The sequence below is a fragment of the Bubalus bubalis genome, chromosome 3 (genome assembly GCF_019923935.1).
Source record: "Bubalus bubalis isolate 160015118507 breed Murrah chromosome 3, NDDB_SH_1, whole genome shotgun sequence".
Classification (NCBI taxonomy): domain Eukaryota; kingdom Metazoa; phylum Chordata; class Mammalia; order Artiodactyla; family Bovidae; genus Bubalus; species Bubalus bubalis.
In genome coordinates this window covers 44,963,845-45,073,489 of record NC_059159.1, presented here as the reverse complement: position 1 = coordinate 45,073,489, position 109,645 = coordinate 44,963,845, and the positions used below count along the sequence as shown (strand labels likewise).

Sequence of the window (109,645 nt, the reverse complement as noted above, 5' to 3'; positions counted from 1 at the left end):
ATTTAGGGGCTGCTGCTGCTGCTAAGTCGCTTCAGTCGTGTCCGACTCTGTGTGACCCCATAGACGGCAGCCCACCAGGCTCCCCCGTCCCTGGGATTCTCCAGGCAAGAACACTGGAGTGGGTTGCCATTTCCTTCTCCAATGCATGCAGGGGTGTTTATATCTCATGTAGTTTCATGGAAGCAGTAGGGAGGAATCACCTAAATGCATGGACTAGGGCAATGGACCTAAAATATCTAACTCTAATATTAACAGATATCCCCCAAGCTAATCCCATAACTCCTTGTAATGTGCTGTGCTATTCATCCTTCCATCAATCCTATAAATATTGAGTGTCTGATACATGCCAGCTGTGAACAAAGCAGCTGTAACAAAACAGACAAAAATTTCTCTCCTTTTAGGATTTATATTCTAGTTGGTAGACATATATAATACAAATATATGGCAGTGAGTGAGTGAAAGTCACTCAGTTGTGTCCAACTCTTTGCGACCCCATGGGCTATACAGGTAAGATAGAGCTAAATGCTAAGCAGAAAATAATGCAGGAAATAGGATAAGAAAAGGAATGTCAGAATATAGGTTGTGAGTTTTTTAAAGTGACTAAGTATTTTTAAAGGATATATGGCCTGAATTTCCTTGGAGTCTTCAGGGAGAGTTAGCCCATTTCTGAGTGGTTCCTCTTCTGCAGTTTCAGATATAAATTCCTGCAGTAGTCTTGGGCAATCACTACTTCTCCACTTCCTATCTTCCAAAATTTGTGGAACTCGCTAGTGCTTTTTGTGTTCTCTACTGTTCCACTCTCCTTCATGGATCACTGCCTTGTCGCGGCGAAGAGGCTTGTATAACTCAATGAAGCTATGAGGCATGTCATGCAGGACCACCCAGATGGATCGGTCATAGTGAAGAGTTCTGACAAAAAGTGGTCCACTGAAGGAGAGAATGGCAAACTAGTTCAATATGCTTGCTGCAAGAACCCCATGAACATATGAAAAGCCAAAAGGATGTGACATCAGAAGCCAAGACCCCCAGGTTGGAAGGTGTCTAATATGCTATTGAGGAAGAGCAGAGGGCAATTATGAATAGCTCCAGAAAGAATGGACCAGCAGGGCCAAAGCAGAAACGACGCTCAGCTGTGGATGTGTCTGGTGGTGAAAGTAAAGTCCTATGCTATAAAGAACAATATGGCATGGGAACCTGGAATGTTAGGCTCACAAATCAAGGTAAGTTGTACATGATCAAGTGGGATGGCAAGAATGAACATCGACATCTTAAAAATCAGTGAACTAAAATGGACAAGAATGGGAGAATTTAATCCTGATGACCATTATATCTACTATTGTGGGCAAGAATCCCATAGTAGCCCTCGTAGTCAACAAAAGAGTCGAAATGTGTTACCTGCAGGCAATCTCAAAAACGACAGAATGATTTCAGTTTGTTTCTAGGGCAAACCATTCAACATTGCAGTAATCCAAGTCTATGTATGCCCCAACCACTGATACTGAAGAAGCTGAAGTTGACCAGTTCTATGATGACCTATAAGACCTTATAGAACTAACACCAAAGAAAGACATCCTTTTCCTCATGCGGGATTGGAATGGAAAAGTAGGAAGTCAAGAGATAACCTGGTGTAACAGGCAAGTTTGGCCTTGGAGTACAAAATGAAGGAAGGCAAAGCTAACAGAGTTTTGTCAAGAGAACCCACTAGTCATAGCAAACACTCTCTTCCATCAACACAAGAGACGACTCTACACGTGGGCATCATCAGACAGTCAATACCAAAATCAGATTGATTATATTCTTTGCAGCCAAAGATGGAGAAGCTCTATACAGGTCAGCGAAAAACAAGACCTGGAGGTGACTGTGGCTCAGATCATGAACTCCTTATTGCTAAATTCAGGCTTCAACTGAAGAAAGTAGGGAAAACCACCAGGCCATTCAGGTATGACCTGAATTAAATCCCTTATGATCATACAATGGAGGTGACAAATAGATTCAAGGGATTAGATCTGATAGAGTGCCTGAAGAATTATGGACAGAGGTTGGTAACATTGTATAGGAGACAGTGATCAAAACCATCCCAAAGAAACACAAATGCAAGAAGGTAAAGCAGTTGTCTGAGGAAGTTTTACAAATAGCTGAGGAAAGAAGAGAAATGAAAGGGAAAGATACACCCAACTGAATGCAGAGTTCCAGAGAATAGCAAAGAGAGATAAGAAGCCCTTCTTCAATGAACAGTGCAAAGAAATAGAGGAAAACAATAGTATAGGAAAGACTAGAGATCTCTTCAAGAAAATTGGAGATATCAAGGGAATATCTCACGCAAGGATGGTCATGATGAAGGATAGAGACAGTAAAGACCTAAAAGAAGCAGAAGAGACTAATAGGTAGCAAGAATACACAGAAGAACTGTACAAAAAAGATCTCAATGATCCAGATAATCATGAGGGTATGGTCATTCACCTAGACCTAGACATCCTGGAGAGTGAAGTCAACTGGGCCTTAGGAAGCATTTCTAAGAACAAAGCTAGTGGAGGTAATGCAATTCCAGCTGGGCTATTTCAAATCCTAAAAGATGATGCTGTTAAAAGACTGCACCCAATATGTCAGCAAATTTGGAAAACTCAGCAGTGGCCACAGGACTGGAAAAGGTCAGTTTTCATTCCAATCCCAAAGAAAGGCAATGCCAAAGAATCTTTAAACTACCATATAGTTGTACTCATTTCACATACTAGCAAGGTTATACTCAAAATCTTTCAAGCTAGGCTTCAGTAATACATAAACTGAGAACTTTGAGATGTACAAGCTGGGTTTAGAAAAGGCAGAGGAACCATAGATCAAATTACCAACATTCACTGGATCATAGAGAAAGCAAAGGAATTCCAGAAAAACATCTACTTCTGCTTCATTGACTATGGTAAACCTTTGACTATGTGGCTCACAACAAACTGTGGAAAATTCTTACAGAGATAGGAATACCAGACCACCTTACCTGTCTCCTGAGAAACCTGTATGCAGATCAGGAAGCAACAGTTAGAATCAAACATGGAACAACTGACTGGTTCAAAATTGGGAAAGGAGTACAATAAGGCTGTATATCATCGCTCTTTTTAACTTCTATGCAGAGTACATCATGCGAAATGCCAGACTGGATGACTCACAAGCTGGAACCAAGATTGCTGGGAGAAATATCAACAACCTCAGATATGCAGATGATACCACTCTAATAGCAGAAAGTGAAGAGGAACTAAAGAGCCTTTTGATGAGGGTAAAAGAGGAGAGTGAAAACACTGGCTTGATCATGGCAACCAGTCCCTTCATTTCATGGCAAATTGAAGGGGGAAAAGCGGAAGCAGTGACAGATTTTATTTTCTTGGGCTCCAAAATCACTGCAGACAGTGACTGCCACCATGAAATTAAAAGACGCTTGCTCCTTGGAAGAAAATCTATGAAAAACCTAGACAGCATATTAAAAAGCAGAGACACCACTTGGCCAACAAAGATCCGTATAGTCAAAGATACAGTTTTTTCAGTAGTCATGTATGGATATGAGAGTTGGACCATAATGAAGCCTGAGTGCTGTAGAACTGATGCTTTCGAATTGTGGTGCTGGTTAAGACTCTTGAGAGTTCCTTGGACTGCAAGGAGATCAAACCAGTCAATCTTTAAAGAAATCAACCTTGAACATTCATAGGAAGGACTGATGCTGAAGCTGAAGCTCCAATACTTTGGCCATCTGGTGTGAAGAGCTGACTCATTGGAAAATTCTCTAATGTTGGGGGAGATTGAAGGAAAAAAGGAGAGCAGGGTGACAGAGGATGAGATGGTTAGATAGCATCACTGACTCAATGGACAAGAATTTGAACAAACTCTGGGAGATGGTGAAGGACAGGGGAGCCTGGCATGCTACAGTCTATGGGGTTACAAAAAGTTGGTCACAACTTAGTGACTGAACAACAACAAAAACATGTGAAATCTTCTCAGACCAGAGGTTGAACCCATGTCCCCTGCATTGCCCGGTGTATTCTTAACCATTGGACCTCCAAGGAAGTCCCCTAAGCCAGTTTTAAACTCCTTAAGTTGTTATTTTGGAAGGGAAAAGAGAGACCCATGTGGGGCCATGCCAAGAAAAACCTTAAGACTGACCTCAGAAGCTACTTTTTCCAAGAAACTTTCCCTGATACCTTCTTCCTTCCACTTTACCTTTGGCTGGGTTAGGCAGCAGGTTTCTGTGCTTCTACTTATTGCATTCAATATATTAGAATACAAATTCCTGCTTATCTTTGTACGATTCCCCCCAGTGGACTATGAGGGCAAGTCCTAGGTCTCATTCCTGTTATGATTCCCAACACTTGGCACAGAGCCAGACACATACCTTACACTCTTTAAACATTTTGTACATAAATATGTGCTTTTACTTGGCCATATTAACCAGAATTTGCACACTCCCTGTAAGGAAGACGTTTCAATTATTGTCAATTTTTAGAACTGTAGCTCACACATGTTTCCAAAATTGCTAGTCTCCTAAATCAAATTTTAGTGCTTTTTGGCAATGACATGTACTCAGTACATGGAGAAAAATGGAAGATGTCATTTTCTCCCCAATATTATACCATTTTCTCTTGATAACCATCACTGTTGTTATTCTGGAATACACACTTCTCCCACTTGACTGATGTACTTGGCGGTGGTTGTTTAGTCGCTAAGTCATATCTGACTCTCGTGACCCCACGGACTGTAGCCCGCCAGGCTCCTCTGTCCATGGGATTTCCCAGGCAAGAATACTGGAGTGGGTTGCCATTTCCTCCTCCAGGGGATCTTCCTGATCCAGGGATTGAACCCAGTTGAGATCTTCTGGAGGTTTTCTGAGTACCTGTAAAACTTCTTAACCTGAACTCCACGGCCCTTACTTTGCTCGACTTCATCTCCCAATATATTTCAGTCTTTTCTGTCCAGTCACAGTGCTCTGCCCCTCCTTCCTTACAGAATCCACTTAGATTCCTGCCTGCCTTATATGCTTCCCCACTTAGTTTTGTCCTACCTGGGGTGCCTCTTCTTACTCCTTTTTGTTTAGTTAATGCCTTGATTCGTTCCACAGGTACTTGTTGAGCATCTATGGAGTGGCTGGCTAGTTTAGGATAATTTCCCACTTTCTCCAGAAGGGCTTTCCTTTTCTAAACTTCTCTAATCTCAAGTGTCATTTTAAAGAGTATGGTAGCAAGAACATGAGAGTCTGGCCCAGGAAAACTGAAATCTAGCCTCTAGTACAGATTCACTGTGTAACCTTGAGGCAGTCTGTTTCTGAGGGAAAGCAAGTCTACCACACTCAGCCAGGGGTCAGGAAACTATGTGTGGTGTGTGCTAAGTCACTTCAGTAGTGTCTGATTCGGCAGGCCTATGGCCTGTAGCCCTCCAGTTTCCTCTGACCACGGTCTAAATCTGACTTACCACCTGTTTTTATTGGGCTCCTGAATGAAGAATGTTTTTTACCTTTTAAAGTAGTTGAAAAAAGATGCAAAGTATATTTTGTGACACATGACAATTAGGTGAAATTCAAATTTGTGTCCATAAGTATTATTTGTACATGGTCACGCCCACTTACTACATTGCAACAGAGGCCTTGCTATGCTATGCTAAGTCACTTCAGTCGTGTCTGACTCTGTGTGACCCCATAGACGGCAGCCACCAGGCTACCCCGTCCCTGGGATTCTCCAGGCAAGAATACTGGAGTGGGCTGCCACTTCCTTCTCCAATGCATGAAAGTGAAAAGTGAAAGCGAAATCGCTCAGTTGTGTCCGACTCCCAGCGACCCCATGAACTGCAGCCTACCAGGCTCCTCCATCCATGGGATTTTCCAGGCAAAAGTACTGGAGTGGGGTACCATTGCCTTCTCCAACAGAGGCCTTATGGCCAGCCAAACTCCACATTTTCACTACCTGGCTGGTACAGAAAAAGCTTGTCTTGGAGTTCTGGCAGGATTGAGGTACCTACGGGGGAGCCCACGCTTAGGCCTCTGTCTTGCCTCCTTTATTAGACTATGAGCTTCTGGGTGGCGGGGGTGATCCCTCTGAGCCTGGTGACTGGCTCAGGGTAACCTCCCAAACCACTGGCCGCTGCAGGAATGCTCGTTCACTGACTCAACGGACATGAGTTTGAGTAAACTCCGGGAGTTGGTGATGGACAGGGAGGCCTGGCATGCTGCAGTCCATGGGGTCGCAAAGAGTCGGACACGACTGAGCGACTGAACTGAAGACAAGGATTTAAGAGCCATTGGGGTTAAAATCCCGACGGCTTGAGAAAATTGATTCCTCTCTCTGTCCCTCTTTTTCCTCCGCTGTGGAATAGGGGTGCAAGGAGGCCTGGTAGTGAAAAGCCAGAAGGAGATAAGTTGTGCGAAGCACTTCGCTAGGTTCAGTCATTAATCTTTCGTTGGCTCCACGCGGACTGGGAAGAACCCCCGCGGGCCAGGTGCGGCGCATGAGCGCCCCCGGGCGGTTGGCGCAGGCGGCGCTGGGACCCTGACGCGGGTCTCGCCCCGCCGTCAATCAAGGCCTCCGCGGGGCGGGGCGGGGCGGGGCTTCCGCCTGCGGTCGGCCGTACCGGGCCGCTCGGCGGCGCCTGGGACAGTAGGGAACCGCGCCCGCCGCCGCCGGCCGCGCGGCCGGACGAGGGGACGATGGAGCTGGAGCCCGAGCTGATGCTGCAGGAGGCCCGCGAGAGCGTGGAGGCAGCGCAGAGCTACCGCCGGGAGCTGAGCCAGAGGCTGCAGGGGCTGCGGGAGGCGCGGAGGCAGGTCGGAGGGCCGCGCCCGCTGGGGCGCTGTGGGCCCCGGGGAGGGCGCGGGGTGCCCGGCGGTGGGAGAGTGCAGGGAAGGCTGCGAGGGGCGGGAGTGTCCGGACACTCTGAAGGGAGGAGGGAAGCGGCTCTGAAGGCGCAGGAGACTTGGCTGGGTGTGAGGAAGAGGGAGGTGGGCTCTGAGGGGTGTGGGGGGAGGGGGTCTTGAGAGGAAGAGGCGCGTTTGGGGAATGGAGGGAGGGTGTGAGAGGTATTTCCTAAGCTGTGTGGGGGCGATGCTGGGGATGCGAAGGGCTGCGAGGTTGGGGGGAGTCTGGGGTCGCAGCAGAAACCGAGGGCGTCGCAGAGAGTGGTCAAGATTGCGAGAGTTGGGGGCGGTGGAGGTTCATTGGAAAACCTGCCTTGTGGATGGAGATTGAGTTTAGAGAGCTCGAGGAAAATGTAGGGCAGTGAGTTGGGAGAGCGCAAATTGGAGGCAAAATGCACCGTGGAAGGGGAAGGACTAAAGAGAGGGACAGAGACAGGAGGAGAAGCAGCAGAGTTAACACTAAATGAATGGAATTACTGTCTGAAAGTAGTCTTTAATATCACCTGTGATCTTGAATGCATTAAAAAAAATCATTTAGCGGGTTCCCATTCTAGCGAGTTTGGATTTTAAAGTGAAGCTGTGTGGAAAGGGCAAAGGAAAGAAAATGAAACCCTTGAGGGATGGGATACAAAAGCGTAGGGAAATGGAAAAACAGATTTAAAGAGAGACGTGTTGAGAGGAGAAGCTAAATATACTTTCAAGTGACAGCAGTTATCTGCCCCATGGGGACCTGGTCCTCAAAGATATAGAAGAGTCACATGGTTTCTCCACACCCTGGAACATACACGGAAAAAGATACAACCCGCGGCCAGTATGTAGTTGGACAGATAATCTAAGAGCAACTTTTAATTCAGGTGTTTAATAAGTGCTTTTTGAATCAGTGGGATTCCAGCTGAGTGGAATCATATGAGTGAGTGGCATTTTTCTTCATCACACTTGTCACTAATCTATTTGGTCATCCGAGTAGTTCTCATGCTGCAGAGAATCTGAAAATTACAACTAGTTGAATAGTGCTGTGCTAAGAGTGCCTTTGGGTATTCTCATCATTAAGGTTACTCAACCTGCTTGAGGTTTTATACATTTTAAAATTCTTGTAGGTTTTTTTTTTTTTTTAATTTTCACTTTTGACTCTGCTAGGTCTTCATTGCTTTTGTGCTGGGTCTTCGTTGCCTTTGCGTGGGCTTTCCGTAGTTGCGGCAAGTGGGGGCTGCTCTCTAGTTGCAGCAGGCGGACTTCTCAGTTGCAGTGGCTTCTCATGTTGCACAGCCCTCTAGGGCCAGAGGGCTTCGGTAGTTGCAGCGTGGAGACTCAGTAGTTGTGGCTTAGTTGCTCTGCAGCATGTGGGATCTTCCTGAAGCAGGAATCGACCCAGTGTCCTCTGCTTTGGCTGGCAGATTCTAATCCACTGTGCCACTAGGGAGGTCCTAAAATTCTTGTAGATTTTTAAATGAAGGTCAGGCATCATTTGTAGTTTAGTAGCAAATCTGAGAGGGAAATCTAGATATGGTGATCCTCACTTGATGAATACTTTTTAAGGCCTTCCAATACATTCATCTTGATTTCCACTTGACAACATCTGTATTATTCCTTCTGCTATTGTGAAACAGAGGTTCTAAATCTAGGGTATGTTTAAAAAAAGATTTAAGTATCTCTTATTATATGATTATTTCAGCCAGTTAAGATATCTTATATATGAATGAGACTGTTGTTTAACTGTATCAACAATTAAGAAACAGAAGAGTTGATATTATCTTCCTTGATGGCTCAGTGGGTAAAGAATCTACCTGCAGTGCAAGAGACACAGAAGACACCGGTTCGATCCCTGGGTCGGGAATATCCCCTGGAGAAGGAAATGGTAACCCACTCCAGTATTCTTGCCTAGAGAATCCTATTGACAGAGGAGCCTGGTGTACTACAGTCCATGGGGTCGCAAAGAGTCGGACACGACTAAGCAACTAAACACACACAGAGTTGATATTAAATGAATGAATGAGCTTAGCACCTGGGAATAGTACTTATTAATTTCTCATGTGTAGTTGAACACATTAAAACAATTCAGTATGATCTCAATCTGAGTTTCCAAACCTACATTCTTTAAATTTCCATGTCCAATAATTTAAATACGGGACACACTTCCTTATAATTTAGTGGAGTTTAGTATGGGGTTTCCCACTCCAGTACTTTTGCCTAGAAAATCCCATGGACGGAGGAGCCTGGTAGGCTGCAGTCCATGGGGTCGCTAGAGTCGGACACGACTGAGCAACTTCACTTTCACTTTTCACTTTCATGCATTGGAGAAGGAAATGGCAACCCACTCCAGTGATCTTGCCTGGAGAATCCCAGGGATGGGGGAGCCTAGTGGGCTGCCATCTATAGGGTTGCACAGAGTCGGACATGACTGAAGCGACTTAGCAGCAGCAGCAGCAGTATGGGGTTTTGTTTTGTTTTTGAGTTTCCTTGTCTCAGGCTTGAAACAGAAAACACTAGGAGAACATCGATTATGCTTAGGTTCTCAATAACATTGCCTTCCAAGTAGACGGAGTAATGTGGTAGTTCTCCCGTGTGGCCTGGAATGTGTTTTGTGCCAGTGGCAGTTAGAGTGGCTTCTGGTTCTATTGGGCTGGCCAAAAAGTTTGCAGGATCGTATGGAGAAACCTGAACAAACTTGATCATCAACCCAATAAAAGCTTTAATTCTTTCTCAGAGTTCATTCTAGTGGGTTGTACACGTTTGGATTTGGAGAATATGTCCTCTATCAACTTGCAGTCTAAGGAGGATCTGTGTTACAAAAATGTTATCGAAATAAGCAGCTGCTTTTGTTTAGTGGTTGGGATATTTTTAGGGTTCCAGTCATTTTCAGAATAACTACATAAAATATACGACTTTTCAGTCAAAGGTTTTGTGTGGGGGATGAATGAGAGAGCAGAGAAAAAGGATGGTCCCTTCGTATATATATTTTTACTTGCTGATTTTACTTCCTTATAGAATTTTTTAAATTGATGTATAATTTACAGACCGTACAATCTGTACCTTAAAATGTACAATTCAGCAGTTTTTAGTGTATTTGCAAAGTTGTGCAACCATCACCACTGTCTGTTTCCAGAACCTTTCATCACCCCAAAAAAGAAATGCTTTCTGTCTCTATTTGGACTGGCCTATTTAGCACATGTCATAAAAATGAAACCATACTGAATGTGATCCCTTGCGACTGGCTTCTTTGACTTAGGCATAATGTTTTCAAGTTCATTCATGTGGTAGCATGTATCGACACTTTAGTTCTTTTTGTGGCTGAGTAATATTTTGTGGATAAAGCACGTTTTATGTTTCCAACCATCAGCTGATAGACATTTGTGTTGATTTCACTTTTTGGCTATTATGAATAATGTTGCTGTGAACATTCACGGATGAGTTTCCATGTAGATATTTGTATATTTGAGAATATACTTAGGAATTGCTGGGTCATGTGGTAACTCTTTAACGTTCTCAAGAACTCTTGGCATACTTTTTATCTTTGTTTTTGTTTCTTACCCTTGAAAAATCTCTCATGAAATTTGCCTCCTATTAGGAAATCATGTCTGTGAAAGTTTAGAAGGAACAAGAGTAAGGTCTTTTACTGTCAGTCCTTTAGAGTCAAAAACAACTGCCAGCATGCAGCAGTTTCTCCTCTTGTGGTTAAGTTGAAGCCTTAGCCTCTGTTCAGAGAAAAGGAAGTTCTGTGTAGGAATGAAGTGTAGTCTGTAACTCTTACTGTTTGAATGTGTTAAACGCTCGAGAGGGGTCTTCAGGAAATCAGGTGATATTTACAGTCAACTTGGCCTCACTGATGTCGAAATCATTAAGAATAGTTCTGTATAGCTCCCTGGAATCCTTGGTATTAAGATGTAAATGCCAAGGAAATCAACTTCCACCGTCTTTAAATACTTATCTGTTCATTCATTCAGTGACTATGTATTGGGTGCCTCTTGTGGGTCAGAGATACTTCTAGGTCCTAGAAATACTGTGATCAGGGAAACAGACCACTGCCCTCACAGATGTAATCTTTTCCTTCTGTGGCTAATCATTAGACTTCCGCCTCAAAACAAAACAAATAGGAGAAATTTAAATTCTTGTGTATTCGTTTTCAGATTTCACTTCCATCATGTTCTTCATCCCTTGTTTATTTCCACAGGGTTGACTTTCCTGCTTGTTGTGAGTAGAGATAGCTGATTAGGATGTCACGTAGTATTGTCAGCTGGCCAGTCAGAGATGCCTCACGGAGTGACACCAGCGTGATGACATTGCCACGGTCCAGAGCCTCATCTTTAAGTGTTACAGGTCCAGAAACTCCATCTTTGTACATTATCAAAGGGGGGTTAGTTTGAGGTACTGGAGATGGTAGAAATACTGATATTCCAGTCTGTGTACAGTTAATAGTTCACTCCATAAAATAAATGTGTTGGCCATCATGTGCCTCTAATTAGTGTGATTCAGTGTCTCAGGGGGCGCTAACAAGAGCAAATCCCTGCTCTTTCAGAATAATGGTCCAGATCCTGGTGTCTAATTAAGATACTGTTTGGTGAGGACCCTGCCCAGCTCTGGCCAGTGGGTGTCCCTTTGATCATTACTGCTACAAGCGTGGTCTATGTCTGCAGTAGGGGCATCCTGACCTGAGAGCTGATGAAGAATGCAGGAATCAGGCCCCACCCAGACCTCTGTACTTTAACAATATTGCTGGGTGTGATGTGTTTGCACATTAAATATTGCGGCCCAGGGCCTTGGAGTGTACCATTAACACTTCATCAGCTCTCTGCCGATTTAACCCTTAGATGTGTTGTAAAATGTTGTGGTTTATCATCAAGATTTTTTTTATAACTTTATTTTTATTTATTTTTGGCTGTGATGGGTCTTTATTGCTGGGAGGGCTCTTTAGTTCTGGGGAGTGGGAGCGACTCTTTGGTTGTGGTGCGCAGGCTTCTCACTGGTGGCTTCTCTTGTCTTGGAGTGTGGGCTCCAGTAACTCCAGCACGTGGGCTCGGTAGTTGCAGCTCCTGGGCGCCAGGGCACAGGCTCAATAGTTGTGGTTCCCAGGCTTTGTTGCACCGTGGCATGTGGGGTCTTCCCAGGTCAGGGATGGAACCCGTGTCTCCTGCATTGGCAGGTGGATTCTTTACCACTGACCCACCAGGGAAGCCCTAGCCTCAAGAATAAAATGCTGTTTGAAATTGCATGGGTTTGTTAGACAATTATACAATGTCAGACAAGTGATTAGTTGAGAATCTCAAGCCAGCACTTGTTTCAGCATGTCTTAAACATCTGTAATGCAACCATTTGTCTCTCATGGTATTTTGTTTTCAGATTTTTTTTCTTTAAAAAATAATCTATTAGTTCTGGATCACTAAATATAGGAAAGACACAAAGGTGATGCCTGTGACCACTTGGCTGCACTTCCTTTCCATTAACTCTTTTTTAAAATCCCAGACCTGTGCTGCCCAAGCATTCTGGCACATCCTAACAGATGCAGAGTATAGTATCCGACCACGTGGAAACCTTAAACACACACCCTGCAGCATCGTGGGATCCCTTCCAACTAAGTCTTCCAGCTCACTTTTGCCAGTATTGCAACTGCACTGGTCATTCCAACTGTGTCCTAAAGCTCATGAGCGAGTAGGTCCCAGATGATGCCTGCCCAGCCCTCCACTTTTTTAGAGTCCTTTCTTAAACAGCTGGGCTTCCCAGGTGACACAGTGGTAAAAAATACACCTGCCACAGGAGACGCAAGAGACGTGGGTTCGATCCCTGGGTTGGGAAGATACCCTAGAGTAGGAAGTGGCAGCGCACTCCAGTACGCTGGCCTGGAAATTCATGGACACGAGAAGCCTGGCAGGCTACAGTCCATGGGTTGCAAAGAGTCGGACAGGACTGAGCATGCATGCTTCTTAAACAGCAGTGACTAAGGCCCCTTTGCTATACCCAGTCTTCTAAGGCCCAGGCTGCCTGTGGCACCTGGATGGCAGCCCCTAGGGGTTCCCCCACATCCTAGGGTGGCGATGGAGGAAGGGCAGCCAGGCCAAGCTGAAGAATAAATAGTCAATTTTATTGGGCTCAGACTAGAAATCCATGAGTCTTGAGGACCTCTGTGAATTTGTCGGTTTTCTTCCTCTGTGTTCTTTTCAGCCTGCTCCATAGCGTCGTGGCTGCTGCTTTTTCCGACAGTGGATCTTGGCTGTCTCCTTTCTCTTCTCCTCCAGGGTGGTTGTTACCACCTGGTGGTACTTGCAGCCAACCTCACGAGCCAGACACCCTAGGTGTAGGCGAACTTCGGAATAGGCTTCAGACGTACAGCCTTGAGGGCAGTGGGAACCACCATCGGCTTTTTCTTTTCGTAGGGTGGCGGGATCCCGTCAAACACTTTGAGGTGGCCAAGCGGCTGGGCCACGCTTAGTCTTGTGGGCCGCCTGCCTTGCACTGTCTGCCAGAGATGTGTCTGGGGGCTCGGAAGTGGTCGGGGCCCCCAGAGGGGTTGGTGTTCATCTGCTTGCAGAGAAAGGCCAGGTACTTCCGTGTCCTTCTGTAGAAGCTGTCAGCACTGTTGATGCCCTCACAGTGCAGGACCACAGCCTTCCGGTCCAGAAGCACCCGGTTGGCCATGACGGCTGCCCGGCGGCCCAGGAGATGGCCTCGGCCGTCGAGCCCCAGGACCTGCCTCTCCATCATCTTCAGCAGCCGCCTGGGAAAGCTGTTTTCAAACTTTTAAATAGTTGATTTCAGCTAATTTTTTGAGGATCTTACTAGAAACCTTGATATTCCTAATGTACCACACCAGGTTCTCCATAGATCATTATTCCCACAGGATTTGAAAACATGTAGCATACTTAACACTCAGTGTGGGGAACTCAGTGCGGGGAAAAATAAGTTATTTCAGAAAACCAGGGCAGGAAGTCTTAGTAGCTCAGCAAAGAAAAGAAAGCTATTAACTGCTTCTTTTATCTCCCACTTCCCCTTCTGTTACCCATTTTCAAAACAGTCCAAAAATCTGTTTGAAAATAATTTGTTACTGCAGTGTCACTTAAAATGTTCCTTTTGTGTCCTGTGTGTGTGTGCACTCAGTTGGGTCAGACTCTTTGTGACTGCCCCCCACCCCCCTCCCCAGACTGTAGCCCACCAGGCTCCTCTGTCCTTGGAATTTTCCAGGCAAGAATGCTGGAGAGGGTTGCCATTTCCTTCTCCAAGGAATCTTCCTGACCCTGGAATTGAACCCATGTCTCCTGCTTTGGCAGGCGGTTTCTTTACCACTGAGCCACCTGGGAAATCCATTATAGTGTCCTAAGAAAAGGTTAAATCCCAAGCTGGAGAAACCTAAGAAGAAATGAAATAATTTGAAAATAACTCATAATTCTATTTACAACAACCACTGTTAACATTTTGGTGTATCCTTCTAGACATATTATTTTGTCAGATTGAAAAACTACTGTATAGTAGTTTTGCAACTTTATATCTGCTTTTTTCTTTTGGCTCGTGTTATATCATAAGCATATATTATGACAGATTTCCCACGTACAGTCTAATTTTTAATCCAGAGGTGAATTAAAATTACCTAGGTACTTACAGAGCATTTGTTGGTAGCAGGCTGAAAAGTATTGACTCAGATATGTCAAAATACAAAACAGAAGCAAAGCTCTAGAAGCAAAACTAAATAATCAACCACCAAGGGGGAAAAAGCTGCACATATATTTGTGTGCAAAAGACCACATATTTACATTGGCTTTTTAGTCATCTTTTCTCAAACAAGTCTTCACAAATTGTCTTTAAGCACAGCACTCTGAGAGCTGCTTGTTGAGTCCAAACTCACTTGAAATAGAGTAGGAAATGAGAATTCATAAAAGCATTTGGAATTAATGTTAAACTCAGGGAGCTTAATTAAAACATGTGTGAGTGTCACAGAAGGGCCCAGTTTATTTCTGTCTGGGATTTCTTCTTTTTTTTTTTTCCAAGATAGAGTGTGATGTAAATTTTACTTTGATAGAGAAGAACTGTTCTTATTACTAGAAACCTGGTAAATTATATGACTAATTTGTGATCTCAAAAGCCAAACAAATGTAGGACAGGCTTTGGGTTTGTTTTTTGGGTGGGGGGAGTCCACTGGGATCTTAGTTCACTGACCCGAGATCAAACCTCGGCCCTGGCAGTGAAAGCACCAAGTCCAAACTACTGGACTCTCAGGGAATTCCCAGGACAGGCTTTTATTATTCTTTTAAGAATATTTATTAATATTTATCTATTCATTTGTCTGCACCGGGTCTTCATTGTGCCATGTGGGATCTTTGATCTTTTCATTGCATCCTATGGGATGTAGTTTCCTGACCAGGGATCAAACCCTGGGCCCCTGCATTGAGAGCATGCAGTCTTAGCCACTGGACTACCTGCGAAGTCCCATGCTTTTCTTGTTGAGGGATATCCATGAATCATTTATATTTGCAGTTGTTTTACTTTGTTTGCATTTGCCCCCGTTAGTCATAAGACCTTGAGACACTTAACTTTCCCAGTGCCTCACTTTCCTTCCTATCTGTACAATGAGGATAGGGATAGGACCTACTTTATTTGGCCACTGTGGGAATTAAAGGGAGAAATGTATTTAAAATGTTTAACACAATGCCTGGGACTTATGAACTGCTTAATAAACGTTAGCTGTAGAACTAATACCACTCTATTATCATTCAGGGTGACCTCCCCTGCTTTCCCACTGGCATCTAATTCTTGAAACGTCTCCTCTCTCTCCCAGCAGAAAGGGCTTTTTGAGCTCTGATGGCAGTTTGTGGCTGTCCCACTTACATAAGAACTTAATACTTTTTCCTATAGTTATGTGGGCATGCAACTCTCTCCTTTACTAGAATGACACAGTTTTCTGAGGTCAGGATCATGCTTTATTCATCTTTATAACCCTAGTTCCTGGCACATACTAAAGCTCAATATTGAATGAGTGCTTTTATGAATGTTGTGGGTGTACTTTTGCAGACATTCATTTAGATCATTCGTGGCCTTGATTATATTCACCCTATTCACTAATGCAGATAATCACGAATTAAACATTTGTTTTGTCATGATTTGGTTATTTGTTGCTACATAATAAACTATGTCAGAGCATAATGGCTTAAAAGGCAGTCACTTGCTTAGTGTTCTGGGGACTGACTGGGGCTCAGCTGGGCAGTTCTCCTGATTTTGCTGGCAGCTTTTCTGTAATTGCAGTCAGATGGCAGCTGAGGCCAGAATGTTCAAGATGGAATATTTACTTACCTGTTTGGAGCCTAAAGTGGTAGCAGGGCTCAGCTGGAATGCTGGCGTGGCTGGGCCTGGCTGCCAGGCCCTCTTTCTTCCTCCCACCCCTCACACTTTCCTCCCTCCTCAACTTGGTCTCTCAAGAAGGATAGCCATGCTTCATAAATGGCAGGACCCCTGAAAGTGCAAAAGCAGAAGTTGCAGGTCGTCTTAAGGCTGCGGCCTGGAGCCAGCACAGTTCAGCTCCAGCCTGTAACGATGCACGGAGGAGCGCATTGCTAGTCACCGCCCAGCCTGTGTTCTCACGGAGAGGTCTCTACGAGGATCTGAGTGCCACAAGGCATACTTGATGGTTCCCTGGGGCCATTAATGTAACAGACTGCCAAATCATATAGTAAAGTTTTCCTTTTGAAAGTTTAGTAAGCGTTTTTTAAGAAAGCCTAACTGTAAGAGAGACAAGAAGGAAATGTAGCAGCGCTTATGAGTCCATACATGAAGCAGACAGTTCAGATTTTCTGCCACTTGACTGGCTTTGTGATGTGGGCAAGTTCATCTCTCTGATTCCTATAGGTCACTCACCTACAGATGATTTCTTCATAGGGTTGTGGTACAATTTAAGTGAGAACACGGCTATAAGTACCTGGTACACAGGTGTTCGGTAAGTGGGGACGGCTGCTATATTGTTATTATTGCCATTATTATTATTAATGACTTATGTCTTGGTGTCTTGGTGTCAGTGTGAAGACAAATAGCTAATCCTGAACATTTTGGTTAGCTTCTTCAATTTCAGTTGATTACTTTGTATCTTTGTCTTTTATTTTTGATTCCTATGTTCTTGTTAGCTAATCCTATTTAAAGCCAGCCTCTAATAATTTTAGTTTCCTATAAGCAAAACAATTGGGAGTATAAATTCTTAGATTAAAGTTGGAGGATAAAAATTCTTTTCTTCTGTAGTCATGAAAATCCATGGTTTATAGGAGATTCGAGTTACTTCATTTCCTGAAACACAGGCATGTTATGTTATAGACAGAGCTGCTATATATTGCCACTTAAGACCAGAGATGTCTTAAATCAGATTCTACACAGGCTTTTTGATATTTTAGTAGCTAAACTCTAGAGCAAAATCAGTATCAGTCACTATTGTCTTGAAGGGCTGTGAAGTATCTTTTACTAGGGTTTTGTATGGCTTTGTACTGTTACATAAGCTTATTCACTTTTTGAGAACTTCTGTAAAACTTTAAAACTTGCTTTGGAATTAAAATCAACCGCAGTGGAAAGTTTGTAAGTTTTAATGGTCTGTTATACTAGAAGTTTTGGTAGAAAATTGGTTCTGAATATTGTTAATCAATATAAATAATGTATATTATATTTCCTTTCTGAGACCTTGAGTTATATAGCATTTGTATCCTTCTTAAGTTTACTTTGTTACAAATTGTAACAGTTGTTTTGCCCTGAGTGGTTGTCTACCACACCTTTCCTTATGCAAGGACAAGAAATACACATTGTGGCAGGAAAATGTCTTCAACCAATCACTTAACTTTACAGGTTTACCAGAATGCCTTAAAAGGGTTCTGGGGGACTTCCCTGGCAGTCCAGTGGTTGGAACCGTGTGGTTCGAATGCGTAGTGTGTGTGTTTGTTCCCTGGTTGGGGAAGTAAGGTCCCTCATGCCACATGGCCAAAAATGAAAAAATAATTTAAAAACAAACAAAATGGGGTCTGTACGCACTAAGCAGCTTGGTGCCTGGACAGACCGTGAACCTTTGAGTCATGCTGTTTCTGGCACCGGGAGGCTGTGGGGAAGTTTTTTGGTTTCTTTGAGCTTTTTCTTCAATGTTAGACAGTACAGACCCACCTCTCACAGTTGTTGGGATGAGTGAACAAGCTAACAGTGAGCCCACTGGACCATGGTGCCACATCAAGTACCAAGAAATTCACTCAGCAGTGAAGTCCACATTTTAAAATTAGTTGTATAAAAGCCCAAGGAATGACCTTGATTGGTTACGTGATTCGATTAAAGGTGACTGTAGTTTTGAATTAAGAGCTATTTCTGGGAGAAGAAACTGGTGCCAAAAAAGTGTCAAGTTTGAAATAGTGGTGGTCCAGGATTTATGAGCAAAAAGGAGTCACATTTACAATGAAATGAGAGGAGGTGAGTTTGGAAATGGATTCTCCCTTCTCGGGCCCTCTCACTGCTTTGTGTTCACACACTTCCTTTTTTTCTGAGGTTCTGAAACAAAGCAAAACTTAGTGGGGCTCTGCAGCAGCAGCAGGAGCTTTTGAATTCTTTCTAAAGAGGAAATTGACTTTACCTAACCAGTGCACTTCCTGTGTATGTGGCATCCGTTAGGGAGAGATACAGGACCTCCTTGGTACAGCGCTCGACTGCAGAATTTCCTCTTGCTGGTGGGGGGTGTCGAACTGTGTTTCAGAGCTCCAGTTTGTTGTCTTCTTTTATCCTGGTATCTGTGAGGTCTGTGTGAATCACCTTGTTACCATTGCAGGTTCTGATCCAATAATTCGGGGTAGGACCTGAGATTTTCCATTTCTAACCATATTCCGGGTGAGATGTATCAAAATCCTAAGGCATTCTTTCCCTGGTTCTTTTTGAAAGGTTTTAAACACATATATGGGGTGGGGGGGCTTCTCTGGTGACTCAGATGGTAAAGAATCTGCCTGCAGTGCAGGAGACCTGGGTTTAATCCCTGGGGTCAGGAAGATCCCCTGGAGAAGGTAATGGCTACCCACTGCAGCATTCTTGCCTGGGAAATCCCATGGGCAGAGGAGCCTGGCAGGCTACAGTCCATGGGGTCACAAAGAGTCGGACACTGCTGAGTGACTAACACACACACACAAACACATACACGATTAACGTAATTGTAATGAACAACACTTAGTTGCTCGTTTTTACGTATGTTAGGGCCTGATTCTCAGGTACCTGATCCCACGGTTGGGTGATGTGCTAAAGCAAGGACATTTTTAATATAACCCTCTTATTTTTTTTAAACTTCAACTTGGATTTAGAAGTTCTCTAGTAACTTTACAGAGATTAATAGCAATTAAACTTAAGTTAGAATTTCTTTGTTCTTTATGATTTAAGAAATTACTTCACTTACTGCACAAGCACCATTGTAAGTTACATTAATGTTGAAAGGAGAAGAAATTGTTTCTACCATCTCCCCAGCCAATCAAACCATTTTTTCGCCCGTATTTCTTTGTAGCCCTTAGATGTGGGCATTTTTTGTTTTCACATGCTCGTGAACATTTCTGGGTAACTTTTTTGTTGTTAATGGTTTTATTTTTTGGCTGTGCTGGGTCTTCATCGCTATGGGGGCTTTTCTCTAGTTTTGGGGAGTGGGGGCTACTCTGTAGTTGCAGTGGGTGGGCGTCTCAGTGCCGTAGTTTCTCTTGTTGCTGAGCACAGGTTCCAGGGCCCACGGGCTTCAGTGGTTGTGGCTCCCAGGCTCTAGAGCACAGCCTCAGTAGTTGTGTTGAACAGGCTTAGTTGCTGTGCAGCATGTGGGATCTCCCCTAATCAGGGATTGAACCTGTGTCTCCTGCATTGGTAGGCGGATTCTTTACCCCTGAGCCACCAGGGAAACCCCTGGGCAACAATTTTGTATTCTGGTTTTCAATTTTAGTGTTAGAGAATAAATAGAAAGTTTTCAAAATTTCTCTGTTACCTTGGGCTTTATCCACATTTTGATACATTCTTTTCTTGGTGGATTTCTCTTAGCCTTCAAATGCTCTTTCTAAGATCAAGTTAGCAAAGGGTTAGGGTAATAAACATAATATGTCTTAGGAAATTAATATAATATTTGCAAAGTACAGTATGAACTTGGTTATGAAGATGGTTAGATAGCATCACCAACTTAAAGGACAGGAATTTGAGTAAACGCTAGGAGATAGTGAGGACAGGAAAGCCAGCGTGCTGCAGATCATGGGGTTGCAAAGAGTTGGACACGACTTAGTGACTTAACAACAACAAAGTGTGAGCTTGCTTAAATTCAGCTGACTAGTGTATAGTTAGAATTTTCCTGTTAAGTGAGAAAAGGTGAATTGTGTGTTATCTGTATGCTTAAAAAGACAATCTGGTGTCTGTACAGACAGCTGACTTGTTTTCAGATTATCTGTGAGATGGAAGGATTTTTCTGTCATATCTCCTAGAACAACCATTCTTAATCTGGGCTCTGAGGACCAAGGGTAGTGTGTCTCAAAGCATGGGCTGCAGAGTCACAGGTGTGCTTCTGAAAAAGGAGGACTCTGCCCGTACGTACGTTCCCCTGACCCCTTCTCCAAGCTAGTTCTGGGGTGGAGCCTTGCCATCTAAGCTATAACAGGTTGTCTGATACGTGATTCTTCTGCAAACCAAGTTTCAGAATTACTGCTCTGGGCAAGCCGTGGTTGGGATCTGAGGGACTTTGTAATCTCTGATATTGAATCAGTTTCTTTTTGGTAGGGATTATTCATTTTTTCTGGGAAGGTCTATAAACCTCTCATTGAAATTCACAGAGGACCATGACTCAAAGAGGATAATGTCATTGTCCCAGAGGTGTGCTTTGAACATCTTCTGCTTCCTGTGAACCTTTTGGATTGTAAATAAATTCTTAGTTTTTTTTTTTTTTAACCATAATGAGGGCATTTTGTCCACAGTGTTGTTGTTGGGTTGTTTTTTTTTTTCTTTCCTTTTTTTTTGTGCTTTTTAAAGCTATCATTTCTTTTCTACTTTTCAGTGAAATGAATTTTTTTTTTTTGGCAGGGGGAGGGTGGGCCTCATGGCATGTGGGATCTTTGTTCCCTGACCAGGGATCAAACCTATGCCCCCCTGCAGTGGAAGCATGGAGTCTTAACCACTGGACCGTCTGGGAAGTTCCAGTAAAATAAATTTTAATCTCTTCCTAATCTGATTTTTTCTTTGGCACTGAAACATTACTATTTCCAAAAACTGCTTTGTGGAGATAATATTATTGCTAATGTTTATTTATTGAAAGCAACAATGTGCCGATTATTTTACCAAGTGCAGGACATAGACTATTTAATCCACAAGCAGCTCCATCAGGCGAGCATAATTATCCTCATTTGAAGAACAAGGGCATTGAAGCATGGTGTGTTTAATTATTAATAACTTAATCCGATTGACCTCGTCTGTGAGTGATGGGCCCAGGGTTTGAGGCTGTTCTGTCTCACCTGAAGGCAAACACTAAGCAAGTCTGCACAGATGAATCACATCTGGTTTACCAGTGACTGGAAGGTGATGTTGGGGTAGTGCCTTGAGATTATTATGGGTGATGCCTGTGGATCAGCCTTTCCTAGAGATTCTGAGTTTTTACATTATTTTGTTTCAGATCAAGGAGAGTGCATCCCAGACAAGAGATGTCCTCAAACAGCATTTTAATGATTTAAAGGGAACACTTGCAAAGCTCCTGGATGAGCGATTGGTGACCCTCTTGCAAGAGGTGGACACCATTGAGCAGGAGACCATCAAACCACTAGATGACTGCCAGAAGCTGATAGAACACGGAGTTAACACCGCAGAGGACTTAGTCCAAGAAGGTGGGAGTCCAGGGAGCCTGTTAAATGCGGCCCATTCAGGTCGACGTTGTGCCAGTTTCCCAGGGCACCAGCAGGCTTCCTGCCATCTCTGGGTGCTTAGGCTGTTCGTACCTTGGGAAAGTTTGTGATAATAGGATAACAGGGGTACAATGAGGTATGCTAGGGTAAGTTGCAATTCATGTACTAATTATAGTAATTTACAGAACACAGTAAATGATCTTTCTTATGGTTCTATGATAACAGTCTCTCATTCTTGGTTAACACAGCAATTTTGCGATCATTTTGAATCTGTTCACATAGTTTTCAGGGTGTTGATGATTTAATTCCATTGTTATTTTTAGAAGGTTAAGGAGTAGGATTGGTGTTTACTCCTGAGACTGTAGTGGTTATATTCCTGAATGTAGTCAGTTACTTTGGTTAAAGCGTGCCCGGTTCTTCCCTTGCTAACTTCCTGCCTCCATGTCTGTCTACCTTCCTTACTTCCCTTCTGTAGGTCTTTGTCAGGTACATTAAATAAAAAGCTACTAGTTCTGCCCTTTGGGGTTCACAGGCCGGTGAGAGAGTCACATATGGTGAGAGAGATCTAAGACCTCATGGGAGCACAAAAAGAAAATTGCTTAGCTCTGAAAGAGGGTGGGGTGGCTTCCAACAGGAGAACTTCCACAAAGGCTGAAGAAATTCATCAAGCAGGCAAAAGAGGAAAAGGAGTTCACAGCAAGACTGGAAACAGAAGTCATGCCAAGAATAAAGTGAATGGCATATCTGGGAGGTCTTGAATGAAGTCTTTTAGGCCACAGAGTTACACAGTCAGATTTACATTAAAAAAAAAAAAAAGACGCTGCCAACAGTTCGGAAACTGTATTAGGAGTTTTAAAGAACTAAAAAGTGCCTAATGAGAACGCCATGGCAGCAGTCCAGATAGGAAATGACAGAGGCAGTGACAGATGAAGGTGAAGCAGAGCAGGTTTTAAGATTTTTTGGAGGTAGAATGATTGGTAATTTTACTGAGCTCTTCCTGTTGGTGTTGGTGATTGCCCAGTTATAGGATGGAGGAGGAAGAGAAGAGTTTGGGATGACCCAGGCCAGTGTGGTTTTAGATGACTGGTGAACTGTACCATTGACTGACTCAGGACATGAAGGGGGAGAGTGAGTGGTTAGACGGTTGGTTCCGGGTATGTTGAGCTTGAGGTGCTGAAGATGTCAGGAGCTGGAAATGTGGGTGTGATGCTAAGGAGAGAGATCCTACCTGGAGATGTGACTATGGCAGGGAGTGGTGTGTACAATACATCCGAATCCATGGGAATAAGTAAAGTCATCAGGAGATAGCACAATATGATTAAAATGACTCCTTGAGATGTTCATATTTCCACTCTTTCTCTGTACTTTCTTTTTTTAAAATTATTATTAGAGGATAATTGCTTTACAATATTGAGTTAGTTTCTGCCACACCTCAGCATGACTCAACCATTGGTATGTATATATATGTCTCCTCCCTCTTGAACCTCCCTCCCACCTTCCACCCCACCTCTGTACTTTTAAATGGTTCAGGGTCACTCTTACTATTCTTAGAATTTAGGTTTACCTGAACTATGACATTTTCAAAGACCCGTCTTTCTTTCTCCACTAAAAACATTAAAGTAAAAGTTATATTTCAGTTAAAAAAAAGGGTGGGGGGAGGGTGCAATATGAGATGGGAAGGCTGCAGAAGGTGGGACTCTGAGACATGCCAACATTTAGAGGTCAGTTAAGGACAGAGGACTCAGGGAAGGAGCCTGAATGCCGTCCATTCTTCATTGAGTGCTGTGCGTGGCACAGAATAAAAAGTGTGTATGGTCCCAAGTTTGTCACTTCAGCTGGAAGTCAGTCCCCTTTCTGGTCTCACTTAGAATATAGTACTAGTGTTACATTTACATGCTGATTCCATTTCCATCTTCTCTTCAAGGACAAGTGTTTATTTGCCACTGACCATAACAGTGCGTTTGAGAAAATTCTTTTTAGCAGGACTGCAGAATGTCTTTCCCTGGGGGCTCAGCATTTGGAAACAGACTCAGCAGCAGTTCAGCACAGGGCAAGAGTGTGTACCCATCAGCATGAGGCCTAACCAGTGATTTTATTTTAGAAAATAAAATCCTTTGAGGCACATACATGTTTGTTAGAGCATCTGCTGCTAAATTTTTTTTTTTTACTTCAGAAATATTTTTAAATTTCAAACTTTTTCCTCCTTTCCCTTCCCAAGGGATAAAAACTTATTTATGGAATTGTGAGGATTCTGAAGAAGTGTTAGTATGCCTCTGTTTTCCTTTTGGTGAGGGGTGGGGTCATTGTTATGTGGTCTCAAAACACTTGAGTGACTCCAGGGCACAGTGAGACAGAAAACCGTTCTGGTAGAGTTCTTTAGGGCTGCGGAAGGACAGGGTCCCTGGGGACCTGGCCATACAATTGGTTGGTAAACCAGGTTTCCACTTGCAGAGCAGAATCTTTCATCTCTGGCAGAATGCAGCCACCGTGTACCCCGTTCCTCTGTGTTTCACTTTAAAGTCACTGCTGAAATAGTTCCTGCACTTGCTTTTGGGGAATTTGTGACATCATATAAGAATCGTTTTCGAGAGACGTGGAGACCCACCTAACACAGGTGACTGTTTTTCCTGTACTGGTTCTCTTATCCCTGATTGTAGGTGAGCTCGCCATTCGGGGAGGTGTAGGAGAGCAGAATGAAAAGCTCTGGAGCTTTACCAAGAAAGCCTCGCACATCCAGCTGGACAGGTGAGAGCGCGTGTCTCTTGGGCTTAAACTGCTTTTCTTTCTTTTTTTTTTTCCTCTCTCTCCCTCTCTCCTTCTCTTTTTCCTTGTTAAAAATTATGATTCAAGAAGATAGTATAGTTTTCAAAGTTTCACTACCCACTACCAGTATTACTAGGGTGGAATAGTTGAGATTGTAATCTGTGAAATAGAACAGATTTTCTTCAATCCTAACGTGTAAGAGAATCATTAAATTTTAAAAATTCTGGACATATCATTAAAACTGAGTCATAGCTCAGACCACAAGATCCTACTGTACAGCACAGGAGATTGTATTCAGTAACCAATGATGGACCATAATGGAAAAGAATTTAAAAAAGAATGCATGTAATATGTGTAAATGAATCACTTTGCCATGCAGCAGAAATTAATGCAATACTGTAAAGCAACTGTACTTCAGTTAAAACAAAGAAATTTGAGGCACAACTCAGTAAACCAAATCTTTTGACATAAACTTGACAGTTGTGACCCTATCCCTTTTCATCCCCCACTGCCATTAGCATTATTTACCAGCGGCTCCTGCGTCCTTACAGCATGTGACTGATTGAAAATGTTGCTTGTTGGGACGCCCCTGGCTGTGCAGTGGTTAGGATTTCACTCTGTCATTGCTGAGGGCCTGGATTCAACCCCTGGTCAGGAAACTAAAATCCCACAAGCCACACGTTTGAGCCAAAAAATAAATAAGTGAAATGAAAAATAAAATATTCTTTGTTAATTTTTAAAAAATTGATGTATAGTTGATTTACAGTGTTGTATGCATTTGGGGTATACAACATGTGCTGTGCTTAGTTGCTCAGTCATGTCTGACTCTTTGCAACCCTGTGGGCTGTAGCCCACCAGGCTCGCTCCTCTGTCCATGGGGATTCTTCAAGCAAGGATACTGGAGTGGGTTGCCATGCCCTCCTCCACGGGATCTTCCCAACCCAGGGATTGAACCCAGGTCTCCCACATTGCACACAGAGTCTTTACCGATTGAGCTTCCAGGGAAGCCCAATACAACATAGTGATATGCAATTTTAAAAGCTATACTCCCTTGTATTTTTAACTCGTGGTTAAAAGTCTCATAAACGTGAGCTTTCTTTCCTCAGCCTACCAGAAGTGCCTTTACTAGTCGACGTGCCTTGCTTATCTGCTCAATTGGATGACTCAATTCTTAACATAGTGAAAGACCACATTTTTAAACATGGAACGGTAGCATCTCGCCCACCGGTACAGATAGAAGAATTGATAGAGAAACCTGGAGGCATCATCGTACGGTGGTGTAAGGTATGTAATTCAGAACTGTAAAAGTGGCTTCAGCATTATGAATTGGAGTTTTAGGGGCCTTTACAATTTTTTTTATTAGTTACTATTTTCTTCTCTGCATGAACAAAAGTGCCTTTTGCTTTACAATTAAGGTCATAGGGAACTTGAACTAGCTGTTGCTTTGAGATGGACAGTTTTGAAGGTACTTTTTAAAATCTCTGTATCAAAAAATAAATAAATAAATAAAGTAAAATCTCTGTATCAAAACGTTTGCCATCACACATTTCCCAAACGTAACTTGGTGAGTTGAGAATTGCTCCCATTTCTGTTTATTAGAAAAGTTCAGAAGGTGTTAGTGAATGTTGGGTGTTGGATATTTTTCTGTTCAACATTGAACTAGTACCTCTGAAATAAAAGTTCAAAAGTATGTTCTTTTCCCCCACACTCTCAGCATTACCAAGAATTTTGTGTATTGGTCATATTAAGCATGTGATAAGTCATATTATGCATGTGAATTACCATATTTTAGATAAAAACCATGTCCAAGTGAGTCATAATATCTTGGCTGTTGACAAATACATCCTTCAGAGGTGGGTGGTCAGCTTCTGGAAACTTTTCTTAAATGGGATTTTTACTTTCGTTATAAAATTCTTTTTCTTGTTTTTGATTAATTTTTTATTTTCATTGTTTTTAATGAAATTTAAAAAATGAAGCCTTTGTACAGAAGAAAGCAGTAGAGATACTTTTGTTGGTTCAAAACAAAGACTCTTATTCTATTTCTATTTTTTTTTGCCTGTCAGTTCTTTTGCTATAAGTATTATTATTCATGCTTTCTTGCATACACTTTTGAGATTTTCTAAAGTATATACCTAGCTGTAAAACTATGAGGTAGCATATTGGATGTATACTCTACCAGGAGATAACCAAACTCTTCCCAAAGTGATTGTCCCCGAGTGTCCTTCTCCCAGTGGTGTATGCATGCCTCTTACTCTGCATCTTCACCAGTACTTGGCATTGTCAGACTTTATATCTTTGCCAGTGTAGTACCTCATTGTGGGTTTTGACTGCATTTTCCGTACTACAAGTTAGGCTGCATATCTTTATATATTTTCAGCTGCTTATATTTCTTATTCTGTAAAACACTTACTCGTGTCTTCTATGCATTTCCCTTGCTGGCTGCTTTGTCTTCTATTAATTTTACGAAGTCCTTTATATATTTCAGATATTACCTCTCTCTTAGTTATATGAATAATGTAGTTGTGGGATGCTTGTCTTTGAATTTTGACTGTCTTATCTTGGGCTTTATTATGTAGGAAACACGTCATTACTTCAAAGAAAGCAGATCTGTTCATATCACACCGGGCTTATAAAGCACGTGGTTCAGGGACTTGTGGCAGTCCAGTGGTTAAGAATCTGCCTGCCAGTGTAGGGGATGCAGATTCAATCCCTGGTCAGGGAACTAAGATCCCACATGTCTAGGGGCAACTAAATCCAAGTGCTGCAATGAAGACTCAGTGCACCAAAAAAAAAAAAACAAACAAAATAAAAACACATGGTTCAGTAAGGAAAAGAAGGGAAATAATGATGTCATATTTTCTCTGAGCTTCCTGAGACCAGCTCATATTCAGCATATGGGCCTGTTTGCTCAGTCCCAAAGGCCCCCATTCAGAGTTAGGTTGTAATGCTGAGAGAAGTTGTTCTCTGACTTCTACCTAACATAAAGCCTTTCTCCCCAGGTGGATGACGACTTTACTGCCCAAGATTACAGGCTCCAGTTCCGTAAATGTACTTCCAATCATTTTGAGGATGTATATGTAGGCTCTGAAACGGAATTCATTGTGTTGCACATAGACCCCAATGTTGATTATCAGTTCAGAGTCTGCGCCCGAGGAGACGGCCGACAGGAGTGGAGTCCGTGGAGCGTCCCCCAGATCGGTCATTCCACACTGGTGCCGCATGGTATGCCATTGCCCTCTTACTCCTGAAACTTTCCTATGTATGAAGACTTGTATTCTTTGCTAAAAAGCAGCCCACTGACAACCCTTTTTCCTAAGGATAGACCCTGAATTGATGAAGAATGACATGAGACACGTCTTTTACTTCCTGCTCAAATTATTTCATGTTAATTTTGATAAATTTTCATTCATTCTTCTCTCAAACATCCCCAGATGGGCTAACCAGGTGGTTCAAGTGGTAAAGAACCCACTTGCCGATGCAGGAGATGTGGGTTCAATCCCTGAATTGGGAAGATCCCCTATAGTAGGAAATGGCAACCCACTCCAGTATTCTTGCCTGGAGAATCCCATGGACAGAGAGGAGCCTGGTGGGCTACAGTCGATGGGGTTGCAAAGAGTCAGACACGACTGAGCATGCATGAATGCAAGGTTCCCCAAGTAGTGCCAGATAGGAGTATAAACGTCCCTAAAACCAAAGATTTGTAAATATTGTCTTAGAAGTCTGCAATATTTAAGCCAAACCTTCAATATATATCTTGGTAGGGGCTTTAAAAAAAAAAAAAAAAAGTCTTATGATTTGAAATTGATCTCTCTTGTATTACTTTTTAAAAATATTTAGACTCATTTGTTAATTACCTCTTAGGTTGGAATAAGCTCAAACATGATTTTATTGAGTAGTAAGGGATAATGCTTGTTTGATCTTCCTTGCCACAAATGTGCAAGAAGAGACTAAAATCTTTGTGGTATGTAGGATTAACCATGACACCGTATCACTGAAAATTTCCCCTTTATTGAACTTGCCCATGACTCCTAAGAGTGGCATCTTCCACTTCCAAGTTTTATTTAATATATCCGTGTTGAAGATTTTCCCCAAATGATTCTAACAGTTTTCAATATCTTTTGCTTTTTAAAAAGAGTGGACGGCTGGCTTTGAGGGGTACAGCCTGAGCAGTCGGAGAAACATAGCTCTTCGTAACGATGCCGAGTCGTCAGGTGTTCTCTACTCCAGCGCGCCCACTTACTTCTGTGGGCAGACGTTAACATTCAGGCAAGTGGATATTAAAAGATCTGACTCTCAGGCCTTGGGCAGTAGCGGGAAGTACTCAGAACATCCAGGAGCTTCTGATCTATAGAGTCCTGAGTTTATTCTGTCATTTCTAGGCAGTTATTACCTTGGAGCTGTTTCCTTATTTCTCTTTGCTTCGCTTTTCTCATATGTAGTCATAGGGTTATTACGAGCATGAAGTGAGATAGTGTTTAAAATGCCTTCCTTTGTGTGATAACATAGTGCGTATTCACTGTGTTTAGGTCTTCTTTCTTCCTGGTAAGTAGAGATAAACAGAATATCTCTCAAAAGTCCATCTTAAAAATTCAGAGGTCCCCAATTTTTTTTTTCCTTTGTGAATTCAAAAGAGCAGGTGTCAGTGAAAGACAGCCTAAGGAAACATGCTGTGTATATAGATACATATGGTATATATGTTTAGTCTTTGTAAAATAAAATGGAAAACAAGCCTCTCCTGCCGCCAGTTAATTTTCTATTTCTTCACCCATTGCTCCCTGTCTTAGAAAAATTGCCTTTTCCTTGTTTTCATGTTTGCTGAGATACATTCTCTGTAGTCCTGTTTCTAAAGAACTTTTCCTGAGAACCAAAGCCCAGTTTTGATTGAGGAAAGTAAAGCGCGCTTGATGTTCACCATACACCTCTCAGTGTAGCAAGCTCTCCTCTAGGTTTTAAGTCGTGAGAATCGTGGGATTTTATTGTGAATGCTTGTTCCGGGTTACTCTTGTTCTCAGTCTCTTGTTGTATAAGGCATGGAGAGTATCTGAAAGTTTTCTCTAAGCTAATGTTGCCATGTTCTCCACCAGCCAAGTCATTTGAACCATCAGCATGATCAGAATGCACTAGTTTATGCTTTGTCTCATTTCTGACACCTCCCCTTGCCCCTTACGTTACAATGAAAGAATGACTTAATAACCAGAAAAATACTGACAGAGAAGTAAGGAGTCTAGTACCTAACATCGACTTAGTTATTCCCCGGGTAATCAGTTTTCCGAACTAACAAATCTCTTCTCTGCTATGTCCCTTGTTGATAGAAATACACCCATTAGTGAGTCTTCTGAGCACAAGGGACTTCTGTATAATGGCAGGGCTTCCTGAGTTAATAGGTTCAGGCCAGATATCTCAGTTCATAATAAGAATAATAATCAGTGTAATATTGCAGTTTTAAGTTGCATTTACAATGTGCCAGGTGCTATTCTAAGCACTTCACTTACTGATTCTCATAACCCAATGAAATAGGTTTAGTTACCCATTTTATGGATGAAGATACTGAGGCACAGGGAAGCCCAGTCACTTACCCAGGGTCACACAACTAGGAAATGGCAAAGCTAGGATTTGAACCCAGTCAGTCTGGGTCCCATGATTTTAACACTGGTCTTTATTACTTCTTGGGCTTCCCTGTGGCAGGAAAATAATTCTCCTGCCAATGTAGGAGACTCGAATTTGATCCCTGGGTTGTGAAGATCCCCTGGAGAAGGAAATGGCTACCCACTCCAGTGTTCTTGCCTGGGAAATCCCATGGATAGAGGAGCCTGGCAGGCTACAGTCCATGGGGTTGCAGAGTTGGACACAACTTAGCGACTAAACAACAAACAGCGGTATTACTTCTTGTTAGTCTTTTTCATGCCAGAGTGCGGAAATGTACAGTTTCTCCATATCCTTAGCTCTCTTCCTTTCCCCTCTTCCTTGACTTTTCTCCCTTGGTGATGGTGATTGGATGCTCTTCTACCGATAACTTCTTCCTCTGTGAACCCAGGGGAACCCGGCCAATAGATGACCTACTTAGGTTTATTTCTTAAGTCATTCAGTAAATGTTTTTAGGTTACGACATTAGAAATTACACATTGATTTACATCCACCTACTTTCTGCAACCTGTGGCCTGACACTTAGTTGGCCTATCCCATTAGCTCCTCCCTCCTTCTCCAAAGGTGCTTGACTGGGCCCCTCTTGGCAGGTGATTAACTGACAGTTAAGCTCAGTATTACCTTAGTCAGACCTTTGCATTTTTGTCCTTTTTCCTTTGAATGTGGATTGAAAATGTTTTCTTTCGTTGTTTAAAGTAATGCCGGTCATTGGCCATGAAGGCAGAAGATGTGAATGGTATGTTTGTGTGGGGGGCACCGTCTTGTGTTTGGGGGGAGGGCGCAGGCAGATAGGCCTACTTGAATAAAGGTAAACTTTATCTAGTTTTTTAAGGACTTCATAGTCAGAGGGGTGATTATACTCCTGCAGGCCCTGTCCTGTGGCTCAACTCAATCTATGCTGAAGTTTCTGAAATGCTTAGAGCTGCTGATGTCAAAGACACCTGTTACTGGCCAGCTCTTAACAGTCTCTCCAGCCTAGTCTCAGGTGATGCCCAGGTCCCCTCCTTCCCAGCCACTCCCTGACTTCCTGTCTTGAATATTCCTGCCTTCCCTTGCTTCTAAAATTTCCTGATTATACTATTTTTTAAACCATATTTTTACTGTCTCTTCTCTACCACCTCCTTTCTTTAGCTTCCCTTAGTCTGATAAAATATTTGCTGATCTGTAATGTGTGTAGAAATATCTCAGAATATCACTGTTACTCAGACTTGAGCCCTGAGAATGTATTCTATGCATTGGTAGTTTAATATTAAGTAAAGAATCTGGGATATTGAGAAATCTCTTTTTTTTTTTTTTTGAAGTCTCATTTTTATAAGAGCATATCTGGGAAGAAGAAAATTTTCTTTGATGGTGAGACTTTTGTCTTAGTTCAGAAAATTATTTAATAATTCTTGGGTACCTGTGAATAAAGGAACTTTGTAATCCTCATTTCTCCTGTGAGCATTGTCGTAGTCAGCTTATGCACTATTGTTGCAAATAGCCTTGCTTTGCCCAATGCCAAGGAAGCCCAGAGGGAGAGTAGTCTTCCGCTGTTGCTGTAAATGTTTGGCGAAGCGCTTAATTTTTTAAATTTTATTTCTTGCCATTGTTACCTATAATGAGGGCATCCCAGGTGACTCAGTGGTAAAAGAATCCACCTGCCCATTTAGGAGATGGGAATTTGATCCCTGGGTCGGGAAGGTTCCCTGAAGGAGGAAACAGCAACAAATATTCTTGCCTGGAAAATTCCATGGACAGAAGAGCCTGGCAGGGTACAGCCCATGGAGTGACAAAGAGTTGGATACTACTGAGTCCATCTATAATGAGCTTTCTGAGCCTGGATAGTGTTTGGAGAGGAGGTGGTGGTGTAAGCTTGTATGTTCTCCTCCATACCGGGCTTTTTCAGTTTGGGGGCAAGTGTGGCTAAAGTTGACCTTGGAGTGTGGGTATTGTTGCAGCACTTGACGATGTTGCCATGTGAGTAATAGAAACTGATTTTGGTCCTCTCATACATATATATTTATTAAAAAATAAATAAAAACAGGGACTTCCCTGGCAGTCCAGTAGTTAAGACTCTATGCTTCCACTGCAGGGGGCTCCAGTACGTCCCTGATTGGGGAACTAAGATCCTGCATGCTGTGCTGTCAAAAAAAAAAAAAAAAAAATATATATATATATATATATGGAATTTAGAAAGATGGTCATGACGATCCTACGTGCAAGGCAGCAAAAGAGACACAGATGTAAAGAACAGACTTTTGGACTATGTGGGAGAAGGTGAGGGTGGGATAATTTAAGAGAATAGCATTGAAACATGTATATTACCATATGTAAAATAGGTGACCAGTGCAAGTTCTATGCATGAAGCAGGGCACTCAAAGCTGGTGCTCTGGGACAACCCAGAGGGATGGGGTGGGGAGGGAGTGGGGTTCAGGATGGGGGGACATATTGTACACGTGGCTGATTCATGTTGATGTATGGCTGAAACCACCACAATATTGTGAAGAAATGATCCTCCAATTAAATAAATTAATTAAAAAAAAATCTTCCTTTTAATAGCCTTCCTTATCCTGGTAGCCTCGGAGGTTACTGTCTTCTTCTTTCCCCATGAGGAAATGAGAGCAGAGAGAGACTGACTCATCAATATTTAAATCCTGAGCGTCTCACCCCAGTCTGTGCTCTTAACCACTGTGCTACCCTGCCTTTCACAAGTAACATGACGTGGTAAATCGAGTGGTAAATCAGCTGGCTAACTTTTTTCTTCCAAGAACATCAAAAAGTCAAGTTCCACTAGCAGTTTCACAGGTCCTCCCCTAGGCAGTGTGGCCAGGTTTTGGTAGCTGGTGCCGAAATTGACAACCCTTGATTATATCCTTGCCCTGGGACTGTGTCAGTGGTGACTGTCAGTTAATGGGATGGGACGGCTCAGTGGCGACTGTCAATCAATGGGACGGGACTGCGGGGGGAGGTCATGTTCCAGTTACTCATTGTTGTGTAACAAGCCACCCCAAACTTAAACAACTCTAGTCACTTATTTAGCTCAGGAAACTTCAGTTCTCAGAGTATGGCAAGGACAACTCATCTCTGCTTATGTGGAGTCAGCTGGGGTGGTCTGACCAAGGATGGTGGATCAACTTCCAAGATGACCTGTTGACATGGCTGGCAGGTTGATTCTGGTTCCTGGGGTCTCTCTGTGGACTGCCTGTGCCTGCTCATAGCCTGCTGGCTGGGCTCCAAGAATAAGCATCCCAAGAGGTAGGAAATAGAAACTGAGAGCTTCTTAAGATCGAGCCTGGACACTAACCTAGTGTCACTTCTGCCACGCTTTGTTGCTCAGCTGCTCACAGAGTCCAGATCCCAGTGAGGAGACGTAGACCCTGCTTTATTTATTGATATTTTTTGCCGTGCCTTGAAACATGTGGGATCTTAGTTCCCCAACCAGGGATCAAACCTGTGCCCACTGCCCAGTCTTAACTACTGGACTGCCAGGGAGATCCTTAGATCCTGCTTTTTTGTTGTTGTTTTGGTTGCACCTTCCTTGACCAGCACTCAGACTCACCCCCTGCAGTGGAAGTGCAGAGTCTTAACTGCTGGACCACTAGGGGAAGTCCCTAGACTCTGCTTCTTGATGGAGGAAATATCAATGAATTTGGGGGCTTTCTGTTAGAAATGCCATGGTTGGAAGCTGTTAGAAAGGGGTTTCTTGGAATATGTGCATTTGGTTTAATGCTTGCCTTGTTTGAACATTAGCATTACCTTTGCTGAATGCATTTAAGCTGGAGGAGATCTTTATTTTTCTGTACAAGCTTGGTCTCTGTCATTACCAAGTGTATCTTTAATACTAATTACTACCTCTTCATATCGTAAAATAACAAAAATCTCAGTCTAATATAATTTTATCTGGTAAAATCCCATCTGGGCATAATCTCTACTAGGATTAGGAAGTTAATTTAACTATAGGGTCTTTGAAATCTTGTCAGTTTCTTTTTTTATTGAGACAGTGCCCTGTCCCAGGTGAATACAGCTTTGCTGGTGTTTTCTGTTTTGTTAAAGTGATCCCCTCTGGAGGCTTGATGTATAGTTCTTTCCAGGTGAAGTTTGTCTCTTATTACAGGTGTGGGGTATGTTGTCAGACAGAAGTTTTCCCCACAGACCTTTTATTATAGACTTGGATGAGATAAGACAGGTGGTTCCTAAGTAGACTAAGGATTCTGTAGTTTTTAGTTTGTAGAGAGAGGATGACATGAAATCATAGAATCATATCTGCTTTGGGATGTTCACAAGGAGTTATAACTATTCCTTACAGATAATCTGAGGAATATTTCTTATACTTTTTTCCTATCCATATCTCTCTGTCTGAAACTGCTTTTCTAAAATGTAAGGACAGTTCTCTTGCTCACCTGAGGTCTTTCTGAATGATGCTGACCATTTCATTCAACGCTTATTCTACTCTGATGGTATTTACACTATTTGGTATGGTTGGGAATGCAAAGTTTTAAAAAAAAGGAAAAACAAGAATCTTTGGCTAATAGTTTATAAGTTAGGATAAGAGAGATTCTGAGGAACTTCCCTGGTGGTCCCGTGGCTAACACTTCCAGTGCTTCCGTTGCAGAGGGTATGGGTTCGATCCCTGGTCAGGGAACTAAGATCCCACATGCCGTTCAGCGTGGCTAAAAATAAAGAAACTGGTAGCACCCTAGCACCATTAAAAAAAATATGATTAGACAGTCAAACCTTAAAAAAAAAAATCCTGAATGCTGTGAGATATAGGGGAAGGGAAATTTACTTCTAGATGAGGGGATGATGAAGGCTTTATCTCAGAGTTAGAAAGGACAGTTCAGGTAGGGAAATAAAGCAAGAACCAAAGATATGGAGGAGGGAAAATATGGAGAACAGGAAGTAATTAGTATAAATGGGGTTAATAGAGACAGGCACATAGAGAGAGCCCCAGAAAAGTAGGATATTCTTAGTTCTGAAGAATTTAATGAGTTAATGTCTATAAATCCTCATTACATGCTCAGGAGGTAGAAATGTTATATAGATGAGGAAACTGAGGTGTAAAAAGATTAAACCACCTGCCTGAGGTTGTACAGATTCTTTTGGGGGGGATTCGTACCGTGAGGCATGTGGGATCTTAACCAGAGATGGAACCTGTGCCTCTTGCAGTGGAAGTGTGGAGTGCTAACCACTGGACCACCAGGGAGTTCCGTGTACAGATTCTTATAGTTATCCTGAGATTCAGATCCTGGCAGTCCAGCCCTGTAGGTCTCTCTCCGCTTGGACCTAGAATGTGACAGGAAGCCATTGGAGGACATTGAGCAGATGAGTGAGGTGATCTGATGTGCGTTTTACAGGTGGTTTTGGCTGCTGGGTGGAAAGAAGTCTGGAAAGTGGTGAAGGCCTGGAGACCGGTTAGGAGGCTGGAGAGGAGGGGCAAAAACGTTACCAGAAATGAGGGAAAAGCTGCGCTCAGCATTCCAGGGTTAATCTTGGTGACAGCTCATGGCATCACCATGAGCTGTAATGTGGACCAGAAGTTAGTGATAAGTGGTCAGAATCTGGGTTTATTTTGAAGGAAGCACTGACAGGATTTATTGACAAGTGGTTGTGGGGTATGAGAAAAGTGTAACCTCGGGGTTTTTGGAGTAAGTAACTTAGGGTAGAATTGTCATTTACTGAAGTAGGTGAGGCCTTTTGAGGAGCCTGTTTCTGGGTGAATATCAGTTTGTTCTTTCACAAATTAATTTCCTTATAAGACATTTAAGTGAAGATGTGGAGTGGACAGTGGATATACAAGTGTGGAGTTAAGTGGAGAAGACCAGGCTGAAGATACTAGTGAGGTTTTTTTTTTTTTAGTTTTTTTTTTGTCTGCACTGTGCAGCATGTGGGATCTTTGTTCTCTGACCAAGGATCGAACCTGTACTCCCTGCATTGGAGGTGTGGATCTTAACCACTGGACGGCCAGGGAAGTCCAACTTCAGAGGTTTTAACATGGTGGTTTAGTCGCTAAGTCATGTCTTTCTCTTGGCAACCCCATGGACTGTAGCCTGCCAGGCTCCTCTGTCCATGGGATTTTCCAAGCAAGAGTACTGGAGTGGGTTGCCATTTCCTTCTTCAGGGGATCTTCCTGACAGGAATCGAACCCAGGTCTCCTGCATTGCAGGGGGATTCTTTACCAACTGAGCTACGAGGGAAGCACAGTTTTACCATATAGATGAGTATTTAGAGCCATGAGACTTGATAAGATCAACAAGGGAGTGAGTGTAGAAAGAGGACACTGGAGAATCGACCATTTAACTTTTGGGGAGAAAGAACAAGCTATGAAAGGATTCTGAGGAAGAGCAGCAAGTGAGATAGATGGAAAAAGTGAGAGCATATGGTGTCCTTGAAGCCAAGCAAAGAAAGAGTTTCCAAGAAGGGCTAGTGATCAAATGCTGCCAACCCAACAGAAAAGGGCTGAGAATTGACCTTTGGGTTTGCAGCGTGGACGTTGCTTGGTGACCCTGACATGAATAGTTTCAGGGGAATCGTTGAGGAGGAAGTTTGGTCAGAGTGGGTTTAAAAGAGAGATGAGATCTTTTGGGACCAGTAGATGCATAGCAGTACCTTAGTTCTGAATTTTTTCCACTTCTGGAAACTTTTTGGAGGAATGAAAGAGGTGGGAGAACCCAGAAGTGCTTTTTCAACAGAACTAAGTAATACAGAAAACTCAAATTCCAAATTAGCTGTAAAGGCTTCATAAAGACACAACTAGGCAGGAAGTCATGATAATTTGCTGGCCAACTTCAGAATCTCCAGATATTCAGTCCCCAAAGAAGACCCCACAAGACTATGAACAAGGCCAGGACAGAACAGTGCTTGAGTATTCCTGAGGAAGCAGAGAGGAAAGGTGTAACAAATCTCCAGGGGAGTCAGAGTGCATCACTTGACGAAGCAGGGGCTGTGTCTTTTGGTGACAGTGGACAGTGGTCTGTAAGCAGCCTTTGACGAGAGCTCCTCTGTCCATGGAATTCTCCAGTCAAGAATACTGGAGTGGGTTGCCATTTCCTCCTCCAGAGGATCTCCCCGACCTAGGGATCGAACCCAGGTCTTCTCCTGCATTGCAGGCAGATTTTTTTTTTTTTTTTAACCATCTCAGACACCAGTGAAGAGAACTCCGGTATATAAATCTGAAAGTCACCATTTTTAGGGTTTTTTTTCCCCTCCGACAGTACTGCTTGGCCTGTGGGATCTTGGTTCCTCGAACAGGGATCAAAGTCCCGCAGCTGTGAAAGGGCAGAGTCCTAACCACTGGACCACCAGGGAATTCCCATCTTCATTTAATTTTTTAAAAAATGCCTTCCATCAGTGTTTTGTCATTTTTTTTCTTGTCTTACTACACAGGCTAGGAAGTGTAGTTCTGAGTAGCAGCGTTGAAAGCAGACATCCTTGTCTCATTCCAGATCTAGGAATAAGGTGCTAGTATGATGTCAGCTGTAGGAGTTTTGTGGATACCCTCTATCAGGTTAAGGAAGTTTCCTTCTATTCTTACTTTGCTGAGAGCTTTATCTATAAATGGATGTTTAATTTTGTCATATTTTTATATAACTACTAAGATAATCATATGGTTTGTCTTCTGTTGATATAATGACAGCGATAGATTTTTAAATACTGGATCAGCTTTGCATTCCCATGAGAAGCCCTACTTGACTGTGTGTTCTTCTTTTGTATATATTGGTGTAAACGTAGCTTTTATTTATTTTTTGAGCATTTTTATGTCTCTTCACAAGAGAGGTATCTGTCTCTCTTTTGTTACGATGTGTTTGGTATCAGGGTAATTCCCAGCCTCATAGAGTGAGATGGAAAATAATTCTTCCTCTTTTATTTCTCAGAACTGTCTGTGAGAATTGGCATTGTTCCTTAAATGTTCAATAGAATTCACCAGTGAATTCGCCATCCTAGGAGTTTCTTTGTTGGAAGATTTTCAATTTTTACAATAATAATAAGATAATCAGTTTTATGTTAAGAGAGGATAAAAGCTATTTTAGGATTTGTATAGTAAGGAATATATTTCTATATAAAAAAATCCTTGTCTTCCATGACTTGATAAGACATCCCTTTTCTCTTTTTTTTCCCTTACAAGTCAAGCTGTGCCATGACCCTCTTTGTTAACATATGGCTTATTTGTGCCTTGGGCTGGGTTCCCGTTGGTCACACACAGGCCAGCTGGCAGCGTTCCTGGAAGTCCTCGCAGTCTTCCCAGCAGCGTGCAAGGGTCCTGACTGCTGTTGCCACGTCCTTGTCAGTCTTCAATGTTACTGTTTTAACCTGTAGCTGTAGGCCATGATAGTATTCTTCTTTTCTTTCTTATATTTATCATAAAGTTGGATACTTTTCGTAATATATTTGGATATATTATCCAAACAACTGAATTTTTGGACCTTTGCTCCAGGTGTCCACTGTGGGAAGAAGGAAGTGTGAGGTTCGCTTTACCAGTTATGTCCCAGTTAGCCAAAGTGCAGAGTAACAGGTTTAGTGTTCTTTTTGCTGTCAACCTTGCTTCTTTTTGTTCTGAACCATGTTCTTTCTCAGAATACTTTATCTTTGAGAACAATTATCCCTGCAACTTTCTCCATGATTCTATGCAATGGATGCCTTCCTGCTAATTTGTACATAAGTTGATTTTTTAAGTTAATTGTATCTCTGAGGTCACTGTACCCTGCCATCAATTATTTTATATGCCATTTTTCTTTTTTATGTACTTTTTATATTTGGATGATTTATAGGAGAGTTTTGTGTTTTTTTTATAGGACTTGTTTATGTGAGAGAACCACTCAAATAGTTTTTTAGGATATAATGTCCTGATTACTTGTCTTGCAACTTAAAAATTAAAAAATGTTAGGAATCCCTGAAAGTCCGGTGGTTAGAACGCAGTGCTTTCAGTTCTGGGGATCCGGATTCATTCCCTGGCTGGGGAACTAAGATCCTGCAAGCTGTGTGGTATGCCCCCCCCACCGAAAAAATATTCAAAGATGTTAAATTTACATTGTTTCTTAGTGAGCTATGAAAATAATTCTGGGTTTCAGGAAAATTAGCTCTTTATTTTCATGGTTCATTTTATATTCAAAGAAATTTTTGTAAGCTTTTAATGGCAGCCTTGTGTTGTTTATCGAATGCTGTTTTCATGCAGAATGTTTCTAGGAACAGTTTTGTGATTTATTCAAATTAAGAGTTTTTTTTTCCTTTCTTCCCAAGATGTTTTTTTCTTATTGCTTTGAGTTTCTGTTTTTTAAATTGGAAGATAATTGGTTTACAGTGTTGTGTTGGTTTCTGTCATACGTCATCATGAGTCAGCCATAAGTATACCTCTGTCCCCTCCCACCCACCTCCCTCCACATCCCACCCCTCTAGGCTGTCACAGAGCACTGGGTTGAGCTTCCTGTGCTATGCAGCAACTTCCTGCTTTTTGAGTTTTAACTCATACTTTATTTCAAGAAAATTTGAGTTAATTATTCATTTAAGAAGTTTAATCACAGGAAAAAATGTACATTTGAAATGAGCTGGCCAAACTCAAGTGAGAGCACAGTGCACCAAAAGATACCAGTTGCAAGCTCAGGGGTCCCCAGGGCCCATCATCACTTCTAACTACATAGGTGGCTACAAATTCCAAGGTTTCCATGACCACGCTCAGGTTTTATAATTTGCTGGCGTGATTCACAGAACTTAGGAAAGCACTTCACTTATGATAACAGTGTTAATATAGCAGGAGGATACACATCAGAACCTGCCAGAGAGGGACTCACAGGGCGAGATGTGAGGGGTTCCAGACCAAAGCATACATTTCAGGGATGCAAGACTTTGCAATAACAATACTCAGAGTATTACAAAGCAGGAATGCTCACTCAGCCTTTAGTGTCCAGAGTTTTTATTGGGATTTTATTCATTGCAGGAGACCCAGGTTCAGTCCCTGACTTGGGAAGATCCCCCAGAAAAGGAAATGGTAACCAACACAATGTTCTTGCCTGGAAAATCCCATGGACAGCAGAACCTGACAGGCTGTAGTCCACAGGTTTGCAAGGAGTCAGACACAATTGAGCATACACACACACACACACACACATATCTGGGAGATTGGACTGACATGCCTTTGCTCAGAGCCTCCACCCTGTGATCATGTGTTTGATCTTCCTGGGGTGGCTTGCTCCGTCCTGAGTCGTCATGTTAGCACAGACCATCTAGGGACCCAGCTGGAGCACCTCCTTAGCACGGTGGGTCTGAGACGCCCACCACGAGTGATAAAGACACACTGCTGTCGCTTGGAACATTCCAGTGGTTTCGAGATTATTTCCGGGCATTAAGGCAAGCCAAATTCTTCATTAGGCAATACTAAAATGAATAATTACTATCCTCCATCTATTAGTGATAATATTAGCATGTTTTTATTTTTTAGAGAAATAATATTAGAGATGTTAGGGATAAAATTGAAGTATCTTGTGTTCCTCACATTCATCTCTCTCTATATATATATGTAGGTATATAATATATATATTTATCCATATAGTGTTCTGTGTGTTTTTGTTTTTTTGTTTTGATTTTAAAAAATACTTATTTTTATTTATTCAGTTGGCTGTGTCAGGTCTTAGTTGCAGCATGCAAAGTCTTAGCTGTGGCATGTGGGATCTAGTTTCCTGACCAGGGACTGAACCTGGGCCCCCTGCATTGGGAGCAGGAGTCCTAGTCACTGGACCACCAAGGAAGTCCCTGATTTGTGTGTTTTTAAAATCTTTATAAACATGATTTTTCAGATTCACAGAAGAATTGCAAGAATAGTACAAAGAATCCCCGAATAGCCTTCACCCAGATTCCCCAATACTACATTTGCTTTATCATTTTCTTTTTTCTCCCAAATCATTTTCAGTGAGTATTTCATAAAAAGAGATCATAAAAATCATAAAGTTAACATTGATACACTATTATCTAATCTATAGAGCTTACTAGATTTAGTTGTCCCAATTAACGTTCTTTGCGGAAAAGAAAAAGATCTTGGATCCTGTGTGATATTCATTTGTTATGTCCCTTTAGCCTCATTTATTTATTTACTCTTGGTTGTGCTGGGTCTTTGTCGCTTCGAGCAGCCTTTCTCATTGCAGAGAGCAGGGGCTCCCCTTGGTTTCGGTTCCCGGGCTTCTCGTTGCGATGGCTTCTCTCGTTGCTGAGCACAGGCTCTGGGTGCTCTCAGTTGCTCTGCAGCACGTGAGATCTTCCTGGACCAGGGATCGAACCCATGTCCCCTGCACTGGCAGGCAGATTCTTTCTTTCCTTTTTTGAGTTATTTATTCATTCTTGGCTGTGCTTGTTCTTCGTTGCTGTGGCACGCTTTCTCTGGTTGCAGGGTGCGGGGGCTGCTCTTCCCTGAGGTGCCTGCGCCTCTCATTGCAGTAGCTTGTCGAGCGGAGCACAGGCTCTAGGCTCACGGGCTTCGACAGTTGCGGCGCTTGGGCTCAGTAGTCGTGGTGCAGGGGCTTAGCTGCTCAGAGGCATGTAGAGTCTTCCCATACCGGGGACTGAACCCATGTCACCTGTGTTGGCATGCAGATTCTTATGCACTGGGCCACCAGGGAAGTCTCTCTTTAGTGTCTATTAATCTGGAACAGTTTCTCTGTCTCTTTTCAATTGTATGATATTGGCATTTTTTAAGAGCACAGGTCAGTTATTTTATAGACAATCCCTCATTTTGGGTTTTTCTGGTATTTCCTAAATGTTAAGATTCAGGTTGTGTATCTTTAGCGGGAACATTATAGAAGTAATGTTGTGTTCCTCTCAGTGCCTTGAGTTCTTTTGGATATATGCCCAGGAGTAGGGTTGCTGGATCATGTGCTGGCTCTATTTTTAGATTTGTGAGGAACCTCCATTCTGTTTTACAGAGTAGCTGGACCAATTGACATTCTCACCAACAGTGCTAGTCCTTTATTTAGGATTTTTACATCTGTAGTCAGTCATCAGAGTTGTTGGCCTGAAGTTTTCTTTTCTTGCAGTGTTTTTCTCTGACTTTGGTTTCAGGATAATTTTAACCTTGTAAGTTTGGAAATGTCGACCAAAAAAAAACAAAATTGCACAACATGAGAATTGCAAAATAAGTTTTATTTGAGGCAAAATGAGGACTATAGCCTGGGAAATAGCATTTCAGGTAGCTCCGAGAAACTGCTCGAAAGAGGCAGCGGGGAAAGGTCAGTGTGTATGATTTTGGTGAAAGGGGAATACATGCAATCAAGCGCTTTTTTTTTTTTTTTTTTTTTTTGGCAGAAGGTTTCTGCTAGTCAGGAAGAACAGTCATCATTGTAAAGGATTTTAGTGCTTTTCTAGATACGAGGAGATACAAGAATTGGGCTCATAAAATCTGCTTCTGAAAGTATCTAATTGCCTGAAGACCTGTCCTGCCAGTTTTCCCCAGCACAGCGTGCCTCGTTCCTGCTCTCCTCCCTGAACCCCTTTCACGGGTGTTGAAAATCAGCAGCTGCAGCAGCACATGATTTAACTCCTTGTAGAGGTAGATGGCAACTGCCCTTGACAAGTGCCAGTTTGTAGTTGACTATTCCTTCCTCTTTAGTGTTTTTGAAGACTTTAAGAAGGATTGTATTTACTGTTTAATCATTTGGTAGAATTCACCAGTGAGGCTCTTTGGTCCAGGGCTGTGGTTTACTGATAGTCTTGGTACATTTTTGATTACTGATCCAGTCTCCTTTCTAGTTATAAGTCTGTTCAGATTTGCTGTGTGTTTATGATTCATTCTTGGTAGGTTGTATATTTGTAGAAATTTACCCATTTCTTCTAAATTATCCAATTTCTTGGTATATTTTGTTCATGAGTTTCTTATAATCTGTTCAGTTTCTATGGTATCAGTTGTAATGTCTCCTCTTTCATTTCTGAAATGAAATGTATCTTATCTTTCTTTATCTTAGTTAATCTAGCTGAATCTGTCAACTTTGTCAATCATTTCAGAAAAACAACTCTTAAGTTTTGTTGATGTTTTTCTGTTGTTTTTCTAGTCTCTATATTGTTTGTTCCTGCTCTAATATGTTATTATTTCCTTTCTTCTCCTAACTTAAGTCTTAGTTCTTTTTTGTTCTTTGAGGTATAAGTTGTTTTCTGATATTTTAAAAAATTTTTATTTAAATTTTTTGGAAATTGGATTTTGAAAAAAAAAACACAAACTCTTTTTTGGTTGCCCCACATGGTATGTGGGGTGTTCATACCCTGACCAGGGATCGAGCCCATGTCCCCTGCTTTGGAAATGAGAGGCTTTAACCACTGAACCAGCAGGGAAGTCCCTGGTATCTTTTTAGATGTATGTGTCTGTCAACTTTGCTCTTCAGTGCTTTTGCTGCATCCTATATGTTTTGGTTTTGTTTTCATTTGTATCAGGACATTTTCTAATTTTCGTTTTGACTTTGTCTTTGATCCGTTTGCTGTTCAAAAGTTGGTTAATTTCCACATATTCGTGAGCTTTCTAGTTTCCCTTCTGCCATTAATTTATAGTTTCATTCCGTTGTGGTCAGAAAATAAACACAGTGTAATTTCAGTCTTCCTGAATTTGGTGTGACTTATTTTGTGACCTACCGTGTGCTGTATCCTGGAGAACGTTCCTTGTACGCTTGAGAAGAATGTATATTCTGCTTCTTTTGGGAGGAGTGTCCGTATCATTTATGGTGTTACTCAGATCCCCTACTCCTTACTGATCTTCTGTCTGGATGCTCTATCCACTATTGAAGTAGAGTATTGAAATCTCCTTCTATTATTGTGTAACTGTTTTCCCCTTCAGTTCTGTCCTTTTTTGCAGCTTATATTTAAGTGCTCTGATGTTGGGTGCATATATATTTATAATTGTTCTATCTTCCTGATAAGTGGACTTCCCTTGAGTTTGTGTGTGCAGTTTCTCAATTAGAGCCGTGCTGGCTTTTCAGGCGCTCGTAATCTCTTGCTCCCTCTGGTGCCAGTTTGTGGTACTGCACGTCCTGCAGCCACAGAGTGCCTTCACTCCCTTGGACCCAGTGGCCCCCAGACATCCAGAGTATGCTGGCTCCCGACAAGGGAATGAGACAGATACCATTCCCTTGAGCTGTCCTGTGGAAAGATAGCACACCAGAAGGATGTCTTCGTCTTCTCCCTCCCTGCAGCACTGGCTGCAGGCTGCCACCCCTCACTTTTCTTGGCAGCATTCAGGCATCCATGCTATGCCAGTTCCTTCAGTGCACCAAATGAGACATGACAGAAACCAGTCCTCTGGGAAACCCTCCAAGGAGCTGGAATGTTGGATGTACACTCCACTCCTGTGTGTCTTTTCTGAAGGAAAAGTCAGGAGCTGGGCTGTTCTTGCCTGGTTCCGAGCTGTGGTAGCTTGGAAGAGGGGTTGACATGAGGCAAGTGAAATTACTCTTCTTACCCAGTTCAGTGCAGCTGTTCTCAGCTGTGTGCTCCTTTGGGACTTTTTAACTGAATTCTGGAACTCTCCTAAAGGTATTTTGGTCTGTATATCATTTAGAAAGTGTGTTTCCCTGTGGTAGAATGAGTCCTAGGGCTTAACTATGCTGTCGTATGGCTGGCGTCATTGTCCTCCTTCTTTATACTGCTGGTTTAGAACTGAAATGACTTCAGAAACCCACCCACGTGTTTATTATGGACTCCATGTTTGCCACCTTACAAGGAAAGACATCTTGAGGCCACTCTGGGTATCAGTAACCACGTCTTCCCTCAAAAGCTACGTGCTGCCCCTCGCTCATTTTTCTTTTTCTGTCCTTGCAAAGTCTAGCTTTCTGGAATGGAGAGAAAGATGACCCCGGTCATAGGGATGTGGGTTGATCTTTATATCTAAGTACATGATGACATGTTGTTTGAGACTTAGACGCAAAAGGAAATGCTTCAACTTACTATGTATGAAGTTCTCCAGCCAGAATATGTCCATAAACCATATTATCCTCTGTTTTAAAAGAGGGATAATGTCTATTTTTAAATGCTTGGTAAACAGTAGTCATTGCATAGACTCTCCTAATAAAAGTTTACGTGATGATCACATTCGTTATAATAGCAAATATGACACATTTTCTGTATGTCTAGAACCAGAACATAGAGCTGAAATATGCTGTCATAGCCTTAAACAGGTAACATGGACTCTGAAGTCAGAATGCCTGAGTTCGTGTCCTAGCTCCACCACTCAGCTCAGTGATCAGATCAGTTTAATTTCCCTTTTTTTAAACCTTATTTTTTCTTTTGTGTCTGAGTTTACTCATGTATAAACTGGGTATGATAATAACAGCGCCTACATCATGGATTGTTAAAAACGAACTGAATGAGAAGATTTATAGGTAAGATATACAGACACAACGTTTTCAGAACAGGACCTGGAATTTAAGAAGTGCTAAATTATTGTTAGCTATTCTTAAGAGTAATCGTGATGAGATTGCTCTTGTTATGCTTAGCAACTAGTAGAGATCACATTAAAAAAATATTTAAAAGATTTTTCTGCCCCGTTGACAGAGTTGAAACTGTGGGACAACCAGACAGAAGAGACAGTATAGGAGTGTGTGCAGAAAAACAGAATGGATATGACTCCCTGCAGCGGGATCAAGCAGTATGCATTAGTACAAATGGTAAGTAAGGAGGAAATAACTGCCATTCTCTTTGAAATGTATAATTTACTATAGTAAGATTTGAATCAGTCTCAGTATCACACGTTTATACCAGAAGATGAAAAAATTTAGGTCTTAATGACGTATCTATGTGACTGCTTCATACCAGGCATTATTCTATACCCTTTAAAAATAATACCTTATTTAATCTTTAACACCTTTTTGAAGTGAGGAGTAGCATTATATCCATTTTGCAGTTGATGAAAAGGGCTTCCTAGGTGGCTCAGTGGTAAAGAATCTGCCTGACAATGCTGGAGATGCAGGTTCGATCCCTGGGTTGGGAAGATTCCCTGGAGGCGGAAATGGCAACCCACTCCAAGTATTCTTGCCTGGGAAGTTCCATGGACAGAGGAGCCTGGTGGGCTACAGTCCATGGTGTCGCAGAGAGCTGGCAAGGAGCACGCATAGCACTGAGTGGGCACACAGCACACGTAGATAAGAAAAGCCACAGAGAAGCCGTGGCTGAAGTGGCTGGCCCAAAATCACTTGGTTTGGAGGTGACTGAGCTGAGATTTTTTGCCAGGCAGTTTACTCCTGGATTCCGTGTGCCTAAGTCATCTGAATTCAACATAGAGGAGATAAATTCAGCATAGGTTAGGGAAATGAGGATAGTTTACATCTATAGTGTTTTTTGGTCCCTTATTTCACAGTGATCACACTTAAAAATCACTACCAAGATGTGTTAATATTTTATGGTGTGGGTCAAACAGTCGGTAGACAGGATCCTTGTATATTCCATGTGAAACAGTCCTGCTGTTCCACAGAAAGTAATTTTATAATGGAGATGCCATCCATGTAGGAAACTCATGGTCTCTTTTAAAAGAGTGGAACCCTGGACCAGAAGCCTAAAACATTATTAAAGCTTTAACTTTTCCTTCTGCCTTGGGAATGTGGGGTTAATGAACATATTTAACTGCATTATCTTTGACCAGTTGGCATTCCAAAATGTTTTCTTTAATTAGGGAATTAGCTGCATTACCAATAATCTAGCATCTTGTTTCCATTTTTAGTTGTTGCTCACATGTGAATGACTCTTTACCTTAACATTTTAGGTGCAGTTTTTGTAAATGGAAAAGAAATGACTAATCAGTTGCCCGCAGTTACTTCTGGGTCCACTGTCACATTTGACATTGAAGCTGTGACTCTAGGATCCACCAATAATAACGAAGGCGGAAACTTCAAGCTTCGAGTGACTATTAGCTCAAATAACAGAGAAGTGGTGTTTGATTGGTTACTCGATCAGTCTTGTGGTTCTCTTTACTTTGGATGCTCATTTTTCTATCCTGGGTGGAAAGTGCTGGTGTTCTAGGTTTGCCGATGATTGGCTTTGGGTGTGCAGGGGTTTCACATAGCTTTCCTCTCAGCCCAGTTGTCATTGGTTTAAAAAATGGTTAGATTCATCTCTCAGTTAAGCCATTAGAAACAGAAATTATTTACGGGATATCTTTTGGACTATCTCAGCAATAAGAGGCGTGAATATGGTGGACAAAACCGTCGCAATGCAGTCCATTTTATTTTTTAGCATAGTGTTAATTGGAATATGACATCACAGTAAAAATCAAACTGGCTTTTAAAGTATGAGGAGATACAGAAAGCCCTATGAACCCTTCCACTGTACTTCTAAAGTTGGTTGTAAGAACAGAAAAATGCAACATAACATCATTTTTTATTAAGTCTCCGTCTTTTAAAGATCCAAGGCCATTTAAGACTTTAGAATGAAAAGCCAGGACTAGACCAGGCAGAATATGCCATAATGTATGCTGTGATGGACACTCCCTTGTGTGTTCTCCACAGGAGTGTTGCATATGCTCTTCATCTTCAGGGATTTGTAAGCAGTATTGAATTTTATCTCATGTTCAGTAATCTTTAAGTCCCAAAAGTGTGATAAGTTTTAAAAATTACTGAGCAAATGTCTACAATAGGCAAAGTGTTTTCTTTTGTTCTTTCCTTGCAGTTTCATTCCCAGTTAGGTTTGAGGGGTTTTACAGGGTAAAACTACTTACGGAAGTAGTATGCACAGCAGTGTTATTAATAGCTATGTCCCATGTATGAAATAGGCACCAGTGCATATCCAGCCTCAGTGACTTGCATGTTGCTCTTGGTAGGGTCTGAGTTGCAGTCCAGTTCATGAGTGGTCTTTTAGTGGACCAAACAAGTGTAGGCTAAATACTTGACCTATTTTTTGGGAAACAAATTTGTTTAAAATATTTATTTGAAGGACTTGGATGTAAACATGATTATCTTAACTTGCTATTTACCAGCCTAAGATCTTTTCTCTTTAATGTGAATTTTTTTTTTCCATTTTTAAGAGTTGAAAAGTGGAAAAGCAAGTTTGATATTTTTGTAAGGTAATTTATTGGGGGATTCCAGTTCCCTATTAGACAATCATGACCTTTTCCCGTTGCCTTTTTATATATAAGTAAGCTGTTTTTCACTTGTTTAGTGATTAGGAAGATGTGCTAGAATGTAGATGCCTCGTCCAACTATCTGAAACAAAAATAAAAAAGTAAAAGGTATGTGTGTGTATTTTTTTTTTCTTTCATGAGATTTAATTAATTCAGATTTAATCTTTTAAGTAGAGGGAGAAAAGTCATCTTCACTTTTAACTGTGTATGTGTGTGTGTGTGTGTATATATATATATAAAATAGTAATAAATAAGTTATGTACACATAAAAGAGGTATATTGGCAAGACTGTACTCCTTCCAGAGGGTCTAGGGGAGAAGCCTTGGAGCTACTGGTGGCCACAGGCATTGTAACGACAGTCTGTGTCTCTGTCTTCCCATGGCCTTCTCCCTCGGGCTTTTTTTTTTTACCCCCAACTGCCCTGTGAGGCTTGCAGGATCTTAGTTCCCCAACCAGGGATTGAACCCAGGCCCATGGCAGTGAAAACACCAAGTCCTAACCACTGGACCTCGAGGGAGTTCCCTCCTTTTGTCTCTTATAAGGACATTTGTCTTAGATTTAGTACCCACTCAAATAATCCAGGATGATCTCATCTCCAAGTCTTGAATTTACTTATAGCTGCAAAGACCCTTTTTCCAAATAAAATTGCTGTCATAGGTTCTGATGTGGACAAGTCTTTTTGTGGGCCCCCACCATTCAACATGGATGATGGTGTTTGGCTGGAGTGGTTGTTGGCCATCAGTTTGTCTTGCTAGGCTGCCCCTTTCCTGGTCCCTTGGCTGCAGAGAGCAGGTTTTTGTTGGGGCTTTTTTGCCTGTCAACATTTCCATGTTGCTGGCATCTTTTGCCCCCAGGTCTGGGATACACAACAAAAACCTTAAGAAGGCACGGTATGGAGTTCCTTGAGTTTTGAGGTGCTTGGTCGTCTGTCAGTCTTCTTGTGTTTGTTTTATTATATTTTTCCCCATAGTTTTTAGTTTTCCTCAGCAGGAGGAGTGGGAAAATTATGCTACTCCCATCTTCTCAGAAGCATAAATTCTGAAGCTATATAATAGATTTTAATATCAAAACAAAAATAAAAGAGTAAGTAGGGATGAAGGATAAATACATCTCTTCGGAGGGCTTTCCCTGTAGAGGGGAGCAGAGTAAGCATCTAGCTCCTTGATTAAATATGGAAGATTTAGTTCAAGGAGTGAAATTTATTCCGTTATTGACAACAAACTATTGTGACAACTGCTGACAGTAACGCACTCACTGAGGCATCTCCTAAACAGGTTCAGACCTTCCCACACGTGCATGAAGCAACCAGTGTCGGCTCCACTCAGTGTCCTGTCTTTCTCTCTCTCAGATTATTCCTTAACCTTAGTGGAGCACTTCCTCCATTTGCTGAGAAAGAGTGCCCAAGAGGTAAATTTTTTGAGATAGCTGAAAATCTCTTTATTCAATCCTACCTTTGACTGTGACTCATAAAGAATTCTAGGTTGGCGATCATTCCCTCTCAGAATTTGAATGCACTGCTCTGTGGTCTCCCAGGAAAACTAATGCCCTTCTGGTGCCTGTTCATTTGTATGTTGTATGTTTTTCCTCTTTGGAAAACTGTAGTATCTTCTCTTTATTCCAGCGGTCCCCTTCCTTTTTGGCATCAGGGACTGGTTTCACGGAAGACAATTTTTCACGGACTGTTGCGGGCAGTGGTTTTGAGATGATTCAAGCACGTTGTATTTTCTGTGCACTTTATTTCTACTATTCCACAAGCTGCACCTCAGATCATCATGTATTAGATCCCAGAGGTTGGGGACCCCTGCTTTGTTCTGTCTTCCTAGTTTGGTTTTGGTATAACACTCAGCTACGTAGCTCATTTGACAGCTGACCCTGTAGGTATATGAGTTTCTAATACCTGCTATAAACCCACTAGATTATAAGTTCCTTGAGTTTTTGTATCTTCTATAGCAAGTTATTCTCAACCCTGGCCTCACATTAGAATTTCCTGGAGAGCTTTTAAAAAAAGCAGAAATTCTGATTCAATTGGTATTAGTGGAGCTCACATTTTTTAAGAAATGAAATTATTATTATGAAGGCAGATTTTGGAGTAACCACTCCAAAGTAAAAGTCCAGTCTCCATGGTGATTTTTTTTTTGGTAAATCTAAATTTGTTCTCTTTGGAAGAATAAAGGATTTATTCTGAAATTTAAGTTTCTTGCTCTTTTTATACTGTGTCCGTCTGTAAAATTAAAGTGACAGTAGATGTCAGGTTTGCTGGGTTTGTTTGTAAATCCTGACAAAATGCCAAAAATTTTTTGAATATATATTACAGGTCTATGAAATCCAAAAGTCTGGGATGTACTTCCTACCCAACATTTCCTGATATGTGGGTATCTGATAAGTACTTCTGAACTAAGAACAGTACTTTTCTTCTTAAAAGACAAAAACCATATTCGGCAAAATTAATCTCTCACAAAAGACTTTCTTTCATGGAATTTAATGTTGATCAAATGAAGTGACCTTTCTGTCACTTCTATTTATTAGTCTTACCTAAGGCAGTGTTAGAAAGCTTGCAGTTCTGTAGAAAATTAAGACTTTGTTAATGTAATCTCAGAAGACTTCTCCAGGGTCTTAAAATATATAGCTTGTGGAAGGAGCAAGCGTGTGATTTTTCCTCAGCTGTGGGAGCTGAGGATTGAAGTTGACAAAACTGTAAGGTTGTAGGGAAGGAAATAGTGATGTTAACCAAGAGCAGGTTACTGTCTAGATCCCTTGTTGAAGGAGGCACTTTTTTTTGTGAGGCCGGGGGCGGGGGGCGGGGGGGAGGGTCTATTGCTATAGTTGTGACTTTTTAAATGTATTTTTAATTGGAGGATAATTGCTTTCCAAGTTTGTGTTGGTTTCTGCCATATATTAACGTGAATCAGCCGTGGGTATACATATGTCCCCTCCCTCTTGAATCCCTCCCTCCCACCTCCCAGCCTATTGAAGGAGGGATTTTGATCCCATTTTACAGTTGAAGAAACAAACTCAGTGTTGTCAAGTAACTGAGTTTTGGAGCTGCAAAGTTGCAGCTCCAAAATGCCCTGGAGTTGGCATTCAAATCTAGGCCTGTGTACTCTCAGTTCTTCTGCCACGCTCCTCTGTGTCCACACTGCCCTATGTCCCTGGGGCACCAATTTGAGATGAGACGTTTAGCTTACTAACCTGGCTTACTAAAACATGAACGAATGTCACCCTCTCTGGAATTCAAGATTCACGAGGACAGAACAATGTCTGGCTTCTTCATCTTTGTATCCTCACACTTAACTAAGGCAAAGGCCATTATAGGTGTCCAGGAAGTATCTAAGGAATAAATAAGGCTCCATGAGCCTAATTAATGGCATGGCAACCGTGGTCCTTTCCCTTCAGGGCCTCACAGAAGAGCCAGTTCCCCGCTTTCCCCAAATAAGAGAAATAGGATCATTTGGACAGAATCCACTCAGAAGAAAATCTTAGTTGAATTAGTGAATAAGGGAGTTAAGATTTGTTGGACCCCCGTTACATTCTAGGTCCTTGTTCTAGGTGATTCATAGGTTTGTCTCAAAATAGAAAAAGCTTTCATTCTGTGACCTGTGTAGCTTCACCGCTTCTCTGGAGTAATGAGCAGTAAGTCTAGCAAAGAGGTGCATGGTTGTTAGGAGAAAGAAGTGACCTTAGTTTTGATCCATGAGAACTGGGAGAATCCTTGAAACATGAGTCTTACTCAGCTCATTCCCAGTACTTGGGATAAGCCCCGGCACATGTCTACAGATGAATGACTGAACGGCTGGAGTGGGAGTGTGCTACCAAAGAGGTAGAAGCTATTAGGGCTCTGAAAAGGGATGGAGTAGCATGGACAGAAATAGGATTCTAGGAGATGGTGTACCTGTAGGTGGCCACTGGTTAAGTTCTGCCATGTGGGTGGATAGGATGGTAGTCAGAAATGGGAAAAGACAACCGATGAAATACAGTAGTTTGGGAGATATACACCCTGTTCTCTAAAAGCAGCTTTATAATGTGATTCATCCATGTGACATTTAAGTAACAATCTTATGTTTTTCTAAGAATATACTTGAGTGAATTTTTACCTCTGTATAAAAACCACTTACACTTGTACAAATAGTACATAGAAACAGAAGGTGCTCCAGAAATTGGATTGTAGACTGTGTATGGAGAACAGGGTGCATGGTGTGTACCATGCTGTACTCTGGTACCCTACCTGGTTGGAGGGGAGACTGCATACATGAGAGGTGAAGACTGGAAAGATAGTGAATTCCAATAGGCAGGAAAAGTATGGTTTTTATGCTGTCAACAACTCAGTTCAGTTCAGTCGCTCAGTTGTGTCCGACTTTTTGTGACCCCATGGACTGCAGCACACCGGCTTCCCTGTCCACCACCAATTCCCGGAGTTTACTCAAACCCATGTCCATCACGTTGGTGATGCCATCCAACCATTTCATCCTCTTTTGTCCCCTTCTTCTCCTGCCTTCAATCTTTCCCAGAATCGGGGTCTTTTCCAGTCAGTCAGTTCTTTGCATCAGGTGGCCAAAGTATTGGAGTTTCAGCTTCAGCATCAGTCCTTCCAGTGAATATTCAGGACTGATTTCCTTTAGGATTGACTGGTTGGATCTCCTTGCAGTCCAAGGGACTCTCAAGAGTCTTCTCCAACACCACAGTTCAAAAGCATCAATTCTTCGGCTCTCAGCTTTCTTTATAGTTCAACTCTCACATCTGTACAGGACTACTGGAAAAACCATAGCTTTGACTAGATGGACCTTTTGTTGGTAAAGGAATGTCTCTGCTTTTTAATATGCTGTCTAGTTGGTCATAACTTTTCTTCCAAGGAGCAAGTGTCTTTTAATTTTATGGCTGCAGTCACCATCTGCAGTGATTTTGGAGCCCCCCAAAATAAAGTCTGACACTGTTTCCACTGTTTCCCCATGTATTTCCCATGAAGTGATGGGACCGGATGCCATGATCTTCGTTTTCTGAATGTTGAGCTTTAAGCCAACTTTTTCACTCGCCTCTTTCACTTTCATCAAGAGGCTCTTTAGTTCCTCTTCTCTTTCTGCCATAAGGGTGGTGTCATCTGTGTATCTGAGGTTACTGATATTTCTCCTTGCAATCTTGATTCCAGCCTGTGCTTCATCCAGCCCGTGCTTCATCCAGCCCAGCATTTTGCATGATGTCCTCTGCATATAAGTTAAATAAACAGGGTGACAGTATACAGCCTTGACGTACTCCTTTCCCCATTTGGAACCAGTCTGTTGTTCCATATCCAGTTCTAACTGTTGCTTCTTGACCTGCATACAGATTTCTCTGGTATTCCTTTCTCTTTAAGAATATTCCAGTTTGTTGTGATCTACACAGTCAACAACTGGGAACCATCAATGATCCATTTTAATATGGTACTGGTATAGTTAATAAAACATGTATCTCTGCTTTCTTTGGAGTGACATACTATTTAGATTAACAAAAAAAAATATAAATACAGCTTTCAGACTATTTTTTACAGCGCCTGTTTTACTTAATACCAATTGACTGTGTTCCAAATCCTTGTTAACAACTTATCCATTATACCTGGTTCCCAGTGAGAAACCATCCCTCTTTGTTTTTTCAGCTTTTTAAAATGTAAGAACTACGGAAAACAGGCAGTACATTTAGATTTGAAAACTGCACAGCAACAGCCTCCTTCCTACATGTCCTTTCACCCAGACATCTTTTCTGACAGCAGTTGCTTTTGTGTATCCATTTAGTCATATTCTTCACCCAAGCAAATATGGGCACATATTCTTTTCAAATCTTGTTAAAAATGGAAGTATTCTAGAAACTTTTCTGTACCTTTCTAATCTGCTCAACAGCGGTCAGTTTGTCAATTTACACGGGCCCCAGTTTATGTTGGATCAAATTCCTGAAGATAAAATTGTTGGGGCAAAGGTTAAACGCATTATGATTTTAATGGTAAGTACCAAATTATTCTGTAGAGGTTGTACTAGCTTATTTCCTCACCAGAAATGTCGTTGAGTACCCACTTCTCCATGTTTTACCCAACAGTATTATCAGCACTCTTTCATCTTTAGCAAGCTGAATCCACCTGTGTTCTTGATCTAATTCTTTCCTTTTCTGGCAATGTGTATCTTTGGTGTCCTCTGTGTCTTCCGTAGTCTGCAGGCTCAACCTTCCTATCCACTCTCCCCAATCTCTCTGCCTGTTTCCCTCTTTCGATGGCCATATTTCCCACGTATTCATGATAAACTTCCCCGACTCATTTTCCATTTATTAACAGCAAACTCCTCAAACTTGTTTTCTGTTATTTAACCCTTAAAGTTGCTGTTTTAAACTCATTTTCTGTTACAGGACAGCTTCCTTTATGAAACTCTACTTCCCTTGGCTTTGTCACTGCTGATTAGTTCATTTCTTCACATTGAAACACCATGATTACTTCTTGGGCACTTACTTCACAATGGGCAGAGTTCTGTTATTTAGTTGGGTATCTCACCTGGAGGACTCCCGCAGCATCCCTGTGCTTCTCCCTGTGGAGAGCTTCTTCCCTCCCAGATTCTTGGAGCCACGGCTCACCTATGACACAGACTGGTTTGTGTCATGTCTGTGCAGTTAATCTCCAAATACTTCTTACTGCCTGAAATCCAAATGCTTAGTTAGCATGGCATATAAGGCCTTCAGTTTATGTAACAAATATCTGAACACCAATGAAGACCATGAGTCACTACTAAGGCTAGTGAGACTGACTCAGCAGTCTAATGAAAAGGAAGCAGGTGCTTAAAGAAACACAGAGTGAGCTTTGGAACCAGAGGGGCGCTCAGCTCAAAGAATACACAACATGTGTACAGGCAAGCTATTTCTTGTAAATAAAGCAAGCACAGTGGAACTGTCAACACTTCGGTAACATTTTCCTCAATTCTTCTAAATTAATTTCAACTACTGACCTCACAGAATATAGTATTTTATTACATAATTGTTTTATTATTTGTGTCTCACTATATGGCTTTTTGAAAGCCAACATAAATCCTTTTTCATTCAAAAGAAAATTGAAAAAACCAAAGGTGAATCAGCATTAGGGCAATTAATATTGACATTACCCTAGACTATCAAATTTAAAATATTTTTTATGTGACAGTATGACACACTAGTTGCAACTGCTATTACCAGAACCGAAAGCAGGATTTCACATTAATTTTTCTCAACTTATTTGCTCTGATAGATATATATTTTTGGATATTTCCTATCTTAGCCAAGCCAAAATTTTTGTGCGTGTATTAACAATTCATAATATAATAAAAAACAAAACAGAATGCAGCTTTTATATTATTGAACTTTATGTACAAAATCATTTGATTTCAAATAAACATTTAATGTAAAAACAAACGTTCTTTTAAACTGATTTTTTTTTTACATCTACTGTACCATTCAAATGTTTTATCATCTTACATGATTTCTTCAAAATCTCTTATCAAGGGTACATATAGAAAAGCTTTTTTTTTATAAATAGAAACAAAGGGATTTTTTCAGCTTTTATTATAAGATGACATAAAAAGTTTACTCAACAGAAGTAATTTCATTACTATTTGGGGGAGGGAATCACCAACTTTTTGTGCAAACAATGCTAGCCTTCTTTTAAGCATTAAGAGCATAACTGCTTAAGAAATGACATAAGCAATAATTCTACACCTACATCTCCCCTAAAATAATCTATTTTTTTTTTTTTTTTACATATGTGCACAGCTTTAGCAAATTAAAGCCCGAGAGAAATGCTCGAAATCCACTATGCAGAGGCATAATCAGAGTTTACTGTAACTCATCATTTGGAGAGCTTACCAATCAAGGAGTCTGTAATGAAAGCTGCAGTTTCCCTCTTTCCTATTTTTTTTTAACACAAAAAAAATCAATGACTAGGAACTTAATACTGGATGACAAATCACATCCACACTATCAGTTAAATAGCCTCACAGTTAAACACATCTTAAAGACCAATCAAATCAGTATTTACATTTTATAAATTTCTGAAGACACCATTAGAAAGCTTATATATCCCTTCATTAAACAAAATAGGGAACTGCATCTGATGGTGGTGGAATGAAATTAAAAAAATTAAAAATACCGGTATTTACAGCAGCATTGATCCTTTATAAATAAAGAATATGAAAATGCAATTATCTTTAAGGATAATAAAAAATTGAGGTGATGTTACTCAACCACAGTGCTTGGAGTTGGACTAAAAATCTATTGGTGCTTGTTAATGTGCCAGTAGTGAAACCACTTTCTGTTGGAGAAAATCCAACTGTAAATATGTGCATGAGACACATATAACACAGGGCAAAACTGCTCACAACGATTCAAGTCAGCTTATCTGCATTGGATATTCTAATCATGAAACACATTACGAAGACATCCTTGCAAAGAAAAAAAAAAGTTACAACATTTTCTGGTTCATTTTTATAGAACATTTCCTCCCTCAAAAGTGGCATCTTAAAAATCTTAAACTCGTTCTTCCCTTGGTTTACAATCCTAATGAACAGATGTGGACAGCTGAATCTTTCCATGTGATTACCTAATTGGGAAAGAAGAAAAAAAAACAGCAAAATGTTCAAGTTTAAAACAATATACTGGGTGAGCAATGCACTAAAATTATCCACATAAAAACAAATGGATGGTCAGTGACCTTAGAAGCCAACATTGACATTTCACTGACAATGTGAAAAATTAACATGTTCTCAAACAGGCCTAAGATGAAGAAGTGCTATTTTTAAATTGTAAAATGAACTCCGATAATGTAAAATACCTTATGTTGTACTTTTGCATTCCAAATTGATAAATGATTTCAAAGTCAAGGATTAAGGTCTGATTGCAAACAGTACTGCAACATAATTTCACAAAAATCTTCAGTTTCTAAAAAAAGGAATCACATTCTAATTTTCCCTCCCCAAGACAATGTCTCACAATTACAAAGTAGAAAAACAGCCAGTCACAAATGCAAAAAAAAAAAAAAAAAAAACAAAAACCAACACATTATAAATAGGAAATACTTTCTAGATTATCAATTCAGTATATTTCATAAGACAATTGTTGAAGTTAAAAATACTTTAAGGTATTGCTTTTCATGCTTGAACTTGAGAATATTTTAATGACATCAATAAAACTGATATGCGGGTAATGCTGCATACTGAAGTGAAGTAGAACCCTGATTAAAAATATCCTTGTTGAAATCATTTACTTCATCTGACAGTGCCTGTTTGGAACCTATGATTAAAAACAAAAACAGAACCCTTCCTAGAGGCTGAATTCCCTAGAATGAAATTTCAGTGTTTGTCCATAATGTGGGGGTTAAGCCTTTTCAGAGTTTTTGTTTTTTGCTCTGTTTTGAAACCCCTGAGACACCATCTGTTTCCAAAGCTTTCTCTTTTGAGTTAATTTCACTAAATCCATTTGCTGTCCCATTTTGTTCTTCAGTGACTTCTTCATTTGCAGGGGAAGCAGATTCTCCTTTTTCTAATTTTTGTTGCATTTCACGGAGCTTGGTAACAGCTTTATCTATTGACATTATGCTAATAAGATTAAAGTCATGCATGCTGACTAGATGAAGCATGAAGTTTCGACATAAATTCTTCTTAATTATTTTCTGTCCATAGTTTTCTACAAACAGCATACAGGCATGATTCATTTGATTGTCAGCAATAAACCTATTTAATAAAAACACAAACACATCAACAACAATACAAAGTATTTCTGTCAAAGGCCACAGTGATAACTATTACAAGATAATAAGACTATACCTAGGTAAGTGATGATTTAACTAGCAAAACTATAGTGAATCTGAGATTCCATCACCTGAATAAACTTACCATGTTAGAAATTTAAAGAGGTTTAATTTAACCAGAGCTTAAACAGATGTCATTTCTGTTTTTCCTAATGAAATTAGGAAGTTAGCAGTTAAAAGTGTAAAATATTTTCTCTTGCCACTCCACTTTCATTAACTGTGTAACACTATTCTCTCAGTTTCCTATTTCAGAAGCAGTGTTTCTACACACTTTCAGTTAATGGTAAACTTTTGAAAAAATGAACATATCACAACAATTGTGGTATAGTGTGACTGTTTTGGTGGAAGACAAGGAATAAAATTTGAGAGAACCAAATTAAACCAAATAGGAGATGGATGTTCAATTACCCACTGCGACTCAAAACAGAATCTGTAAAATGTAAAAGCCTGATTGCAGATCTGAAAAAATACAAATAGTTTACCAACTACCTGCCACTTTGTAATGCCAGTTTATACTGAACCTAGTAGTTCTTATGCTGACAGATTTGGATCAGGAATTAAAATATAACTCAATTAAGTAATTTGACTAAAATTCTATCTTGAAACTGGCATATCAGGACAAAAGGAGAAAGAGATTTCAGCCAAGCCTCCACATACATATTTACTCATAACTGAGTTTTAATGACTAGACCAGAGATGAAGCAAACATTTTCTGTAAAAGGCTAAACACTAAGTATTTTAGGCTTTGCAAGGCCCATATGTATTTAGGCCCATATGTGGGCCTTCCAGATGGTGCTAGTGGTAAATAAAGACCTCCTGCCAACACAGGAGACATAAGAGACGCGAGTTTGATCCTTAGGTTGGAAAGATCCCCTGGAGGAAGACACGGCAACCCACACCAGTATTCTTGCCTGGAGAATCCCATGGACAGAGGAGCCTGGTGGGCTACAGTCCATAGAGTCACAAAGAGTTGGACACGACTCAAACGATTTAGCAAGCCATATGTAATCTCTATTGTCTTCCTCTTTAATTTTTTTTACAACCCACTAAAAATGTGAAGACTATTCTTAGCTCAAGGCAGTTTACCAAAAATAAAAAAGGCTATAAGCGATGCACCCAGTCATCTGAACTAGAACTTAAAACACTTAAGTCCTCCATTCCCCAAGAATAAAGAAAATAAAACGCTTCTTCCCATTTATTTCATTTAACCTTTAAAGGAAAAAACCTTAGATCCATGTGCTATAAAAGAAAGCCTTATTTGAGGGTCTAATACTAATGAAGGTAGAGAAGAATCTATGTACTGACAGGTAAATAGTTCACACAGGGAAGCAGATGTACAGGAAAAACAATGCTACGGCCCCAAAGGCACGAGAAATTAGGATTGTTCTACCCTCAGCTTTATGAAATGGTAGTAAGAAATAAGAAAAGCTGGCTCTGAATAATAAAGCAGTTAAAAATTTTACTCTGAATAATAAAGCAGTTAAAAATTTTGTTAATAATTGTGTTAGTAGTTTTCAGGATTTCCAGGTGTGTAGCACACAGTGTATTATTTATGTATTCCCTAGCAATAAAAGGAATAAAAGCTGGGTTATTACAAAAACATTAACTAAAAACCTGCTGTTAGATGGAGCTAGCGCCTTACTTAAACATTCTTTGAAGGTAACCATTTTTCTAATACCTCAATTAGGATATTTAGGACAAATTATACCTAAATTTTAAGTAAGATCCTAACACAGATTTACAGAATGTGAAGCAACAAAAAGAACATGAAGGAAATGGAATATTTAAATCTAGAAACACCCTACCCATGCTTCATGACATGGAGATTCCATAGTTTCATCACTTCTTTCTCTCCTTCATTAACATCAGAAAATTCCTCAATTTGCTTTTAGAAAAAAAGAGGAAAAAAAATTTATTAGATGCAGAATAAATATAATTGATATTTCTAAGAAAAAATTGTGAGAATGTTAAAAACAGAATTTTTTGTAACTAAAAATACCACTACTTATTTATATAGCAAAGCAGCAATGTTTCCAACATCCATTTAAGTGGTAATTTTAAAAGGGAAATCCTTAGTTATGAAATAGTTGCCTTTAAACAAAATGAAAAAACACAAAATCACAAAAAGAAAACCTGTATTTCCTTTAGTTGGTAACTATTCAAATGACACAATTACAAAAATTGTAGATTCCTGAATTCCTTAATTTAGAAAAATGTTCCTTAACATTAAATCAAAAATTTAATTCATATTAAAGTTATTAGTTTTCAAACAAAATCATTTCATCATAAAATTGTAAAATCATTGTCGATAATGATAATGATGATGATGGTAACAGCAACAGAACAGTAATAATTACAGTAATGGTTTTTTCTCTTAGCCATTCGGGGTCTTTTTCATCTTCACTATCTACTTCCATTTCTTGTGGACGGAGAGGTAAACAAGTATCACTATGGAAATAGAGGCGGTTGTGTCCACTACTGTATGTTCGCTGCTGTTCCACTTCTCCATCTTCGGATTCAAGAAATTCAGACATACTTGCTTTTGTTCTTTTTGGCCTAATGAAAAGAAATGTTGATGTAATATTAAGTACCACAGAGAGGGCTCACACTACTCAGAGTACATTCCTTTCTTCCAGAGGTTTCCACCCAGGCATGCACACAGAAACTTCTACTGGGAGACACTTTACTCTCCCTATAACCACTAGAGCAGTAGCCACATTAACACAGGAAAAAGCTGTGAGGAGGAAGTGAGAAAACCACTGTAGAAACAGGAGCCAGGGAGAGTTATAAAGCAGTATGCAACCCCAGAGACTTATTTAATACTGAAATAAGAACTGCCACCTAAACAGTAGTTTTGAATGGCTTCCCTTTATTCCTCCAACATCAATAAAGTCAGAAAATAAACTTTTGCCACATGCCCTTTTTACCTACCTGCACACAAGAATGTGTGTGATAGGTGTTCTCTTTACTGGTCCATTGCGACTAAAAGCAAATCCGGGTTGGCGATGAATATCCTGAGGATTTCCTGCATAGGAGCCATCATAACACTCGTTGATAGAAACATCTATCCTAGCACCTTTTGGATGATACTGTAACAAAAATGGCAAGGTGATTAGAAAAATAAAATATTAATTATCCTATCTTAAATACCTATTCCTCCAACTTAATTAAAATGTACTTGTGGGTTCTTAAATGTTTTGAAAACTAAAATAAGCCAGGCATACCAGCATGGTGAACAGGGGCCCAGAAGATCTGGAGTCAAAAAGATCCATGTTAAAATCCTGGCTGTGCCATTTATTGGCTTGGTAACTGTACAAATTATTTCTTGTCTGAGCAAGGATAAGGAAATTACCACTTAATTCAAAGAGCTGGGGTGAGGATTATGTGAGTCATTAGAGGTGCACTGTGCAAATATACACAAACACTGAATCATTCACCGTAATTCATCCATAAACAATCCATTCAGTGTAGAAACTTTGGCATTCTGCACAAAGTACAATTTCTGAAAGCCAAATTTTATCATAATGTATAATAGTAAGAAAAAATGAAAAGCTACTTACAACATAATTGAAGATAAATCTGCTATGGCAGAGTTTAAGATGTTTAAGTAAGCTATAAAGTTTGCGGCAGTTCAGGGTGCACCAAGGGCAATGTAGGTCATCTCTTGCTTCAGTTTGTTGTCTCGTATTGTTGTTATAAAGGAACTTTAAAGATAACAAAAAACAAAAAGAACAGCAAATCTCCAACTTATATATCTCAAGATATTTTGTTTCAATATAAACTTTAAACATAGTTAAAATAATATAAAAGGAAAAGTCAGAGGCATTCTATTTATTTAAATGTCAAAATATTTCAGATAGAACGTGCAAAACAAAAGTATCTCATGATTACTTAAAAGAAGGGTCAGCTATGTTTACCTGATAAAATATTCTTAATTTTTGTCGGTTTTCATTTGAAGTATCTTTTTCTTTTCTTGTTTGCAGATCTGTAGTCAATGATTCTTTAACAGCTGAAAACATACACTTTTAATGAAAATACTTGCTTCTAAAAAGTGAAATAATATCTGTTGTGAACATAATTAAACAATAAAGGTTTCACAAAATTCTTCTTGTGGCATTTAATACAATGTTTTCACCCTCAAGTGATTTCAGGGAACAATCCCTTTATCAGCAACCTAACCAGATACTAAGGTCTTTACTGGTAGGATCCATTCTTTTTTCCCCTTTAAAATGTCCTAAAACATTAAGACACCTATCATGTTCTAAAACATTTAAAAAATAACCCCAAGTATTATACGTAGTCACTTTAATTCTTTAAGCACTTTGAGGTCAAAGTAAGGTTTTGTTCTTGGTCTCTGTATTTCCAGTGCACAACAGTGAGCAGACATCCACTAAATATTGGTTTAACAAATTAAATGAAAATGATTGTAATAATATCATTCCAAATCCAAAACATCATCATTAATAATTTTGGTGTATTATTTTACTGACTTAAAAATGAAAATTTGTATTTCTCCTGACATAAGTAATCATTTCCTATGTAAAACTTTGTAAAAATCTTTTCTACTCAGTTTCCTGAAAACTCTTTTACTAGTATTTGGCCACAGAACACTTTGAGAAGTGCCCAGACTACAATTTCCTTGGGAAATCTTTCCCCTGACAGGGGTCATTTCTTACATCTCCTAAAACTGACTCTAACTACAGTGACTTGCACACAGCTAATGGACGGACTTGAGTGGTATATGTCAAAGACAGCTCCCTTCTGCCTTCTTAAACAGTCTTAGATAAAACACATGGATACCCTCAGGTCAAGGACAGTGTTCTCATTAGGCAGATAAAAAATGAAAGAATACTGCAACCTGGGCCTTAACCCAACAGAGCTAACTGGTACAATTTGTAAATGTTTCTCCTCTTAAAAATTTACTACAAAATTTAACCTGATAAAATTCAGGTTATAATAATCCTCTTCCAGCCCCCAAATTGTTCAAATATTCTTAAGTGGTTAAGTCAGTTCCATAACATAAACAAATTTTTATGTAAATTTGAAAAAGCACATTGTTCCAAAGCCCTTTATAGCTGCAATTCAAAACTACAAAGCTCTGAAAACCAATCATTTTCTCATGAGTTTGGGACAAATTTAATGTATCCTAAATTGACATAAAGCTATCTATAGACTATGCCAAAGCCTTTGACTGTGTGGATCACAATAAACTGTGGAAAATTCTGAAAGAGATGGGAATACCAGACCACCTGACCTGCCTCTTGAGAAACCTATATGCAGGTCAGGAAGCAAGTTTATAACTGGACATGAACAACAGACTGGTTCCAAATAGGAAAAGGAGTACGTCAAGGCTGTGTATTGTCACCTTACTTATTTAACTTCTATGCAGAGTACATCATGAGAAACGCTGGGCTGGAAGAAACACAAGCTGGAATCAAGATTGCTGGGAGAAATATCAATAACCTCAGATAGGCAGATGACACCACCCTTATGGCAGAAAGTGACGAGGAACTAAAAACCCTCTTGATGAAAGTGAAAGAGGAGAGTGAAAAAATTGGCTTAGAGCTCAACATTCAGAAAACAAAGATCATGGCATCTGGTCCCATCACTTCATGGGAAACAGATGGGGAAACAGTGTCAGACTTTATTTTTGGGGGCTCCAAAATCACTGCAGATGGTGACTGCAGCCATGAAATTAAAAGACGCTTACTCCCGGGAAGGAAAGTTATGACCAACCTAGATAGCATATTCAAAAGCAGAGACATTACTTTGCCAACAAAGGTCCGTCTAGTCAAGGCCATGGTTTTTCCAGTAGTCATGTATGGATGTGAGAGTTGGACTGTGAAGAAAGCTGAGCGCCGAAGAATTGATGCTTTTGAACTGTGGTGTTGGAGAAGACTCTTGAGAGTCCCTTGGACTGCAAGGAGATCCAACCAGTCCCTTCTAAAGGAGATCAGTCCTGGGTGTTCTTTGGAAGGAATGATGCTAAAGCTGAAACTCCAATCCTTTGGCCACCTCATGCGAAGAGCTGACTCATTGGAAAAGACTCTGATGCTGGGAGGGATTGGGGGCAGAAGGAAAAGGGGATGACAGAGGATGAGATGGCTAGATGGCATCACCGACTCAATGGACATGAGTTTGGGTGAACTCTGGGAGTTGGTGATGGACAGGGAGGCCTGGTGTGCTGCAATTCATGGGGTCGCAGAGTCGGACACGACTGAGCAACTGAACTGAGACCTCATTTGAAGATATTATGTAATATATGGCATATATACTATATATTATACCACGATTCTAAAATTAAAAAAAAAAATCTCCAAAATTCCCACATACATCTAGTGAATAAAGTACTGTTGATCAGCACTTCATCACAGAACTTTAGGAGAATCATAATTTACTCATAATGTGTCTGGTAAGTCAAATAATATTTCCGAAGATTACTGGAGCAAAAGACAAATTAATCTAAAACCTAAGTCCTAACTCTGCAAAGCATTATTTTGACAGCAAAGTTTTCATACCAATAGTTTGAGTAGGTTTTACTGAACCAGGCTTATTTTCTTGATGAAGACTCTCTGAATTTCTAGTGGCAAGAGGTTTGGCTATAGGAGCTGTAGATTTATCATTGGTCTCTCCTGTCCAACGAAGAGTGAACTGCAATGTAGGTCCCTGAGAAAATGTTTCAAATGGAGGCAGTCTCTAAAAAAGAAAAAACATGAAAACAGTGAAGATCCCAAAAAATGAATTGAAAGAAATTGTAGGAGTAAAAAAAGAATACTTATTATGACATATTAATGTAGAACTGACTTCAATCAACAGACTTTTCCTTTAAAAACCCCCAAATGCCTACATGGATAGCCAGGAAAATAGAGTAAATGTATGGCGCGGTAAAGACTGTATATAGTACTAGAGGGCTCAGACTGGCAATTGCTACACTGGTTCCCCATACAAACACTGGCCCAATACAGCCCGATTTTCAGACTTTTTTTTTAAGTTCATATGAAAAATACTCCCATTTTTATTTGCTGGTAACTAACAAATTAAAAAAAAAAAAAAAAACTATGGTACCCAAAGCCTGCCAGTTTGCAACTTCTCTGAAGATGACCAATTACATCTGACTGAATTGAATGGTTTTAGCAATGAATAATTTTTGACTTCTCAGCTTCACAATGACTGCCCTTGATTCTCGCTCTGAATTTTAGGACACTGAGGCTTTCCTCCTCCACTTTCAATCACTTACAAAACCACTCTTCCCTTGGTCTCCTTAATTAGTTCCTAGTCAACATTTAGCCACAAGCCCCAATCTCTCACCCATCCTCAAGGATTTACCTATTAGATTATTCCCAAATTGCTTCTCCCTTCTTTACACTTAGAGCTCTAAACATTGTCACTTGGATATCCAGGTCATCCTGAACTAAAATATGTTTAGACATGAATCTATTATCTTTTCTTCTCAAGTACACTTATTTTTGTCCCAAGCATTATCATTCTACTAGTGACCCTAAAGGAGAAGGAAATGGCAACCCACTTCTTGCCTGGAGAATCCCAGGGACAGGGGAGCCTGGTGGGCTGCCGTTTATGGGGTCGCACAGAGTCGGACACGACTGAAGCGACTTAGCAGCAGCAGCAGTGACCCTAAACTAAAAATTTCACAATTACATTTGAAACCTATTCTTGCTATTCTCATATAATTACCATGTATAGATTCTTACTACAGTATCTTATTACTAGAGAGCAGTACCTCAGCTGCTCTGCTTCTAATTTTTACTTCTCAATCCATATTCAGGAGACCAAGTAATTTTTGTCAAAGATGCTTTCATGTTATTCCTTTTTATAGAAATCTTCAATGATTTCCTATTTTACTGCCACACAAGTCTAACCTCCTTCTACATCTTTATTACAAATAATCCTTTAAAACTATAATTTTAGACTGGAGTGACGTGAAAGGGTAATCATATAAACCAATTCTGACCGAGTGAGTCCGTATCTAGGAATTTATCTTATAAAATTACTTGCAATGCAAAAAGATACATGTACAAGTGAGTACAAGTATACTCACAACATTTGTTAAAATGTAAAAAAAATTAAAATAAATTATCAACTTAAGTGACATTAGTTTAGCAACTTATGGGACATTTACTTAAAAGAATAACATAGAGCTGTTAAAAAGAAGCAAATCTATATGACCTGACTTAAAAGGATACCTCAATTTCTTGGGAAAACCCCCAAGCTCATGTATCAGTTCAATTCAGTTGCTCAGTCGTGTCTGACTCTTTGCAACCCCATGGACTGCAGCATGCGTATAAAGTCTTATAATGAGTATAAACTCATATATAATAATTCTATTTTCTCATGAAGAAATTTAAATTTTAAAAAAGAAATTTAATATTGTTTCAATTTCTTGGAAAAACCTCAAAACTCATACACAATAATCCTATTTTCTCAAGGATAAATTTAGACTTTAAAAAATTTAAAACATAAAAATAACAAATATCTGCAGAAAATTCAAGCACTATAGATACATATAAATAAGTTATTTAAAATCCCATCACCTGAAGGTAACCACTATTATGCTTAATTTTAGAAAAGGTGGTTATATGTGTTATTACGTAAAAAGTGAATATCATGGAAATCTTGTCAAAATATTTTTTTTTTTACAACACAAACAAAAATATGGAATGCTTCACGAATTTGCGTGTCATCCTTGCGCAGGGGCCATGTTAATCTTCTCTGTATCGTTCCAATTTTAGTATATGTGCTGCCGAAGCGAGCACAATATTACCCTTTTTAATGGCTATCATTCTAAGAGTTAAGGTGTTTCCAATTTTTCACTATTTAAAAATTTCAGGCAAGACTTGTTACCTAGATCTTTTCAGTTATCTAGGTACTACCTTGTGACAAAATTGTAAAATATAAACTGTTACATCAAATTGTTAATGACTATATACACAATTAAAATTTTCATTTATATTGTCAGTCTCCCCTCCAGTAAAGTTATATCAACTTATTCTTAACTTAAAGCATTCTATGAGAATATATGTCCCCACATCTCCAACTAGAAACTGTCAACTTCTTTTAACTGTTGTCAAACTAGTAATCAAAAGCTAGTAATCTGATTTTGTTTGCATGTCTCTGAATACTAGTAAAGTTGAGTATCTTTTTAAAAAGCTTACTAGTCATCTGTATCTGTTGAGCTATCAGACTGTTCAGACTGTTCTTTATCCATTTCTCCTAATTAGACTGTTTTTTATTAATTGCATATTCATATTAGCCTTTTGTATGTTACAAATATTTGCCCCAGTCCATCATTTGGTTTTAACTTTAGATTTTTGAAGTATAGAAACGACTCGTTTTAATTAGTCGTTTTTATGATTTCTAGCTTTTGTATCATACCTAGAAGGGCTTTTCTCATAGCAAGATTATATTAATATTCACCTGTCTTTTTTCTGAAGCTATGTAGTGTTAATTTTTACATTTACATTTATGAGCCTTCTGGAATTTATTAGGTCTAAATTTATTTCCAGATGGCTAGAGAGTACTTCTGTCACATAGATAATAAACGGTTTATCTTTCCCAGACAGATCTAACACCAATTTTATCACAGATTAAACTCAGAACTATTTCAAGACTATGCTTCAGTGATGTGCTTGTCTATTCCTATACTTGTACCATAAATTTAAGTTCTTTTATTGTTATCTGGAAAGTAAAGGTTCTCAAAAAACTTTTCCATAATTTTCCGTAGTACTATTACACACTGTTTTAGGTTAACTTTGGACTAATTTTAAGGCTTAAGGAAAAAAAAAATCCTTTCAGGATTTTGCTTGTGCTGCTACACTGATCTAATATATTTAGAAACAAATGACACTGGTTCTGTTGTCTGCCTATCCAAGAAATGTATGTATGCCTATTTTTAAGTCTCTTAAAAGTTATTTTAAGCCTGCTTCATCTAAGATTTAAAGATTTCCTGATAAGTTTATTATTAGTCAGATGTTACCTGCTGTTACTATGAATGGGATTTAAAATATCAGTTAACATTTATTGAGCACTTATTTTATGCCAGGCACGGTGCTAAGCATCTTTCACTAATTATTTCATTTAATCTATCAATTCTATGCCTTGCTTAACAGATGAGAAAACTGAGACACACAGGATTAAGTAACTTGCCAGATGCCACATAACTACGAGTGGAGATTTGAACCTGGTGGTCTGGCTCCAAGGATGATGCCTTCCATTAAATACTCTGACTAGACAATTTTGATTTGTGTTTTTCAAGGTATTAAAAAAAAGGACTCTTCCTTCCAATATGAATTCCTTTCAACATGAATTTCCATTCGGGGAAGAAAACATCAATCAGAAATGGGAGTTTATAACTATAACGTGCTCAGTCTTCTGAGTAGTCCATACCTTCCCATCAAGAATAGTCTCCCATGTTGCTCTTTTCTTGCTTATTGGACATTCTTCCATTTCCTGCATGGCTACTTCATATTCCCCATCTAAAAGCTGTAAGCGCCTGTTAGACAAACACATACACTTTAAAGTAACCTGAGTATTATTGTAAGTACACAAATTCTACATCTTTAGATTTATATTCAAAAGCAATTATTAAATTTATAAACTAGCTTACATTCCCAACAAGATTTAAAAATATACCTACACTCCATTCCTGGCCAAAAATTTTTTTAAATATTTTGTACTAGTAACTATTACTAGAGAATTATTTCATTACTGTAGCTACTCAGATATAACTTAAAACATTTAAAGTATAATATGCTTACGGTCTTAAAACTTAGTAAGTTTTAAATATTAAGTATAAAGCATGTGTGCAGGCTTTATACTTTTAGAAATGAAATAACAACAGTGTTTTAATACTTGCCTTAGGGAGCCACTAAGAATTATGTCTGTTATCTTTAATTATTGTAAATACTTGAACTAGAATTCTTGACTCAGCAAACTGATGATTATAATGACAAATCGGATAATTATAAGATCCTAAGGGGGCACCTGGCACATATAGGTGCTCAATAAACATTTCACAGGTGAATGAATATGTGGAATACTGGTTGAATCAAAGAATCAATTAAATTAAACCCATACTCACAGTACAGTTTTAATGTGTGTGTACATATTTGTGTGTGTATACATAGTTTTTTATTTTTTCCATACCATTAAACGCTGGTAACACTACTAACCTAAATACCATTCTCCAACCATACCCAACAGTTAACTATATATCAAGAATCTGGCATCTCATCAGTCTTAGAGAAATTCTCTTAGGTGGTATTAGCTGACATTTATTGAGTGCTTACTATGTGCCAGGCCCTATTTTAAAGACTTTATGTACATGGTTCATTTAATCTTCCCAACAACTCTATGAAGTAGATGCTATTACTTCACTGTTCAGAAGAAGAAATGGGGGCATAGACAGGGTTAAATAACTTGCTTTAAGATGACACAGTGAGTAGCCAGAGCTAGCAATACAATACAGATAGCTTGTCTCTAAAGTCTGACTCTTAATAGCAAATGATTTCAAGAACTTAAGAATTTTTGTCTTTATGTTGTGCTACTTGAATTTTTTCTACTTCAATATATCAGCTTAATATTTTTTAAAGCTGATTTTATTAGTTTGAATAGATATTAACATTCTTCTAAAATGGAAAGGAGCTCTCCTCACACATTTACATGGCTACACAACATTCTGTTTTATGGCTGTACATTTTGATGGCTACAATCCAATTTACTCTCCTATCTGTAATGTATGAAGAATCCCTTTCCCCCCACAGCCTCATCAATGGTACTTTACCAAGTTTTTTGATATCTGTCAAACTGGTAAGTGAAAAAAATGACATCTCAATGCATTTTTATATTCAGATGTTTTACCTTTTAGTTGTTTAAAAAACATATACATTTTCTTTTCTTATATTTTCATGATATCCCTTCCTCATTCTATTGGTCTGTTGTGTTTTCCTTTTTACTTAATATGATCTGTATGTATTAGAGGAATGAGGTATCCATTGATATCTACATATTGTGAATTCAAATTAATTTTCTTCTGACTTGTCATTTTTATTTCAACTTGGCTTACGATGGTGTTTTTGTTTTCAAAAGGAAAGGAAAGTGAAGCCGCTCAGTCGTGTCCGACTCTCTGCGACTCCCATGGACTGCAGTCTCCCAGGCTCCTCTGTCAATGGGATTTTCCAAGCAAGAGTACTGGAGTGGGTTGCCATTTCCTCCTCCAGGGGATCTTCCCGACTCAGGGATTGAACCTGGGTCTCCCGCATTGCAGGCAGACGCTTTACCCTCGAAGCCACCAGGGAAGCCCATTTTTTAAAAGAAGTTTTTTATTTTGCTCCATATTCATATTTTTCGATATGGCTTTTGATTTTTACTCTTTAAGGAGACTTTAACTTCTCAGAAATTATAAAACAAATTTTTAAACATCTAATCCCAGATCTTGGCTGGCAAATACTTTTCCTCTATTAAAAGAAACCATGACTCTTAAGAAAGACCCAATTCCAGAGCAGAGGTAGGAAAAGGAGAATGTAAAGCCTGGAATAGCTAGAATACTCCAGAGAACAAAGAAATAAATGAATAAAAATAAGTCAAAGGGACTTAGGAACCTGCTTGGAGCTCCAGAGCTCCTCCTGAGCAAATTTATGACAATCTGAACATTAAAATAGCAACAGAAATAGATTAAAACAGACTGAATAAAAGTGGAATTCATTAATCCATACTTGATACCATTACAATGGAGAAATATGACCACCACTTTAACCAAGTGATCAAACCAAGTATCAGCTGTGTCTGGGACATGCACAAAGAACACATCATCAATTAGTGTTCCTACCCAAAATGTTTAACCTGAATCTAAACATGAAACAATCACAAAAGTCCAAAATGGAATACATTCTGCAAAACTACAGGCCTGTATTTAAAGTGTCACAGAAGGAAGGAAAGCGGGAGGTGAGGACCGGAAAACTATTCCAAATTGAAGGAGACTGAATATATACAACAATGGACAACTAGCTACAGATCACAATCCTTGACTATGGCGAGGAGGGAGCAGAAAAATACATTACTGAGGCAACTGGGGAGAGGGCACTGTATTTTTGTCTCATGTTAACTTTTCTGCATATGGTAGATGTATTGTGGTTATGGAGGTTAATGTCCTTGCTCTCAGGAGATCTGGGGTAAGTTTAGGAATAAGAAACGGAATCAAGTGTCCATGATCTAACCCTCAAATGGTTTATCACAAAAATACTCATGAATAAAGCACATGTCGTAAAATGTCAACAAATTATGAATCTAGGTGAAGGATACATGGGTATTAACTACCTGCATTTTCCCTTCAACTTTTTAAATTTGAAAATTTCCAAAATTTAAGTTGGGGAAAATTATTTTATGATTTCTTCTTGGTACTTTTTTAAAAAGCAGTTTTTATATGTATACCTGTAGCTGATTCGTATTGATGTATAGTGGAAACCAATACAATATTTTAAAGCTATTATCTTTCAATTAAAAATAAAACTTTTAAAAAGGCAGTTGTTTTTAAATATACAAGGAATATGTTAACATATTTAAGGTAGAAAGAATTTTTAAAAGAATATAATGTACCCCTCCTCCTACACTGCCTAAAATAGAACATTTACTAACATTGATGAAGTCCAGTGTATGACATCCTAATTGCTTTTCCCACAGACATAACCCCTTTCAAATTTCTGACTTGAGAGAAAACAATGTCGCTGACATTAAGTGACAGATTCAAAGACAATATGGTAGCAAAATCAATGGCACTATTCCTAATCACCTTTGCTTTCCCATTAAAAGCCCCGAACCTTTCTTTACCCTGGTGGCTAGTAAGTGGATTCTACCAAGGCAATAATCTACTTTTTAAAGAGCAGGAGAAATCCACTAGTTGGCTTGGCTTTCTCCTATCCCTGACTGACAGTGAACTGTGTTCACTACCGGTGAGCACCTCAGGACAAGAAATCATGGCATATTACAGGTTTCATCCTCTAATCGTACCTAAAAAAGAATACTGCATTCGCTTCCCAGAGGTTCTTTACTGGCACTAAGGTGCTTAATTCCCAAGTGAAAACTGCAGAAATAATTATAAATCCAAGTGTTCCTTCCTACCCGGTGTCAAATGCACACAGAGCCACACAATGATAACACACAATTTTCTTCCTTAACTCAGGTAAATACATAATCTCAATATTTGCATGAAGCCCACTTCATTCAGGTCTCTGCTCAAATATGACCTTCTCCCAGAGGCTTTCTCTATAAAACAACCATTTATTCTCTTATTTTTCTTCACAGCATTCTCACTAAGTACATTAGCTAATATAATTTTGGGGAGTAGTACCTGTTTCCTCTACTAGAATTTAAGCTCCATGAGGGCAGGGGTTTTGCTGCCTCATGGGTGAAAACAGTATCTAACAAAGAAGTAGACACAGAAAATACTTGCTGAATAAACAATCTTAATTGAACATGCAAACAACTCATCAGTGTTTGTTGCTTTCTACATGATAAAGAGAAAAGTTTAGTCTAATTTGCAATTTTTCAATCCATAAGAATAAAGTGAAGGCAAAGAAACAGTATCACCACTATATTCTGCTTCAAAATAAAAACATTCCTAAAACATGGGAGCCTTGCCTGTCCATCAACATTACCTGTTTTTATCAAATACTGTCATTTGTGCAACAAACGTTTTCTCCCCATCTTCACGATTTCGTTTTCTTCTAGCTGGAAGTTCTTCATTGACATCTGAATTTGACAAACATTACTCATGAATCAAATATTCAAGCAAATACACCATATTTATGACATTTGGACCCTTCACATAGTATGTACTCTATCCCAAATGAGGTACAGAAGTTGCAATATAATACCCAGACTTACACCCTTCAATTTTATGTTTTTACCTTATGTGTATGTTCTTACTTTTTAATATTCATTGCCATTATTAACCCCACATTTTTGCAGATGTTAGTTTCTATTCAGAATGATCTTCCCTGGTAGGCAAGGAGAAAAAAATTCCTCCTCATTCATGGTTACTTTCCAAGAACTTCAAAGAATGCCTCAAGACTCAAAGATTATTTTTGCAAGGTATTTCTCCACTAACCTTGGATCATTTAGCTGCAATTATATTTTATGTTTATCCCTGTATTCTAGGTTATGAGCCTTTGGAAGATGGGACTGGATTTCTTAATCATCTTTGTGTCCTGAGCACCTATATGTTATTTGAATAGTTACCTCAAAGGTGGATTCAGAACAGTGTGCAGGATAGAAAGATAGATATGTGGTAAGTATAATAAAATGTTAACTGTAGAATCTAAGTGGTAGATAAATAGTTGTTCACTACCAAATTCTTTTGAATGTTCTGTATGTATGAAATTCTTCACATGCTGGGGGAAGGGATGAATTATTTGCTCAGAGACTAATTTAAATACCAGTCTTTTCCATTCAGTATTCAATATATACATGTATTTTTTTACTACATGAAATGTTTCACCATATAATAATGAAAATTTTACAAATTAAATACCTAGTATAGCACAATAACCAATAGTGTAAGCACCAGGCCAATCTACCATAAAATTAATTATCTCATTAGAGATTTCCTAATAAAGGCCATGTTGTTAGAGCACATGCAGTAACTTCTAGTTCTGCATCATTTTTCCCTCTAAACAATTATTAAAATGACTAAAAAAGAAATAAAGAAATATTTTGTACACAATTATGAGTACTATGAAGATGCACTACTTCAATCCTTTTTACAGTTCATCTTAATCTCCAACAATAAAATCTAGTAAAATTATAAAAATAAAAATTACCAATATTTTCATTGGTTTCTCCATTAATCATCCCATTATACTCTCTTCTTCCTGGACGAGTCACTCTAAATAGCAATGAGTAAGACTTCACCATATGGCTGTTACTAGGTTCAAATTCATTACTGGAAACTGCAAGGGATGGGAAGTTTCCAGGTTTTGTTTGATTGAGGTCAGGATTCAAAGGCACCTGCTTTTTACCTGTAGGAACTTGCCTTATCGGACAACTTACATCCTGCAAAGGCAAAGATTATTATATTTATTTATGTATATGCAATGATAAGAATGATAATAAAACCTCTAATCACAGATATAGGAAGTACAGTTTAGGGCATGATTTCCAAATGGCATGCTAAGATTCTAAACAAAAGTCTGAAAATTGTGATGAAGCACAAAGAAAATATCAATCAACTATCTTTCAAATATTAACACAATTGAGGACTTCCTCAATATAATGAAAATAATGATATAGTATATCTTATATTTAGCTGATGGTCATCTTAAAGTGTTAAGTTAGAAATACAGAACTAAAATCATGCTTGAAATATTACATACAACTCATGTAAACTACTCTTTTCCCTTAAATATTCTATTTTTAACAAAATAACGAACAGGATCATTAGAAATGAAAAAAGATGATTACAATAACCCTACTGACAACAACCTTAAGAAATAGTAAATCCACATATTGAAATATATTGTCTATAAGAAGTAATATTAATCATCTTATGAGTAATGTTCTGTCATTATATAACTAGGGCTATGCTGAAAGAGCAAAGCCGAAAAACTGCAAGATGCAGAAGACCTTTATAACAAGAAAATACAGTACATATTTTAGGTAGCTTCTGTTTTAAAACAAACAGAATACATGCTTATAGTCTTAAAATTCTGTTCTACAAGAGTGTAAAAATGGGAAAAATATAAGTCTCCATCACCCCAGTTCTTACACTCTAGAGAGGACTAATATTAGCAAGTGGCTGTGCATATCCTTTGAAAAAAATATTTATGCCTTTTCTTAACACAAGAAGGATCATACTATAGTTATAGTCATTTCTGTTTTGCCTAAATAATAATATATCTTGAAGAATTTTCATATTACTACTTACTGTGTATGCGGTTTGGGGGACTAGAGAGTATTATTAATTAACTTTAATAGAGTTTTTAATATACACTTACACTGCTATCTCCCATCACTTTGGTCTACTCCATATCTCTAGCAGTTTTTACCACATCATCTTACTATGATTTTGGAAGAGCATTAGCAATAGGAACCTCTATACAGATCATTCTTATTCATTTTTTTAGGCCTTGTCCCCCACAGCTTATGGGCTTTTAGCTCCTCAACCAGGGATAGAACCCATGCTCCCAGCAGTGAAAGTGTCCTAAATTTTTGGAATGCCAGGGAAGTCCCTCCTATTCTTAAAACACCCAAGGACGTCCAAGGCTACTAAAAGTAAACCTATGGGCTTTGGTGGGTTGCCCAGGAAATTTAACCAGTATAACACTTGTTTCTATGGTAAAATGATTTCATCTTGCAAATAAAAGTTTGAAGCAATATAGTAACAAGTTAATGACTGATAAGGCTAGCAGCAGAATTTCTTTGCCTAAGAGTACTGGTACAAGATAATCCTTTAGGGAAAAACTCTCTCTTAGCCCTTATTTAAAATACCAGTGTGTTTAAATAGCTAAGGTGAAAAAAAAAAAACAAGCTAAGAGATTAGAGTAGCAGGGAGCAACTGAATTTATGTCCTAAGATGCTAAAAAATAAGCTTATTCCCCCACATTGTCATACTTCTATAACAAAGTTTTATGCAGATACCTACAGTCAGATTAGAAAAACTTGAAGACATGGGAGGTTGGCAAAAGAGGTTATCAATTTTACAATTCAGCCATCAACGTATTTTAAAGAATCCATCTGCCAATGCAGGAAACTTGAGTTCGATCCCAGGGTAGGGAAGATCCCCTGGAGAAGGAAATGGCAACCCACTCCAGTATTCTTGCATGGGAGATCCCATGGACAGAAGAGCCTGGCGAGCTACAGTCCATGGGGTCACAAAAGAGTCGGACATGGTTTAGCAACTGAACAACAACCACAAAGTTTAAAAACACATATATTTGCATAGACATATTTAATGAAAAAAATTATTCCATTTAATCCACCAGTATCACTTTATACATCACCTTTCTTTTTTTGTGGCAAACTTTCACAAGCAGGACTTCCAGGGTGACAGAATTTTGTTCATTTTCTGAATTTTGTGATGGTTTATCTAAATAGAAAAACAATACTTCAAACTCTATTTTAAAAAATAGTACTCATTTTCCTAAGATGTCTGAGAATTTCAAACAAAGACTTTCTATAATGAAGTCTTCTCACAAGTTTACTCATTCCTTTTCTCCACAATCAGTTCCGAATTTAACAAATACAGTTAAAGCTTCTTAGTAGAAAGCATAAATGAAATAGTTCAGGCGAGGTAAGACACAAAATAAACATTTTTTTCTTTCTCCCAAAATCTATTAGAAAAATTTCCTAGTTTCAGATATATTTAAATTGAATTGGTTACTATCTTTCATTTCATTTTGAATGCTCAGATGTCTAAACTAAAAGGCTCTCTGATTTGACCAAAACTTGTAACCGAAAGGATTAAAAAAAAAAATGGATTTCAAAAAAAAATTAAACATAAGTTATTTATAATAATATAAACATATTATCATTTCACAAGAAAGCAAGCTATTTTTTGACCTTTCCCCCACAATCTTTTTTTTTTCAGGTTCTTTCCCCATTTATTACAAATTTTTTTTCTTTTTTTAATTAAATTATTTTAATTGGAGGCTAATTACTTTACAATATTGTAGTGGGTTTTGCCATACACTGACATGAATCAGCCATGGGTGTACATGTGTTTCCCATTCTGAACCTCCCTCCCTCCCCAAGAATTTCTTTAAAGCCTAAATGGGATAGCAAAAATCAAGATATTATTTACTACCTAAGAGAATCTCTCTTGGTTTACAGAATTTAGGAATCTTAATTTTAAAGTGATAGTATATAGTCTCTTTATCAATGAACTTTAAAAAAAGGCTTCTGCCAATTAAGGTTCCAGAATACTTCCCTACAACTTATCTTTAATCCCAAAGGCACTAATAGTCCAAAACCGTATTTTATCATTCATTTATCATTAAGTTTTAACAATATACAGAACTACTATGTTATATATATGTATACACATGCATATATATGTTATGGATGAATCCATATACAAAGAAATAATCTTTGTTTTGAAATTTTAGGCAACACTTTTTCCACTTAGAAACACTCTTCTTACTCAGGGTATATACATAAAATACATTTGAATCAGCCTCTTGAAAGCTGTATCCAGGATAAAGATAATTTAACATACCCAAAATATCCAAATGTCCAAAATGCAATAACAAAAATACTCTCTGAACAATACTCACCACGAAAATAGTACCCTGATAATCTGTGTATTCATTCTAAGCAGTTATAAGTAGTAACTGCTAAACAAGTCTTCATTCAAAAACAAAAGAAAAAATAATATTTTAGGGATCTTGATGTTATTTTTCTATCCTGGTTTCTTAAAAATATTATTTCTTAAAAAAAAAACTACAAATATACCTTGAATAGACAAGAGAGGCAATATCTGCTTCTTTCCAACCTCCTCTAATTTCAAAGTTATAATGGGAAATTACTTTCTGGAAATAGAAGTATTGACAGTTTACTTTCTCATTTATTCCAGTAATATAAAAAAAAAAAACCTTTAAGTGAATCTGAGCAACTCTTGAACTGTTCTGTCATATAGACAGGAAAAATATGATCATACCATGTGGCAGTTTATGTCAACCAATTAATTCAAGTAAATTACTGTTACTTATATAATGTTAGTAAATAGTATTCAATTAATATCCACCAATAATTTCAGTGATGAGTAATTTATGTTTATAGAAGTACCTGAGAACAAAGGGCTAACAAACCTATAAAATTCAAATTATGAGCTTCTAAAGTATTAGAATTCATGTACTTTTTAAGTACCACAGGAGATCAAATACAATGAATGATTAAAAATAAGAACTCTACAAGATGATTATAAATGATTTAGGGGAAAAAAACATGAAAATGCCGCTCCGGTTACTTCTATTAAAAAAACAGACCAGGTCTAAGACAAAACTAGAAGTTACATTAGCTGCTAATATGACCAGACTAATAGGATATGACCAGACTTCAAATTTCTTACATTAAAAACTTGACAAGTTATCAAACTGTTCTAATATAACCATTCTATTTATTATTACACTTTGTTTCTTACTAAACAATACCAAGGATGAACAACTTGACCTGTTTCTTATAAAGATTTTATTACATTGCATGATTATATTAAAGGATACACACATAAATTTAAGATGGACAAGCCCAGAGGCATTTTATCCATTTTGAAACCAACTGAAACTTTTCCCAGTATCCTTTCACCTTTTTTTAATGAAGTAACATTCAAGACTATATAATTTTCCTTTTACAATATCTAACATATTGATATATCCCATTGGTTAGCAGTACTCGTTTCAGTTGTTATAGCTTTGTACTGGGATGGCCACAAAAGTTTGTTTGGGTTTTTCCATAAAATGTCATTAAGAAAAAAATTCAAAATGTTTATCCCTATTCCAGGTTCTGAGGCAATTAATTAAAATTCTCACCGCCTTTATAATTTAAAGTTTGAAAAACATTATAAATAAAAAATAACAAAATCTAAGAAATTTCATTTTATTAAGTCTTTCCCATATTTTCTACTGGTGATCTTTGGAAAGATGAGGGCTCTGAGTTGGGTAAGATAATGTTATACAGTTTTTTTTTAACTGCAATACTTGGAGCCCTAAAAGGTACGACTGAGTTTTAAGAGGTGGAATTTCATCTATTTAGATAAGCTAATGTTTACCTTCAAGAATGAACCCACAAAATACTGATTAACAATTTAAAAATCCACTCATAACTTAAATGGATAGCAAGAAAGCTATAAGGAAACCAGGTGCTGAGCACAATCTTATGTATGTACAAGGTTGACCTACAATTTTTAAAAGCTTTTAAGACAGTTTTTTATTTATTTTTATAATAGTATAATTGATTTACAATGTTGTGCCAACCTCTGATGTACAGGAAAGTGACTCAGTTATACACATTCTTTATTTAAAGTAGTTTCTTAAAACTTGTTTCTCAGACAACCTATTTCTGAATTACCTTCATGCCTTATTAAAATACAGACTCCTAAACTCCACCAAAACCCTACTAGATCTGAGGCCTTAGAGGGTCCAGGTATATGTATTTCAAACAAACTGTCAAAATGTTTCCACACAGACTAAGACTTAAGAACTACTACTTTAAAAGTTTAATGAGTTATAAGTTACATCCTCCATATTCCACTATTGACCACAAAAGCCATAACTGAAATTGCAGGGGAAATTCACTAAAGAGAAATTAAATAATCAGAATCAACATCTTTTCCATTAAATATAATTTTACACATTTATAGTTTTGTGGGTTTTTTTGCATTCACAAAGGTGTGCTGCTGTAGACTGCCAGTAAGTTTACTTTGAAATACATACCATTTTTGTGGAAGAAACCAGTAAATGTAAGCTGCAGATGAGCTGACAAGCTAAACAGAAAAAACAAAAAATTTTACTACTTTAATATGCTATAACAAAAATAACTTAGACTTTAAATATAACACTGAAATCAAAGCTACTTCAGCTAATTTATAAACATACGGCTAATTCTTAACTCTATTCAAGCCCCCTGACTCCATGCTTTCCGTGTTAAGTATGACATCCTAAACAGTGTGTCTATACACAGTGAAATACACACACCACACAAATAGAAACAAAAAACACCAAAGAAGCAAGGCAGAAAGAGACCACCAAATAAGAAGCAAGATAATTTATAGTGCTTTAGCGTTCTACCTGTAAAACAGGGACAGATTTCCCTTCCCATCCCTCTAAACAATAGCTGAATCCATGCTACTCAATACTCAAGTGTATTTTCAAGCTACAGAATTTCAACCTCCTTAACAAATGATGCAGAACCATCACTTTCTACTTTAATGAGGGATGAAATACATAATCACAAATATGCTATCGATTTGTTACTTACTATTCAACATGTCATTTTCACTTTTAGTTTTATAAGCAATGAAAAGGAAGCATAAACTATAATGAGCCTTTTGTTTTGAAAACTATTTACTACAATGGAAAAACTATTAAGTTGGGATAAATGAAAACATCAACAGACTTTTGTAGTAGCTTTAAACCGGCAAAGAGCAATCTATCTTTAAATCGGGAGCCATTCATAACTTTCCAGAACAGTTTCTGTCATGTGATACAGACACCAGATTATAGAGGGCTATAGAGAACAGATGTTGAGAAAAGGGAAGCAGTACTGAACCCTTACTCAAGAAATTTACTAAAGAATCAAAGTAAAACAGTAAAAGCACAATATGGTTCAATAAAGGGTACCTTTTTTAAAAAAAAAAGATGGTGACAATCTATGCATTCATATAACCAGAGGGGAACAGTTATATAAAGACTTTGAGGCAAGAGAGCATTGAGGAACGAGCTATGGTCAGAAATGAGGCCATATTACTAACAGGTTAGTTCTGTAACTGTGCCTAGGACTCCAAGTATTAGCGCAATAGGTTAAGTGAGATATTTCAAAAGAAGATGTGAGGATGCCTCTATTTTCTAGTGAGATAATCCATGAAAGTGTATGCTAAAAAAAATACAGGGTGGGAGTCCTGAAGGGCATTTCTAGAACGGTACTAAGAAAAGTAAGCTAGGATATCAATAGACTAACAAAATGACTATGAAGTGTAAGGGTTCAAGCAGAGTTAGAAAGCATAAACACAAAGAAAAAATTAGTAACTGTAACTGAAGTATCAAAAAATTTTTAAAAAATTACATTAGGAGGATCAACTGCATGTAAATGAGCTCAAAGGACTTTTTCCAAGGGGATGAAAATGTTCTATATCTTAACTGTGGTTACAGTTACACAAATGCATACATTTGTCAAAACTCAAAATATACACTTAAGGTGAGTGTATTATACTGAATATTAATTACATACCAAGTTGATTTTTTAAAAGTATATATACTATGTATAAACTCTACAAGCCATTTTACTAAAAGATAACTAGCGTTTTTCTATAAAAAACTGTTCCGTAAACGAAACCTTATAATGTAGAATGGGTGAAACTCCAAAATGAAACTGAGAAACTGAGAGAAATATTCCACAGTTTCCACATGTTATAAGATAATTCGTAAAAAAAAAAAAAAAAAAAAAAAAGATAATTCGTTAGTCACAACCAGCCTATCCTATTCTTAGTTGCTTCAGTTAAACATACACACTAAAGGCCAGGTTAATTTTTCTTAAAACATCATTTTAAATGAATCATTTCTTTCTCCAATTTCCTAATGGGTCCCCAACTGCCAAATCTTTTGTCTAAGTGCTGTCTGTGACATGGTTCCTATTTCTCTTTAGCCCTACTAAAGCCTCATTTAAGAAAGTAGAATAGAATGATAAAATAGAGGCAAATTCAAGTTTGAATTCTGGCTCCAGTTATTAGCTATGACCTGGTATCTATAAAATGAAGATTGGGAGGCATGGGTAAAAGACCAAAGAATCCATCAAAATACTTGCTTCCCCTTCTACAAAGACCCCATCCCCAATCATCCCAGAGCTTAATTTCTTTGATAAGCACTTGTATTTACCATTTTTTGTCACAATTTTTTCACACACATTCTCTTTTAACATATCAGTGTCCTTTGTATCTATCAACGTCTTACAGAAAGGCACTCAACAAATGATTTTCAAAGGGATAATGATGTCCTCCCTAGGACATCATAAGATTTTTAAAAGGTCAGGGATCAGGACCCATTATATTGTGGTACTTCTAAAATTATTTACATTGTTTTTATAGGAAATTCGATCTTAGGTCCAACTGTGAAACAACAAAAATACCTTGCATTGATCTACTCCAGAAAACACTTTGCTGCTGCTGCTAAGTCGCTTCAGTCATGTCTGACTCTGTGCGACCCCATAGACGGCAGCCCACCAGGCTCCCCCGTCCCTGGGATTCTCCAGGCAACAACACTGGAGTGGGTTGCCATTTCCTTCTCCAATGCATGAAAGTGAAAAGGGAAAGTGAAGTCGCTCAGTCGTGTCCAACTCTATGTGACCCCATGGACTGCAGCCTACCAGGCTCCTCCGTCCATGGGGTTTTCCAGGCAAGAGTGCTGGAGTGGGGTGCCACTGCCTTCTCCGAGAAAACACTTTATATTAGTGTTAGTCAAAACCTGGTCTACCCACTGAGATCATTGGAGAAACTTACTATGCCACATGGCAAGATATTGAGAATTAGACTTTAACCATTTTTATAGAAATTTAGCATTGCCATGACATCCAAGTATGTGATCAATATATTTTACAAAAAGTATCCATCTACAAAAGATTGGAAATTAAAAACTAACAAAAAGGTCACCACAGGATGGTTTGAGGCACAGTTTTAAATGGTACATTACAAATTAAATGAGATGGCAGATCCATTCAGCCACCATATAACATTGTTTGAGAAAAGGAATTCCAAATTTCAACTAACCAGTTTAAAAAACAAATTTGGGAATGTGATTTGCTATGCATAATTTCCCCTAGGGGAAAACACTCTCCTAAAAGTAAACACTCTGATACGTGCCTAGAATACAATGAAACAAGGAGGCTAAGTTGATCCCTTTCACCGGTGGTTTAGTCCAAGGAAAGAGGACAGTTTTCTCTCCCTTTCTAATTTACCCTTTTCCCTCTCTTGTGGCTACTGTGTCTACATCTTAATTGGTTAAGCTGGATCAGAGGAAGGGAAGAAAGAAACATGTAGGCCTGGTCAAGCCTATCTGGTCTTAGGCAGCACAGAATCCAGCTTAGATGATCAGAATAAAGTATCAGATAAGGATTTGGTTCATCTTCTTGATGTGTTTCCTATTTTTATCTTCTTAGGAAGAAAGCAATATGGCAACAGGAAACTAGAGGAGGAATGTGAAATTTGGGGATAAGATTTTAAGCACAAGTAATTGACAAGTATCTGACATTGTAAAGCAGTCTGCAGAATAAGGTTAAGTAAATTTAAATTCATAAGAGACGAATATTTTGAGATGAGATTCATGTAGGAAACTCAAATTTTAGGAGTAGACAGATCCCACAGAAGGATCAACATTTTTATGGAAATGGAAAGAAACCAAGATTAGCGCCTCAAATTTCTACACATTAATCTGACAGTGGCAGGTTTAAGACTTCATTTCTAGAGTCATGGCTATATGACCTCAAAACAGGTCAAGTGTGATGATAAGCTAAGTTACATTTAATGTTATGATGTAAACATTAAGACGACTAGCATTTCTTATTAGTATATTGCTTCACACTGTAAACTGTGTGTATCAAGCTGTTTCTAAAAGATGTTTATTTTCCTTAAGACTTAAGTAAAAAGCCGCTGTATTCAGAAAAAAAGTCAATAAAGATATGATTGTTTTGGGGGAAAAAAATCTGTTCTCAAATACCTAGATTTTAAGAATCATATATGATTAGTGGTGAATGATAAGGCACCTTCAGAAGTACATAGGTACAAAGAAATTTACGGCCCAGATTCTAAAAAAGGAACAATTAAAACTTAAGTCTGAAAAGATGTTGATATGTAAACAACTTCAAAACTTACAATCAAGACAGAATTGTTAAAAAAAAGAGAGAGAGAAAGGGGAGGAAGACATCAGACCCTATTATGGTGGAAAAAGACATATAATCAACTTAAGAAGCAGCTTGAAGTTTTAAAAATGCAGTTAAACCTACAAAAGAGGTGGCTAGAGTAACACCATTAATGCAATATATCTATTTAAAATAATTTACAGCTTTCTTAGCATAACGACCAACAATCTTAAATAGCCTACAAGGTCCTGCATTATCTGGTCATGGCCATCTGCTCTAGTCTCATCAAATGTCATCTTCTCTCTCGTCAGCTACACTGCCCTCAAATGATGTTACATTCCCTTTATCTAGAGTCACCTACCTGCTCACCCTCTATCCTCATTTTACTCCTATATTCATGTTTCAAATCTCAGCTTCTTCCTTCAGGGAAGCTCTCATTGAACATTTCTATTCCCAAATTAGACTCTCAAACGAGACCTGGTTCTCCTGCCTCATACAGCCATAGTTTCCCTATGTGTCTACTTTTACTTCCCAGCACTTATATTTATTATACAATTATGCCTTTTTTCCCTAAATGCTGATAAACTCCAGAAAGGCAGGTCTTCATCTGTTTTGCTTACCATTATATCCACTAGGTCTTAGTAAAGTGTCTGGGACATAGTACATGAAGGAAATGGGAATCCCAGAAAAAAAAAGATCCAAATTTTGTTACAGTACAAAAAGATGATAAGAAAAGGAAGATTACTAACTCAAAAGTTTAGGTTGTAATAACAACAACATAAAGTGATGGAAGGCACCTTTTCAACCTACTAAAAACATAGGCTTGGAAATATACCTAGTAGATGTTCTACTTCAGTTATCTTTGGAAGGAATTTCTCCAGCTACTAACAGGACCAGGAATGGAAAATGATTAAGTGGAAATGCTTCTAATTTGACCACAGGAAATATTTCTGGAAGCAATTCCAATTTGGAAATCTTTTCATGCTACCTTTCAGTCAGTGGAGATGCACTTAGAAGTCAGGAGCTGTGACTAGAGAATTCCCAAACTGGTAGGATTAATAGCCCAAGAGACTCCCTGGGATCCTGCTAAAACAGAATACTACAGAAAGATCAGAGATTTATACCAATGAATCGTAGTGCTTGGTCAAAACTCAAAATAAATTCAAAATCCACAATATACTGTCAAGTCAGAAACAACAGATGGGAGAGGACAGAACAAAGTATTGTATCACAAATTCTAAAAAGAAAGACATTTTAAATATACATAACCACACCAGAAGAGCAAGAAAAGATTAGGAAAAAATAGATACTAGAGATGTGACCACTATGAATTTCTAAAATTTGCTAATTGCTATGGAGTTTGCAGAAGCCATGGTACAACAAAAGAAATAATCTTCATAGTTGGTGGGTATTACTATTGAGTTTTAAGGTTACAAATGCAACCCCGATCTACTGTCACAAATTGACTGATACCTTAAAGAAGTGAAAACCATGAAATGTCCCATTTTTCTATCAGCTTCTCCCCTAATAAATTTCTGCCATTATCTGTGACAAGTAAGGTAACTGTAGAGTTAAAGTACAAAAAACAAGATCCTTCAACACCAACTTCACTTGGCACAGATAATGCCAGGAATTTGGTTTTGTTTTTAAGTCTCTACAACTGTGATAAATAGATCAGGGATGTGACTGTTCTAACCTTTGGGCTGTAGTACTACAGTATCTGGGGTATCTCAACAGTCTCCTGGAACTTTGGGGAATGAAATGCATTGGGTTTGAGAGTGGAGACATTAAGACTGTTGCAGTACTGAAAGAACATGAGTTCCAATGAAATCTATCCCAACTATAGCTACTGAACAAATCCAGGATCCAATTAAACTGAGTAAGAGCTTTATGTTTAAGATAGTACAGAATAAAAATATAGATGGGAGATACTTTATTTGTAAATGATTTAAGATTTTAATGTCTACTAGTTAATTTCATGGAACAACAAAGATTTACCTTGTTCTCCCGTAAGAGAATTTGACAATAGATCTTGCAAGCAAGGTTTTATAGTGCTGACATTATATACTGCTGTCTAGGGAACTTAGAAACCTATGTGATAATAAGTAGAACGGCAGGATTATGCCTAATTCGAGATGCAAAATACATTGAAGGAATTTAGTAATATAGGGCCTTGCGGGTAAACGTAAAATGAACCAATTTCTCAGTTAATTTTAGTGACTCTGGGAGCAACAATGAGACATTCATAAAGATGGAGTGTGTGTGTGGCGTGGGGGGTGGGGGTGGGGGTGGAACATTGAGTACAGTAATTCAATACCTCATGGGCCTGAAGAGCCTTGCTGAGTATTAAGCAAGCATGGTCAGCTCCAACACTGATAGGTCTGTTTAAAAAGATCTTGGGGAGCTGAAATGACCAACTCACTGGTCCCAGTTAGATCCTAGACTATTTTCAAAATTACAAGCAGGAATTCTATGCAACTCTCTGAAGTTTCTGTGAGTTGGTCAACAATACCCCTGTTACAGTACTGGCAGAGTTGTTAAACTCATTGGGTCAAAAGGAATATAATTATTTGGTGAGTACCAGTATAATAATCTATCTTCTTCACAACACACTCTCTAAGAGAAGTTCTGTAATATTTATCAAAGCCAAGGTCACAATGAGATAGTAGTCACGTTTAGCAGTGATGAAGGTAGAACCTTGATGGGGGAGATGAAGAAATGTTCAAGTTTTCTTCTTTTTGTTTTCACTCTTCCTTCTCACACAAGCCTCAGAAGACCTGAGGGCAAACTATTAAGGTGTTTAGGAGAAAAGAAGAGAGGATGTATGGTCAGGCTCTGACTACAGCTTCACACTTTAACTACAAAAGGCCCAGAGGGTCCCAAAAGATCTTTCCAGGGCAGGTGAACAGATAGGATTTGGAATAGAAATTCAAGCAAAGAATAGAGGGTGCATGCACTGAGCATATTTTCAGTCTATATAAACCAATACTGTAAGGTATTCCTTGGGCAGTAATCAATTAGGTAAAGATTTGGGATCTCAGCTTCTAGAATGAACTATCAAAGTTTATTTACAAATCAAGACTGCCTAGATAGGGAAATATAAGTTACACTTCAGTCCTACAAGACTGGAAACATTTTTTAAATGAGATTAAAAAAAAAAAAATTCAAATAATAACCAAACCGAAAAGACAAACTTAAAAGCAATTACAAAAATGATATCTCTTAGTCACAAAAATGAGATACTATAAATAAAGCATCATTGAATTAATGTACATCCTATCTAAATTGGTAAGATATGATTTAAAACTTCAAGAGAAAAAGAAAAATCCATGTGGCAGTTTTCTCAATTCCATTTTTTAAAAAATCTAGTATTTTTAGTTCTACATTCTCCCCTAAAAGTAGTCAATGAATAAACAAATACCACCCAAGTCCCTGTTTCTCTTTAGAATAATACTCATCTTTCTTTACTTATCAAAGAGTAAGTAGATACCTACCGTCTAGGATTGGAAGCATCTGTCTAGCTTAGGGAGATATTAAGCTACTGGGAACATTTAGGGATTAATTCTGGGAATCATATTTGAAAACACACATTAAGGTTCTGTCCAAAAGGCCAGGTTTCTGAAACTATCATGTGATAATACATTTCAAATATAAACGACAGTTAAGAATATTTTGCCTGAAGGACGTCAATAAGAGGAAGGATGAGAAAGGGAAAAAAAGTGCCTCTCTCAGAACTGTAGATGATTCCTTAGAAAAGAGGTCATCGTGTGAAGCACTTGGCACAGCACCTCAAGTACAGCCGAGTATACCATAAACAAGAGCCTCCATCTTTCTTCAGATGAGGTAGCAGGATTAATACTAACTGCAAAAGTTACAGAAACTTTGATTCAAAATGCAAGCAATTGTAGTAGAGAAAAATAATAATGAATAGAACTGCCTTAGAAAACAGTGAGTTTCAAGCACTGGAGATATTCAAGATAAGGCTTAAGAAGGGAGTCTCTGCCAGGGAGGCTACAGGAGAAGTAATCCCTGATTTGTGTATGAGTTTGGATCAGATGACTTCTAAAGTTCGCTCTAACTCCTTATAATATTGAGGTGATCACAATGAAAATGATCACTGTACTTTTTCTTTTTTCCTCAAGTTTGTCACTTAATGTAAACTGATAGGTTATCTTACCTATGAGATTCTTGCTCTCCTTTCATTTTCTCTACTTTTGATAACATATCATCAACTTTAAATGTTTTCCTGGAAGAAACAGATAAACAAAATAATCACTTCTCAACTGGGAAAAACAAACAGATTATACTTTATTGTCACTATAATAGGCAAACTGGGTATGTGATTTTTATTTTTAATAAGATAAATTATGGATGGTTAGCCGTAACAATGAATACTATTGAGACAGTGTATATAATAATACAGCAAACAAGCCTTCAAGTCCCATTTCAAAGGCTAACTTTTCTATGAAACCTTGGGTAATTAATCCAAAACTACAGGGATTTCTCCCTACCTATGGAACTTGGTTTATACTTATTTTGACATTTAGTCTCCTAAATGTGAAACTTGAATAAATATTTTATTTCTATTAGATTATAAGTTCCTAAAGGGCAGAGATTCGTCTTCTTCAAGGAAAGCCACATGGTGCTTGGCATGTGGCCTTAATCTTGGTAGGTGCCAAGCATCTGTCAGACTGAGCCAAACAAATGCAAATTATGTATATTTTGAAACATTCATATTTCTATTAAGTAACCTGACAAATATGGATATTCCATAAAACATATGAAGTATAGTAAAACACCCTCAAAGATGAGCAGCAATGGCTAAAGTTAAATGTGTAATTGTAAAGAGATGGTTGTCAACATCATGAAAAAAACTTTGAAGTTTAAAGGACATACCATCAAATCATAACAAAATCATCAGCTTTTTAACTTAACAAGTTTAAGAGAAAAAAGTAGTTTTCCACAAAATAGAAACTTAAATTAAGAATAACCACACCCTCGGTAAGCAATTTAAGAATGAATGGATTCTAAAACAAGCCTCATCTTCGTTCTTAAGGTAATCTACTATTTACATTTTTTAGAGGTTAAAAAACTAGACTCATATATGTTAATGGGAAACAAATATTTCTTATACTCCCTTCAAATTTAGAACTCGAAAAGGTTCATGCATTCCACATTAATTACTTTGTAAAGCTTGAATTCAGATACTAGAAATTACTAATATGATCATTCCTCAAAAACAGCTATTGTACCCTATAATAAAATATCAGCAGAGAAATGGTGATGCAAATATATCATAGCAAAACACTGATAGGAAGAATAGAATTGATATAATCTATATTTCAGATGAATAAATAGCCTCCATTAACAAAAGGGCTTTTTTAAAAAAGCTTCTCTCTTTACCTTTAGAGTTACTGAAAACCTCAATATTAAAGTTTCATCTGATAAAGTATAGAAGAAGTTCTTTAAGAAGGATGGCAATACATTTTCAATCTCCATAGATAAGAGAGAAGAAAGAAGAAAAACCTATGATTCTTTTAGGCTAGTTACAAAGAACTTTTCAGTATAAATACTGAAATGTACTACTGAGGAGGTTGTAAAGTTTCTGAAAACTTTTAAGAATAAAATGTTTATCTTTGTGTAATGATTAAGAAGAAACCTTGTCTGTGGGAAGAAAAGTTAAGACTGTGGGTCACAAGGTTCATCTCTTCCAACTTTATGGAGACTGTACATAGGAGAACTGACTATTAACAACCATTTGAAATAGGTTAGATCATACAAGCAACCCAGCATTCCTTAGGAAAAACAAAACAAACCATATAGGCAACTACAGAAAAGCAGCCTCACCTCCCAACACCAAGTATTTCTGTTTTTTAGAAAGGTGCTGCTACTCTAGCTCAGATTTAACAAGGGATATAGTTATCAAAAGGTCATCAAAATGGAGAATATTATTAAAATTCAAGAAATTTCAGGAAATTTTGGAGGGAGGATTCAGAAGCAGCTTGCATGAAACCTAGTAAAATGGGCTCAATAAGACACCCTTCTCTCCTCACCAGTGTTTCCACTGTGCCAGGATAGTGGCAGCCTATAAAATCTGAATACCTCTATGAAGTGCAACGAAAGTAAAAGACTTACAAATATACTAGATTTACTCTTACACCTGCATGTCAAAAGGAGTGATAAGTATATTCCAACAATGAATATTATGTTGTTGTAATGGTACAAAAGGAGTTCCCAAAACATGGTGAGTAAAGGGATAGTACTAAAAGCAATTTTGTAAAAGCAGTTTCAAGAACACTGTGAACAAAGACCACAATCACTGGGCTAAATTCGTGACCTTCCAAATTCACTAACTACTTTGAAAAAGACAGCACTCATTTGAAGATATTAAGTTGTAGTGTAAGTGTTAAAAATGAGTCAGTGTCTTATACAGGCCAAGCATGCAACAAAAGAATAAAGTGATTCCTAATGCATTTTTACATGGAAAATATACTACATGGAATGTGTATGTCTCTTGGCTGGCAAACTGCTTAGAAACTGTCCCAAAAGACAATTTTTTACCTATGGGATACTAAATCAAGAAAATTCACTTCTACTACCAAATTTTTAAAATGGCTTCCACTCATTAGCGGACAAGAGAAATGAATCCCACAGTCTAATAAACAATTATGATGTATTCTTTAATCCACTTATAGATTAACCCAAATTTACTTTTAAAGAATTTTATCACTTTAAAATCAGATAGCATTCTAGATGATAACTGCAGTAATTTTTTTTTTTTGGGGGGGCCACATGGCAGCATCCAAGATCTTAGTTTCCTGATCAAGGATAGAACCCGTGCCCCCTGCAGTGCAATTGCAAAGTCTAAGCCACTGGATCGCCAGGAAAGTCCTCTAGATGATCTCATTTCCATATTAAAAATATTGAAAGAAAAATTTACTACTTAATAAAATCCTCCTACTTTTATAGAGTAAATCAAGGATCTGCAGATTATGGACCACTGGCCAAATCCAGCCTACTGTCTGTTTTTGCACAGCCTATAAGCCAGAATGCTTTTTACAGATAAACATTTCCAAGCGATTTGATAATAGAGAACTCTAAATCCCAATTATGTTAAATGCTATCCCCTCACTCCACTTTGCAAAAATAAAAGAATTCCACATTTCTCACTAGTAGGCATGTATTATAAAACACTGCAGTAGGGAATTCCTTGGTGGTCCAGTGGTTAGGGCTTAGTGCTTTCACCACCGAAGCCTAGGTTTAATCCCTGGTGAGGGAACTATGATCCTGCAGGCCATGGGGCCAAAAAAAAAAATACACTGCACTCAATCATTATATTTTGAATTTCATCAAAAATTTGTTGACATATGTTTTTCTTTTTTGTATAATACCTATATACTACCTAATATCCTCAATTCTGTTTCCTGGACCACAAAGCCTAAAGTATTTACCATCTGGCCCTTTACATAAAAAGTTTCCTGAACCCTGGCATGGAGTAGACAGGTAAAGAATTGACATATTTAATTCTGCTGCCTAGTCTATCACTTTCTTTCTAGTTATTTACAAATTTGACAGTTTTCACTAGTTAAATACATGTGCAGGCGTGCGCACAATCGCGTGTGCATGCTCTCTCTGGATCCAGAGGGATTATCAAAAGACAAATGGTTTTAACATTTCAATCCTTCAAAATACATCTAGATAGATCTACAAAACTGAACTATGTCTTACCATAAAAAACATTGATACTTACTTAGTAACCAGCAGGAGTCTCCAAAGGAGTTTAGTTTCAAAGTTTACTGAAAAGCTTAATGGTTTTCCTAAGTCAAGACTATAACAATACCAAATGCTTAGTAAAGGTTCTCTCCTTTAAAGTTTTGTTCACTTGATATGCTCAATAAATAATCATGGGCACAGAACAAGAAACTAGCATTCCATAATTATATACGGTTAAATGTTAAAAGTAAAAATAAGCTGACACCTCTAGATTCCACTTTAAGACTAAGTAATTAAGATTAAGAAGTTTTTAAAGACATTCCTCCTACTGACTTCAAAAGTATTTCCCTTTTAATAAAACCACCACCAAAAATATAAAATGAGATTTCTTTATTGTTAGAACATAAAAGAAATACTCAGACATTAACTGGTAAACTTATGTATCAAAGATAAGTTCCCATGAGCCCTAATTTAGTAAATATTTAAATCAACTCCTACCAAACTTGAAAAATACTATTAGCACAGAGCAAAAACATCATCAGTAAAATCACTTCATTTACTTCACTATAAATCATTTCTATCAGGAATAAACTGGCAATCAACTGGGATTTACAAAAGTGGTACTTAAAAAGTTGCTTTGCAATCAATTCAATTACTCTTTCACCTCAGTTTTCATATTTAACCTTTCATTAGAGATCGTACTTTAAAACAAAATTTTAACATGATTTGATCAACTTGAAATAAGATTCATAAAATGTACCTTTTGATGTTTGTTCTGGAGTTTCGATGAGACATGTAAGTAAGAGTTCTATGCAAAAATATTGGCTATAAAAAAAGTTAAAATATTCAAATTAAATAGATGAAATTCTAGGAAAAAAATAATGCTGATGAATTTTGTTGATTACTTACCGCTATAAGATTTCGTGTTCGAAGAAATCTATAGATCTGCGTTGGTTCTAGGTAACAGAAACAAAATCCAAATGTTATCTAAATTCACTCATTACTTAAGTTGTTAAGAAAATACCAACCCAGGCCATGTTATAACCAATATAAACTAATCACCTATATGAAAATCATGTACTGAATATTTACATCAAGAAAATTAGTATGCACAATTACATTAAATGACATTCAGTCTACAACACACATTCACAAAACGCATCTACATTTATTTTAAATTTAAGGTACTCTATAATCTTGTTTTTAAGCCTTGCATATCTAAGGCAGCTATTTTTAAACAAGTTTGGATGCAGAACTGCAGAGAAGTAGTTATATTCATTTAACTCAGTTAATATAAACTATTAATAACCCATCTCTTTCTAAAAAGTAGCTAAAATGAGATAGTTGGATTCCGTAAAAGAACTCCATATTGATGCCAATAACAAAAATGAAATGTTCGCTTTTTAATTGGTCTTTTCAAAAGTCTGTCCAGTAGTCAGCTTAAACAGAATACAACTGTTACCCAGATAGATGTCCCAATACAGATATGAGCAAAATTAGTCCTGAAATCTAAAACACAGATCAGCTAAAATTTTCATTGAATTTATTTCTAGCTATAGTTGAAGTTTCTATTTTGCTCAATTTAAATATTACCTCAGTACGTAAATACTATCACAACACATTTTTAAAGTAATAGATTCCCAGAATGTTTTTAATGCTGTTTACTTAAATTTGTTACAAAGGATGTAGGTTATAGATAGAAAATATTTTTATACACAAATACCATAATACCAGTTACATTAATGACATGTTAGTAATATATTTCTTTAAATAAAGCAGTATAAAAATGACTATTAGTAAATACATCAAAGCATATACAAGTCTCAGAAACTAAGATCAATATTAGAGAAGAATCAAGTTGTTCTGTGACCAAATCTTTTTTTTTTTTCCAAATCTAACTCTTAATGACAGTTCATCTCTACAAAGCAGACTCATCAGAAAGCAAGATAGATAAAACTCTTCGAGGATTTGTCTCCTCATAATGTTTAGAGAGAATTTTTTAAAATTTCCACTCAATCTTTAGTTAGCTAAGTTTTAGTCTCAAATAAACTAAAAGGAGATGAGATGTTTTAGAAAGAGTACAAACATGTATGTTTATTGTCATCACTGTGCTTTAGTATTTCCAATTGAAAGCCTCTACAGATTTCCGAAACTGTATTAAGGAAATGCGAGAATAATATAAATCTCTCTCAAGCAGGTTCAATACTCATTTCAATAAAAACTGAAATTCCTTGTATTAAATTTCAATTAGAATTTCATGAAGCACTAATGAGAGAGAATGAAAGAAGGGTATTAAACAATGTAATACATCTTTCCAAGCACAGCTGATACCATGCCCTTAACATATGCCACGGAAAATTGTAAATAAAGACATTGAGTGGTAGAGTTGAGTTTATTCAAGTATCTGTAAGACATCTAGCTGTTAAATATCATCCAGATACAACATCCACACCAAAGCAGAGAGGAAAACAACCAGGACGTAATATTCATTAAAGAACAGGGCAGGTTACTCATAGTCATGCTGTTTCTTACAAATTCTATTGTTTGTTTCCAGACACCTTGCCCCCTTCCTAAATTAAGTCGTAGCTCTGCCCTCGAAACAGACCTTAAAAACAGAAATTGACATCAGAAAATGTCCTGAAATGAAGACAAACACAACGGGCAGAATTCCGAGAACGTGTCTAGAGAAGTGAGTTGCTTAAGCACTACCTGTCTCAGTTTACGTCCCCCTTAAATGGGTGGAAAGATTTGAAAGGTTTAGAGCATCAAAAGGTGCCATGTTAATGTGCAGCACCAAGTTCTTGCGAAGGCATTTCAGACTGACAATTTGGTCGATTTTACTGCATTCCTCTCTTCACAGGCTTAATTTTGCTCCTCTGAACCTACAACCGACAGCCTTGTACTTCTGGAGTACGGAAGGCATGAAAGAAAGCAAGAACTCGTCCTGTACCGCAGATCCAACTGTACAGTTCAACCGTGACCTCCTCACCTAAAAGCAGCCTGCTCTTAACGCGGGGCCCCACGGCCTCAGCTCGCGTGTAAATCTTTTGGGGAGGCACGAACCTCACCTGGACCCCTTAGCCTATCTCCCCCAAAGCCCCTAGACTTCGAGCCCCCGTGAGCCGTAACCCCCGAAGGCGGAACAGCCCCCTCAATTTCGCCTTCCACTCCCGAATCAAACCGACTCCAAGAGACGAAGGGGGTCCCAGCACGAGTGTCCCGGCCCCCTAACGCTGCAAGAGTGGAGATTCCTGCCCTCAAAGCCTCCAACACACTCACTCTCAAAGGCCTGGAGGAAAAGCTCGTGGTCAGCCTGGACGTGCTCCATTTTCGGCTTCTTCACCGGTAACACCGCGGCCCCCGCCGCTGCCGCCGCGGAGGAGGAGGAGGAGGCCGAGTAACTGCCGCCGCCTCCACAGCCCCCGCCACCGGATTTGCCGCCCGACGCCGTCGCCGCCGCCACCGCCGCCGAACCCCCGAAACCTCCTCCCCCGGACCCCGCGCTGGGCCCCGAGCCGCCCCCTCCCCCACCGCCGTGCTTCTGAGGCGCCATCGCGGTTCCTGCCTCCTCCCCCCGCCAGCTACCCGCCGGGCGGCCCCGGAGAGTAAGCGCCTGCAATACCAACCGCTCGCCCCAGCAGGCTCCGGCGGACCGAGGGGGGAAGGAGGAGAGAGGGGAGGAGAGGGGAAGGGAAGGGAGGAGGAGAGGAGGGAAGGAGGGAGGAAAAAAAAAAGTGTCTCCTCCTGAGAACCCCGCTCCGCTCGAGAGACCGCTCACCCTAGCCTGGCCTCGCTCCGCCCACTTCCCCCGCCCGGCGCTCTGATTGGTCGGCGGGAGCGCGCGCCGCCCGGCCGCCCAGCCCGTTGGCCCGCGGATTCCCCCGTCAGTCACGCGGAGGCGCTTCTCGCGGAGGCGCGGCTTGGTTGGCCCGTGCGCGCTGCCGATCGCGGGCCCGGCCGCCTCTTTGAACTGAATTCGCGGGAAAATTAGGGGTCGGAGCGGCCTTCCTGCTGGCCCCGGTGCATTCTGGGGAGAGAGAGAGACCCAGCGAGCGGCTTAGGGAGCCGTTTCTCGCCTTCTGAGCGTCGTCAGTTGCCGCCCCCGGGGTATACAGGACCCCTGAGGAGAGGCGGGCCTCTGAGGAACTGGGGGCCGAGGGCCCTGTTAAATGAACCGAGATCCTTTCTGGATCGTCGAGTCTCTAACTTCACAGGCAGGGGCCTGCCTGGGGGTTTGGTCGGGTCGGGTCGGGTCGCTTCTGGTCTAAGGGGCTAGCGGGGCGGGGATCGCTTCCCTGGTCCCCTCGTCACCACGTGCCTCAAGGCGCCCTTGGCCGAATCCCACCCAGCGAGACTCAGAGAGGACTGGGGCAGCCAAGGGCTTGCGGCTGCTGCTCTCTCGAACGCCGCAGGGCTCCACCAAAGGGAGCGATTTCTAGGGAGCTTGAATGTCCAAAAATCAAATGAAGAAAACGATTTTCTGAAGGTGCGGTGATGCTTCAGGATGCTTACTGAGAGAGGTGTGGCTTCTCAACATGTTAGAAGTAAAACCCAGATATTTGATCCCCGGACACCAGAAGAGTTGTCAGAGGGACAAACTACATGATTTTTTAGAAGTATCTACACCCATCTTGAGAATCTACTCATTTTGCGCTCAAAAACTGGAGAGGGAATCCGGTGTTTCGCCTGTCTCTTTTAAAAAGAGATGCATAGGCCCGATTCAGGCTTCCGGTCCGGACTGGTTTGGAGTCGAGCTAATACTCCGAGATTTGAATTTCAGGTTGGGCAATATGATCTCTAAGGGCGTCCTTCCAGTTGAAATCCTGTGATCTTGTATTACATTAAAATGAAATATTATCTTCGAAAATTGCAATCTATAAACACAGATCCATTTCATACTTCCAATTATATTTTTTGAATGCTTGCGTTGGGCCCTTTATAGTTAATTTCAAAATGCTGTTTACGAAGCAGGCATCTTTGGAATGGTTATTTAAATAACCAAAGCGCTGATTTTATCCATGCATATTCTACTTAAGAAAGTGAGCTCTGCAGGTTTTGCATGTAGTATAAAATTTGGCATTTCAGAAACACATCCAAAAGTAGGTATACCTGTTGCTGGTTTTTAAGTAGTCTGTATTTTTAGTCAGACGAAAAGTTCAGAATGCTGTCCTGTGTTATACTGTTATGTACTCAGTATTTTTTTTAGTTTCCCCCTGCCAAAATAAAGAAGAGATTTTGTTTTGTTCTTTAGATTTCTGAAATAACCCTTTCCTGAACTGAGAGGCTTGTGGGGTATTAGATCTTGCTAAACTGCTCATCTTTAGCTTTACAGGGTTAGAAAATGAAGTTTCATCAATTCAGTCAAGGTCTGGAGTACTAAGCATACTAAGCAAATCACAAAATATCAAGTTATAAGCCTAAAGGCTAATTTGTTAATTAAGAGTAAATATAACTGACAAAATTACCCATCTTCATCATTTAGGAGAATAGGGTTCTCCTTTTGAAGGGGAGGGTGGAAATACAGGTAGAGCCAAAGAGGTTATCGTAAATCTTCAATGAATAGAGAAATGGAACCAAAGGATTTGGGATGTTGCTAAAGGGTATTTCCTTTAAGAATGTGATGGTATAGCATTCTAGGCTTCACCCTGGGTGTAGTTTTAATGTACAGTAGCTAACCAGTATTGATGATAAGAATCAAAGCTATCCATGCTCTGGAAGAGTTGTATAACACATTCTCACTTTTTGTCTTCTCCTTTGTCCAAAATGTATGTAGCATACTAAAAAATCCTTATAACCTCGAACAAATTAGAATTATTTGGGGGGTTATCTTGGTCACATTACTATCTTCTTAATCCGATTATGTTCCATAGATAAAATGTTAATAGATCACCTCAAGGTTGGTCACTTCTGTGACTAGGTTGTTTTGTTATTTTTTAAGTTTGGTGTGGCAACTGTTTTTGAGACTGGTGATGCCAATTCACTGTCAAAGACAGGTATATATTTAGTTCCCGGCCTCACACTGAATTTGAATTGCTTTCAAGGGTTTTGTTTGTTTTGGCTTTCATGCATATTTGGAATTGGTAAACCCCTAAAAAGCAAAGGCCACTGACCTTTTCTTTTATATTTCCTAGCACCAGACTAGATATGTGTGCAAGGAAAGAATGGCCATCATATTGACCTTTATAGCTGTGAGTATTCTTTTAGGTATGTTACCTCAATTTGTCATAATGATCCTATGAAGCTGGCATTATTTTCATTTTACAGAAGAGAAAATAGGCTCAGAGAGGTTAAGTCACTTGCTCATTTAGTGGCAGAGCTGTGACTTGGACCCATCACTTTAAGCACTGAGTCTATTAGAGTAAGCCAATAAGAGCTATATCAGAAGAAAAAGAACATTTAAGTCTCACTTTGAGGGAACTAAAGTTGTATTTGCTGACATGTTCTGAGAGATATATAATCAAATTTGATTTTTAAAAAGGAATGGCCTCTAACGTAAAAATATTAATAACCTTAATAAAAGTTAGTATGAAAAAATAATTTCAACAGTTCTGTTTGAAACTTAAAATCAAAAGTTTGCATATTTTCCCCTTTGTCTAGAAAAGAAAAACATAAGAACCATGGAATATTCACTGTGTATTATGGGGTTTTCATAATAAACCCCTGATTTGTGTGTGTGTGTTTATCTAGGCTTAACTAGATATAGTAAGTGTGGTAGTAAGGCATAGTTAGAACCCCTGGGACAAAAAGAAACTTGACACTAATAACCTGAGGGAGGAGAAACCACCTGAGACGCAATGGAAATACCTAAACCTGAATTTGGGTAGGCCTATAACTGAAGATAACTACTATGTCCATTTGTTTTAAACTGTGGGACAAGTGATTTTTATGTTTAATTTTAAGCAAAAGCAGGAGTGAATTGAGATTTATTGAGCATTCTATCCATACAACATTTGTAAAACTGTTATTTACTATTGTTAGTCTCTTACACACAAGTAATTGAATCTCAGAGAGATTAAGTCACTCTCTCATCATCCCACAGCTTTTAAGTGGGCAAGCTGAGATTTGAACCCAGTTACAGGGAACTCAAAACCCCATGTGTTTTCCAGTAAAACAAAGGTATCCAGGCTGTCATCTTGGAAGACCCAGAGTTTCAAAAAGCAAGCGTAGGCTCTACTTCCCCATTCATCTGCAATCAGGGCTGTTCTGCTTCTCTGTGTTCTGTAATTTCAAAGATAATGGATCTGCTTGCTCAAGAAATATTTTTTGAAAACCACTGCATTACTCTCTGCTGCCTTCCCAAGTCTGATAATGAGGAACAATGAGCTAAAATGGCACTAATAATGTGGGCTATATTCACCTCAAAATTTGACACCATGAAAAACATGAGTATGCTAAGAATAATGAAGTTTACTTTAATAGTACTGACACATAGATGAAAAAAATCTCTGTTTCTCACTCATGCCCTGCCCAGAAAAAAAAATTTTAATCTTGCTTTTGTTATCCTTTATCTTTGTGTGAACTGATTGTTTCCAAACCAAGTTTCCTCTTTATTTTCTAAGGGGAAGAAAAGCATTACTATGTCACCATCCTTCATAAATAATATCAACAAAACTAGATAGATATTATACCACTTCCATAATAATGCTGTAGTCTGAATTTCCATTTAAAGTTTGTAAGTTCACCCTCATTGTACAATTTCTGATTACCATTGATAATCAGAACAAATTAAGAGATACAGGCCTTTATTTTTAGCTTGTCGTTTTACAGATACTGTTCTTATCTCTCTGAGACAGTTTTCGTTTGATGGGTATATGTAGCAATTACTCTTTATAAATGACTTTGTTATGTGAAAACAAATTTTATAGCTAGAAGAAACTTAGATAGTATCTAGCTTAAGCCTCTTTTTATACACCTGAAGAAGCTGAGTTCCAGAGTTTAATTTGCTAAGATTACACAGGAAGTATATGCTGAGAGAGAATCTATAGGGTTAAATACTTGTGGAAAAGCTGCCTCTTAGCATCTACATTTAGTTTTATTTAGGATGTTGTATGTTCTTCTTTAAAAAAGTTCTTTTCCACCTTACTCTACTCAGAATTTTATTTCTGCCTGCACACTATCCAATGGAACTAGATCCTGGGGAAACATTGCTATTATTCTTGATTGAGCTAGTTTTTTCTCCTTCATATTCATGGCTTCCTACAATAACTTACTCATGTGGCTAGTTTGAGAAAGTTGCCACCTTCATGGTTAAGCTGAATGAGAGAGATGTCCTGAAGAGACTACAGAATGATTTGGCAGCTGTTTTTGATAGAACAACACAGAGCTTACAAATTGCCACTGGGATATCTAATACTCTATGTGCCTGCAAGAAATTCCCTGAGATTATAAAAGCACTAGGCAATAGATTTCAGAATTCTGTAACCATTTTTTATCACAGAGGCACTGTAAAGAGAACAATTTGGGGAGTAGGACTTCTACTTCATATCAAGATAAATTAACTTTCTGTACTTTGGGGATCAAATTAATACACAGAAGCCAAAAAATTAATTTGGTTGGGCTTTCTTCAGAGAGCACTCTTCGCAGAGAGTTTTCTTAATAGGAGATAAATGTTTCTGGCTCTATTTCTATTTTTTAAATCTAATTTTCTCCTAGATTTTAAAAGTTAGCAGCAAACTTAGGAGAAAGAACATTATACTATCAGTCAACTCTTGACTTGTCATTATTTCACAGTGTGAGTTTGATAAAGTTATTTAAGTTCTCTGGTCTTTGTTTTCTCAAATATAAAATTAAGGATTGATTTAGAATAGTGATTTTTGTCCATAACAGAATCCCTGGAAGTTGAAGGTAGAGCATGTATTATGTGGGAAATCATGTTCAGCATTATAATTTTGTTTTTGAAAGGGAAAAACAAAGCTATCTACAGTTCTTATACTATAATCAGTCAAAATAAAGTTCTTTATCAATGACTATATGAAAAAATAGAGAGTCTTCCATATAGCACATGACACATCTATAATATGTGTTCTTAAGGCACATTTCCCTACAAAGATAGACATGGGTTACAGAGGTAGGAGAATAGGAACTTTTTAAAAAATCAAACTAGGTAAAGAGGAAAAAAATCAAGAAACACTGATACGGGTTATTGTTAAAGTTATCCCAGTTCTTTAATTCTAAAAAAAATAAGTGCGCTATACCAAAGTTAAATTCATCCAAATGTCCTTTTCTATAAAATTATAAAACATGGGTTCTACTTTTGATTCCTGAATGAAACAATAAACAAAATGCAAAAAGTGTTATTTTTTCTCTAATGGAGCAGATAAGGGTTAAAAATTCAGCTCAAAACATGTCAAATAATGTAGAAGAGTGCCAGTAGGAAGGTAAACTACACAATATTTAGAATGGGAAATGAAAACAGGAAAGTTTATGTTGTACTTATCATATAAGAATATAAAAATCTTTCACCGATAAAAGCAAAAATATCTGAAAAATGCTGAGAATCCAAAAAGATCTGAGCCGCCTGAATTGCCCACAGAGAGGAATGTTAAAAAATAAGTTGGTAGGCCTTTTAACAAAAATTCAGTAATTTATTCAACCAATCTTCAATTAATTGTTACACTATGAAGAAAAAAAAAGAGGCCTGTACAAAGAAGAAAAAAAAGAGGCCTGTACAAATTGCTTTTAGGAATTTGTTGAAGCTTTTTCAGGGTCCCAATGGGTGTTTAAATAATATGAATATTTTCTTGTTTTGTCCAGAGTTAATCATGTAGGGAATTCCATGGCAGTCCAGTGGGTAGGACTTGGCATTTTTGCTGCAGGGGGCTAGGTTCAGTCCCTGGTTGGGAAACTAAAATACCTGAAAGCCTCCAGTGGTCAAAAAAATACCCCCAAAAAACAAAGTTTATCATCTATGTCTGTCTACTTCTCCATCCGTCATCTAAGATACCACATTGCTTTTGATCCTCATGCGCCTTAGTCTCCTCTAGTCTGTGACCTGTAACAGCTTCTCAGACCTTCCTTGTTTTTGATGGACCTTGACAGTTTTAAACAGTACTGATAATTTATATAATGTTCTTCAATTTGGATTTGTCTGATGGTTTTCTAATTGAGTGGGGTTATGGGTTTTGGGGAGTAAGATCTCGGAGGTGAAGTGTCATTTTCATCACTTCATGTTCAGGGTACCTGCCATCAACATGATCGTCACTGATGATGTTAACCTTAATCACCAAACCAACTTAGTATTTGACAGTCTTCTCCACTCCCATCCTTGGAAGCAAGTCCCCATGTGTAGCCCACACTCAGGTGTAGTGATGGAGGTTGTGGTGGTGAATTAAGCTCTTCTTCCTTGATGGGAGACTAACTTTGTAAGTTATTTACAATTTCTCTGTATAGGAGACTTTTCTCCCTCATCTCTGTATTTTTTCAATTATTTATTTATGGGTGTTTACTTGGATACTTTGGGCTATATCCAATGCTACATTATTTATTTTGTTGTTCAGATTGTTCCTGCTTTAGCCATTGGGGAGATCGGCCCCTTTGACGTGGCCCCATCATTTGTGTTTTGTTTTTAGCAATTTCTTACTTTCTTGTGTTGTGTCAGCCTCATCTTGTATATTCCCTACCCTAGTCTTCAGTTCAGTTCAGTTCAGTCGCTCAGTCATGTCCGACTCTTTGCGACCCCATGGACTGCAGCACGCCAGGCCTCCCTGTCCACCAACTCCTGGAGTTCACCCAGACTCATGTCTATTGAGTTGGTGATGCCATCCAGCCATCTCATCCTCTGTCATCCCCTCTGTCGTACCAGATGGTCTAGTATTCCCATCTCTTGAAGAATTTTCCGCAGTTTGTTGTGATCCACACAGTCCAAGGCTTTGGTATAGTCAATATCAGCCATTTCTCCAAGGAGCTCTGATTCCTTTAAGGGGAGAAATGATAACCAAATCTGCCTGTACAAGGAAGGGTGGCACAGCTCATTGCCCTTCTCAGCAAACATTGGTGAGAGAAAGAGGCAATGAAGTTCTTCCCAGCTCTTTCCTGGCAGAGCTCACCCTCCAAACCAGGAGCTTCCTCTTTAACGTGAGCCCCCATCATAAGGGGCATGTTTCAGGTTTCTCACGTAAAGGACTCCTGGGAAATTGTAATAATCAGTTATATTTTTCTGATTCTAATGATGTTGCTTCTATACTCAGTTAAAGCAGAGTTCCCTTTTTTCCTCCTTAGAAGCTGGTTTTCATTTCTTGGAAATCTTAAAATTTTACTGAACTGTCTGAGCAGAAGAAGGGAGAACAGAATATATCTTGAACAGAGGGAATTTCACTAGAAAACCTGCAAACAGTGTTGGGGAACTTGTTTTATTCTGTGATAAATGTTTCCTGACCCTGTGAATTTGGGAGTATTTCAGAGAGAAGAATGGCAGGTAGCAAGTGGTCTGGAAAGCTGTGAGTCTTGAAGACTTTTTCAAGTGCCTGAGCTACTGAATCCTGCTTCAAACAATACTTCAAACAGAGCCTTTTGTAAAGTTAATAAATGTTCCTTATTTCTCAGGAAAAGGGCTTGCAATGTCAGAGTCCTTCCTACTTTGGTATTTTACCTCATTATATTGGTGGCTATACTGCCTGCTCTCCAGTCACACCAGTTTAAGCATTATTCCACGAATATTTCTATAGTTTCTTACTATGTTTGGAATGTCTACACCTCATTTCCTCATCAAAGTGCTACACATTTATCACTTTAACTTAGATGTCATCTCTGACATGAAAATATCACCTAATCTTGCCAGATAGAGTAAATTACCCACAGTGTATGGACTTGTCTATCCCATTAGCCAATGTCTGTGCTGTGCTTATTCGCTCAGTCATGTCCAACTCTTTGCGACCCCATGGACTGTAGCCTGCCAGGCTCCTCTGTCCATGGGGATTCTCCAGGCAAGAATACTGGAGTGGGTTGCCTTGCCCTCCTGCAGAGGATCTTCATCTTTAAAGCCTACTGTGGAATAAGCATTCAATAAATGTTTATTGAATTCATTAACAAAAAAATGAACATATCTGCATAAAGTTGCTTCAGAACTGCTTGGTGAACATCAGAGCTTGCCCCTAGGCAAATATTTATAAAGTATTAAGAGGAAAAGACACATTAAAATGGGAGCCAAGCTACCTAGCTTCTCTAATCCTAGCTCAACTAACATCTACAGGGCCTTAGAAGTCACTACAACTTTCTGGGCCTATTTCTTTACACAATTAGAAGATTCCACTGGATCAATTATTTTCAGTCTGGAGTGAGATCATAACATCAAATATTTGGGGTCAGAAAAATCTCATCTTCTGATAAGATAATTGCTAATCCTATGACATTCTCTAATTTCTGGGAAGCTTCTTATGGCTTAGTTATAGCTTTCAAGTATATTTCATATGCTGCTAGCCTAATGCTTTCACTTATGTTTTACATATTTTCTATGACATTTCTTCTGTTCATACATGTAAATATACTCCAGAAATTTAATATTTTATATTACTTCACATACTTTAATACTCCTGCCTTTCCTATATATTGATAGATTTTTAAAAAATCTTCTATTAGTTCAGTCTAATATTTGTGCACTTAACTGAATTAACCAGCAGTTTATTCTGAGCACATTTCTTATAGAAAAAAAGACTAAGACTCTTCAAAATGAAAACTCCACTTTACCTTTAGAGCTTGTGATGAGAAAAGTATATAATGCTAAATAAAATTTAAAAACCCAACCCACTAGTAGACCTAGAAGACAAGGAAAGATTTTTTTCTTGGTAGATCCCCAAGGCTGATTTAGTCATTTGTTAGACATTCCTTTAGTATTTTGTCATTTGTTTTGTACATACCTTTTAAAAGGTACTTATCACATTCATTACATTAGTATGTATTTAAATTTCTGCTTCTCCTACTACACTGGTTAGTACATCAAAGAAAGGAAATGTGTTTCATTCATCCTTGTATCCTCTACCTCTTTTGCTTAAGACCTTGCCCATAGCAGACACCTGATCAATATTTGTTTGATGAACAAATAAGAAAGGTGGATTGTGAATTGAGCCTTGACTATTGAGGGTGTCAGGAAGCAGAGAAGCAATATAGAGTTTCACTCAGGGGAGTGATGTGATCAGAACTGCATTTGGAAGCTTACTCTGATTTAATTTTATTATGTTAGAGAGCATGGTTTTTAATTTCAAAGCAATAATTTGCAGGAGGTGGCTCATACTGGTGGGCAAGAGCCAACTGGTGAATCTTGAGGAATTTTGCGATCCATTTGTTAAACACAATCATTAGTAAAAATTAGGTTATGTTATTGTTGTTGTTTAGTCATGTCCGACTCTTTGTGACCCCATGTTCTTTTCTTCCCAACCCTGTAATCCACCAGGCTCCTCTGTCCATGGGTTTCCCAGGCAAGAATACTGGAGTGGGTTGCCATTTCCTTCCCCAGGGGATCTTCCCGATCCACGATTGAATCCACGTCTCCTGCACTGACAGGCAGATTTTTTACCAGTGAACCACCAGGGAAGCCTTGGGTTACATAAGGTTACAATTAAAGATAAAATAATTTGGAAGTGATGAGTTTTGAGTATTACCTCTATTTTTAATATATCTTTAGGCTATATATGGTTATAATTAAAGATATTATATTAAAAATAAAAGTAATATTTAAAACTCATCACTTCCAAATTATTTTGTTATTAACATTTTACCATTATCTATGCTCTTGAGATTATTTGTGTATTGTATATGTATGGTAGAAATACTAGCCTAATGATACACTACTATGCTTCTCTCCCCAACTCTGCTTTCGGGGGTGTAATGTTGGTGGCTTGAGATCAGGCATGGTGGGAATATTTGCACGGAGCAAATGGGCAAGCGCTAGCAATGATGGCTCCCCACGCCCCTCTTTGGAGAGTTCATTGTTATTTGCTGGCACATCATCATTTAGAAGGCAACACTGACAAAGAGGCAATGAAAAGTTTGGAAAATAGAGTTGAGGAAATTTGCAGACAAAAAAGGAAATGAGAGAATTTGCAGGAAAAAAAAAAAGTAATGAGAAGTGGTAGAGAAAAGAGGAGAGAATTAGAATTATTTGGAGATACTGATGTACCAATAAAAAGAATTTGAGAAAGTAAAAACAGAGAAAGAAGGGTGGGGATTGAGTGGGATAGAAGATGTGTGTGGAGGGGAGAGATCTAACGAGTAATTGTGCAAGGGACAAAAAGTTAAGGAAGAAATTTTCCAGAACTGAAGGGCAAGAGTTTCTACAGTGAAGGAGTCCTTGAGTATCCTACACAATGAATGAAAAGATGTACATCAAGACATACCATTGGGCATTTTCAGAAAGTCAAAGATAGAACATAAAGCTTCCAGAAATAATAAAAATATAATAAAGGACAATGGGTCATGGACAAAAGTAAGAATTTCATCAGACATCTCAGCACTAATGTTGGAATCTAGAAGACAATTCATAGTTGTCTAAGGAAAAATGTCATAAGGAAAAATGAATTCCAACCCAGAATGATATACCCAGACAAAGGATCAATGTCCAATAAAGATATTTTCAGACTTGCAAGATGTCAGAGAAAAATCACCTCCCTTACAGTCTTTTTTCAGGAAGCTAGCAGAAGATGTGCTGTACCAAAATCAGGGAGAAAAACAAGATAAGGAATCCAGTGGGAAACAGGGGACTCACAAAAAAGTAAGGAAAATTCCCAGGATGACGATGAAGGGAAATCCCACAACAGTTGTGGTATTGGCCTACTGAGCAACAGCGAAGACTGGAATGGGAGGAAGATTTCTGAGAAAAAACCAAAATAGATGTATTCCTTGATGAGTTTGAATGAATGGGGATTTACAGTTTGGGCAGAATATTTGGGGGGAAATAAGTGAGATTTACATAGAAAGCTTAACAAGGAATTGAGACAATGATTAACCCCAGGTACTAGAAAGGAGATATAATCATACTACATTACTCAGACCCACTGCCAAAAGTATTTTCAATTCGTTGTAGGTAAATTAAAAATTGATTTAACCCACAGTATGGGAAGGATAAACCTGTGTGGAGGAAAAGGTATGGAGTTGGTGAGAGGCCGGTAAGAGGATGCCACACTGAGGGGGAAACAGCCCCCCCATAAATAAAGGACATTTTCCTCCGAAGACCTCCTCAGTCTGAGAGAGGACATGCAAAGGGAACCAGCCAGAAGGGAAAATTGGAGGGCTTGGTGGCGCGGTTCTTCGGAGCAAGGCCGCGGGATGGTGGTCCCCTTCGTCCCTCGAGGGGGAAGCAAGAGTGAGACTCTCGACCCCGAACTCAGGAGCGGCTTTCGGGCCGAGTGGCCGGAACCCGGAGCCCCAGTGCTCGCCCGGCGTCGGCTGCACCCCGGGCCGCCTCTCGCGGGGAATCCGTGGCCGGAGAGGCTGACGGCCTGCGGGCGCCAGGGGAGGGCTGTCGGGTTGCGCCAGGACTGCGGCGCCGAGTAGCCGCCGCGACTTGGTGGAGCGGAGGGCGGCGCCCTGTCCCCGGGCGCGGCCGCGTTGTCGGCCGCCCGCAGGAGCCCCCGAGGGCCACCGCGGCCCGGCGGACAGGCGCCCGCTGCCGGCCCCCGCTTCGCCCGGCTCCCCGCGCCGGCGCAGCCCCCCACCCCCGACTCTGACCCAAGTCCCCTGACCCCGGCTCTCAGCCCGGGATCCCGACCTTCTTACTCCGCTGACCCAGCTCCTTGTCCCCCGAGCCAAGCCCTGGGCCCCCACCCCTGGCCCTCGCCTGCGACCGCGGCCCCCGTCTTCGCCCGATCCTAGCTCCCCGACACCGACCGCCGCGCGGACCCGGGTTCGCAGCCCGCAAGGGATCTGTGGTGAGGCCAAGCCGGGCCAGAGGGAGCTGACCGCTCAGCCCGCGTCCGGGTCCGGGTCCCGCTGGTGGTCCCTGGACTCTGACCTAGTGACCGCAGCGGTGGTGCTAGACACTCAGTGAGCGAAGAGAGGGGTCCGGACCGAGTTTCCAACCTGGGCGGGGCAGGTGACCCCTTGAATCAAGAGGGAGCAGAAGCAGTGGACGGCAGAGTGGCGTTTTGGTTATGTCGTAGTTGGTGGTGGTGGTGGTTTAGTCGCTAAGAAGTGTCAGATTCTTGAGACCCCATGGACTGGGAACCTACCAAGCTCCTGTCCATGGGATTCTCCAGGCAAGAATACTGGAGTGGGTTGCCATTTCTTTCTCCAGGGGATCTTCCGTGATCCAGGAATCGAACCCAGGTCTCCTGCATTACAGGCAGATTATTTACCGACTGAGCTACAGGGGAACTATGCAACAGATGGGTTTATTGAGAGATGTGGTGGTAAATCAGTAGACAGAGTGTGTGTGTGGAGGGGTGGGAATTGCACCCCTCTCTGTGGTTGCACAGAAGAGTTATAAGATTACACGTGGTTGCACAGGAGAGAAGGGAAGGGTGGGGTAAGGCAGGAGTCCCCTACTCCTTTGCCAAGGGTACCTCTCGGTGGCCTGATAGGAAGTAGGCCGCATAGCAGGTGGGAAACGGGAACCATCCCGGATACCCCCTTGCCCCAACACACACACACACACACACAAATTGCCTTCCACTAATTCAGTTGGTCCCTGGTGCCAAAAAGATTGGGGATTGCTGGGGTAGCGAAAGGCTGTTTTTTCTTTACAAGTTTTAGAGCACTATTTGGCTTTTAAAACTGGTTAGTTAGGAAAAGGAGGAGGGGGAGGAAGATAAAGAACCATTGGTGACCTTTAATAACCCCGAAGTTTAGATTTCCCAGCAGGCTTCCCCAACTTACTGGCAGTGTCAACTTGGGCCAGTCACTTCACCCTTTGGAACTTTGGTTTGCTGGGCTGTGAAATGAAGCTCCACCCGCAGCATTTCCTAAGGATTAGTGACAGGTAGGCAAAGATGCTTTGTCAGAGTCTGTGATGGGCACAAGCTAGCTGTTCAGTGAACCTTATGAATGAAGTTACTTTAGAATGAATAAAGGGATTCATAGCCAAAAGCGGCCTCCCTGCCACAATACCTGTGTGCTGAAGGGCTGCAGTGGATGTGATCCAATTTGAATGTGGGTTTTTGAGCAGACCAAGGCTGTAAAGGAGAAAGCAATAATAGAGCTACTTGTGTGAACAACTAGAGGTCTTTTTAAATGTTAATTTGTACCTGGACAGCTCCCAGGTTGTGGACGCTTGGGGTGAGAAGGGGAGAAAAGGGGGCAGGATTTTCGAAAGAGAGAGAATATGCCCTATTTCTTATGAGTATCTTATTAGCACACAGATAAGTTAGGGAGTGAAATTACTCATCTTACAAAAAGTGTTCCTCACATGAAAAGCGGATCCTAAGTCCCTTAAGGCAGAATCACCTCTGGTGTTTAATAATAGCAATGTGTACAATAAAAGTTGAGGTATTTCAAGCAATTGCTGTGAAGTGTCAATAAGATAAAGCAAGTTTGTGTTTTAATATCCCAACTAACCCAAAAAGAATGATAGAGTTGGGATCTGAACCAGAGTTTGATTCTGAAACCTCTTCTTTCATTTTTTCTTTTCTCTCTATTGAAATACTTTATTGAAATAAAAACTACAAAAATAATACACCTTTGTTATATTGCTCAACAAAATAGTAATGGAGAAAGCCCCACCCCAGTTCTCAGATGTAACCAATGTATGAATGAATGGTTTGCTGGGCAATCCTCCTAGCTTTATATTTTGTTCATAACATGCACATACACACTTTTAAAATGGATTATACAATAACTACTATTGTGCAACTTGCCTGTCTTAGATTTAACAATGTGTAATAGACCTATTTCCATCTAATAACATATACAACACTCTTCATTCTCTTTAATAGTTATATAGTATACCATTGTGTGGATGTATTGTGATTTATTTAACCACTTGCCTAATAATTCAGTGTAGGATCTTTCCAATAGTTTGCTGTTATAAACATTGATTCCGTGACCCTCTTTATATTGGGTTGGCTAAAAAGTTCATTTGGGTTTTTCCACAATATCTTACAGAAGAATCCGAACGCACTTTTTCATTCAACCCAGTATGTATATGTCTGTGCATTTTTGTTAGTGTTTCTATATGATAGATTTGTAGGTGTCGGATGGCTAGGCCTTAAGCATGCATGCTTAAAATGTTTTAGCTACTGACGAAACATACTCAAAATAAAGCTCCTGGTTTTAATGATTATATCCCACTGCCCTTTGAGTGAAGTAGCAACTGCATTTTGAAATAGTTGGCTTCCTTGGGTAGTGGCAGCTGTGTGGACCCATATGGGAGGGCTACTCATGGAAGGGGAAAAAAAGAAAGATTGTGACTAAGTCTTTGAAGCAGACAGCCCCTTTCCTTGGGTGCTTTGTTTACCCAAGCCAATGGTATGCCCTGAAACATAGCAAGGGAACTTGAGGTTTGTGGCTCT

General features: G+C 39.1%; 2 protein-coding genes, 1 non-coding gene and 1 pseudogene across 4 annotated transcripts; 1 reads left to right on the top strand and 3 right to left on the bottom strand.

Annotated features, from left to right (window-relative positions):
- Nucleotides 1–6,580: 6,580 nt before the first annotated feature.
- CRLF3 (cytokine receptor like factor 3) lies at nucleotides 6,581–48,265 on the top strand. The gene is made up of 8 exons (XM_006059395.4): nucleotides 6,581–6,790; nucleotides 21,477–21,684; nucleotides 24,360–24,447; nucleotides 25,572–25,749; nucleotides 27,465–27,687; nucleotides 28,599–28,731; nucleotides 45,598–45,710; nucleotides 46,802–48,265. Exons 1-8 carry the CDS (start codon nucleotides 6,674–6,676, stop codon nucleotides 47,056–47,058), a joined length of 1,317 nt encoding a protein of 438 aa, XP_006059457.1. The 5' UTR covers nucleotides 6,581–6,673; the 3' UTR covers nucleotides 47,059–48,265.
- On the bottom strand, nucleotides 12,962–13,573 carry LOC102391096 (annotated as a pseudogene).
- A 7,211-nt stretch (nucleotides 48,266–55,476) lies between the features above and the next one.
- Nucleotides 55,477–94,981, bottom strand: SUZ12 (SUZ12 polycomb repressive complex 2 subunit). Of its 2 annotated transcripts, XM_006059394.4 has the most exons (16): nucleotides 94,491–94,981; nucleotides 92,121–92,167; nucleotides 91,972–92,036; nucleotides 87,676–87,744; nucleotides 79,367–79,416; nucleotides 75,941–76,026; nucleotides 73,763–73,994; nucleotides 72,599–72,692; nucleotides 68,334–68,439; nucleotides 64,451–64,628; nucleotides 61,850–61,941; nucleotides 61,493–61,636; nucleotides 60,864–61,021; nucleotides 60,290–60,488; nucleotides 59,738–59,817; nucleotides 55,477–57,855 (listed from the first exon to the last, which is right to left on the bottom strand). In XM_006059394.4, the coding sequence occupies exons 1-16, from the start codon at nucleotides 94,762–94,764 to the stop codon at nucleotides 57,510–57,512; spliced, it is 2,220 nt and encodes a 739-aa protein (XP_006059456.1). In that variant the 5' UTR covers nucleotides 94,765–94,981; the 3' UTR covers nucleotides 55,477–57,509. The 2 variants fall into 2 exon arrangements, with proteins under 2 accessions (XP_006059456.1, XP_025136826.1); XM_025281041.3 differs by lacking the exon at nucleotides 87,676–87,744.
- LOC112584034 lies at nucleotides 66,597–66,703 on the bottom strand. The gene has a single exon (XR_003108393.1). It is a non-coding gene; the product is annotated as a U6 spliceosomal RNA (small nuclear RNA).
- Nucleotides 94,982–109,645: the final 14,664 nt, after the last annotated feature.

Excerpts from the sequence above, each read along its gene's own strand:
- CRLF3 (XM_006059395.4), top strand. The coding sequence starts at position 6,674 with ATGGAGCTGGAGCCCGAGCTGATGCTGCAGGAGGCCCGCGAGAGCGTG. Across the intron at positions 27,688-28,598 it reads TTCCACACTGGTGCCGCATG|AGTGGACGGCTGGCTTTGAG; the intron begins GTATGCCATTGC and ends CTTTTTAAAAAG. Across the intron at positions 28,732-45,597 it reads GGGCAGACGTTAACATTCAG|AGTTGAAACTGTGGGACAAC; the intron begins GCAAGTGGATAT and ends CCCCGTTGACAG.
- SUZ12 (XM_006059394.4), bottom strand. The coding sequence starts at position 94,764 with ATGGCGCCTCAGAAGCACGGCGGTGGGGGAGGGGGCGGCTCGGGGCCC. Across the intron at positions 87,745-91,971 it reads TCCAGAACAAACATCAAAAG|GAAAACATTTAAAGTTGATG; the intron begins GTACATTTTATG and ends TGTTTCTTCCAG. Across the intron at positions 60,489-60,863 it reads ACACACATTCTTGTGTGCAG|GCCAAAAAGAACAAAAGCAA; the intron begins GTAGGTAAAAAG and ends TCTTTTCATTAG.